Source organism: Denticeps clupeoides, chromosome 16 (assembly GCF_900700375.1).
Source record: "Denticeps clupeoides chromosome 16, fDenClu1.1, whole genome shotgun sequence".
NCBI classification, from domain to species: domain Eukaryota; kingdom Metazoa; phylum Chordata; class Actinopteri; order Clupeiformes; family Denticipitidae; genus Denticeps; species Denticeps clupeoides.
This window is the reverse complement of record NC_041722.1, coordinates 1,776,236-1,920,414: the sequence shown is the minus strand read 5'-3', so window position 1 is coordinate 1,920,414 and position 144,179 is coordinate 1,776,236. Positions and strand designations below refer to the sequence as shown.

At 40.8% G+C, this 144,179-nt stretch overlaps 4 protein-coding genes across 9 annotated transcripts; 2 read left to right on the top strand and 2 right to left on the bottom strand.

The window, feature by feature from the left end:
• The first annotated feature begins 35,597 nt into the window (after positions 1-35,597).
• pacsin3 (protein kinase C and casein kinase substrate in neurons 3) lies at positions 35,598-63,772 on the top strand. 4 transcript variants are annotated; one of them, XM_028955903.1, is made up of 12 exons: positions 35,599-35,992; positions 38,221-38,310; positions 43,619-43,688; positions 48,859-48,959; positions 49,374-49,530; positions 49,750-49,985; positions 50,088-50,243; positions 51,434-51,609; positions 54,155-54,275; positions 57,501-57,628; positions 61,285-61,448; positions 62,709-63,772. In XM_028955903.1, exons 4-12 carry the CDS (start codon positions 48,906-48,908, stop codon positions 62,822-62,824), a joined length of 1,308 nt encoding a protein of 435 aa, XP_028811736.1. In that variant the 5' UTR covers positions 35,599-35,992; positions 38,221-38,310; positions 43,619-43,688; positions 48,859-48,905; the 3' UTR covers positions 62,825-63,772. The 4 variants fall into 4 exon arrangements, with proteins under 4 accessions (XP_028811738.1, XP_028811736.1, XP_028811735.1 ...); XM_028955905.1 differs by lacking the exon at positions 38,221-38,310 and having other exon boundaries at positions 35,598-35,992; positions 61,285-61,375; XM_028955902.1 differs by lacking the exon at positions 38,221-38,310.
• On the bottom strand, positions 63,713-66,845 carry fadd (Fas (tnfrsf6)-associated via death domain). The gene is made up of 2 exons (XM_028955906.1): positions 66,285-66,845; positions 63,713-64,301 (listed from the first exon to the last, which is right to left on the bottom strand). Exons 1-2 carry the CDS (start codon positions 66,568-66,570, stop codon positions 64,033-64,035), a joined length of 555 nt encoding a protein of 184 aa, XP_028811739.1. The 5' UTR covers positions 66,571-66,845; the 3' UTR covers positions 63,713-64,032.
• Positions 66,846-68,142: 1,297 nt separating this feature from the next.
• Positions 68,143-109,177, bottom strand: ano1a (anoctamin 1, calcium activated chloride channel a). Of its 3 annotated transcripts, XM_028955742.1 has the most exons (27): positions 109,048-109,076; positions 108,426-108,547; positions 107,112-107,247; positions 102,541-102,864; positions 101,738-101,836; positions 101,508-101,659; positions 98,938-98,992; positions 98,787-98,838; positions 98,638-98,693; positions 97,272-97,313; positions 91,486-91,550; positions 91,195-91,329; positions 87,967-88,127; positions 85,555-85,637; positions 85,030-85,041; positions 83,568-83,660; positions 82,452-82,520; positions 82,169-82,364; positions 80,837-80,948; positions 79,512-79,569; positions 79,152-79,252; positions 73,111-73,250; positions 72,320-72,472; positions 70,467-70,519; positions 70,138-70,322; positions 69,516-69,621; positions 68,143-69,096 (listed from the first exon to the last, which is right to left on the bottom strand). In XM_028955742.1, the coding sequence occupies exons 3-27, from the start codon at positions 107,214-107,216 to the stop codon at positions 68,896-68,898; spliced, it is 2,808 nt and encodes a 935-aa protein (XP_028811575.1). In that variant the 5' UTR covers positions 107,217-107,247; positions 108,426-108,547; positions 109,048-109,076; the 3' UTR covers positions 68,143-68,895. The 3 variants fall into 3 exon arrangements, with proteins under 3 accessions (XP_028811575.1, XP_028811574.1, XP_028811576.1); XM_028955741.1 differs by lacking the exon at positions 108,426-108,547 and having other exon boundaries at positions 109,048-109,177; XM_028955743.1 differs by lacking the exons at positions 85,030-85,041; positions 108,426-108,547 and having other exon boundaries at positions 109,048-109,177.
• A 15,923-nt stretch (positions 109,178-125,100) lies between these two features.
• LOC114765965 (apoptosis regulator BAX) lies at positions 125,101-130,380 on the top strand. Its single transcript, XM_028956537.1, has 6 exons — positions 125,101-125,350; positions 126,192-126,240; positions 126,327-126,488; positions 126,989-127,121; positions 129,515-129,619; positions 130,004-130,380. The coding sequence occupies exons 1-6, from the start codon at positions 125,293-125,295 to the stop codon at positions 130,100-130,102; spliced, it is 606 nt and encodes a 201-aa protein (XP_028812370.1). The 5' UTR covers positions 125,101-125,292; the 3' UTR covers positions 130,103-130,380.
• The last annotated feature ends 13,799 nt before the right edge of the window (positions 130,381-144,179 follow it).

Genomic DNA, 144,179 nt, shown 5'->3' with positions numbered 1-144,179 from the left:
GCACATCACAGAAGACCTCACATGGACAGTCCGCATATCAAAAAAACTCAGGAGACGAATAACATTTGCTATGAGCCCTTGCATCCTCAGGACTTTCTATAACTGTGTTATTGAGAGCATCTTATGTAAATGCAGCACCACCTGAAATTGAAACAGCACCACTTACAACAGCAAAGTTCTCCAGAGATAAGTGCAGTGTCTGAGAAGATCATTAGGGGTAAGCTACAGGTACAGTGGAATCCAGTATCAGACAAGCAGATTTTTTCTATTCATGTATGTTAGAGACCACACAGCCATCTTAAATCATTATAAACTCTCTTGATGTCATCACCATCCCTGATGAGGGGATCTCCAGCAGTTGGGACTTACATCAGAGCAGGGATTCTGGATGCGACACTCAGGGGGGAAGAGGTGAATCTGGTTGAGTCACACGCTTTGCACATTTCATGTCAAGATTTTTTTTTTGGTTCAAAAAAAAAAAAGATGGAGAAAATCTGTGTGGGAAATATTCTCCACTTAAACCAGAAAGAAATCAGTGGTATGAATTTCATTTCCTAAAAACATTTGAGCATAGATATAGATCAACATATGTTCAGGATCATGTGAAGGCAACTTATGCAGCTTTCCCTTACAGACACTAAGGGGCTGGATATGAGATATGGACCTGCCTGATGAGCTTGATACTGAAGTGGCAGTTTTGGTATATGTGTTCCTGATGCCCTGATTGTGTAGGCCTGGAGTTAAGTGTATAAATGTACCCTGATTGTGTCTAGTCCTTGTTGAGTCATTGTGTGAAGTAAATCCTCTGTTTTTGTGAGTCATGCGATTGCGTACTTTTTTCTTCATGCCATGTCCTGCCAGTGTGACAGTATTCTTTTCTCTCTTTTAGTGCCATCTTTTCTCTTTTCCTCTGCCGGGGTTTTGTTGTTTGAGTGTGTCTACAAATTGTTCCTAATAATCAAGCACCCTGGTTTGGATTTGAATGTGGTGCCCTCCGCATGTATTGTTTAAAAGAAAATGTGCAACCTTTAAACAGCCATGCATTATTTGTCTTTCATTATTTGCTCCCAGTTAATTGTGAACTACAATATAACAATCTCTCTCAATACAATCTGTGCTCTCTGAGTCTCTGTATCGCTGTCACAGTTTCATGCACCCAACTTTTGGAGAACAGTTTGGTAATATTCTGTTGAAGTTATTAATCCATGAAGCCATCAATTCCATGAAGCTTACTTCAGGCTGTTCTTAAGATAGTTTAAATGTGGCACAAACTCAGCAGAAACTTGGAGGAGTTTGTTGCTCCCAGTTGTACTAGTTCCACCTTGTAATAACACTACAAACAGTTGACTGTGGAATATTTAGTAGAGAGGACATTTTTACGACTGGACAACCTATCATTGTACTGCACTGGAATTCACTGAGCATCCCATTGTAAAAGCAGTCTACATGCCTAGGTGCTTGTGGCTATGGGATTGGGCTTGTAAGACATGCATTCAATCATCTTTTGACAATATGGTGTATAATTCCATAATTCCTGGTGTATAAAAATGCTTGTGCATTCATTCAAAATGAATGAATTTGTATGGGGATTTCTTCATGTTGTGCATTTTTTGGGGGTAGGGGTGAGGTATAAACTATTGTGCCAAGTAGACCTCACTGTAATAAATCACCACAATTAGTCCCTCTGCCAGCAGTAGCCACCTGACCCAAGCACAGGAGCATCACACCTGTCCCCTGGGCACAACTACCCTCCCAATCTAGAACAAACTCGCTCATAACACAAAGGGACAGAGAAAATAGAGAGGGAAAAAAGGACAGGATATCTGAGGACGGTGAAATAAAATAAATAAAATAAATAGAGGCAGTCAGGCCAGAGATGGTGTGGGTGGTGTTTTGGGGGTGGTGGTGGGGGGGCGTCACCAGGGGCCTGATTAAGAGCTAGTACCATGATCGATCTCCATGCCGCAGTAGTAGGATGGATGAGTTGTACTGTGCGCAGCAGAAGGGCTAATGTGGGTGAAGCGTGGAGGGCAGCCACAGTGTGGGTCTCCAGGGGAGCAGAGCCTCTGTAAGGGCAATGGTGAGAATGTTTGTCAATGTGTGTGTTTGGGGGCCTGCTGTGGGTTGTGTTAAGCTACTGTCAACCACACACACACATATGCTTCATAGATCCCCCTCAGGTGCTCATTGGAGTGTTGTTGGAGGTCTCTGTCTGCAGAATGGAACCCAGGCCCTCAGGCTTGACTGTGACAAGCAGGACCTGAACACATTACTCTAAACTTACTTGACCATGAACCTCCATCTACTTCCTTAAATAAATAACTGTTGGAGTAGGGAGAGGCTCGGTGATAACTTGCTACATGTGCTTCATGTTTTTGGGATCAAAGTTTTTTTGTTCTCCTCGCTACACCGCTCACATTTTTAAAATTAAGGGTTTGTCAGGCATCACATGAAAACAATTTTGCATAAATTATTTTTTGATCTATTGGTTTTGTATTGTCTTGCCATGTCTGGTAAAAAGGGGTGTTTTTTTAAGTAGACAAAATGCAAAAAGAAAAGTACAATTTAAACATTTTTATTTTTCCATACAGCTAAACCCACAGCTGAAGTTGTGCCAGTGCCCACTAGTTTCATGCACATGGTTCATGATTCACTAATATTGTGCTTGTTAGAGTTTTTAAAAGTTTACCATTTGCCTGCATCTCTTATTTGTTAATAACATAATTTACATAATTGTAAAATACCACTCCACATTAGGCGTCCATGATTTGTTTGGATGATTTCTTGACTAAATGCATCTTTAATGAGAATACAGATTGTTTCTAGTGAATGTGAAGAATTTATGGTTATTATCATTAACACTCTGCATTTAGAGTGAAATGCTCCCACATGGCTGATCTGTGTCCAAAATGTCCCTGATTTGAATTGGCCATAATAGAAACTTTTTGTTGGAAATTAATCACCAGAATCATTTGACATAATATAATTTAACTTAATGATGCAATCACATGACAGTATGCAATAAGCAACTAATCAATTTGTAACTTAATTGAAGTCTTAACTGATTAAAATTGGCAATATTAATTTGTTTCTGCAGCCCCATTTTTTTCAATAATGTAGTAAACCAAATTTTCAAACGATAGTCTGGCTGCACTTCAACTAAGTGACCATGGGGGATGACTATTTCTGTAAACGAAATAGTATACTAGGTAAATGTCACTAAAAGGAGGGAACAAGGCACAAGTGTGCAACAGGAACTGTTATCTTTAATAAACAAGGAACTGAACTGAACACAAACAAGCTTTCAGTTATAGAACAGCTCCCAACCACAGATGACAGTCATGACTACAAACATCAGGCAGATGTACATACACAGAAATAGGTCATGGGAATCAAGTGAGGTTAATCATTACACATTAAATTGTGCCAACTGGTATGTTTTTCCTCTATTGCTTCCTATTCGATGCGCTGGCCATGGAATGGGCCTGAGCCATGGGAAAAACTTCAGGATGTCAAACATCATGCATAGACATCCATGCTTCTTAAATGTCAGTTATCCGTCATGCTGCATTGAGGGCATGGGGTACAAGTGTTCAATGGGAACATAATTGTTAATCAAGAACGAAAGTTGGAGGTTCGTCGTAGTTCCGCCCGTAAACGATGCCGACCCGCGATCTGGCGGCGTTATTTCCATGACCCGCAAGGCACCTTGCGGGAAACCATGAGTCTTTGGGTTGCGGGGAGGGTATGGTTGCAAAGCTGAATTGACGAAAGGGCACCACCAGGAGTGGAGCCTGTGGCTTAATTTGACTCAACATGGGAAACCTCACCCGGCCCGAACACAGAAAGGATTGACAGATTGATAGCTCTTTCTCGATTCTGTGGGTGGTGGTGCATGGCCGTTCTTAGTTGGTGGAGCAATTTGTCTGGATAATTCCGATAACGAATGAGACTCCGGCATGCTTAATAGCTACGCGGCCCCCATGCGGTCAGCGTACAGCTTCTTAGAGGGACAAGTGGCGTTCAGCCACACGAGATGGAGCAATAACAGGTCTGTGATGCCCTTAGATATCTGGGGCTGCACGCGTGCCACAATGGGTGGATCAGTGCGTGTCTACCCTGCGTCGAGAGGCGCGGGTAACCCGCTGAACCCCACTCGTGATTGGGACTGAGGATTGTAACTATTCCCCTCAAACGAGGAATTCCCAGTAAGCACTCCTCGCGGGCCCTGGTGGTGGTGCCTGAGAAGATGGTCGAAGTTGACTATCTAGAGGAAGTACAAGTCGTAACAAGGTTTCGTCACAGCCTTCTCCCCGCGGATGTGAGCTGCCTAGTGGGCCACTTTTGGTAAGCATCTCCCCAGATACGGCTCACGTCTGGACCCTCGTCGCCCCTGCCTCGTGGTGAGGACGTGGTGGGGGCCACCCCAACGTGGTGCCTCGGCCGGCGCCTAGCAGCCGACTTAGAACTGGTGCAGACCAGGGGAATCCGACTGTTTAATTAAAACAAAGCATTGCGAAGGCTCGCGGCGGGTGTTGACGCGATGTGATTCCTGCCCAGTGCTCTGAATGTCACAGTGAAGAAATTCAATGAAGAGCGGGTAAACGGCGGAAGTAACTATGACTCTCTTAAGAGACAGAGTTAATAGTGAAGGCCCTACCTCCCCGTGGTTCCAGCTGGAAATGGCAGGGACATGTCTCTGTCAGCTAAGAGGGTCAGCACACCACAACATCGTCCCCCGTATGATGATGACCTGAGGCCATATTGGTACAAAGGGTCAAACAAAAAATGGAGAGATATAACAAAATGTCATACCGGATGGCACAGGGGCCGGGTCAACAACGTGCTATGGGCGGATCTCAGGAGGCCAGATTGCTGCCCATTAAAATTAGGCCTCCACAAAACCTGATCACGGCGAGGGTGATGTTTTTTGTCAATTGGGACACAAACAGAATATGAAGGCATCTGATGTCACCCTGACTCAGACTGACAACAACACTCAAAAATCAATTCCCTTCTCACTCACCATCTGGAATAGTTCTTTCAAAGAACTCAGACTGAGTGAGAGCGAGATTGGTGTGGACAGCGTAGACTTAGGCTGGCTTCATACCAGAGAGGCTGTAAATGACCTGTCTGAGGACAATGGCAATGAGGAGGAAACTCAACTTCCAGAGCTGGAGGCATCCAGTTATGCTGTAGAACATTCCCTATTAGTAGAGCCGATGCTAGGGAATGAGAACACCCCGGAGGGCGAAACTGTGACGATTATACTGCCGAATTCCATGATCCATTGCCAAGTATGCGGGGAAGTGCCTGGAGGCCCGGTGAAGGCGCAGGAGGACATAACAAATTTTGGGGGCTCGTCCGGGATTTCCTATCACGTAGGTAGGATATCGTGTAGGCTGTGGACCTTGACAGCTGTTCTCATCTGGGTGAGTTTGAGTTTTTTTCTGTTTATGTGGGTTTTCTTGTGAACTCTGATTAGTTAGAGCTGTCCAGCTGGATTCTGCCTTGAGCGGGTCCTTCCAACGGACGCTGTTTGTTATGTTTGTTTGTTGTTTTGGTTTGTTGTTTTTGGGGAAAAATCCAGGGGGAGGTACGCGTCAAGCATTTCTGTCTCAGTCAGAGACTGGAAATGTTGTGAGCTTCCGTTTAAAGGTGCCTAAAACTGATAACTTCCCCGAAGACTAGCTAGATCTTAGGTAGCTGACTGGTTAGGTAGATTAGGAGCTGTAGTTCCTAGAAGCCCACAGGAGCAGACTGACTCTGGTATATATCCCAGTGTGACATTGTAGTTGGGTCTGTGTAGTTTCTTTTTGTAATGGTGGGTTCACCGTGTATTTCAATGTAGTCCGATGAGATGTTAGCACAGTTAACCAAGGAGCAGCTATTGGGTGTAGCTGACTTCTATGGCATTCCCATTGCCAGCGCCGATAGAAAGTTTATTAGTAAAAGCATTAAAAATCGGGTATGTGGAAAAGGGGGTTCCATGTTTTAAATCCGGTAGTCCACTCTCTGCTGAGGGCTTGGAAGAGTCCGGTGAGAGTTTCTCTAGTGAACTTCGGTTAAAGGAAATGTCACTGCAAGAGAAGCAGATGCAGCTTGAAGCAGCAAAACTCAAGCAATTGGAATTGGAAGAACGTGATCGCGAACGGCAGTTATAACTCAGGCAATTGTAGTTGGAAGAACGTGATTGCGAACGGCAGTTTGAGCGTGAACGTCAAGAATGAGACTTAGAATTAAAACGTCTCGAACTTGAATTGGCTTCCAAGTCTGTCCTGTCACCTCCTCAAACCGAGTCGCAAACCCCTGCTTTCGACATCGGCCGACATATTAGACTGGTGCCTCCATTTTCTGAGAACGAGGTGGAAAAATATTTTAGTCACTTTGAACGGGTAGCAACAACTTTACAGTGCCCTTTTGGAGGAATTTAAAAACTGCGTCCCGGAAGCTGTTGCCACTCATCTCAACAACCAGAAAGTGTCAACGCTGGCGCAGGCAGCCGTCTGCGCAGATGAATTTGTGCTTACTCATAAAGTTGTGTTTTCTTCAGTCTCACGAAAACTAGATCGGGATGTGAGTTTCCGACGGGAGAAGAATGTATTTTGATCTTCACCTGTTTCCTTTAGTGATGGTCGCGCATGTTTTTATTGTCACGAGACCGGCCACCTCATCGCTAAATGCCCAAAACTTATAAAGAAGTACAGTTCACCTCCTAAATCCTCACCAAAAGGTGTTGGGTTTATTCAGTCTGCTGTGAGTGTCCCCACTATTGTTGATCCTGTTTATGAACCTTTTGTGCTTGCTGATACAGTTTCTGCAGCTGCTGGAAACAGCAGTGCAGTGCCAGTGTGCATTTTACGAGACACCGGTGCTGCACAGTCTTTTGTTTTAGCGAATGTCTGGCCCTTTTCTGATGACATGTTCTGTGGCTCTTATGTACTGGTGTGGGGTATTGAATTGGACATCGTTAAAGTGCCATTGCACATTGTAAACCTGCACTGTGCTTTATTTTCAGGTTCGTGCAAAGTCGCAGTGCACCCCAAACTGCCTATACAGGGAATCAATTTTATTCTTGGGAACGATTTAGCTGGAGGTAAAGTTCTTCCCTTTCTGGAGGTCATCGATAACCTTACGGTTCCACCCTCTTCAGTGGTGCCGGGTTCTGAGTCAGTCCAGGGTGATGAGACAATGTCGCTGCCTGTAAGTAAAATGTATATCACAGGAGCAGCGAAAAGACTCTAACGCAGTGTCGTTTGGCTGTTGTTGAGAAGGCCAACATAACTGCAAATTCGGTAGCCTTTTTCTGGGATAAAGGGATTTTGATGAGGAAGTGGACTCCTCCAACTGCTGATGAAACCTGTGATTGCTAAGATTCAGGCCATTTTTGCCTTCCCAGTTCCCACGTGGAAAAGGGAACTGCGCTGACTATGTGCGCAGACTATGGGTGTTCTGTTTGTGTGTGTGTGTGTGTGTGTGTGTGTGTGTGTGTGTGTCTCTCTCTCTCTTTCTGTCTCTGTAATGTTGCAGGGTGGCTCCTCATCAGCCCATGATTGGACTCCTCCCACTTCCTGCCATGATTGGTGGGCTGTAATAAGGAAGAGGACTCAAAATGGCGACTGTTTTGGGACAAGGGATGAATGTTGGTGTAAGAGAAGAATGTTGTTGGTGAAGAGATGAATGTTAGTGTGAGAGAAGAATGTTGTTGGTGAAGAGATGAATGTTGGCGTGAGAGAAGAATGTTGTTGGTGAAGAGATGAATGTTAGTGTGAGAGAAGAATGTTGTTGGTGAAGAGATGAATGTTGGCGTGAGAGAAGAATGTTGTTGGTGAAGAGATGAATGTTAGTGTGAGAGAAGAATGTTGTTGGTGAAGAGATGAATGTTGGCGTGAGAGAAGAATGTTGTTGGTGAAGAGATGAATGTTAGTGTGAGAGAAGAATGTTGTTGGTGAAGAGATGAATGTTGGTGTGAGAGAAGAATGTTGTTGGTGAAGAGATGAATGTTGGTGTGAGAGAAGAATGTTGTTGGTGAAGAGAGAATGTTGGTGTGAGGAGAGAATGTTGTTGGTGAAGTGAAAAGAGTGTTGTTGGTGAAGTGAAGGATTGTGAACAGAAGACAAGACTTAGACTGCCCAGACCTGTTTTGTGTGTGTTTTGTTGTTTTAATGTCTTTGTTTGTAATAAACTAATAGCCTGACGTTGAAGTTTATACTCCTATGTCCCATTTGTTATGTCCCTGACCCTAGACCGGTAAAAGCTTGGCTGCATCTTCCCCACTCGACGTGGGGAACATAACAATTTTATGCGGACAATCTTTCGATACCATCAGTGGTCTTTCCAAGCACAAAAGGCACATGCACCCTGCAGAACGGAATGAGGAAAGAATTGCGGCAGCGTCACAGTCAAGCATGAAGAAGGGAACAAAACCTCAGCTATGGTCACAACAGGAATTTGAGAGACTTTGCCAACTTGAAGTGATCTATAAGGGTGTGAAAACAATAAATAAGCTCATTGCTGGAGAACTGGGTAACAAGACCCACATCCAAGTGGCGGAAAAAAGGAGGCAATTGCGGGAATCAGCTACTCCCAAAGTCGCGCAAGTTGTGGGTGCGGACACTCTTGCCTTCCTGATGACCGCTCCAAAGGTGATCTCGGTCCCATCTGAGATAGTGGACTCCCTGAAAAAGGAGACTGCTGGGTTATACAGTTCAACCCAAAAGGAGGAAGAGGGTGAGCTGACAGCTGCTTGAGGAAACCATCAAGAAAGTAACTGAAAAGTCCTCTCGTGGTGATAAGAGAACACACTATGTGAGGGGGAAGCGTGACAAGGAGTGTAGGACCTACACCTCCTATGAGTGGATGAAGAAGAGAGCAAGAAGCAGGGCACTATTTGGAAGGTACCAGTGCCAGTATTTGAAAAATAGGGCGCGGCTGACTGCTCTCATCCTGGATGGCAATATAACAACAAGATGCCAAATCCCCACTTAAGAGGTACACGATGTGTACAAGAATAAGTGGGAGTCATCCACTCACTATGGAGGGTTGGGGTCCTCTGCACTTGGAAGCAGTACAGACAATAATGTGTTTGAAAGCCTTATCACTACAGAGGAAATTCGTGAAAACCTGACGGCCATGAACCACACATTGGCCGCAGTACTCGATGGAATGAACTGGAAGGATGTAAAGGATCTGTGTGGAGGTTCGACGGTGGTGGAGCTATTCAACACATGGTGGGCCACTGGAAAGATCCCAGTGGCGGTCAAGCAATGCAGGTCATAACTGCTCCCCAAGACAGCTGATGGAGATTGGCAACTGGAGGCCAATTACCATTGGGTCGGTACTCTTGAGACTCTACTCCCAGGTTCTATATGGTCAACAACTGCCAAGCTTGGACAATCAAGAGGGCAGATTTGCACATGATTGGTCCAGAGGAGTCCAAGAAATACCTGGGAGTACGAATAGGGCCTTGGACCTTTCAAAGCCAGACACAGAGTGGTGATCCTCAACGAATATGCACTGCCAAGGCTCATATATAGAACAGATCACGCAAGCGAAACATCTGTGAGGCTTGCCAGGCTCGACGGACTGGTCAAGCGGGCGGTAAAAGCTTGGCTGCATCTTCCCCAATCGAAGTGCGATGGAGAAGAGACAGCGGTATGGGTCTCCTGAAGATTCCATCCCATCAATCCAAGTGAGACGAATTCAGAGAGTTGCACACTCCGAGGATCCTACCATCAGGCAACTCATGAGTTCGTCGAAGGCACAGAAAGGCTTCGACAAGGCTTGGAAAAGAGCAGGGGGCACACCAGATACTGCACCTGCTCTGACTGACCCGTTCACACCATCAGTCAGCCTGACAGCTGAACACCTCAGAGGGTGAACTATCCAGTCCCCTGGGACTGGAGGAAATACGAGTTTGAGTACTGGTGTTGGCTACCAGTACAAGGCATGGGAATGGCTTTGGGAACGACATCATCAGCAACCACTGGTTGCAGAACCATCGTGGTTTCTGAGAGCGACATTACATTGCCACTCTCCAGCTCAGGGCAAACTTGTACCCGACCCACGAAGGCCTCAATCGAGGTATAAGCGGGGCCTTGCTGCACTGCCGGAAGTGCAGCTCTAAATACAAGTCCTGTTCCCATATACTGGGACAATGCCCTGCTATCCAAGCTGCGAGGATAGCATGTCACAATAAGATCTGTGACATCCTAGTTGATGAGGCCAAAAAGTTGGGCTAGGAGATCCATAAAGAACCAAGGCTACGCACAACAAAGGACAAGTTGCGGAAGCCAGTCATCATCTTTGTGCGTGATGACGTTGCCATTGTAGTCGATGTCACTGTGCAATGGGAGTTTGATTCCCACTCCCTCGCAAACGCGGCCAGTGAAAAGGTAGTTTATACCAGAACCTTGAACAGCAGGTTCACGACTACACAAATACCCAAACTGTGCATTTCTTCGGATTTCCGTCGGAGCAAGGGGGAAATGGCACAGCCAGAACAACGCGGTGTTGCAACTCCTTGGGGTGACCAAAGGGAGGATGAAAGCCTTTGGAAGGTTGGTTGCGAGAAGGGCCCTTCTTTACTCCCTCGATATGCTTGCCATGTTCGGAGGTGGCACTTACTCCAAACAAAAATAACTGGATGCGGACATACTAACCAAACCGTTGCAATAGTAATCCTGCTCAGTACGGGAGGAACCGCAGACATTTTTTGTGTGTGCTTGGCTGAGGAGCCAGTGGTGCGAAGCTACCATCTGTGGGTTTATGACAGAACGGCTCTAAGTCAGAATCCCCCCTAGATGCAGGGGACTCATCCAAGGCTGAGGTTGGCCGGTTTCTTGACCGACCATGGTGCACCGAGATCGGACACTTTTCGTGAGCTCGGTCTCTCTGGTTCTCAAGAAAGTCTATGTAGTCCAGAGGGGCATGGGTCCGTTTTTGAGAAACACGTTTTTCAGTGATGCCGGGCCAAAGCAGGGACACTTCATGGAAGCATTTTGTCTGCCCAGGGTGCCCCACAGGTAGGACACTGAGTGTGGGCGTGTGCCCGGCACTCCCGGAGGTCTAATTGTCAAACAACCTCCAGAGCTGCTTTTGGGAGAGTTTTAGACCGAAACGGGTGCTTCAAATATCAGACATGCTCACGCAGAGGGGGTCCCCAGTCCCTGGAGCCGTGGGCGCGTGCACGGCCAGTGCCCCCCGGAGGTCATATTATGAGAGAAGCTCCAAAGCTGCTTTTGGTTGAGTTTTTGACTGAAACGGGTGCTCTAAAAATCAGACATGCTCACGCAGGGGGGGTCCTTGTGTCCCAGAGCTGTGGGCGCGCACCCCAGCCAGCGCCCCCGGAGGTCATATTTTCAAACCACCTCCAGAGCTGCTTTTGCAGAATCTGCGTGCGAACGCTGACTTTAGGGTAGCTTCCTTGGGACGATTGGAAACCACGCTCTGCCTGGAGAGGTATCCCGCCCGGCTCTGACCCAGTCAGAGGCCGCATGCGGGGCATTCCTCCCCGCTCTGCTGAAGCTGTCACCAGGCCTGATGACACATTTCCTCTCCTCGGAGAGACAGTGTACTGCGCCGAACCACTCGAAGTGAGTCACAGACGGCCGTTTTTTTGAACCCCAGCTGCCCCATGCAGGAGGGCCGGGTGGCAGCGGTGAAAGAGCCTGTGAGGCCATCACCACCAACCTCGGTCTGCGAAATCCCCCGTGTTTCCCCCTTGTTTCGCACCCTTTCCAAGTCTGCCTGAAAAAAATCCGACCAGCCACAGTGGCTGCCGGTCCGGGGGGCCCCGGTTCTTTTTCTCTGACACAGAGAGAGAGAGAGCGCGTGTGCCCCCTGGGTCCTGTCTCAAGTGCTCCAGCTTAGGGCTTTTCGCTACTGGCTGTTGGGCGGAAGCCCCTGGACGTGTAAAACTCGGAGGCTGCGGGGAACGGAAGCCAAACGGTGGCATCCTCCTCGCACTCGTTCTATCTGGAGCGTCCTCCAAGCCCGACCACCACCCGGGCCATGCCACTCGCAGGCGGCCGGGGATGCGAGTGGCTACCTGGTGGATCCTGCCAGTAGCATATGCTTGTCTCAAAGATTAAGTAATGCAGGTGTAAGTGCACACGATGGTACAGTGAAACAGCGGATGGCTCATTAAATCAGTTATGGTTCCTTTAACCGCTCCACCCATACTTGGATAACTGTGGCAATTCCACAGCTAATACATGCAAACGAGCGCTGACCCCTGGCAGGGATGTGTGATTTTATCAGATCCAAAACCCATCCGGGGCACCTTGCGTTTGGTGACTCTAGATAACCTCAGGCCGATCGATATTAAAGTTGCTGCAGTTAAAATGCTCGTAGTTGGATCTCGGGAGACTACAAAGCTGACTGGTGTGGTGGTATAGTTGGAGTGGTATTTGTGTCTGCCAATCAGTGCTAAGTGTGATGCCAAGGAGCAGCTGATTCCTCACCTGATTAAGGGGTCCTGATTAATCCAAGCTGAAGCCAATTAGGCACAGTTGATCAGGGCTCCTTAAATACTAGCAAGCAGCAACATTAATGTGGACACTAACACTGTTCCTTTTGTGTTTTAGCTCCTGACAGTCACACACCTCCTCACAGTTGCTTTCAGTTTTTTTCTGTTCGTTTTTGCCATCCAATTTAATTTTTGTTTGTGAATAAAATACTTACCTTCATTATGACTAGCCTCTGTGTCTCCATCATATTCCATCAGGATTCGAACTGGCAACCTTCTGATTATATGGCTGCTTCTTTAACTTCTAGGCCACCTATTGAAGTTTTTACAAATACAATATACCCTATTTGTAATATGTAATAATAGTGTAACATTTTCAATTACTATATAAACATAATGGAACTAATTACATTTGAAAACTTTTGTGTAACCTGACAGTGTTTACATTACAGCAGTACTAAATATTGACTACTTTCAAACTCCTTTCAATACATGATTTAACATCATTAATATATTAACAGCCACCACTTGCTCAGGCCTCATTTTACTGTAGGATCATACAGATATAAATCACCTGCTAAATCAAATTTTTAACATTCAAGAGCATGTTCCATGTCAGGACTTGCGATTCGTCACATTCAACTAACAACCTTGTCTTTACAAGGATTTTTACAGGCAATGAGCACTGATTGGCTGACAGAAATAAAATTTCTATGATTCCTATGATTAACTATTATTAATAAACATATCAGCAAGGCTTATATAAAATATTAATATGTAACTAAAATTAGAATCATGAATCTTTCAGTAAGTAACTGTAATTTAATTATAGCTTTTACTCCGGTGGAGCAACTCGTAACTCCCCAACACTGTGTGTGTAAATGTGTCTATATTTACATTTACATTTTTTGCATTTCTTACCCAATGTGACTTACAATGGTCAGTCCCTCTGGAGACTCTAAGTGTCTTGCTCAGGGACACAATGATAGAAAGTAACACATATATATGTGTAGATGATGGGTATCATGTGAGGTCTCAGTAGTTGTTTACACATAATTTTGAAAACATTGCTCATTTATCTAAACACCCAATTTGCACCTCAGTTTGTTTGCAAAATGAAACATTTCAGACAAAATGATAAACAAATTGTTAAAATGTCATTTTGTCCTCATGCCACTAGACCACTTTTAAAGCTGAGTAACTGAACATACATACATTTACAGTTACTGATAAAAACCAAATGCAACAATACAGTAACAACAACAACATCCAATTCATTCATGAGTGTTATCATTGCCAACCAAGGGCTTTTTCGAGATGAATAAAACAATCTCACAATCTCACAATCCTTATTTGTGTCTACAGTGTGAAAATTTGTGCATTCGCAGTTTTGTATATGTGTATATTACCAGTCTGCCCTTTTTACTTTGTCTCCACTGATTTTGCTTTTTTAGGATGGGATTTGATGAGATGTAGATGTGCCTGTCCCCCTCACCATCTTCTGGCTAAAGGAATTATTCAGCTTTATAAGTGATCTAGTGAACACTGGAGTCACTGGAACACTGCAGTGTTGCTGAAGTCAGATTGAAACAGCTATCAAGCAGTTATGGTGGGATTGCTGGGGCACAATCATCGAACATCCCTGAGGTACCCTGGAGTGAAGTGGGCTGTTGAAGGGCACACAGCGGCAGTCACCTGGGAAATCCGTCATTGTAGTGCCAACATTCTTGATGCCCAAAGTGTTTGAATTAATGTCACAGCTTGGAAAACTGCAGCACAACACAGCCACAAGCAAATTAACCTTTTTGACCTGTGCTCTGAATTACTTGTTTCCATCATACAAATGCTCACCAGGAGGTGTAGTGTCCTTCTGGCTAGAAGTGAGAACCAATTCTGAAATCAGTGTGAATATGAACTTAACATGTTGGAGTTAATGTTAATGCACAAATAAATGTCAAGTGCTTATTTCAGGCAGCCTCTAAAAATGGAGACAAACAATAATGAACCTCAGTCATAACCAGACCACAAGCCACCTGAGCTTTTTTTTTTACAAGCATACAAACCCACCCAGTGGGATTTCCCTCCAACTCCATCAGTGGCTCCATCTTTTCAAACTATTGGAAATTTTAAAATATGGAAACCTTAGAGTATTTTGAAGGTTGATGATGAAGTTGAATGCGTGCATGCATAGATTAAAAATCAGTGACCACAGCAAAACAAAGACCTGGACCTGAAGCGTATTTTTTGATTATCTTTAATGGACTGAGATGCAGGCTCAGAAACTTTTCTTGGAGTCGATCGGATCGATGCAAATTATCATATCCCAGTACTCATGACTCAAGTGCACTCAACAATAGGCAGAGACAAGGTCAGAGGAGAATAAATAGCAGGCAGACTAGCTAATGATCTATCATCCTGGACAAGCATTGGCACCCTAGAGCCAAGTGGCTGACAACATCATTCATAAAAGCTGCTGGGCACATGATCGATTGCACTGACAGATGATCACAGCCACAAATACTATAAAACACTTGCTTGTCACTCCCAGAGAGGGTGGGCTGATACTCCCAGATACTGCAGCACAGCAAACGCCTCCAGAATAACATCAAGCTGCACCAGCAGTTACACCAGCAGATACGTTTTGTGGGTTACATTGTTGCATCTTTCAAAGGTGGGGATGTATCCAATATACTATTCTGTTGCCAAAAACAGAAGTAAAAATTACATTTAAAATTTTCAGTTAAATTCAATTTCTATCAAATATTTCATTCCAGGGAAGACATGACAACAACAACAAAAGTTAGTTCTTATATAGCCCAAAATCACATATAGTATGTCTCCAAGAGCTTTGACAGGCCCTACAGTTGACATCCCCCCACACTTGACCCCTCTGCGCACAAGGAAAAACTCCACTAAAAAATGGTAGGAGAGAGCAAAAAAGAAAGGAAGAAACCTTGAGAATGAGTGTGTCAAAGTGAGTCCAAGGTAGAGTGAGCCTGCAATTGGGGTCAGTGCAGGGTTGGTGATGATTTGTCCAGGAAAAGAAAAAATAAGTCAAAGGAGCATCTATCCAGGTTTGGAGGTACTGGACTGTGGAGAATAGGTTTTAATCCAGTTTCATGGTCTACACTGCATGCCATTATTATGTTACTGGTCCCTGATGCGTTATGGTGGTGGTGACTGTGGTGACCCTCTGGTACATTTCATGCTGAGCCTTCTCATCAGTGGCGAATTGGCAGGGACCAAGATTCCTCTGGTGGTCTCTTCATTGGACTCTGGAGGTGGTCTGGGCACTTTATTCAGTGCCTTGGGGATGGTGGCATTGTACAACTGAAAGTGAAGTGATTGTCATTGTGAAACACTGCAGACACAATGCACACAATGAAATGTGTCCTCTGCTTTTAACCCATTTCCCTTAGTGAGCAGTGGGCAGCCATGACAAGCAATCGGGGAGCAGTGTGTGAGGACGGGGCTTTGCTCAGTGGCACTAGCACCGGTAGTGGTACATTTATGCAGCGGATGTGTTTTCATTTTAGATTTGAACACTGAGAGTGTGTCTGAGTTACCAGCACTGACCGGCAAGATGTTCCACAACTGTAGTGCTCTATAAGGATCCGCTCCCAGCTGTGTGTAATTGCTTTACAGGTCAAATGTAGGATCCTGTAGTCAATCCTAAATTTGATGGGTAGCCAGTGCAGTAATTGTAAGACCACTGTGATATGGTCACGTGATGTGGCTAGTTTTTGATTCTAGTTAACTCTGGCTACTTAACTCACTATGTTCTGTTTGCACTGGCTCAGTGCAGTGCAAACATCTGAGGAGGTGAGTGTGATGGGTGAGTGGTCAGTAGAGGAGGGGATCCTGACAGCAGGTTGCTTGTTGTCTCTTTCAAAGCGAGCATAAAAGTCGTTAAGCTCATTCAGAAAGAGGACATTTGTGGTTGTGGGGGTTGAATTGCTGGGTTTATAGTCTGTAATGGCCTGAATGCCCTGCCACAAGCTTCGAGGATCAGTGTTGGAGAAGTACTCCTCTATCTTTAATTTGTAGCAGTGCTTGGCCTTTTTGATGCCCCTCTTCAGATTTGCCCTGGAAATGCTGTAGGCCTGTGCATCACCTGATCTGAAGGCATTGTTGCGTGCCTTCAGCAGGAGACACACGTCCTTGTTCATCCAAGGCTTCTGGTTTAGGTATGTGGTGATCTGTTTCTGAGTAGTAACAGTGTCTATGGTGGTGTTAATGTAATCCAGAACAGAGGAGGTGTAGATGTCGATGTCCGTGTGAGAGCCACAGGTGGCCTGTGAAGCAAACACACTCCAGTCTGTGTGTTGGAACCTGTCCTGGAGTGTAATGTCAGCCCCAGCTGGCCACACTTTGATGGTCCTTACTGATTGCTTCACACGGTTGATGAGGGGGGAGTGCTTGGGGGTGAGAAACAAAGAAAGGTGATTGTCCAAAGTGGGGGAAGGGGGTCACAGCATAAGCTTCAGCCATTTTGTGTAAACTTGATCCAGGGTTTTGTTTCCTCTGGTGTGACAGAGAATGTTTTTATGAAATTTAGGGAATACAGTCTTCAAATTGGAGTGATTAAAATCCCCAGCCACAATGTATGCAGCCTCTGGATGATCAGTCGCATGAAGTTCGTTCATAGCAAGCTTGGCATCAGCATCAGGTGGAATGTAAGCAGCAGTTATGATGGTAGATCTCCCGCGGCAGATAAAACGGTCTGCACTTAACCATGAGAAACTCTAGGTTAGCTGAGCAGTGTCTCCCAATGATAGTAGAGTTTGTGCACCAAGCTTTGTTAACATAGATGCACAATCCCCCACCTCTGGTCTTACCGGAGTCATCCGCCGTTCTGTCTGCACGGAGAATGTGGTGCTCAGCTAGAGCAATAGCATTGTGTTCTGAAGGTGAGTGTGGGTTTAAGACAGGGTTTAATTTCGGAACTTGAAATAGTGATGATGAATGTTGTTATTACATATAAAATATGAGTTCTGGAATGAGATGGATGAAGTGTACTCAAATGAGCAAAAGAAATCCAGAAGGTCATATATTGCACTGTAAAAAGTGTTTTGAAGTAAACTGTTAGCTTTGATGTAATGTAAATAAAACATGTTACAGCAGGAATGATTGGTTTATTTAAATTATGTCAATGCTAAAATATTAGGTGTGACAGATTACTTCAATCTTTTTAAGTTTAGATTTTAGATTAGATTGTGGTAGATTTAGCAAAAACCATTGAAACACTGTTCTAGACAGCATGTAGACAGGATGATAGTTTTAATAGTTAAAGTGAAGTGAAATTGGAGTGATTGTCATTGTGAAACACTGCAGCACAGCACACAGTGCACACAACAAAATGTGTCCTCTGCTTTTAACCCATCACCCTTATTGAGCAGTTGGCAGCCATGACAGGCGCCCGGGGAGCAGTGTGTGGGAAAGTTGTTAGGAAGTTTTGGGAAAGAGAGGTAGAATCAGGGTGAACTAGATGTGCATGTGAACTAGATAAATATCAATGGAATTATATTCATTGTGTGACACCTTCAGCAACACCAGCCCTAAAGGGTCTTCCAATCATTTGACATTTTCAGGCAGAAGGCCTGGTGCTCTGTGCCAGAGTGATGTTTCATAAATTATCATAAATTACAAGCAAGAGGTGTGAGTGGCTGCAAACATGACATTTCTTGCATGTGTTACCATATTTCATCCTTACAAAAAACACTGGACACAAAGAAGTTTAAAAAAAAGAAATGTAAAGAGGAAAATAAATAATTAATTTAATTTAGTGACAAATGAGAACAAGAGTAAATGGCAAAAAAAATGTAAATGGCTAAGTGGATAAATGCATTCTAGTGCCTCGTTAATGGGCAGGGATATTAATTATTCAGCCTCTGCTATTTTGTCTGCTCACGAGGAAAGAAGGAACTTCTTCTCTACTCCTCCAATACAAGGCACACTAGAGGGATGCACTCATGCAGACATTTCTTGATTACACCCAAATATTGTTCAAGATTTTTTGTTTTAGGGTTTTTTTTCTGAAAAAGTTGAAAAGAGTAATTGTCATTTTAGACACGTGACAAAGATAAATGCATTCACCTTTACTGTTATACATCACACAAATTGTTTTGCTTGCACTCTAAGTGAAACCAGTTGAGAAGACTTTATGTATTTGTTCTGTGAACTCATTCATAAATGGGTTGGTTTTGGCTTATTACTATTTGTGCACCAATATAGTCTTGCAGTAATTTTAATGACCAACTCATAAAAATGCACACCAAAAAAGGGTGTCCCCAAGCTGAAACAATGTTTCTGTAAGAGCACACATGATCAATGTTGGTGTCAACTTGCCCAAAAGATAAATTAGGTTAAAAAAAATTAATCTGTTACAACAAAGAATTAAGAGTGAAACCAAGCAAGTGATATACAGTACAGGCCAAAAGTTTGGACACACCTTCTCATTCAATGTGTTTTCTTTATTTTGATGACCATTTACATTAGTAGATTCTCACTAAAGGCATCAAAACTATGAATGAACACATGTGGAGTTATGTACATAACAAAAAGTGGAGACCTGGCCTCCACAGTCATCGGGCCTAAACCCAATCGAGATGGTTAGGGGTGAGCGGGACCACAGAGTTGTGAGGTCTTTTCCTCACATGGACTATCCTACCACTGCTATGCCTCTGATCTACATGCTACTTCCAAAATCTCTGCATGTCTAAACGACATCTCATCTTGGATGGCAGCCCATCACCTCAAACTCAATCCCACCAAAACTGAACTAATATTAATTCCAGCAGATTCTTCACCACATCAGGATCTTACTATTTACCTGGACAACTCACAGCTCTCTCCTTCTACAATAGCCCGCAACCTTGGCGTAACAATAAACTTTCAACAAACTTTCCCGCTCATGTAGATTCCTTCTCTACAATATCAGATGAATTTGCCCTTATCTGTCAACACAGGCCACCCAGATACTGGTTCAGTCCTTAGTAATCTGACGACTGGACTACTGCAACTCCCTTCTAGCATGTCTACCACTATGCACCATCCAACCACTACAACTCATACAAAATGCAGCAGCACAACACCACCCCTCTGCTACGTTCCCTCCACTGGCTCCCAGAAGCTGCACGCATCAGGTTCAAAAATCCACCTTATAGCGTCCATCCTTTTAGCAGGCTGTGGGCCTTGGCAAATGCCACACAGTTTTTCAATAATCTTGTGTTTAATTCTGGCTTCTGGGCACTAATTCGATCATGGAGGCCATTTCAAGACAGAATCTGACAAACTGTTCTGGTTGACAAAGGGACTTCAGGTGACCTGGTCTCATGAAGCTCTGCTGCAATTGTCTTGCGGGGTCTGCCTGACCTGGGCTTGTCAAAAATGTCTTCAGTATCTTTTTTTATCCTCTGTACTTGACGCTGAGACACATTGAAGGTGTCTGCCACACTTTAGTCTCAGGTTGAATCTTAGGCATGTTTGCAGAGGTCTAGTTGCAGTTGATGTGAAGGTCTAGTGTACTGGGGTTCTTTTTATACACACCTGAGACCTAATGGATCTATTATTAGTCACAGGTGAAGCTCATATGACAAGGCGACAACACTTATGTCTTAATTTGCTTTACCAAGATTTGAATATTGCACTGAAACATTATTACAAAAGCTGTTGGGAATAAAATTATCCATTTCTTGTAAATCTAAATTAGAAATATATTTCAGCGGCACTTGAGGTATGAACTGCAAAATGACTTGTGAAAGCCCACTGAGACATATTCATTTTTGACTAAATGAGATATAAATGTTGTATTTATAATTGCACTTTGCACTTTTTTTAAGTTAAATACTAAATTGACTTAAAGATTCTTCTCACTTATGTTCTTGTCCTAGTAAATGTTAGTAACTTATCTGATCTTAGTAGATCCCTTTGATTCATTGGAGCAGGTTTGCTGGAAACAGATGGTTTGCTTATACGGCCACAACTTTCAAATGTATTGGTTGATTGTTTCAGTTTTTAAATCTAGTCAAGAAATAAAAAACTGAACTAAATCTCAAGTGTTTTCTTGTCACATTGTCTGACTGACATTTGTGTGGAGGTGGTGTGCTGTGCTGTGCTGTGCGTTATCTGTATCATACAGGATCGTGCATAGCCACAAGGAACAGGAAAGGAACTGCTGCCTATGCTAGGCTCTGGACTTCTGGAGAGGGGGCAGTGAGCAGTGACAGCCTACAGCCTTAAATGATGCACACAGCAACCAACACAGAGGACTTTGTTTCAGCTCTAGACATGGTGGCTCATTTCTAACCAGTCTTTATTTGTGTTCAATAAACTAATTTCTCTGTTTCCCCTCGACCCCTTGGGCGTGACATGTCTTAGCTGAATGGGAAAAATGTACATATCAAGATCAGTGGATGGGGTTTAAATAATGCAGTAAATTATGATAATTAGAAACATAAGGAGACCTCATGTTTCCTCAGACAATGAGCGGTGGCCTACCGGTTAAGGAAGTGCAGCCCCATAATCCGAAGTCCTGATCCGCCAAGGTGCCACTGCTCCCCGGTCGCCTGTCATGGCTGCCCACTGCTCACTAATGGTGATGGCACAGTGTGCTGTGCTGCAGTGTTTCACAATGACAATCACTTCACAAGAAGACATAACAAGGATATGGTGCCAGCTGGTGGGCCAAGGGTGCCAGGACATTACAAATAGTCTATTTTAAATTGATAATTCAGGTCCACTGGCAGAAGATCCACTTCCAAACCCAGGTGTGCTGATCCCTGCACCTTCTCATTAGACAAATGAAGCACCCCCTGGTGTGCAGCCTTTGTGGTGGTACACCCATTGGCTGGGACGAAATTAGACAATTATTTAGAAGATGAACATGGCACATTGCTTTCCTAAAACATGAGGGAGAACTTATAAGTTTGCGCTGGGGCCTGGAAAGTGCAGATAGATTCCAGTATGAATATATAGAGATTGGGAATTCATTCATGTAATTAAAAAGCTCACACAACCTTACACACACGAACAGTGACATCTTGTTAATCCCAGCCCTTTCCCTGTTGTTTTGGAATCTTGTTGCTGGTTGGTGTAAATTGTTAGTTCCCACCACACTCATTCCCCATACTTGGAAAATGTCCAGCTAGAAGAAATAAATGTAATATTATTCACAGATGTTGTGAATGTGTGTGTGAGTGTGTAGGTCTTTCAGACACCTCAATAGCTCTTCTCTCACAAAGTATAGGAGAATTGGTGGCATGAGTGAAAATGAGTGGAGGGAGAAATGCGTGAAAAAAATGGTTATGAGGGAAGAGGAAAGAGGGGAGGGCAAAAGAGCAGGCAAGTGTCAAGGCAAAGGATGAGCGCGGAGTGACAGAAAAAAGACAGAAGCTGCCTGGGTGCCTGCATCTTTCCTGCGGGTGCAGTCAAGCATATGTGGACTGACATGCTCTGACATTGCCGTGGGAGCTAACACAGTGTGGAGGAAAGCAGAGCTGAGAGGGGGTGGTCAGGGGGGAGGAGACCTCAGACTGAAAGCCTATGGCAGAAATTAGGAACAAACTTTTCTGGCATCTGCAAACAGTGAGAGTAACAGTAAAAGAAACAAACCTAAATAATTGTCCCTGTCCTTATGGTTGTTCCCTGTTGTTTTATTTTAGTGTAAAATGAGTAAAGAAATTGTCATCTATCATTCTGCCCAGTCTATTGACACTTACTGATATCTCAGCGTTACAACAAACGTCCATATTGACTATCTATAAAGTGAAAGTGAAGTGATTGTGATACACTGCAGCACAGCACATGTGCTGACAACAAAATGTGTCCTCTGCTTTTAACCCATCACCCTTGGTGAGCAGTGGGCAGCCATGAAAGGCACCCAGGAAGCAGTGTGTGGGGACGGTGCTTTGCTCAGTGGCAGATTGAGATTCGAACCGGCAACCTTCTGATTATTGTTCCATAGATCATCAGGTCAGTGCTGATTTGGTTGGTGCTTTACTATTTATTTACATCTGCTGTCAAGAGCTTTCTCAGACACTTTAAATTTGTCTTTCTTGATCAAATAGTTAATAACTGATCCAGCTGTTCTGAAGCAACCTTCATCAGTTGCGGCTGGTCACATGTTCTGACTGTAAACACAGTGTAAAAAGGTCAAGAGACACTGCTGAAGGTGGAATAACATGCTGGTTTTTGTACTCTGATAATAGTGTATTTGATTATTGTACTCTATTATTATACTATATTTGGTTTCTAATAATTTAATTTGTAAGTACATATATATAATTAATATAATTAGTATTTTATTTGTCCCCTTTATGCTGTGACAGGCAGGGTGGTTAACATAACATAGGGAGAATAAGCAGCATGGCCAGAGCAGGCAGGGTCATTAACGTGAAATCAGTCTGGAACACAGGGAGAATCAGGATCGTGGTCAGAGTGAGCAGTATCATCATCGTGGAAATAGTCCATGAACCAGGAAGTGCCAGGAGAGTATTCATTACAGGGGTTAAATTCAGATGTGCAAAAGCCAAGGGGTAATCCAGGTAGTCATGGTGAAGTGTCAAGATATCAAAATATGAGAGATAAGTCAAGGAAAACATCAGTAGGACAGATGAATATGTCATGGCCACATGCGCCCAATGAGAGGTAGGAAATTGTTATATTTTCATACATTTTGGTGTTGCTTCTGTATGTTTGACCCTATATAAAAGTATGTGCTTGTGTGTGTTAAAATGCCTGTTTTGATATTGTACCTGTGTATGATGGTGTGTATTATGCGTATTATCTGAGGAGGGTTGACATTTCCCTCTCTGACAGGCGGTGTGAAGAAGCAGAAACTATTGAGCCTACAGAGGGAGTCAGGCTCTGATGTTCAAACTAGCAGTCAACTGAAATGCCCCCCCACCCCCACCCCTTCTCTCCCTTTATGACTAATTGGCAAATCCCTTCAATCTTTCCGTGTCATCTAGAACCCTGTATGTCCGGAAGATGAGTGTTGATGTGTTGGGCTTCTTGAGCAAGAGTTGGTGGAGTTGGGGACTCAGGAGAGTTCATTAGAGCTCCAGAGGAAGTCTGGTGATTGCACTGGAGCGTGGCTTAACTCTTCACATGAGTTAACCTGCCATCCCACTGAGTGCTGGTATTGCTTTTTAAAAACAGACAGGGAGAGAGAGAGCAAGTGGAGTGAAATATTTGTGTGTGTGTTTGCCAAAAAACAGTAGCACATACAGAACACTCTGAGGTTGCATAAATTAATATAATGTCAATGAACATACACCCTTCAGCCTTCATATTATTTTGACCACCCACTAAATAAGGATTGTTAAGTGGGTGGATTTTTGCTGCCACAAATGCTCTGCTCAATTGATTCATGAACTAGGCCTTTTTGGAGTGATATTTAGAGAATTTGGAGGACAAACTAAACAATTTTTGAAGCCTTTTGCCTTGTGGGGGCACAGTCATCAAAGAATAACCACAATGTTTAGATAGGTGGTAAAGATGCTATCTAGCATTCACATTGCAATCCTCAACTCATTTGCAATCCAGTGTTTGCATTCTATGCATTCTAGCCTCCTATATGGTGGTAGTAGCCTAGTGGGTAAGGTTCAAATCCCACCTACTACCATTGTGTCCCTGAGCAAGACACTTAACCCTAAGTTGCTCCAGGGGGACTGTCCCTGTAACTACTGATTGTAAGTCGCTCTGGATAAGGGTGTCTGATAAATGCTCTAAATTTACATGGTCACCAATTCACCAATATTATACAGTGCAGTGACATGAACATAAAACATGGAGCAGTGTACTTAGTGATTAGTAATCATTAGATTTAAAGCTAGTCTAAGAATGAGTTTGAAATATCATCTGCTGTTTATGACAAAAGTTGCAAAAATGAATCAAATAACTGTCATAAAAGGGTAAAATGTTAGATTGTATTGTACTGCCATCTGCTGGTGTATAAGTCTTAAACTTGGAAAAAAAACCTCACTTCACTCACTCACTCAATCCATTACCGCTTTAATTCAGGATGGCAGCTGCTGAGTTCCTGCATCAAAACATGAACAATATTAACATCCTGTCCTCCATCCTGAGACTTTCACTGTAGAATGCATCTATGAAAACACCAACATGCAGCCAACACCCAACTTTGCAGTTGCCAGGTCCCACTAAATGTTTTCTATGAAAAACATTATTCCATATTTTGTATGTTATGTTATTGCTGTGTTCATCACTGCTCACTGAATCTGGACATACACAGCTAGAGGATCCATGACAACACTTGATGATGCTAATGTACTTGTATTGGACTGAATAGAATTCTGCAGAGGATGCAGAATTCTACACTCCACTTTCTAATGTCTAATGTTATATATTTATTAGCATCTAACTGAACAACAAACAAACAGATGCTCCTGCATTTTTACTACCCGAGTTTGCCTGTTTCAGGCTGACCAGGGTGTCAACTGCCTCCCTGGGGGGTGACGTGACTCCAATAAAATGGCGAGATGGCCACTGATGATGGTTATGATGATGGCAAAAACCAGACACAGAGGTAACAGAGGTGTGTGATGCCCCTGGGCAATGGGGCTGTCAAAAGCAGGGCTCATGCATCTGATTAGGTAGTCCCGATCCATTGCACATGGCACCAATTGGGCTTAATGGATCGGGACTCCAAGTTCACCAGCGGACCACAGGCACGACATTGAAGTGGAATCTGTGACCTACCTCCTGTATGTTTTCAGTTCCTGGCCTGTGGGTTTGTTTTTGTTGAATTCCTTTGTTCTGGCCCTTGTGCCATTTTCCTTTGTATTATTATCAATAAATCATTGTTCCCAGTGTGTCCCGTTTCTGTGCTTCCTTCCCCCATCAGCCCACAGACGTGACAAGGTGTTGAAAGATGAAGTTAATAAGACAAACATGAATGATATAAATACTACACATCCTGAGTCTTTAGCTTTGTTTAATTAAAAATATATAATTTAATCTAAAATACATGGAGATAAAAGCTTCTTTGTGTTTGGCTGGAGAAGTTGACATGACATGAGAAAAGCTTGTCTCAACATGACACTATACACAATGTTAATTAGCATAGTTACATAATTCAGTGAGCATATTCCCCACAATTACATCACAACTACAATACTAGCCCATAACTTAAAGTGAAGTGATTGTCAACTGGACCCAGGAATATGGCAGGAATGTATCAAGTAAATTATGCCTACTTACCATCAGACAACTGAACACTTCCCCCTTTCGACTGACACACACAAACACTACCTCTGTTATATTGAGTAATATTATTGCACTATTCTATTTTCCACACAAGTTATTGTGGATGTGATCAATATTTAAAGTGAAAGTGATTATGATTGTGATACACAGCACAGCACAGCACATAATGCACACAACAAAATATGTCCTCTGCTTTTAACCCATCACCCTTAATGAGCAGTGGGCAGCCATTACAGGCACCCGGTGAGCAGTGTGTGGGGACGGTGCTTTGCTCAGTGGTACTTTCTCATTACGGGGCTGCTTTCCTTAACCACTAGGCCACCACTGCCCCCTGCTAGGCAACCACTGCCTCTATATTGTTGAACTCCCCCTTCAAAGCCTGCAATCCCAAATCTCCATTATCCTCCAGGACCCGGTCATGTTCAGTGGAACCATAAGGTGAATTTAAATTACTGGAATTCTGGAAAGATCTTAATCATTATGCCCAATCATCATCAAGTGTATTCTTCTGAAGAGAGCTGAAGGCCACTGACCGAACACTGTGGGAGGCACTAGAGATCACCCAGCTCATGTCTGTTGTCAAGGCACTGCCTGGTGGCCTGAGTAAGATTAGATATCCTGCTTGTCTTTTTTTTTTTTTTAGGGCCCTGTTATAATTGTCTGCGCATGACATTTGTGTATTTAGGGTGTCAACATAACCACTTTTAAAGTAGAATGCCATTAATGTGAGGTCATGTGACCTTGCGACTTGAACCAAATCTGCCCTCCTGTGTGTGGCTGTTAAATGCCAGCACGTGGCAGCAGCCCAAACTTTTACTTTGGCTGATGAAGGCCAATGGGTAAAATTCTTTGCTTAAAACGCTCAATGACACATGTCAAATAAAAAATTTTACCATTGATAATCATTCTGCCAGTGTACCATTTTTTTGCTCTCTATTAAAGAAGTCAGACTCATAGTTCAATAATCTTATGTAAACATCACGTTGAAATCCTACACACTCCTACCATGCACATACAATGTATTATTTATATTCATATATATTTATTGTTTTTCATTTGCACTGTACCTGTGTCCTGGTATTGATGTGACAAGAAAAGCTATTTGTTTCAAGCGTTTTACCCCTGCTGTATGAGCTATTACAGACAAGGACAACACATGTACACACACTGAACATGGATGATTAATAATTTTCTGTTTCACTTCATCCCAGAGCGGAGTCAGACGTAAGCTCCAGTAAACAATCTGTGTTTCAGAATCAATATCAGATTTGAGCAATCAGTATGTGAGCGAACACATGCCGGGAATAGGATTCCGGTCAATGGTGTCTGTCAAGCACAACAGTATAAATCAAATAGTATTGGAGCAATTTACTAAAACCATTTTTTAAGTAATTTTTTTTTCCTCTAATGTAAACACAGCACCCCATATTTACAGAAAAAACACAGAACAGACATTTTTGCAGTTTTAATAACAGAGAAAAACTGAAATAATAAATAAGTATACAGACCCTTTACTCAGTATTCAGTAGATGTACCATTTTGATCTTAGCTGGTCGATTCAGTACTTTGTCAGACTTGTACTGAATCAAAGCATTTGTAATGGCAACATCAGAGAAAGGCATCATTACACATGATGTTCGCTTCTTGGTCCAGGTTGAGAGGTCTACGCCATGTCATTATATTCCCTGATTACTGCTCACCTGGACACAATATTTGTCTTTGTTGAATCATCTGCTACAGATATCCTATATATCTTTCCCATAGACAGTAGAGGTCATCAAAACTGGTTTATTATAAAACCATTTAGTCACTGCCAGCTCAGGCTCCCTCCAGAACAACCTCACTGAAGCCCCTCCTGCTTCGGAATTGTTCTTTATAATGTTTCGCATCCATGAGATTGATTGTTGTAAAATATCTGTCAAAGAACACATAAGTTCCTGTAGGAACAGACGCAACCTTTCGCAAGACTGCTGCAACTCCAACTCCCAGTCTTTGGCCCCTAAATGTGTTCTTGCCCTGATAGACTTTTAAGTCCAGGACCATACCATTTGGCAAGGCAAGCACAAAATCTTTTACGCCAGCAGGTTAGGCTTTCTTGGCACAAACTGCCTGACTAGGAAGCGGCCTGTGATCGGGGTGATTTGCTCAAAAACACACCTTGTCACTCCTTGGAAGGCTGAGACAACCTTGCTGCACACAGTCAAGCAATGGTCTAAGTCTCCAAAGAATGTCTGACTCAGTTGTATCTGGGTACTGCTCACCTGTTCCGTCCACTGCTGAATGAAGACACTCATCTAGAATCTACTCTGTCTTGGCCCCTAGGTGGTGGAATGAACTTTTCCTCAGTCGGAACAGCACAGTAATTTCAAATGGCAGCTTAAGACTTTCCTCTTTAGAGAATACTTAGACTAACTTGTAACTTTCTTATTCCTGACTTATGTAAGACATACCCGCGTGAAATAAAATGATTGTATTCATGGTTTGAGTCCTAATACTATAAGGCTTGATGGGGTAACTCCAAATACTTAAAGAAGATACAAGTGAACAAAATGTCCACTATAAAAGATATACATTTTTTTAACTCATGTCTGAATATTGTTCATTTATTTACACAAAATTATTAAAGGGGAAACAATTCTCACTGGGGAGCATACCCATGGACCCTGCCTGGCAATAATGATGATGATCAAGGTTATACACATGCGTTTTTATCAGCAAGGGGATTTCTAAGTGGGCTATTGACACAAAATTTCCAACAGAACTTTTTTTTTTTCTTAGCTGCTTTTCCATCGAAACCAGACTTTCTGGCTTTCGAGTCTTTTCTCTCCTCCCATTTTTCTCCTGGATCAGGTGATGTCTCTGAAGCTTGGTTCAGGCTGTGCCGTCTTTTTCTATCTTTTCCTCCTGTCCTTTATCTTGGTTTTCTCTGTAACATTGGTACCTTTTTTTTACATACAATATTTACATGTACCTGCAATAATAATCTACTGGGGTTAATAAATTAGAAACTGCTCATCCTTTTAACCTCTATTGTGCCACTCCTCTTCCTGCCAGGTAACATCAAGTTGGAGTGGTTTGAATACAGTGCTTTTTTGTGTAGAGAGAGAGGTTTTTTACTCTATTCTCTTCAGTTTTTACAAAATCAAGCAATTCCGATAGTTTCAGCATTTTTTATCACATGCTTCCGTCGAAGGCCAGAGATTGTTTAAAAAAATTGTTTGTTGGTTTTGGAGTTGTCCTGTTTGATGAAAGAATGGATTAGCTTGAACCCAATAACTTCTTCACCCTGCCTTTTGACACCTTATGAAATGTTTGAATTTGAGCTTTTTTTACTTTTATTTTAGTATTTTAGTCGCTTTTAAGATTTTACACTGATTTATGTTTTAACTTTGCTGATTTTTTTTTATTTATCATGTATTTTATTTAGTTTTATTTGATGCTATTTATTTTTATTTATTGTCCTAATTTATTCACTGTACAGCTCTTTGGTCCTGTGTTGGTTGCTTTAAAGTGCTTTATAAATAACGTTGGATTGGATTGGTCTATCAGACCATCTATCTATGGCTGGTGGATTCCTGGTAGGTCCTAAAATATAAAAATGTACATTAAACATGTCAACTACAGATAGTTTTGGGGGATTTAAAGTTGGTTTCTTCAATAACTCCAGAACATGCTACCTAGTCTTCAGTAAATGTAAAGTGAAGTGATTGTCACTTGTGATACACAGCACATGGTGCACACAGTGAAATTTGTCCTCTGCATTTAACCCATCACCCTGAGTGAGCAGCTTTTGCTCTCCCTCTCCAAACTGGGACGTTAAGGTTATTCTATCGGGACATCCAGCCAGGACATTTTCCATAAATGGAAAAAAAAAGAAAGCAACAAAATTGATAATGACCAATTCAGCTCCTTTGTTAGCTATGGAAAGATGGCGCTAATGAACCAGAGACTCTGCTTGGTGAGCATCTGATGCATGATGAAAGCTGTTACTGTGTATAAAATGTTGAAGTCTAGACATCCTGCTAAATATCCTGAAAACTGATGTTTTGTTCTGTAATCTGTTGCTTACTTTGTTTTTGTTCTGTGGCAGGAGCCTACATCTCACCCACTGAATGTGGAAACTGGCAGGAATTATCAGTGGTAGTATCACTAGTTATCATACTTCTTCCTCGGCAGGTAACAAGCTATAGTCTAAATTCTCTAGTCCCTCTAGTCCCTTCAGTTGTCACTGCACCCACATGAGGAGCAGCAGAACCCTGAGAAGCAGCATCGCATGACAGGACTCCTCAGGCCCTGCAGATGACCCAGGCTGAGATGGGAGTTGGGTGGCATTTGGGATCGGCCAGCACTTCCTCGCATGCGCTGTGATGCTGGTTGAACATCAGGATGTTCGTATTGCTTTTAATCATTAAAGGGTGCTAAATTTGACAAATGTCTTACTAAGAGAAGTTCCTTTGCACTGCACCAGATCTTGTGTGAGGCAGAGTCACACAGGTGTGAGTGAGTCAGAGGCAGAAAGTGACAAAAATCAGCAGAGCTAAGGAAGGAAGAGCACTGTTTTTGCTCAGATGTTTCTGAGGCACGCTAATGAGATGCTACCTGGTCTTCAGTTTCTCCAAACTGGGATGTTAAGGGTATTCTATCAGGGACATCTAGCCAGGACATTTCACTGCACTGGGTGTGCAGTGGTGTGTCACATGTGACAACTAATTTCAAATTCAAATTTTATTTGTCACATACATAGTCATACACAGGATGATATGCAGTGAAATGCTTTTAGCGACTGCTACAGACCATAGTATTGCAAATATACAATGAAAACCAATATGAAAATATTGCAAACATAACCAAATATTACACTTTTATGTGTTTAACGTAAAATATGTGTAACAGGTAGGGTGAAGGTGTGCAAATGAGTGAAAGTCAAAAAAAGTAAAAAGAGCAGAGATTTTGTGCAAAGATTGAAAGTGCTGGAGTGTATTGGAGTACTATGTAGTGTTGTTGTTGACAACTTCTCTCTTCTCTCCCTTTTTATTTCTGGTTGCATCTAATGGTAATACAGAACTAATTCAGATCTACTTGTTATTAATGTTCACTTTTTACCAAGACAAAAAAAGATCAGTTTACTGTCCTGTACTTCCCACCTGTCCACAACTGTTTACTCTCCCTGACAATGGTGAGTCTCTTTACCATATCTTTACCATACCATGTGCTCATTTAACAAATTCATTGTTTTTTTATGTGTAGAGTCGAGACGTAGAGGAGCAGCGATGACAAACAGCGACCTCAGAGGAGGACACCATCACAGTTTCATGGCAACACCTTCTGTAGTATTTGATCCAGGCTGTGCATTATGTGATTCCCCACCCAGTAAAATCGTCATCCAAGCAACATAAAATGACAAACTAGTAAGTTGTCATTTGTGACTTACAAAGTTCATCTTTTAGGTAGAAGTGAAGATGAGGACACCAGCCATGGAGCAGCAGATCATGTTCACCAACCCCAAGGACAACTTCCACTACGAGGAGCTCATTGGGTCTGGTGATATGGCCCTTATCTTAAAGGTATTTTTTTATTATTATGATGTTCTACAGCTTTGTTTTGCGTAGAGGTTCATCACCTCCATTCTCCATGTCTTTGTCAGGCAGCCTTCCTCGAGCAAGAGGTGTGAAAGGCCAGCCATTTGTTTTGTGATTTGTTTTGATGATGGAAGGTCCTGACCCTCGTGGTTTTGTAGCTGAACACATTGCACAGTTGGTCTCTGTGTTGAAGACTGTTTTCTGTGTTGAAACATAGAAGAGACAGACATCGCGGGGAGTGTTGGCCATATGACATAGAAATTATGTTCTACAAGGTCACAGTATGGTTTACAAGACTTCTCACACACCTGATGCTCTAAAAATGTCCAGAGCCAATTGTCTATGTTGCAGTGCCATCTGTCCCAAATGCCATATTTGGGATTCGAGGGTAAATTGCCGTTGTAATCTAAAAATATACAACGTGCTATTCGTTGAATATCTTCAGTGCATCCAATCTGACAAATGAAAATTATATTGGAAATTATTAAATCAGAAATTCCGAACCACCATGGTGCCACTTAGCAAAGTACCATGCCCACACACTGCTTTCCGGGCACCATTCATGGCTGCCCACTGCTCCCTCAAGCGATGGATTAAATGCATAGACCACATTTCACTGCACTGGGTGTGCAGTGGTGTGCCACATGTGACAACTAATCACTTCTCTCACTTTTTAAAAGTCCATAAGGGCATAACTCTTTTGTGCAGCATAGCCAGTCTCCTTCTTCCCTGCAGTGTTGTGTGCAGGATCAACCAAATACACAATGCTTTCTGCCACTCTAATGTACTGTAATCACACCACACACATTAGTTTTTCAGAACAATCAAACTAGACAGTCAATACAAATGTAATACAGGAAACAAGTTGATCTGTAACACATTAGAAAACTCTGCTCAAAAAATAAAGGGAACACAAAAATATCCTAGATCAGAATTAATGAAATATTCTTATTAAATAATTTGTTCTTCACATAGTTGAATGTGCTGTCAAAATCACATATAAATTAACAATGGAAATCAAATTTATCAACCCATGAAAGTCTGGATTTGGAGTCACATTCAAAATTAAAGTGGAAAAACACACTACAGGCTGATCCAACCACATGAAGTCTAGCGTTTTCTTGCATTAAGGAGGAACCCAGAGCCAACCGCACCAGCATACGGTCTCACACGGGGTCTGAGGATTATGGTACCGAATGGAAGTCAGGATACCTCAGGCAATCACATGGGAGGGCTGTGCGGCCCCCAAAGAAATGCCACCCCACACTATTAGTGACCCACTGCCAAACTGTTCATGCTGGAAGATGTTGCAGGTAGCAGAACATTCTCCATGGTGTGTCCAGACTCTGCATTCATCTGTGAAGATAACAGGGCACTAGTGGCAAATTTGCTGATCTTGGTGTTCTCTGGTGAATGTCAAACATGCTGCAGGTGTTGGCCTGTAACACAACCCCCACCTGTGGAGGTCGGGCCCTCATACCACCCTCATGGAGTTTGTTTCTGACTGTTTGAGCAGACACATTTGTGTGCTCCTGGAAGCTCCTGAAAGTGAAGTGATTGTCATTGTAATACACAACAGCACAGCACACAGTGCACACAGTGAAATGTGTCCTCTGCATTTAACCCATCACCCTTAGTGAGTCATGACAGGTGCCTGGGGAGCAGTGTGTGGGGACTGTGATTTTGCTCAGTGGCATTTCAGTGGCAGATTGGGATTCAAACTGGCAACCTTCTGATTACGGGGCCACGTCCTTAACCGCTAGGCCACCACTGCCCCAATGACCACTCTAGTGGTCCTGCTGCAAGGTCATTGCCCTCCTACGGCCTCCTCCACGTCTACTGATGTACTGGCCTGTCTCCTTGTAGTGCCACCATGCTCTGGACACTATGATGACAGACACAGCAAACCTTCTTGCCATGTGCCATGTGATGTGCCATACGGAATGAGCCACTTGTGTGGGTTGCAGACTCCGTCTCATGCTACCACTACAGTGAAAGCACTGCCAGCATTCAAAAAATCAGCCAACCCCCTGCAGAACCACTCCTTAATTGGGGATGTCTTGCTAATTGCCTATAATTTCCACATGTTGTCTATTCCATTTGCACAACAGAATGTAAAATTGATTGTCAGTTTTGCTTAATAAGGACAGTTTGATTTCACAGAGGTGTGATTGACGGAGTTAAATTGTGGTGTTGTTTATTTTTTTGAGCAGTGTACTTTGTTGTATCAGAGACTTCCTCACACAGAACCAATACATGTTTCAACCAATTAGTCAGATATCTTTTATCTGATAAGAAACCATCAAACTTTGTACAAGGACTTCACATAAACACCGGGGTGTTGGACGCGCTCCACAAACAATGACGGCAAAAATTTTGCGTCCCTATCAATCTCATGAACCATTAACCAATCAGATCTGAGGCAGAGATGTTTTAACCTGTGAGACGTTCCGGCAGACGATGGCCATCTCCTCCTTATCAAACCTGACAACAAAACAAACATGACATGCTGCCCTAAATACACATGAGAAAAAAACACACTGAATGCTTACCTTCATAAAAAAAAATAAAAAATAGATTAGGGCAGTGGTGGCCTAACAGGTAATAAAGCAGACTCAAAACCAAAAAGTTGCAGGTTCAAATCCTGAACAGTCAAGGTGACATTGAGGTTCCATTGACCAAGGTACCCCCTCACACACTGTTCCCTAGGCACCTTTCATGGCTGCCCACTGCTCACCAAGGGTGACGGTCCCTAAAGAAGAAAGTCGAATGATGAAACCCAGTCTGTCACATGATCACAAGGCTTTAGAAACACAAACTCCTGAGCTGTGGGACACAACACATGGAAAACAGCTCTGGAAGCTCTACTGTGTTCATTGTATTCAGATATAAAAACTCCCATCCCCAACCCACCCTCCACACTTCTTATGGCAAGTTGGCACCATAAAATGTGATGATAGACAGATATAAATTTTTACTATTTCTTAGATACCCTTTTTTTTTTTACCCTAAACAGTAAGTTTTCAGTGGTCCAACACTTCTAAACCCTAGTTTTCCTGCCAAGAAATTGGCATTTATTATAAACCATTGTGTATACAAGCACATTTCTAAGGTAAAATTTTCGTCAAAAACAGTGGGGCTAGAAACGTAACCAGTTATAATATTTCTAATAGACACAAAGGTCAGACCATATAAAACGCTCTTTATTCCGTATAATGTAATATTAATAAAAACAGATTTCCTGAATGTAAGCCTCGCTGCCCCCTATAGGCAGAACATAGATATTGCAGCCTGCTGCAATTTAAGCCAACATTTAAGGTGGAACAGACTATTTGAATAAAGGAGACTATGAGGATCAGCGGCGTCAGGAGCTTGAACTACTCCAGCACAGAACTTGCTGAACGCGTGTAGATAGCTTCGTCGCTCGGTTCTCGGCTTGCTCCGAATCGCTATTGTAGCTCTTGTTCTTCTGGGTTACTGACTATGTCAGACTTGGTAATGCGGCACAACAACCTTTACTTGAACACGTGGGCTCATATTACTGCCCTAGACATGCTCAATCAGTCATGAACACTCCAACACTCACAGTCATACACAATCGAGTACCGAGTACTCACCTAACTTCACCTCTTCCTGGATCGCCTGGCTGCTGTTTAATATTTTAGCATTAATAATATTACCATTAATGAAGACACATAGGTGCCACTGAGCAAAGTACCGTCCCCACACACTGCTCCCCGGGCGCCTGTCATGGCTGCCCACTGCTCAGCAAGGGTGATGGTTAAAAGCGTAAATAAAATAATGCATTTAAAATATACCTCTAAGTACCATGCGACCTCTACAACTCATACAAAATGCAGCAGCACGATCTTCAACCTTCCCAAATTCTCCCACACCACCCCTCTGCTACGTTCCCTCCACTGGCTCCCTGGCTGCACGCATCAGATTCAAAATACAACAAGAGTGAATAAAACGATTGTATTCATAGTTGTGGGTCCTAATGAACTAGAACTGATCACTTCATCGATGGTAACTTGAAAGCACGTTGTAAGTCGCTCTGGATAATGGCGTCTGCCAAATGCCTTAAATGTAAAATATGCTTTGGCATAATCTACTTATTTAATCTCACATATTAAATAAGGATTTTTCGATGGGCACACTCACGCGTTCTTCACAGCGCCATGGAAACGCGAGTCGCGTCTCGGGACCGTTTAATGGCGACCTCCGTGGAAGAGAAGAGAGGCTGGCCATGCGATGGCACTGTTACTTCATTTGTATGGGCGCCCGAGGATTAGTCATGTTTGGCTTTCACGCGTCTATAGCTGTGGTGCGTTCAGGGATGTGTGATTTTTCGAGAAGTGATTGGCCGAAAACGATCGTCCGTCCGAGGCCTGTAAAGGGTTAACGCGTGTAATTGGATCAATGGGGCTTGAGCTGCGCTGCAGCATCTAATTACGCGAGTGAAGCTGAAGCCCTCCGCGGACCAGAGGGCTGCCCGCCTGCCTGCCTGCTGGATTCGACACGGCTCGGTCCTGACTCCGTGGCGCGTTCTGGGCTCCGTGTTCCCGCATGTTTAATAAGAGAGTTCGCCCAGCGAAGTTTTGTGGAAGGTGGAGTACAGCCTTTCTTTCGCCATCGTTGCATTGAAGGCAAACAAGTGGATGTGGCGAGTTTGAGCTGGGGGGCTTGTCTGTGGAGTAGCCGGATGTAAAAGGTAAGACATTAGTTGGGATGTGGGCTTGTTTGCAGTAAACTAATCCTGGGAATTGTGTCTTTAACGTGGGCCTGTATGTATTTAATGTTTGCGCTAATAAAGACATGACTCATCATAAAAAAATCCTTACAAAAGTTACTTATTTTAGAATAACCTGTTGCAGAACCGCAGTGGGTAACGGTGCGATGAATCGATGACGTTCGAGCGGCAGTCGACGAGGGCTGAATGCCTGACGTGCTGTGCGCTTTTTCTGGAATAATTGATGGAATAAGGAAGTATTGTACAACATTCTCCAGAATTCTACTGATGTAACTAAATGTGTAGCTCTACAAGGAGTCCCGGTTCAAAAGAGATGTGTGTGTGTGTGTGTGTGTGTGAGTGTGTGTATTATACTCATATACTGTATACACTTTACATGTTTAAATTGCTGTCATCTATTTTTGGTAGTTCTGTGGCCTCACCACTCCCAGTTTAGGGGCTTGTGTGTGTGTGTGTGTGTGTGTGTGTGTGTGTGCGCCTGGTTTGCGTTCTCTCCCTGTGTTGGCACAGGTGTCCTACCACCATCCAGAGGTGCGTTGGTCTTAGAGGTGTGTGTGTGTGCGATTTATGTATGCTATACGGTGGGCTTGGGCCTGCTGACCCCAGAAGGGGTCTGGTATCCGTTACTCAGATATGGATTAACTAGTTATTGAACATGAGTGAGAGATTTGGTACTTGCTTTTGTAGTTCATGTGTATTTCAACAGCATTTTCCAGTGGGGAGCAAAGCCATTTTTTTTGTCATTTAGCACTAGCGTCACAGTGTTTTGTGTTATTTGCTCTCTAGGGGATAGAAGTTAGCTCCAATATTATGATTTATGGGCAGTTTCTTTCATACCTCCCATCAAATATACACACTGAAAAGAGATCTTTAGAAGATCTGATGGTTGGTCCCTACCAGATCTATAAACTAATAAATGAATCCCTAAAAGCAAAAAGTCTACAGATGGAGTACAATATTGTATAATTATAATAATTGTGAAGTGATTGTCACATGTGATACACAGCAGCACAGCACACGGTGCACACAGTGAAATTTGTCCTCTGCATTTAACCCATCACCCTTAGTGAGCAGTGGGCAGCCATGACCAGCGCCCGGGGAGCAGTGTGTGGGGACGGTGCTTTGCTCAGTGGCACCTCAGTGGCACCTTGGCAGCTCGGGATTCGAACCGGCAACCTTCTGATTACGGGGTCGCTTCCTTAACCGCTAGGCCACCACTGCCGTATGACAGAATTGCTTGTGGCTTAAATAAACTCTGGTTGTGTTTGTGCAAGTTTGTATTGCTTCATTACAGATTTTTGCACAGGACTGTAATGGTTCTGTAGGCAATATAGTTTTTTAATATGAAGGATTATTGTTAAAAAAATATATTTGTGTAATTGTGCTTTAGATTTGAAATAGGCTCTGAAAAATCAAGCATTTATGCTTCTGAAAAAACAAGCATTAGGGTTACAATGCAATATATGTTGCTGTTTATTCTCTCCAATCATTTGTGGGAGCCTAGTTTCAAGACTCAAGATTTTATTTGTCACATGCATAGTTATAGCAGTACAAAACAAAGGGAAAAATGCGTCATGAGACATTCTGTTTTGACTCTGCATAGTTAAAGTAATAGTTAAATAAAATAAAGGGGTGAATAAAATAGAAAAAAAAGAATCAGAATAAGGCTAGTAAATTAGTAGGCAAGCTATAACGCAAGCAATGATATTTATGTTCAAGGAGGGTAGTGGCTATGGATTCTGCTAATAGTAACAGATCACCATCGACAACAGTGAACATTCAATGGTCTGGTTGGGAGGTGTGAGGTGGGGTTGCATGTCCTCATTCAGAATCCTTGTGGCCTGAGGATAAAACTCTCTCTCTGTCCTGGCCATGATGCTTTTTGCCTGGTTTTAGGTGGTGGAACAGGCTGTTATTTGGTTGTGATTTGTCCTTCCTAACCTTGATGAAGAGATGCCGGACCCTAGCCATGTAAATGTCCTGCAGAGATGGAAGTTGCCGGTTAGAATCCTGAGCCGCCAAGGTGCCACTAATGTGCCAGTGAGCACTGTCCCCATAAACTTCCTGGGCACCTTTCATGGCTGCCCACTGCTCACTAAGGGTGATGGGTTAAATGTAGAGGACACGTTTTGTGTACAACAGAGATTCTTTCTTCCTGACGGGCCTCCTTTCTCTGTATGCTTCACCAGAGTTTTCTCCTCTTCACACCAACTCAGACCTGTTACAAGCCAAAGCCATAAACGCCAAAAAACTCCTGGATCAGACGCCCGTGGTGTCAGGTGAGCGTGGACTGAACACAGACCGTTTTTCTGCTCAATGGAGAAAATCTAAAGCCGTTTTCAGACCGAACATGCTATGTGGTGTCTCAGTGGACAGAGCAGGAAAATATGCATGGTTTTCTAAACTATGTAAGATGATAATGTTGTATTGTAGATCTCTGGACACTTAGAGACACTTGTAAAGTTCAGCTTTTCCTCCACGGGGCAGTGGTGGCCTTGCGGTTAAGGAAGCGGCCCCGTAATCAGAAGGTTGCTGGTTCGAATCCCGATTCACCGAGGTGCCACTGAGAAAAGCACAGTCCCCACACACTCCCCGGGCACCTGTCATGGCTGCCCACTGCTCACTCAGGGTGATGGGTTAAATGCAGAGGACAAATTTCACTGTGTGCACCGTGTGCTGTGCTGCTGTGTATCACATGTGACTTCACATTATTCTCTCTTACTTAACAGTGTTTCGAAGTGGCTTTGATTCTGTTGGTCACAGTGCACAAAGTTGTGTTGAAATCATGAATTCATCTTTCAGCAGATCATATTCAGCAAGGTAATTGAAGCATTGCATGATGGGATCTGTAGGTTTTATGCGTTATCGGCGCTTCATATCGCCAGGCCATATATATATATATGTGTGTGTGTGTGTGTGTGTGTGTGTGTGTGTGATCTCGCAGGATGTGGCCCACATGTTTGACACCCCTTATAATGCTCTATTAATGGCCAACGAGGCTGTGATTGGAATATGAGACTAGAGCTGCTCCGGAAGTGAAACATCAAAATCAACCAGGGACAATACGGGACAGTTTTTTATCTCATCAGGCACTCTTATCCAGAATGACTTAATCAGTAGTGACAGGGAGCCCCTCAGGGTAAAGTGTCTTGCCCAGGGGCGCAATGGTAGTAAGTGGGGTTTGAACCTGTTACTCTGTGGTCTTCTGGTTCAGAGGTGAGTGTGTTACCCACTAGGCTACTACTACTACTACCTCTTTCTGTTCTCTTGACATTCATCTGACAGTAATGCACTTTTATCCTGCTATCCTGTTTGAACTTGCTGGATGTGAAACAGGCCTGTCTTTGTATCCTCTGTGTCTCCATGGTTAGAAGAGTTTGGCAGAGCAGCTCAGGTCTGGCTGAACAGTGGCCTTTTTGTACAGAAACATGCTAATGGATGCTGAATGTAGGTGAAGATGCTACCCAGCAGGGTTAGAGCAGGAACAGCAAAATGTATTCAAGACTGTTTCTAACATACACAAAAACACCTTTATTGAGGTACGGTAAATGCAGCAGGCAGGTTATTAATGATTTTTTCAGCTATAATATATTAATAATAATAATATGCCTGAACTCCGCCCAACCGGCATGTTCTGTTGCAAAAAATCTATATTATTTACTTCACCTGGCATCAATCATAGTGTTATGTCTTATCTGTGTATCTGTGACATTTAGTTAAATTAATAAAACAGTTATTAATTATACATGAGAGAGATTATGACAGTTTCCTGTCATATTGTATGGTTTCTGCATGTGTAGTAATCCATATTTTAGTCATGATTGGCATTGTGAGAATGATTTCTATTTTAGCTGAAGAATGAACACTTCAAGAAGCACTCATCCTTTATGTTTCATGTTTAACAAACAGATCAAACTTACAAAGCCAGGCATATGGAATGATTCCAACCTGAATTATTGAGAAATCCACTATTTATGGTTTATGGACAGGGAAGGATGGAGAGTACCTTGTATAGGCAGCCTACTTGGTCCGATTTATTATTATTTTTTGCCTCAACTGCGCATACTCAGATTGTTGTTAGCTGTGCACAAGGTGGTCTCACTTTTCTTGCATTTAGGGACACTTTAATTGCTCTGATTGTCCAATACTCACTGGTCACTGTGGTGTTCTAGGTTCTTTTAACAAATGTATAGATTTTGATTGTTACTCCTGTGCAATTATTATTAAATTATATTTTAGCTGTCCAGGTAACCAGACCATTGTTTTTATTTTGAAGAGCAGAAACCAGTAGTGAACTCTGTGTCTTGCATGATTCAGTATTTTGCTGCGTCAAAGCTGACTCTCCTCATTAGCCGCAAATGCCCTGTCTGGCTGTTGTCAGCGCCGGGCTGCTTATGTAATTAGGACATGGCACTGATATAATCCATTGTTATTGTGAGTTAGTCCCCTTCTCATAATGAACAGGTTCACACCAAAAATTAGGAAAAGATGACAATCAAACTACAGGGTGGGCCATATATATGGGTACACCTTAATAAAATGCGAATGGTTGGTGATATTAACGTCCTGTTTGTGGCACATTAGTATATGTGAGGGGGCAAACTTTTCAAGATGGGTGCTGACCATATGTGGCCATTTTGAAGTTGGCCATTTTGGATCCAACTTTTGTTTTTTCAATAGAAAGAGGGTCATGTGACACATCAAATTTATTGGTAATTTCACAAGAAAAACAATGGTGTGCAATGGTTGGTTTTAACGTAACATGAGTTATTTATAAGTATCTGACCACTTATAAAATGTATTCAATGTCCCACCCTGTAAATGTCAGTCTGATGTGAAAAAACAAGCAAATCCAACTTTGAACAGCTCGTTATCCAGCATGAACATCATATCTTCAGGTGGAATGATCTAGATTTTTAACAGATGTTGTGCTATTATGGCTACTAGATTTATGCTTGTATTCTTATTTCACACAGTGGTGCCTTTTTTGTTTAAATTGGTTGCCAAATAACAAATGAGCAAATAATCAAGAGCCAACTTACTGCAGCGATTTTATTTCTTTATTTATTTAATATGACTGCATTTTATTTAATCTTAACTGTGAATTTCAGTGAAAATACCTTATCCTTTCTTAAAAGCTCCCAGAGCTGTCTCCTTGCTGAACTCCTCTGCCCCCCCCCCCCCCACACACACACACACACACACACACTCCTGATAACCACCATACTATTTAATCGTGCACATTTTTGCACATAATCATTGCACTACATTGTACATATCCAACTGTAAATATAAATATATATATATCCATTGCATATACACATTTGTAGAATTCTGATTATACACTTCTTTTTATACATATGTTCATATTTATAGTTAATACTAACTGTATATTATTACATAATACTGTACGGGGCAGTGGTGGCCTAGTGGTTAAGGAAGCAGCCCCACAATCAGAAGGTTGCTGGTTCGAATCCCGATCTGAAAAGGTACCACTGAGGTGCCACTGAGCAAAGCACCGTCCCCACACACTGCTCCCCGGGCGCCTGTCATGGCTGCCCACTGCTCACTCAGGGTGATGGGTTAAATGCAGAGGACAAATTTCACTGTGTGCACTGTGTTGATGTGTATCACGTGTGACAATCACTTCACTTTCACTACATCCATCTGTAAATATTATTCAGTCTCTTCCTGTACATATCACCTTATGTATACCCATAACTTATCCTACCTTTATCCTGCACTTGTTGCTTACTGCAATTCTGGTTAGACCTAAACTGCATTTCGTTGCCCTGTACTTGTACATGTGTAATGACAATAAAGTTGAATCTAATCTAATCTGTTTCCCATGGTTGTCACTGTCACATTTTAGAATGGTCAATTTGTTGGCCTGCATCAAGTGGTCTGAAAACAATCTTCTAAAGTGATCTGATTTTTCAGATCACTTAAAGGTTTGGTGAAGCATTTCCACTATACATCTCAGATTGGGACTAAACTGCTCCAAAACCAGAAGAAAGCCCCTTGAATAAAAGGCTAATAGTAAAAATGTCAATTTAGCTTGGGTTGCCCACTGGGTTGCCACAGTGGATCAAGTTGTGGATCTGGTTGTCCGCATAGTTACGCCAGTTGCCCTTCCTGACTCAATCATCCCCATTTACCCAGGCTTGGGACCGGCACCAAGAAATGCAGTCACGTGCATCCCCAGTGGCTTTAGTTAGATTTCTATGCAATAGAGGAGCAAATGAATTCAGATGCCCTGCTATGTATTTCTGACCCTGTTAATAAATCGTCTTTTCCAGTCCTGACAGGGCTCTCTACAAAATAACAGAGCACATAAAAGTGTTAATTTTATTAAAAATGCAAGTAAAAATATGTACATAATGTAAAGGTCTGCAGGTGCAAGCCATGTAATCTGTGCCAATTTCAGCAATAATTAAGTCTAATTGGTACATTACCAAAATACCTCTAATTATTTCCTTGGAGCAGAGGAATTCTAAATGAATTTCTCCAGGACATCAAGAAAGAAAGGAGTTCCACCTTTTCTAAATGTATTAATAGATTCTTTTAAGTACATATCTGACCTTCCCCACAATAAAAAAAATCTCTAATGCATGATTTGGTAAGCTAACCTTATGATAATACTAACCTTAGTATTAAAAAGATTAAGTAATTAAAATGCTGTTTATTTTCAGAGTTTTTAACTTTTTTTTACCAAGTTCCTTCTCCCACACAGGTTAAATATGAAGATGACTGCACATTTGACTATAACAAAATTAGATAATCTAACTGTTTCACTAGGAAGGCTGGGAAATTATAAACATCTGGGGATGGGTTCTTTAATTGAATGATATGTTGTTTCAATATCCTCCACATAGAGAGAATCTCAGTAGAGAAGGCGCAGGGTGTGATAGAGGAACGATCCAAAAGTGGATCCAATTCAACAATTAAAGTCACACCAAATATCAACATTGTCGTTTTTTAATAAGGTGTTGAATTGAATCCACTTAACCAAATTTCAGTTTCAGCAAACTCCATAGATGTTTTCTTTGATGCATGGCAATAATTTGACACTTTGTGTCTTCTGACATAAAGCTGCTCACTGCATCAGTTATGGTTTATCAAATTGTTACCATCTGAAAGGTCATTATCCATGACATAATAATCCAATGGGATACTCTAACCTATTTATTTTAAATCCATGTGGTAAATTTTCCCTCCTTTTTGTACAGGCTGTGTATGTTCTAGTGACCGTATGATGACCAGCCTTGCCAACCGTTATTTAGACCCATGTTTAGTGTGTGGTGTATTGTGAATGCTGTGAATTTGGAGTTGGTTATTTTAAGCCTTTGGCACATGGCTGGTTGCTCCGTGCTGGTGATTAGCAGATAGATGTGTGACTTTTTTTTCCTGTGCCCTCATCAAGGTTTTTACAGGTTTAACGTGTGACATTTCACCCCCCGGTACAGAATGTGTCGCCATTGAGAGTCAGTGAGTGTATATTAACCCCCTGACCACTTTCTCTTAGCGAGGAGATCTTGGTTCACTGCCTTGTTGGTATTAATGCCAGTAATTCTCACTCTCCTCCAGGGACAAGCATTCAGATATAATTACTGGGCTGAAGAAGACTGATCTCTGGACTCATTTTGTCTCGTTTTAGGTAAGTTTGGTGTCCATCTGTGTTTTTCCATCTGTGTGTATCCTTGGTAAATAATGGCAATGTTGGGATTTACTAAATGGAAAGTCAAAGACTTGAAATGTGAAGAGCTGCTTGCAGAGTTTTTGTTAAAGCTGAGTTAAGTGATATTTTGGAGCAGATCTTGTTAAAAGCTTTAATCACAGTGTGGTGACACTTCAGGAGTAGAACTGATATAGAGAGATAAGTATTCAATAAGCAAGGCCAATTAATTTTCTTTTGCCGTCCATAAAAACTTGTCTACCAAAAGATGAAAAGTATTTTTGTACACACCCCTGTGCTTCAATAATGTAGTAGTCCATTACTGCGGACACCAATTCAACCATCTTATTGGTTACTTTTTTGTATTATACATTCATTCACTCTATTCCAGCATATTGAAGCCTTGTTGCATTTGTCCTGTCAGCAGTACAGCTGTCGAATGCACAGATGGTTCCGGGTGCTGTCAGTGGCTATCTTTGGTTGTTGAAACTACCCCAGGCTGAGTGGATGGTCTGTGAATACCTCAACCTTAAACTGTACATGTCATCAGGGAAGGGAGAGGCTGTGGCTTGATTTGGAGCCGGAACGCTGGTTGGAGTAATTGCTTTGGAGCCTTGCGCATGTTAATCAGATTAATGACTACAAGTTTCCAGTGTGGCTTATGTGGACCCTTTGACTCCTCCCTCTTTTGTCCTACTTTCTGAATTATCCCCAGCAGGGGATGTGGGTGAAGGGTGGGCTGGCTGCATTTGTTGTGCGTGTGAACTGTGTTACGCATGTACCACGTGCTCCGGGCTGCTGTTGCTGTGTTTGAGTGTCTCCTCACTTCTGGACAAAGCAGCTTTGGCTCCGGTTTGTTGTCATAGTGCCATAGTTTCCTCAACCTTCCCTTTGCACTGCTTTTGCCTCCATCGTGACCCACGAATGCCACATTTTGTGGTTTACTTTGGTACTGATCCAGATTTCCATCTCATACGAACGGCAATGTCAAGTGCATGTACTGTGTGGGGGTGTTTCACTTTCAGCCCCCCATATAGGTAGAGGGATAAATACTTGATTCCAAGGGGGGAAATTGTGGAGAAAGCAGTGTGGTGTCTAAATAACATTACTCCATTATTGTTTTTTTTTTTTTTATCATTTAAATTTATATTCTCAGTTGTAGAGCAGAACAGATATTTAAAAGGGCTAACATAGAACAACATTTAAATAGATTGTGCATGAAGTTTCTTGTTTGTCTGGACATATGGTTTTAAGATATTGACTTATTTGAAATGAGAGAGAATGAAAGGAGGTGTCAGTGTAAGTTTTAAATGTATTTTATCTGTCCTTTTTCCATTGTTCAGAAATGTACTTTTGTATTGTAACTTGTATTGTAAGGGTGGTAGTAGCCTAGTGGGTAACACACTCGCTTATGAACCAGAAGACCCAGGTTCAAATCCCGCTTACTACCATTGGGTCCCTGAGCAAGACACTTACCCCTAAGTTGCTCCAGGGAGACTGTCCCTGCAACTACTGATTGTAAGTCGCTCTGGATAAGGGCGTCTGATAAATGCCGTAAATGTAATGTAAATGTTGTAACTACGGGGTGTCTATGATTGTGGTTCCCAGCACTTTATGAATATTTTGTCACCATACGATGGGCTGTTTTTGCCTGTAAGGTAGTTGTCTGGCTTTGCTCACCCGCATAGTCATGTAATTGGCACTTGCAGTGGACCTGTCCCTCTCCAGACTTGACTCTGTAATCATGGATCTCGGTTTTCAGCTTGGGTTTTGGTTATTGCAATGCTGTGACCCGGAGCAACTGCCTTTCAGGCCAGAACACAGAGATGTCACACTTTAAACTCTTTGTGGAGCTTTGTATAACTTTAGTTGCGCAATATAAGACTGAACACACAGATTGTGAAGACTCTGTACTGAAAGCTTATAAAAGCAAGCAGATCAGAGGGGACAGTTTCTTGAGTGTTGCCAGATTGGGCAGATTTTAATAGTTTATTTGATATTTTGGGGGTTAAAGTGCTTGCTGAGAGGAACCTAATATTAAGTGATAATTGTCTGGTTCTATAACTGCTTTTCAGGTTTGTGTTTGTTTAGACATTTCCAGATGATTGAGCTGAAATGACTACATATCTGGCAACATGGAATATATTTTTTTGTATTATCATGTATTAACAAGGATTTTTAATTAAATCATCCAAAATGAAGTGGGGTTGCAGGAGAGCTGGCAATTACTTGATGTCACATTAGTGACATTAGTACTTAATACGTTTTAAAGCACTTTGAAAATATGGCTCTAAATCTTGAAGTGACATTTACTGAACATTAGTGACATTAGCGATGTCATGGGGACAGTGGTAGCCTAGCGGGAAAGGAAGCAGAAGATTCTTGGTTCAAATCCTGAACAGTCAAGGTTCCCTTGATCAAGGTACTGTCCCCAAAAACTGCTTCCCTGATTGCCTTTCATGGCCAAGGGTTATGTGTTAAATGCAGAAGACAAATTTTGTTGTCACCATGTGCTCTTGCTCACAGATCTGCAGTACCTGGCCAATAGTAGGGCCAAAATAATGATCAGGACACACTATCTTTACTCATTTTTATGGACATGGTGGCAGTTTTATTGTCTATGGCAGTTTTATGTATTTGCACTTGTAATATGTCATCAATTTCATACATTAACGTTGCAAATACATGCAATAAAGTTATCAAGCTGTGCAAATGACACTCTTTTAGATTTTTAAAAAGGAATTAGGCAAGTGTTACCTTGATAGTTGTATCATTGTTGAACAGAATACAGTTTGAGTGGTAGTAACCTAGTGTGTAACACACTTACCTTACCCTGAGTGTCTCCAGGGGGACTGTCCCCATTATTACTGACTGTAAGGTGCTCTGGATAAGGGTGTGTGATAAATGCGGTAAATGAGTGGTAAAAAGAGTTTCCAACACTTCCCTGTCCAATACTTTCATTTCTGGAAGACTGCACTGCACCACAGCTCAAAACTGATTTGTAGCTGTTATTTGTCCATCAGGCAATACTGTTTGGAACAATGGGGAACAATGGAAGTTTTGTTGTTTTTGTTGCACATCGTGAAAGCATACTGCCCTATGTCTTTAATTTTATTGTGTCTTTTGAATGTATGATGCCCCCTGGTCTGTGTTCTCCATTGGACCCACATTCCAGTTGATGGAATAATTGGTCCGTACTCAAGTGCACACCCGATTTGGCACTTTTGTGGGAAATGTCTCATGCTCTCTGTGTTCTTTCCAGGTGTCCCAACCCACCCCCTTACCCATGCCACGCTCATGCGCTAATGATAATAATCAGCTGCAGCATAGTTAGGATTTTCAGAATCTGTTGTGTTCATCATTAAAGGTGATCAATGCCTCAATTATTGGTGGATCACAATGCATCCTACAATAGTCTACACTAGTCCACATAACTTTTTCAAATACAAGATTTAAGGTCTTGTTCAACCGTGTGGATGCTTTAATTTGCAGAAAAATGCTCGCCATTCAGTTCGCACTCACCTGACTTCACAGACGTTGGACCAGGCATTTTTATTCCGTTTGTGGCATCAGGTGACTGCAGACTGAACATAGACAGTTTTTGACCAAGGGCATCACACTCTATGCTTTGCGCTTCTTCTTAAGAAAATATCAACTGGGGCTCAGCACCAAAAACCACTCCCAGTAATGCGATAACATTATGTTGTAGATCTCTGGACAGCTCTGTGTGTGTGTGTGTGTGTGTGTGTGTGTGTGTGTGTGTGTGTGTGTGTTACAGGGCCTGGATAAGATGAAAATTAATTCATCTCTTGGGCTTGATTGCACCTAACCTGCAGCTTTAAAGGAGATGATTGATGCTCTATTCAAAAAGGTAGAGCCCTCCAACTGGTTAAATCCACTTGTAGAACTGGAAACTTGATGTAGTCCCAAACAAAATACACATTTACAGGACTCATACAGGGCTCAACAGATATTAAGCAATCTGATATGAAAAAATATGGGGAAATGGTCAAGATGCTGGGCTACATCTCAAGGTGTCTGGAATAAAATGAAAGACCTCGAAAACTGCGCCCAGGCTTGGTCACCTTCAGAAAGAAAATTGCTGCTCTGGAAGGGGTTTGTGAGGGGTTCACGTTACTTACTAAAATGACCAGAATGAGCCTTTGTTTAATGAGGGACTGAAAGCAGAGTTAGCTGAAAATAATCTTCCTGAACTATCATTTCTTCTGTCAAAACATAGCCACAGGAAGCACCCCATCTGTTCTGGATGGAGTACTGAAGCAAATATAGAAGTCATGGGACTGTGTGCTTTCGAAGGCTCTGCAAGTTTATAAAGGACAAAAACATCTTTATTTACAGGAGTTGGCAAATGTTCATTTGTAGGACCTTGCCAGACAGTACAATATTGGCGTACCCTGGAGTTTTCTCCATTTTGTTTTTGTGAATATGAAATTGAACTTTTATGTATGCACTCAAGTTGTGTTTAAATATATATAATATAATATAATTCTGCACTTTATTTGGCCCATAATCCAGAAAAGCCTGTTTAAATGAGAAACATCATGAGAAATGGATTTGATGTTGGGCAGAAAGAAGTTGATTTTAGAAAAAGCTGCTTTAGTCTGTGTGACTAAAATACAACCAAGAACAACGTTAAGTGGAGCCATTTTGACTTTGCACTACCCTGGATCTCCTCCAGGAAAGTGTGTGCAGATTAGTTACCCTATGAAGATGCTCATGAGCCATTTTTAAATTTGATATTTCTAGCAAGCTCTGGTAGGCGGAGTTAGCATGGTTCTCTTTAGTGTTCTCTTTAGCAGGACTCCTGTTGCATCGTCACTGACCAAGCAGAGACACATTCTGAAGTGAGACCCATTATACCTTTACAAAGTCTGCCAAGTTTAATTATGGGATTACAGACAGATAATAGAGCCTGTTGTAAAACTGTCCTAAAACTCTTTACTTGTAGTGGGGTTACAGTGAACTTCCTGTCAAAATCAGCTGTGCTTTTTATTTTTCATCTGAATTATGTCTGTATTATTCTGCATTCTTTTAATGTATCATTTTTATTTGGTTGGTGAAGTATTGGCTGTGCTGTGTTCTGAATGTTCTTTGGTGGGCTCACTGTATGGTCTCTTTGACTTAATTTCAGTTTGACATCAAGCCGCCACCATTCCGTGCTGCAAGGGTGACGAGAAAATGTCTTCCAACGGGGACCTGCAAGACGTTGGGAGTTGTGAAAGCTTTTGGGAGGTAAGAGATACATGGAAGTAGGCAGCTAAATGAGTTCCACTGCAGGCCAGCCTACTGGGTCTGACACAGAGATACAGAAAGGAATCGCACTGGGCGTGGTCCTCCTCTTCTGCCTTGCATGGGAATGGCCCTGTTGACTGCGGGTGAACCATCGACACTCCATCATATATACACATAAATATACTCACTGTCAGCTTATTGTGATTTAGCTGCACACATCTGTCATTTTTGGTATATGTTGTCAGAACTGGATGCTTTATTCAAATCTTGATCATTTAGAAACATAAAAAATCATTTTCATAACTATTAATTCATGTTATTGACCCTGTGATCTTATCACAAGATCCCTGATAACTCAATTTGGCAAGCCGTACGTCCACATTTACCTGGAAAGCAAAATCCTTTTCCCTGCAGCCAAGCAACTACAAGAGGACTGTGAAGCGCATCGATGATGGCTACAAGCTGTGCAGCGAGCTAATCATCTGCTTTCAGGAGCGAGCGAAGATCGAGAAGAGCTACTCCCAGCAGCTGAATGACTGGGCCAAGAAGTGGCGAGGAGCAGTGGAAAAAGGTGAACATGGTCCAGGGACTAACACTCACTCCACACTAAAAATAGCTGATCATTGTTCAGACGAGCAGTGCGAAATAAATTTTTAAGTCATTTCATCCTGCGCTATATTTTAACACTGAAATTGGTGCATTATGAGAGTGTGTGTTCATATATCGTATATTGGGGGAATAATGGTCTGTGTAAACATTTGGGTAATTGTGAGCGCGTGTGTCTTTGCAGGTCCTCAGTATGGCACCCTGGAGAAGGCTTGGCATGCCTTTATGAATGCAGCAGACAGGCTTAGTGAGATCCACATGCAGCTGAGAGATCACCTGGCTGTAGAGGACAGTGAGAAGATCCGTAACTGGCAGAAATCAGCCTTCCACAAACAGATGATTGGGGGATTCCGTGAAACCAAGGATGCTGAAGAAGGTTTCCGCAAAGCCCAGAAACCCTGGGTCAGAAAACTAAAGGATGTGAGTGACTTTCCACAGATGTGTCCTGCTCTGCCATGTGTGTGTGAGCCACACTGCCATGGACATCTGTAATGACTGATTAAGAATTATATTCTTCTGCAGGTGGAGTCAACAAAGAAGAGCTACCACCAGGCATGTAAGGAGGAGCGCACAGCTGTCACCAGGGAAACTCATGCCAAAGCAGACCCCACCAAGTCCCAGGATGAGGTCCGCAAGTTCACTGATCGTGTGGAGAGATGCAGTCAAGAATCTGAGAAGGTGCGTTTTTTTTTTTTTTTTTTTTTTTTTTTGGTACTTTGCTCAGTGGCACCTTGGCAGCTCTTTATTTGAACCGGTAACCTTTTGATTATGGGTCCGATTCCTTTCCCACTAGGTCATCCACTGCCCTACTGTTAAAACCCAGTACTTAAAATCAAAAAAGCAAACAAAAAAAAAACACACACATCACTGACTATTTTGTTGCTTTCCCATTGCATGGACCCTGCAGAGAAAAGTTGTCAGTATCACTGTGACAATAAGATTATATGCTTGCAAGAATAGTTGCCAGAATATTTGGTGTTGCCTTTGAGCAACCAGAGCAAATATTTTTTTTAACTATATTATATTTATTATCTTTACATATTCATACATTACATGGCAACCCACAAAAACTGTCTGCGGGAAATTGGCGAGGTGAGAACATTCAGTGTCAGAGCATTACAGTATATTACACTAGATTACATATATAGCGCATATTACAATATTCGCTATATGATCACTAAATATAGTGGTCATAAAGCAACTATGCTGGACCTACAGCACAGATTCTATTCTAGAGTATAAACAGTGCTCTACTGTGGCTTTTATTCAACTATTTGGATTGTTAGGAGCTGTCTCATTTATACTCTGTAATAGGATCTTCACAATGAAATTCGCATGAACGGGCTGAGACTTGACTCTCAAACTGGTTTTACAGGCAAGGAAGATAATCAGTAGGCTGGCCAGCCTGTGTTTGTCAGTTAGGAGTATGTTCCAACAGGTCTTTGATTGTAGGCTGTTTTTATTTTGTCTCGTTGGTTTTGTTTATAGGATTTCATAGGATTTATTGCAAATGAATTAACTTGTCAAATGCATTCTGTCTTGTATAGAAACTCATTTTCTTTCTCCCACTCTGTCATGGGGTATGAAGTAGCCTTCTCCTTGACAAGACAGAAAGGTTCTGTCTTGTTGAAACCAGAACAGAGATAGTCGGATGACATTTTTTATTCCATAATTTTCAAAGATTACATAAGCGTTGAGGGACTTGACCGCCACATGTGGAAAGAAAAATATCAAGATCTAACAAAAACACCACAGGAATCAATGCATGTGTCATACTTTCCCAGTGTGACTCACACATGAGAGCATGAGATGGGTTCAGGTGTTTCCCTTTTTTTCCCCTCTCCTCTTTTTTTCTTCCCCCCTCGCAGGCTAAGGATCGATATGAGAAAGCCCTAGAAGAACTGAACCGCTGCAACCCACGCTACATGGAGGATATGGAGCAGGTGTTTGAGATTACCCAGGAGGCAGAGCAAAAGAGACTGTGCTTCTTCAAAGAGGTGCTGCTGGATATCCACAAACATCTGGATCTGTCCAGCAGTGACGGGTAATTCATCCACCAAACATTTGTCTATCCATCTCATGTTGAATGACTCCGGTTGGTGACCGGTGGCTGATAAGAACATTGCTCCATTCACACTATAAATCAACTCATCCAGGACCCACCTCGAGAGCAGGGTGATGAGGAAAGGCAATGATGGCTAACTCTTTCAAACATAAAATCAGATCAAGTGTGGCTAAGGCAGGACAGTTTCTTGAAAATGAAGGCATGGAGTAGACCACAAACGCCAAGCCAACTGAGCAACATGAGCTGCATGTACCTTGTAATGGAATCTTCAAAGATGAATGCCGGTCTTGCACATAATAGACAATGAATACTGCAGAGATAAACAAAAGGAGAAAAAAGTGCTCAGCATGACCCATTTTTGTCAATTATTTCAGTTCATGTCCAGCTTCCAAAGTGATTTTTATGAGGGGCCGTTTAGGAAATATTTCAGACTTTTGTTACACAAACACATGTGAAACACACACACATTCACATATGAAACTGACAAGCATGCATTTATACTACTGAAAACACTCACACAGATACATATGAAACGCTCACACAGATACATGTGAAACGCTCACACAGATACAGGTGAAAACCACACACACACACACACACACACACACACACATATGAAATGCTCACACAGATACAGGTGAAACGCTCACACAGATACAGGTGAAAACCACACACACACACACACACACACACACATATGAAATTCTCACACAGATACATGTGATGGATTCACATATGTAACAAACAAAAATGTAAATTTTCACTATATCCGGAAGGCATTTCACTATATCCGGAAGGCATTTCCCTATATCCGGAAGTCGGTTCTATGGATTCTATTTTGGCGACCCGATTTAAAAAGCGGTAATTGTATTTTGCACGTGCGCAGTCCAAACCGAGTCACGACGTCGTTCTCCCTTCCTGACGGAAGATTCTCTGTCTCCCGAGCGCTGCCGCGCTACTTTAACACAGTTTAAGTTTCATTTTTGTTTGTTACATAAGACCTTTTTACCTGTATCTGTGTGAGCATTTCATATGTGTGTGCATGCTTTCACCTGTATATGTGTGAGCATTTCATATGTATGTGTACGTGTTTTTCACCTGTATCTGTGTGAGTGTTTCATATGTGTGTGTGCGAGTTTTTAGTAGTATAAATGCATGCTTGTCAGTTTCATATGTGAATGTGTGTGTTTCACATGTGTTTGTGTAACAAAAGTCTGAAATATTTCCTAAACGGCCCCTCATAGATTTTGGACTTTGACTGAATTGTCAAGGCTTGCTTGTTTAAAAGATTTAAATGCACTGGGTGAATGATTAAGGCTGGGCAAGTTCATGCAGCTTCTAACTTGCTTACAACTACATTTTTCATAGCAATGTGTGCTTAGCTTATATTTGTAAAAAAAATATCCAGTAAATAACCATAAATAGTTCAATTTGTGTTTCTTTCAATTATTATTTCATTCATATTTTGATTCACCTTTCCCCCACATAGCTACCTATCAAAGGTTTGGACACACCTACTCATGTATGAGTCTTGCAGTTCTTTCATATTGGAACCTGGGACTATGGAAAAACACACATTAGTTTATGTAATAAACCAAAAAATCAGAAAACAAAGCAAAAAGTTTAATATTTGCGTCTCTCTAAATCATGGCGTTTTTGCCGTGAGTGCAGTATTTCACACTTTTGTTTTCCAACAGTCCTGAAGGTTTATGCTGAACACTTTCTTATCATTCACTCATGTTAATGAGCATGTCCAGTGGCTTTTGATTACAGCAGTGAAAAAACAGAAGGTAAAAAGAGGCAAAAAAAAAAAAAAAGGATTAATCAAACTTCACTTTCTCCTGATACAAAAATACTAAATATATTTTAGTATATATTAGATTCTTCAAAATGGCTCCATCTTAGTTTCCATAACTGCATAGGTCATAACTTTTGACAGTGAGTTAGACCATTAAATAACACAAGGAACAGTATAAATCATTAACAGCTTTAGATTCGTCTGAAGCTCTATAACAGACAGTGTGTGTGCTTACAGAAAATTAAGCTGCTGCTGTTATACATTAACTGAAACTCTAGTTGAGAGAGAAGGGGGTTTGAGCAAGAGGTGGACAGAGTGACACAGAGAGGACTAGCTGTTGCTCTAAAAGTGCAAAACATTCTGCTTTATTAGTATCCATGGATTCATGTCTCATTTCTGTTTGTCATGATGCAGATGAATTTCCTTGTCTCTGTTTCATAGTGGTTGCTCCAGTCCTTGTTTAAATGCGGTGTGTTATGGTAGTATGGTAGTTTAAAGAGCACATGAACTGTTTGCTTTAGTAGCTGATATGACTTGGAATTGGCTGGCCCATTTGAAGTCAGAGGAATGTGCTGCAGAAAAGCAAAGCTAATATTTACCCAACATAATCAGCAATATTGATACGTTGTGTAGTGTTCTGTCCCAGAAATTCATTTATATAAGCATAAAACCAGCCTCATTCTATTGTAAACGCATTTTTTAGATCAAAAATTTCCCCTTTGGCAGGTTCAAGGCCCTGTACCGTGACCTCAGCCAGACCATTACTGCAGCCAGTGACGTTGAGGACCTTCGCTGGTGGAGGAATACACATGGGCCAGGCATGAGCATGAACTGGCCCCAGTTTGAGGTACAGAAGAGTGGATAGTGTCAATCAAAGAATGAAGTGGTAGCTGCTACCATTTTTATTGGCCTGATATGTGACTGCATTAGTATTCCAGCCTGTGGGAGAGAGACTGTGAATGGAGCCCTTGTTTGCACAGTAAAGGAGTGGGCTATGGAATGTTGCATCTCTCCATTTCATCCAGTCAGGTTCTCTACAGCCTTCCACCCTACTTCACCAAACCCCCTGCACCATGCACACAGAAGAATACACTCAATCCATGTGCTCTGATATAGTACATAGATATGTATTCACAATTATTTTATAATAAAAACCCTTGCCTGCCAGTTTTTGCTATAGCATATATTCACTGTAACATTTTTTGGATAATGGAGATTGGAACTACTGTGTAAAATCCTCTCAAGCATATTCCAAAGTTACAATTGGGTGAAAAATAAAGTGTCATGCTTTATGCTTTATGCAAAGAACATGACCCATTATTTTATGATTAGTCCAATGAATCTTCTCATTGTCATTATGAAATATGCCTGTGTCATCAGGAAAGGAAAAATCGATTTATTGAAAAGCATGGTCATTCAGTATGGTGTTTGGCTGACTTTACCTTTTTGCCACATTATGTTGCTACAGACCTGAACAAATGAAGCAACCCAAAATCATTGCCTCCACATGCAGGATTTTGGGTGCATCACATAACCATCTCTTACAGGCTTAACCATAACCATCTTTTACCAGCAACCTCATCCACCCCCTATTGCCTTCTACATCTCAAACAAGGGTGGTAGTTGGACTCTAGAATGGCTAGTCTGCTGGTAAAAAAAGCTGGCTTCATTTCTGCTTTTTCTAGTCTCCACTTCCTGGACTTCTTCATTTCTCACATCAAAAATGAATCCAATCCTAAAGAAATCAATCACTGATCCTGCAGACATCAACGAGTACCAACCAGTGTCTCTTTTCTCATTTCTTTCTAAAGTCCTTGAGCACTGTATCTACAATCATTTCATCTGTCTCAGAACAACCTTCTGGATCCCAACTAGTTTGGTTTCAGAACTGGTCATTCTACTGAGACGGCCCTTCTGGCTGTTTCTGAGAAGTTGCCAGATCAGAAAAACTAATCTATTTTAAGCAATTTCCTTTGGAATTAATGAAGTTTTCTGATTCTGATATTCTTATTCTCCTCGACCTCTCTTCAACATTTGATACTGTTAACCACAAGACTCTTCTGTCCTTCCTAAAGAGACTCAGACTCAGCATGGCAGTGGTTTGCTTCCTACTTTGAACGGTCTTACCAAGTGACCTGGAAAGGATCTACATCTGCTTTACACAGACTCTCCACTGTTGTCCCGCAGGGCTCAGTACTCCATCCTCTCCTTTTCTCCCTGTACACAAGATCACTTGGTGAGGTCATTTTCTCACATGGGTTATCCTAACACTATTATGCTCATGACACACAACTCCTCTTTCTTTTCCTCCCTCAGATGTACATGCTTCCTCCATGATCTCGTCATGTCTAACTGACATTTAATCTTGGATAGGTGGGTGGTAGTGGCCTAGTTGGTTACACTAGCGGTTAAGGAAGCGGCCCCGTAATCAGAAGGTTGCCGGTTCGAATCCCGATCCGCCAAGGTACCACTGAGGTGCCACTGAGCAAAGCACCGTCCCCACACACTGCTCCCCGGGCGCCGGTCATGGCTGCCCACTGCTCACTCAGGGTGATGGGTTAAATGCAGAGGACAAATTTCACTGTGTGCACTGTGTGCTGTGCTGCTGTGTATCACATGTGACAATCACTTCACTTTAACTTTAACCCTAAATTGCTCCAGGGTGACTGTCCCTGTAACTACTGATTGTAAGTCGCTCTGGAAAAGGGTGTCTGATAAATGCTGTAAATGTAAATGGATAGCAGGGGCAGCGGTGACCTAGTTCTTAAGGAAGCGGCCCCATAATCAGAAGGTTGCCAGTTTGAATCCCGATCCGCCGAGGTGCCACTGAGCAAAGCACTGTCCCCACATACTGCTCCCCGGGCGCCTGTCATGGCTGCCCACTGCTCACTCAGGGTGATGGGTTAAATGCAGAGGACACATTTCACCATGTGCACCGTGTGCTGTGCTGCTCACACCAACTATCACAAGTGACAATCACTTCACTTTCTCTTTCTCAATAATCTAAAACTCAATCCCACCAAAACCGAACTAATATTCATTCAAGCAGATTCTTCACCTCACCAGGATCTTGCTATCAACCTGGACAACTCACAGATCTCTCCTCAGCAACTGCACGCAACCTTGGAGTAACTATATACAACCAAAATGTCCTTCTCAACATCACCAATCTTTCCCGCTCATGAGAGCTATGCTCTCTCCACTGGCTCATAGTAGCTGCCTGCATCAGATTCAAAATGCTGAGGCTGGCTTTCAAAGCCAAACTTGGGGTTGCACCAGCATACCTCAGCATTCAGCACCTTGCATTCTCTGACCCTCCAGTACTATCACCTGGTCCCTCCATCGCTGAAGGTACTCATCTAGACTTTTCTCTGACTTGGTGCCTAGGTCGTGAAATTAACTTCCCCTCGGGGTCAGAACAGGAGTATTTTTAAATGGCAGTTTTTCCTCTTTAGACAATACTTAGACTAGAATAAAGTTACAAGTTAGTCTATCTAAAGTAAGAAAAACTATAATCTAGCAAATAAAATGCTTTGTATTCATAGTTGGACCAGAACTGATTACTTCATTACTAACATTAAAGCACATTGTAAGTCGCTCTAGATAAGGGTATCTACCAAAATCCGTAAATAAAAATGTTAATGTAATGTACTATAGAAGTATATTATTACTTTTGAATACAGTAAATTTGCTAAAATGTAATATGAACTGAACACTGAATGCTTTATTTTTGCTTTATTTATTAAAAGTTAATACAAATATTATGTAATCCCTCCCCTTCCCAGCTGTATATCACAAAATTGACATTGTGTAAGGATTTCCTACTCTACTTTGTCTGGTTTGCTGCAAATGACTGGTTTTGCTGTGCTGGGATCCATTTTGGGATAGGCAATCTCATCTGGACTCGCAAATCATTAGTTTTCACACAAGGATGCCTACAATCAAGCTGTAAATCCATCTGGGGGTGGTGGTGTGGTTGTTCTATTTGTACCCCTTTATTCATGCACTGAAGCACAATCACTATGAAAGACACATGCCCAGTTCATGTGTGTGTGTGTGTATGTTCATTCAGGAGTGGTCTCCCGAGGCCAATCGCTCGATCAGCAGAAAGGAGAGGAACAGTAAAGCTGATGATGTGGTCACCCTGACCAACATAGTCTCTGCAGTAGAGGAATCACACACATCACAGGAGAACACCAGGTACACACACACACACACACACACACCTCGCCTTTATTGGCCAAGTATGTGAGCGAACATGTACAGGGCATTTGATTCCGGTCACTGGGTTCTGTCAAGCACAATAGTATAATATAGTATAGATAATAGTATAGTATAGTAATAATATAATAGCATAATAGTATAGTAATAATATAATAGCATAATAGTATAGTAATAATATAATATATATTCTAATATCTTTTATACAGAAAAATACAACGATTACAGAAATAACACCACAAGTGTACATAAAGTGCAGTCATCCCTCTTCATTGACATACTTGAGCTGAAGCTCAAAGTCGCCCCAGAGCACCAGGCTCCTCTGGCCTTCCTGACGTCCCTTTTGGACAGTGTGTATGGTTTCTGTATAAACAGTGTTCGTCAGTGTTTGTGACTCTGGGAGCTGCAGGAGGAGGAACACTGACTTGTTATCCAACCTCATTGCTCCCCTGGGGAAGGGAATGGAAAATAGCTTTTCCCTCTCTTGTGAAAATGAACATACTGTATTATATGTCATTAAGAACATTGTGATGTCCATGAATGTGGGTGTTTGTTTCAATTGTGGACAATATCTGTGTCACTAAAACAATGTATATTGCTGGTTGCTTAGTAAACATGCTTATTTAAATTCTTGTTACACAGGATTAGTTACAACTTCCTGAAGGAGATAGCTCAGCAGAATCCATGTCTGTCAACAGTAATTAAGGTCTGCCAGTAGGGGACGTGTTACTTTGACAGACTTTTTACATTTTTAGTATGACATAAATCAGAAGTATTGCTGTCCTATAAGCACTCGAGCAGCAGAAAGGTAGGATTGATGGTTTGGTGGAGTGTTGCTTTGGGTAGTGTGAAAAATTGTCTATGCCATACAGATTTGGTGGAACATACAGCTGGGGCGAAAAACTGGATCGTATTCCATCTGAAACAAAGGGCCTAAATAATAGGTCTGATGTGGACATGGTAGAGTTGAATGATTGGGACAGATTAATTAACTGTGGGCAGTGGTGGCCTAGCGGTTAAGGAAGCGCCCCCATAATCAGAAGGTTGCCAGTTTGAATCCTGATCCACCAAGGTGCCACTGAGGTGCCACAAAGCACCGTCCCCACACACTGCTCCCTGGGCGCCTTTCATGGCTGCCCACTGCTCACTAAGGGTGATTGGTAAAAGCAGAGGACAATTTCATTGTGTGCACCATGTGTTGTACTGCAGTGTTACACAATGGCAATCTCTTCACTTTCACTTTCAAGTACCAAACAGGGAGGAAGTAGATGCCATCAAGTTTACATTTACAGCATTTGGCACATCCAGAAATGTATTCCCTCACTGAGAACAGAGACCATACTACTGTTCACTACAGAGGAGGAAAAGAGCATAGTTTTCTATTGCTAGTGTGGACCAGGATGCTGTGGAGACAATACAACAAAGTTTGATTCAAGAACTTTGACTTTGTCACTGTGCACCCACTACTTAGCAATGGGCTAATTGTAATTAATGTCCATGAGAAAACCACACAGTGCCATTCCATTTTCTATTCCATATTTGTTTCACTTTAACGTTTGGCAATATAGATGTGATTTGTGTTCTGTATTTAAGTGGATTTCAAGTCAAGGATTTTGACTGTCATGTGTTAATGCACATTTTTAATACAAAAAGAGGCGAGGGTTGTGGGGTGGTTCTGGGGATTGTACATGGTTTTGTGCAGAAATTTGTATTTGCAGCAGAAATTAAAATTGGATGACAATGGTTAATAGTGAAAGTGAAGTGATTGTCATTGTGTAACACTGCAGTACAACACATGGTGCACACAATGAAATTGTCCTCTGCTTTTACCAATCACCCTTAGTGAGCAGTGGGCAGCCATGAAAGGCACCCGGGGAGCAGTGTGTGGGGATGGTGCTTTGCTCAGTGGCACCTTGGTGATTACGGGGCCACTTCTTTAACCACTAGACCACCACTGCCCCAATATATATCTATTGCACAATATTTCAAACAATACCAGATCATTACACCTGTTCAGATCATGGCGTCAAGACATGTTATATAGGACTAGATAGGACTGTGAGGAAGTACCTCTTACCCTATTTTATCTAACTGTGTACTATGTACAGTACAGGCCAAAGGTTTTGACACACTTCTCATTCAATGTGTGTTCTTTATCTTCATGACCATTTTCATTGGTAGTTTCTCACTGAAGGCATCAAAATTATGAATGAACACGTGGAGTAATGTAATTAGCAAAAAAAGGTGAAATAACTGAAAACATGTTTTATATTCTAGTTTCTTCAAAATAGCCACACTTTGCTCTGATTACTGCTTTGCACACTCTTGGAATTCTCTCGATGAGCTTCAAGAGGCGATTGGGTTTAGGTCCGGTGACTGAGGAGGCCAGGTCTCCACTTTTTGTTAAGTACATAACTCCACATGTGTTCATTCATAGTTTTGATGCCTTTAGTGAGAATCTACCAATGTAAATGGTCATGAAAATAAAGAAACAAAATGAGAAGGTGTGTCCAAACTTTTGTACTATATATGGCTGTGATGACTATAATCCTTTACTTATGTACTTAGTAGTCTAGTGGGTAAGTCTGTGAAACAGAAAACAGATTCAGACCCTAGTTACTACCATTGTGTCCTTGAACAAGACGCTTGCTGAGTGTCTCCTGGGGGACTGTACATGATTGTAAGTCACTCTGGATAAGGACCTCTGATAAATGCTATAAATCTAAATGCAAATTTGTTTTTGTCTTTTGAGTCCATGGATGTGTGGCTATTGTTACAGATGTGCTATAAGTAAAATTAAAAACTGAATTTTTGAGGATACAGAAAGTGGCTTTCGTACACAGGCAGGTTCGCCTCACAGAAGGGATATCCACTATCAGAGCTTCAGTCTGTACAGTCCTACCATCAGCCCCCCCGCCCCACTGACCCTGGCAGTAGTAATGTACCAGAGAGCAGCAGATGCGTTTCTGACAACTCTGCACTCTCGTCCTGGAGTGGTGAAATGGCTCTTCTCTGTTGTCTGCTGCCCTCTGCTGTGATAAAACACCAAGCTGCCCATGACACTCAGTGGGGTGCTAGTCTCTGAACCTGCTGACACACTGCAGGCCATTCAGGGTGGGTGTGGTGGCATTTGCAGAACATCGTTGCTTCTGGTGCCCCCTCTATTTGTTAATAGGGCAGCTACTACATAATGTTTCTACATTCTACAATTACAGCATTTATGAGATGCCCTTATCTAGAATGACAATCAGTAGTTACAGGGACAGTCACCCTGGAGCAACTTAGGGTTAAATGTCTTGCTCAGGGACACAATGGTAGTAAGCGGGATTTGAACCTGGGTCTTTTGGTCCATAGGCAAGTGTGTTACCCACTAGGCTACTACCACCCTGTTTTAGGCCCTGACTATGATTATATTCATTGGTAGATTCTTATTCATTTGTTTGTAATTAATAAACTATAGAAAATTGGCTGCATCATTAAGTCAGTGTTGATAATCACAATTAAGAGATATATGGGCAGCACTCCATGCATTCTTCATAATTTGAATTGGTTGACAAATGGAGGACGTAGTATGAATGAAAATGTCATTGTGATTCAATGAGTGCTTCTAAAATATACTTCTGTCCTTCCAACAGAGGTGGCAAAGACTACTCCTCCGACTGGTCTGATGAAGAAAGTCCCAAAAAGTACATAGCAGAGAACGGCGTTGAGGAAGAGGAGGAAAAGGTAGCGGGTGTGCGCGTGAGAGCTCTGTATGACTATACAGGACAAGAGTCTGACGAGCTGAGCTTTAAAGCAGGTATTAATCCCTACTAATGCTTATTAACACACAGACACAGACATCTCATCCACAGGCCTTCCACTTCCCATCTGGATCTCATAAAGGAGAGATGGCTTGCAGCACTGCAGCGCTTGCTATTGCTTGTTATGCCTTTATGATTGAAACACAATTGGTGATTGTGGCCTAGTGGGAAACAGACTGGTATACAAAGTCACAGGTAATCCCGAGATTATCCTGGGGGTCAGACCCTGGACAAGGAACGATTTAGCAAGAACACACCCAAAATTACTGAGCCACCATCTGATTGACTCTCATCAGTGGATGGTGAGACAGTTTGATGCATGCAAACTGAGCAGGTTCAGGATTAAAATGACACTTGGGGTGTTTTGCTAAAGGTTGCTTAGCAAGTAGCAACTTTTCTGGCAGTAACCTAATGAAGCATGGATGAAAATCTCAAATTCAAAACCTTTTTTTTATTTTTACAATTTAAACAGAAAATACCCAAAGTATCATTTTAATAGCATGACTTATTATTTAAACCAAACTCACCTGCCTGATTATTTGTTTAAATAAGCAATCCATGAAATTCTTTGAAATTGATGATTAAAATTAATTATGCTTATGTCACTCTCTGATTATTCATTTTTAATTGAGAAACAGTCACATTGAATGTGTTGACATTGAAAGATGCATGTTCTTTAATTTGCAAGAGTGGAATGCACACTTAACATAATCACCATTTTCTTTTTAAATCCAGCACCATTATCCTTTAACTGGAAACAAATTCCTTTGTGTGCTTTACAAGATTAAATGACTTTTTTTCACCACAGGAGGTTTTTGATCTTGTTGACTGGAGCAGAATGGATACAGCATGTTTGGGGGTTTAAATATGTGTTAAAAATCATGTTTTGTTTTTTTAAGAGAGGGAGAGACACTGGTAGTTTCAGTGGAAGTAGATCTCTATCTAGGTTGAATAAAAAATCTGCTCCTAGTCAGTGGCACCAACACTTTGGCTCAGGAAAAGATGGTCTAAAACAAAGTGTTACCAGCACCTTACAACTGCCTTGGGGGATGAGGGTTATAAATGGTGTCATTTGTTCATGAGTTTGTTAAATGGAATATTACATCATTGATGCTTTTGCAGCAGTTAAATATATTCTGATGAGAGAAGGCGCTTGAATTCCTTGTTTGTGTTTAGTTCTGCTTACTGGAGGATGTCCCAACATTCATTGCAGCGTTCCCTGAACTCCACCAATGTCATGTTCCTCTCCCTCCCAGGTGAAGAGCTCCTGAAACTGGGGGAGGAAGATGAGCAGGGCTGGTGTAAAGGACAACTGGACAGTGGTGAGGTCGGCCTCTACCCTGCTAACTATGTCCAGATTGTTATGTCCTGATGACCTCTACCCCAACAACATTAAACAGCAGCAGACTCTATTCACATGAAGCCACACAGCTTTGACTATGGAGGTGGACCGCAGCATCTGTAGCCTGGCAATCTGGACCTTGTGAGGGGAGGACCGACAGTCCACACACACATGCGCGTCACATGCAGGTCTGGACTGACTATCTGTGGTCCAGTAGGTGTAACTATTTCTCCATGACTGATATTTGCCTGCCCAGTGCCTTTTTCCCCTTTTAACCACACCATCCTACATTGTTGGTAGTGTGAAGACCACCTTCCATTAAGAACCTTTGGCTGAGATGATATTTACCTTTACACGGGGAGTCCTTATGAAACTCTTTATTTGAACTGGCTTTTTTACTTTGCAATTGGTGTGTAAATCTTTACATATTGGTTTTGTTTTCTGTAATTATTTGAGTATGTAGAGACTTAGATGCTGGTCTTGTTACGAGATGAATGTATAGGTTTCTGTCATGCCAAAAAACATTATTTCCACACCGTATTTTCCACTCTAATTGAAGTGACTGTGCAAGCTTAGGTCCAACATCTTGACACAGATGGTCTGGGCTGTTTTAAGTTTATCATTTTAATGTATTTTTTTTAATTTCCGGAACAAATTTCTTTCCTATGAACTGAATGAGTTCGAATCCATTAATGTAGCTATTTCAGTTGATGAAGTGGGGATTTAGTGTGTTTTTTTTTTTTTTTTTTTTCCCCTAATCTGTTTAAAAGATCTCCCCAAGCCACCTTTCTGTCTTCCTTTGTTGTGAATGTGGTTTTATATCAGACTACTACAACATGTACTAAGAATGAACAACTTTTGGATATTTGCATTGTATTAATATTGATTGTTGCTGTTGAAATAAATAGAAACCTCTCATTTGGGGGAAAAGGCACTCATCTTTATTATCAATAAAACAGAGTTCGTTTGTACAAAGTTTATTCTTCTGGTAAATACCTACAAGAGATGCTTTATTTATACTAATTTTAAATCCCCTCCGATATATTAACACCTCTCTGTATGGTTCACATCTTTTCAACAAGTCAAACATTTAATTTACTTAGCCAATCTGTGCCAAGCAAATCCCACAAAAACACATGTTTTTTCACACCCGAATCAGCATATAGCGTATAAAACTGTTGAATGTCGGAGATTGATCAGGCACATACCGAGAATTTATTCCTTTTCAAGAGTCAAGTTCAAGTTCTGAGCTCCTTCTCCACTTCGTCTGCAGTGTAGTTGAGGCTGCAGGAGCGAAGTGCCTGGATCAGGTTTTCAACACGAGCCTCTGCACTGCGCAGCTTCTTCCACTCGACCAGGGCGCTTCTACCCTGCTCTTCCAGTGTGAAAGGATATTTTTCCCTAATGGCCTCGACCTGGGCGTCGGTCAGTCCCAGCTTCCTTGCAACTTTTCGCCAGTTCATTCCCAGTTTACCTCCAATGATGTTTATGGCCAAATTCAGCCTTTCTGCAGTAAAACAAAGCACAGAGTATCAGAGTATATCAGTGATTTATTCATGTTCATTTATCCATGTTCAGTGTCGCCATAACAGATCATATAATCAGGAAAGAGATTAATGAATTGAAATATTTAATTGTAAAACTACATTGACCTGCCTTGCAAATAACTAATGAATCCATAAAACTAACATATTGTGATCTTAAACCTTCTAATTTAAATAATCTGACTAGTTGCATAATTGTGTTATTTTGCACTATTTGTCTGCACGGTTTTAGGATTACTGTTGTGACATTAAAACCTTTACAGTAACATAGATAATATCATTGAGTCGTAGACAGTACAGGGAGTGCAGAATTATTAGGCAAGTTGTATTTTTGAGGAATAATTTTATTATTGAATAACCATGTTCTCAATGAACCCAAAAAAACTCATATCAAAGCTGAATGTTTTTGGAAGTAATTTTTAGTTTGTTTTTATTTTTAGCTATTTTAGGGGGATATCTGTGTGTGCAGGTGACTATTACTGTGCATAATTATTAGGCAACTTAAATATATACCCATTTCAATTATTTATTTTTACCAGTGAAACCAATATAACATCTCCACATTCACAAATATACATTTCTGACATTCAAAAACAAAACAAAAACAAATCAGCGACCAATATAGCCACCTTTCTTTGCAAGGACACTCAAAAGCCTGCCATCCATGGATTCTGTCAGTGTTTTGATCTGTTCACCATCAACATTGCGTGCAGCAGCAACCACAGCCTCCCAGACACTGTTCAGAGAGGGGTACGGTTTTCCCTCCTTGTAAATCTCACATTTGATGATGGACCACAGGTTCTCAATGGGGTTCAGATCAGGTGAACAAGGAGGCCATGTCATTAGTTTTTCTTCTTTTATACCCTTTCTTGCCAGCCACGCTGTGGAGTACTTGGATGCGTGTGATGGAGCATTGTCCTACATGAAAATCATGTTTTTCTTGAAGGATGCAGACTTCTTCCTGTACCACTGCTTGAAGAAGGTGTCCTCCAGAAACTGGCAGTTGAGCTTGACTCCATCCTCAACCCAAAAAGGCCCCACAAGCTCATCTTTGATGATACCAGCCCAAACCAGTACTCCACCTCCACCTTGCTGGCGTCTGAGTCGGACTGGAGCTCTCTGCCCTTTACCAATCCAGCCACGGGCCCATCCATCTGGCCCATCAAGACTCACTCTCATTTCATCAGTCCATAAAACCTTAGAAAAATCAGTCTTGACGTTTCAGCTTGTGTGTCTTGTTCAGTGGTGGTCATCTTTAAGCCTTTCTTACCTTGGCCATGTCTCTGAGTATTGCACACCTTGTGCTTTTGGGCACTCCAGTGATGTTGCAGCTCTGAAATATGGCCAAACTGGTGGCAAGTGGCATCTTGGCAGCTGCACGCTTGACTTTTCTCAGTTCATGGGCAGTTATTTTGCGCCTTGGTTTTTTCACACGCTTCTTGCGACCCTGTTGACTATTTTGAATGAAACGCTTGATTGTTTGATGATCACACTTCAGAAGCTTTGCAATTTTAAGAGTGCTGCATCCCTCTGCAAGATATCTCACTATTTTTGACTTTTCTGAGCCTGTCAAGTCCTTCTTTTGACCCATTTTGCCAAAGGAAAGGAAGTTGCCTAATAGTTATGCACACCTGATATAGGGTGTTGATGTCATTAGACCACACCCCTTCTCATTACAGAGATGCACATCACCTAATATGCTTAATTGGTAGTAGGCTTTCGAGCCTATACAGCTTGGAGTAAGACAACATGCATGAAGAGGATGATATGGACAAAATACTGATTTGCCTAATAATTCTGCACTCGCTGTATTGTGATGTATTCGCGGTCATAATTTCACGGGTTTCACACAGATGTGTGTACGCGTGTATATATATATATACTCAACTTTACGATGCATGTGGTGGTTTGCGCAACGTCAGGAAAACAGTTTGAGATCCACAAACCTGCGTCTTCCCCTTCCGGGGACTTTGAAGGCTGGTATTCGGGATCGTCGATGATTTCGGCGAGATCGTGACGCTGAATCCTAACTAGCAGATTTCGCAGGAACTCCGCGTCATCGGGCCCGATCTTGTTGAGTTGTTTGAGGTGCTGGAAGAGATCTGTGCCGCTCTTCACGCGCTCTAGGTGCTTCTTCCCGATCAGATCACTGCATAAAAACTTCAAGCTGTTTAAGTTGTCGTCCCTCAGCTCGTTGGAGATCCGAAGCAGCACTCCGTTGAACGCGTCCATCTTCGTTCTTGTATAATGAAGTTTGCTGGTCAGCTTGGATGCGTCTCATAGAACAGACAAGTGTCCACACCGCATCATAGCGTGGAAATTGTCTGCTACAGGTTTCTCAGATTAATGGACAGTCATCTGTCTGCTGGCAAGACGGTACAAGCAAACTGTTTATAAACTCGTTCAACGCGGAGTCCGGTTGCCCACAAATTACGACGAGCAACTTCAACCGATCAAAAGAGAAAGCAGGAACTTTTTATGTCGGGAGTTTTTCTTCTGCGGCTTAACACCGTATCATGTGCGACGTATCGCCACCTGCTGTCGTGGAGGACGCTTACAATGTTCGTACAGTGTTGTACCGAATTCTGTAACCGGTCAAAATTCAGTGACTTGTTCGGTAAACAAGAAAAAGCTCATCTTTCTCTACGATCTTCCGCTGTGAACCCATCTTTCAAGTCAACTCTCTTCACCTGAACCGAAATAAAAGAATAACAAAATAATCTAAGAGCTATTAAGTTCACATGGTTGTGGCTTAAATTGTGGTTAAAAAAAAAAAAGTGAAGTGATTGTCACATGTGATACACAGCAGCACAGCACATGATGCACATAGTGAAATTTGTCCTCTGCATTTAACCCATCACCCTGAGTGAGCAGTGGGCAGCCATGACAGGCACCCGGGGAGCAGTGTGTGGGGACGGTGCTTTGCTCAGTGGCACCTCGGCGGATCGGGAATCGAACCGGCAACCTTCTGATTACAGGGCCACTTTCTTAACCGCTAGGCCACCACTGCCCATTATTTCATCACCACACGAATCTGTGCTCCTTTATTGATTTTGACTTTAATAAAGAGAATTAGTTCACAGGTTGCATTAGTTGGATTAGGATAAAAAACTTTTGTGGCAAGTAAGGGGACATGCTGACTAAGTTTAAATATTGGAATCAACCCAAACCAGATGAATGTAATCAGCTTTTATTAGTCTTAAATAAACTTATGTGTGTTATTGGGCTACATATTGTGTTTCCTAAAGTGATCATCTGAGGAGCTGTTGTGCGATTAAGTGGAGCTGTCCGCTATCTCCTTGACCATCTCTACATAATTTTATATCGCATGTATTCAATTTTTGTATGTGCAGGTTGACCTGGTTCAAGTGGACATGTCCCAATAGGACATAATCGGCAGGTAAACATGCAGAAGGAAACAGTCCACATGATGTAAATTCACTTGATTCTTTGTTGGCCAGTCTGTGGCATAGCAGGTCATTGTCCATGTGTTGTGGAAAGACATTTCTTCAATATGCCTTTCTCAAACTATAAAAGACACCATGAACACTATCCCTGCTAAGACAATATGGAGTAAGGCTAGGAGAAGTCATCCCTACCAAAAAAATCCTAACTTTTGTGCACATTTTCATGTCTTAAGAATAGATCTCATTTAAATGCAATAAATATAAAATTCCAGTCAGAAATGAGTTGGATAATTGTATAGCTAAAAGTCAAAGCTAACTTTCTTTCCAACATTTATAAAAGGCAATATATATTTAGACTGAAGACAATCAAATATATTGAGACTGACTCAGACAAATATTTTGTAAATCATTTTCAAATTTCACTTATATTTATTTCATCACTAGACATTGAAATGACTATAAATTATCTGACATCACAAACTTTCCTGGAAACTCCTGCAAACATTTGTTTGGATGCACCTACTCATTTATGGGTCTTGCATTTTTTACATTATAGAAAAAAGTGAAGACATGGCTAAGAAATATCACATGAAGTTATGTAAAAAAAAAAAAGCAAAAAAAAAATAGCAAACAAGGCAAAAACAGTAGTCATGGAGGTAGCTTTCCCTTGCTACAAAAAATAGAATCTTGCGTTGGATTCTTCAAAATGGCTCCACCTTAAGTCTCCAAAGCCGCCAGAGAGTAGGTGCGCCCAAACTTTTGACTGGTAGTGTATAACATTGTTAAACAGCTTGTTAACTGTGCATAAAAAGAAAACTAAAACACAAGCAGTAAAAAAGTTTGCATATCTTATCAAAATGACACATTTAAATGTGCCTTCCATTTCCTTAAAGTCTTGAGTAACCTTCTCACTGACATCATCCTGGTCCAAACAGAAGGCCAAAATATATATATTTTTATGTGTCTAAACGCTTTTCAGTAATTAACATTCAAAACCATGTGTTGACTACAATGCTAATCCATCCAAAGCAGCTAGCATTTTAGCATCAGCATAAAGGTTTTCATCAAACTATTCTAAATGCTCATTCCCAACATTTGAGCGAGGCAAGACTGTGCACAGGTAATCACTCAGCGGGTGGGTGCTGAGACTCTAGATGTTGTTGGAGATACGTCGCGATCGTGGCTGACATGGACTTTCCCCCTGGTTGTTCCACAGGATCCTCTTACCCTGTTCCTCCTTCATGAACATCTCCACAAACAAGGTCCTCTCCTTTTGCATTTGAACATTGATTTCTTTGGGGATGTCCGGAATAAGCCAGTCCACAAAGTCACTCATCAACATAACAACATTCTGCAAAGAAAACAGGAGGGAGATGAAGAAGAGAACCAAACTTGTTCTTCACAGAAGTACACAGTGTACACAGGATCTTGCACTGACAGCCTGCATAACTGGTGCTAGCAGTAAAGATGATATGGGCAGTTCGAGCAATAAATCAGTTTTCTGAACACATGAGTTTACGCAAAAAGAATAGAGGGCTATTTATTCAAGTAATTAACTAATTACTGTGAACTACTTCATCTGCACTACTATGACAATGAAAAAACAACTTTCAACAGCAAACTACGTTACTGCTATAACAGCAGTGTGTCTGTTAAAGACGGCAGTTTCATTGTGCATTCCTTGAAGTGCTGTTATGGCATGTCTGATGGAATGTAAAGGCTGAAAGTGTCTGAAACATGCAGCCACATGTCCTGAGGAGCAACACTCACCTGGAACACAATAACAAAAGCTAGTCGGGCGGCCAGTATGCACCAGAATTCCCTTGAAAAATCATAGGGTGTGTCCGACCATGGAGAATCTCGATAGTCCTTATATCTGAGGGAATATGCACATCTGAGAATTACATGGTTCAGACTGACATTAAGAGCACATGTTTGTCGTGTCTTATGCATTGTGAAAGAAAGGTGAATACCACTTCACTGGCAAACTCGCACCACTATGTTTGTCAGTTACAATAGAACAATATTGCTATGTAAGTCCCATCATCTACAACGTGCAAAGCACACAGTAGTCTTCTTATATACTCACTCACTGTTTTGATGATAAATGGAATTGTGAAATAATGTAGCTGATAATGCAAGCTGACATAGGAACCTACAGTGAACTGGCTCAATTGTGGTGGACAATTGCATTTCCTTCAAAAAGTTGGTTCACAGTTTAAATAATGGGCAATTCATTTATCAGTGATTCTGCTCAAAACCAATGAAAATAAAGAATGATTTGGAAGATTGCTTGAAGAGTTAAAGAGTCCTTAATGGACCTGATTCAAGAACCTGTTCTCTATTGGTGTAGAAGAGCTACAAGTCCTTAAATATTAAAGAAATTCCATACCTGCATACCTCCACCTTCTGATTCCCAAGCATGGGTTCCAGAGGTTCAGTACCTGGCCTGAAATGGCTGACATTGAAGAATGACAGCTGATGGTCGACAAACCCATGAAGGGTACCGTCTGGACTGTACATGTACTGGTAAACTAGGCGTGGAATGAAGTCTGATGTGAATGAAATCACAAATGCCTATGACACAGGACACAGAGAGTTCCACTTTCAATCAATAATGTCTCTGCATCTAATTTCTCCAGAATAAATCTTGTTAATTACATTTCCTGTAGTATTTACTAAACTCCTCATAGTGGCAATCAATGATGTATTTATACTTACATTAACAATAACCGCCACTTTACTGATTCCCCTCAGGAGAGTGTACCAGATGCCTTAAGAAGAAAACATTAGAACAACATGAATTGGGCTGCTTCAGATTTTCTGAATAGTTCTACATTTTGGTATTTGTGGTTTAATTTCAAACTGCCTGCTGTTCAACAATGTGCTCTTATATGGAAACAAGTGGAATAAGTGCACAAATAAAATAAGTTTTCTGTGTCACCATTAGGTGATGCTGCCATGCATTGTGTCTCAGAAGGCTCTTCTATAAGGGATATGGGGACTTTAAGGGAAATTCACATAACTGAGTTATATCAGTAAGAAGCACCATTATACTGAGAGTGATACCTTTGATGTGTGTGTGTGTTGTGCAGTGTTTGTTGCATGTCTGTCTAGCCACCACTACGGCCCTTTAGCCACCAAAGCGGCCCTTAATTAGAAGGTTGTCGGTTCGAAACCCGATCCAACAAGGTGCCACTGAGCAAAGCACAGTCCCCACACACTGCTCCCCAAGCGCCTGTCATGGCTGCCCACTGCTCACCAAGGGTGATGGGTGATGGTGTGCTGTGCTGCTGTGTATGACAATCACTTCACTTTATTTAAATGCAAATTAATTTAGTAATTTAAGTCAAAATGCTACAAATTGTCACAATAAATGTTCTGAAGAAAAATTTGCAACATGAAATGGTTCATTTGGATGGATCGTATTTTCAGCCCTCAGCCACCCCACCCCAGTGACAATGACCCCATCACCCCTCCTGCAACACCTCGACCGTCCAGGGATTTATGCCAGTATCCTGTTAATAGACTTTAGTTTGACTTTTAATATCATTATCCCAAATAACCTCTCCTCCAAACATTCCCAGCTCAACGTGTCACCTGCTACGTGTCAGTGTATCACTAGCTTCTTGACAGACAAGAAGCAGCAAGTAAGGCTGGGGGAGACCACTACTGCAACACGGTCCCTCAGAACTTGTGTCCCTCAAGGATGAGTCCTGTCCCCACTGCCCTTCTTCATTTACAAGAATCACTGCAGCTACAGGATCTCAGCTGTAAAACTACTGTCATTGGACTCATTTGGCATGGTGATGAATATGCATACCAACAGGAAGCTTAGTGGCTGGTAATCTGGCACAACCTGGAGCTGAACATGCTCAAGACTGTAGAGATGGCAGTGAACTTCAGGAGACATCCCTGAACATTGCTCTCCATCATCAGACAGACCAGTGTCTTCAAGTTCCTGCGTGCCACAATTTCCCAGAACCTGACGTTGGAGACCAACATATCCTCCATCCTCAAGAAGACCCAACAGAGGATGTACTTTCTTAGAAAACTGAAGTAGTCCAGTCTTCCACAGGAGCTTTTGATCCATCACCGTCTGGTACGGAGCAGCCACTAAACAGCACAGAAAAAGGACTGCAGTCCGCAACGGACTGTATGTACGGCAGATCATCAGTGTCCCCCTGCCCTCCATCCAGGACCTGTTCCTCTCAAGAACCAGGAAAAGGGCAGGGAAGATCATCACAGATCCCTCACACCCTGGACACACCCTGCTGCCCTCTGGCAAACTCTGTAGTCCAGGACCAGCCAAAACTGTTTCTTTCTCCTTGCCATAATCCTCCTTAAAAACTGAACTGTTACACACATCACAATTGCAATTTATGTACACCTGTATTATCTCAGCAATCTGTAATCTTTGTATTTTGGTGTATATAAGATTTGATTATATTTTATATTGTTATTTTTATGCTGTTGTGCTTGAGAGACACTATCAACCGGACTCAAATTCCTTTTATGTGTTCACTCACATATTTGGCCAATAAACGCAATTCTGATTCTGATTATCAACTCACCAATATTTTTTGCCCGGGCTGCCAGAGGCCTTCTGAGTTCCTTGACAAATTTTTTTGCATCCAGGCGAATCTCAATTACATTGTTCAGGAGAGCAAATAGTGGTGCCAGGGGAAAAGATGCAACAAAAAGTGTCACCATTCCAAACTGCATGACTGCAGATGAGAGAAAAGACACATGGCATGAGATCAAATGAGAGTCAGTGCAAAAGCATTTATTGAACTCTGTCAATAATAAAAATGCATAAACTGCTGGAAGGAGGAAAATATGAACAAATATTTACTACAAGAGGACATGAAAGATTTGATGCAGTTGATCGTTGGAGAACTGAGGAAAAGAGATGGTGGTTGAATTCAGAGTCAATAAAGAGAAATTTTGCTGGGATTAAATGTTGTCAGTTAAGGACAAGTTTTCATGAATATTGTTTTTATTTCTCTTAAGTCCAAGTTAACAAATGCTTTCCTTTTTATGATGTTTTTCTTTTTAATTTGTTAATTGGGCCAGGATTCTTTTTGGTGGAATCTAGTTATTTTCTGTAAAAAAAAACTGCAAACTTCATTAGGAAGTCATTACGCAATAATAAGTCACTTTTATTTGGCATGACTATTGTAAACAAGATAAATAAATAAACCAATTAAATAATAAGTAAATTAAATAAATATTTTTATATATCTACAGCTAGTGTTTTCATAACATGGACTTTATTGGTATAACTTGGTTGTTCATGAACACAATACACAAAACTCTGACTGAGAGAAGGTGTGTATGAGTGGGTGCTGTGAGTGACTCATACTCATTTCCATGTACTCAGGGCTGAGGCCGATAAATGGCCCCAGGAAATGGTCCTTCTCATGCCTTCGCAGCTTTTTCTCCAGCTCTTCCTCCTGTGTATCCATCCCTGTCTTGCGCCGACGCAACATCTTCTTCAGCTTTCTGGAGGTAAATAAATAAATCACAGAAAAGCCCCTTTTCTAGGCACACACACTGTTCTCAATGTTTTTATTAGTAGTAGTAGTATTACGGCTTCATGTCCCTCCAGCATTTAAATAGGTATGTTTTACAAGTGAACTTGAATAAGAGAGAAAGGCTGTCTGAATGGGAAAGATAATATTTCATTCTCGCAGGATGAGAGATCTCCAGGACCAGTTGTACATAAAATGCATGTAATCTTTTTTTTTTCTTTTCAGTGCATTAGGGACAATCTGATAACACACAGCAGGCAGTGCTATTGTCTGAGTGCTCAGCAGTGGCAAGATAAAAGCTCATATGCAGCAACCACATTTACATGTTCACATCCACTAAACCTTAAAAGGAAAGGCTTTCAAATTGGGTCACATGCATTTGCATTGAAATAAAAATTCAGCCATGAGTGAAAGGGTAATGATGAGTAGGATAGGTCTCATATTAATGAACATTTTCAACATGATTGCAATGTCATCGTGACATTATTTACGTAATCAAGAGTTTCATCACCAAGCACCTGCCACGCACTTTTCAAGACAAATAAGGGCACACAATACACAGTGCCAAGCAGCACTCCAAACATTGTTATTTAAGTTTAATGACGGCCAATTTTATGATTATGTGAATTCCTCAAACACACATCAGCTGATCAGCAATCACCTTTATTTTCTTTTATCCCAAAACAAAAATAATGCATCCACATCAGGAAGGTCATCTGGTGTAAAACTTTTGCCATATCAAAAGTTACAGTGGCAAGAAAACATCCGTTCAAATGGGTATGTAAACCCTTTGGAATTTCTTGCATTAATTCATCATAAAATGTGATCTGATCTTCAAGGGAGTTCAGGGTACTTTATTGAGTACAACCATAAACAGCTTGTTTGAGTGGAAGATGAATTCCCAAGTTAATAAAAAATCTGCAGGTTAATGAAAGGCTATCTCTGTACATCAGTTAAAACTCTGTTGAAAAACTCTGTAAAAAGTTGAGTAATGCAACAGGACAAAAAAGCAAGTCCTGAAACATGCGCAGATCTGAGCCACAGATACAGGAAGTGCCTGGTTGAGATTAGTACTGCCAAAGGGGGGGGGGGTCAACCAATAATTAAGTCCAAGTGATCACATACCTTTCGCACATTATATTTGTCAATATCTTATCACATTTTACAAATGAATGGAGAAAACCATGAAATTCCAAAAAGGTACAAATACTTTTTCTTGCTACGGAATGTGAACAACCCAGGTCGACACCGTGTGCTGTGTATCACAATGACAATCACTTCACTTTCACTTCACTATACTGGTTCAGTCTGTTAACTGATAGAGTGCTAATGGAATTTTGTCTAGAAGGAGAGGAGAAATGGCAGGAGAGTAGAAGTGATGGTTGGGTAAGGTCAGTGGTATTGGAGTAAATTCAAATTGTTCTACCATGGAGTAAATGACTGAAGAAATAGGGCAGGTGTTATTGTGAAAAAAAGTATATCAAGTGTGCTGTGGAAGTGAAAATAGTGTCAGATTGATGAGTGTAAAGTTGAAAATTGAAGGGTTGAACACATTTTAAGGATTCCACTGCATGCAATCTCAGTGCAACCATGAACTACTGAGTAAATTTATATGACTTTTAAAAGGAAACACGCAACTGTGGAGGTGCTGGAATATGGAAGCAAGGCATGCAGTACCATATGACATGGTTCACTAGGTAAAGCTAGCTATAGACTGTATACTATATACTGTATATAGTACTGTATACTGTATACAGTACTATAGACTGCTCTAGTTTTAAACATTGTAGTAACATAGAGACAAACGTCGAAAAACGTTTTAAGCCAGAAATATACTTGCTGTCAGCTACGTATGCGTATCTCTACACAGTTGCATTGATAACATTTGTACTGATATGTGGCCATACAGTGCAATGTAATTACTGTGTATTCCTTACCACCAGGGGTCAGTGTTGAGGCCGCAAACCAATTAAATGAATGAATACCTGTATCTTACAATAGTCATCTGTTGAGTGCAGATCTTGCAATACTGCTCCTATAAAATTATCATTCCATTAAATTTTGAGTGTCTCGTGATGCCGTTCACGTGCACCAGGAACACGGGAATGAGTGACATGAGCGTATTTAATTTGTCGCGCACCTGTCGATGGTTCTCTGTCATTGTCTGGCTTACCACCTTTCCTGCAGCCAGGCTGGGAATCACCATCAAAAACACATCTGCCACTGACCTCAACGCCCTCTTCGGGGCAGCATACTACACCAAATTAGTGAGGTGAAAGTGAGAGTGAAAGTGATTCTCATTGTGATACACAGCACAGCACACGTGCACACAACAAAATGTGTCCCCTGAGCAGTGGGTAGCCATGACAGGCGCCCAGGAAGCAGTGTGTGGGAACGGTGCTTTGCTCAGTGGCACCTTAGCAGACCGCGATTCAAACCGGGAACCTTCTGATTACGGGGCCGCATCCTTAACCACTAGGTCACCACTGCTGGGACGGTGGGTGTATGCGATGTTCTCTTCTCACCTACACTGGAAGCGCACGTTCAACACATGAGAGTGGTGCTGAAACGTCTGCTCGCCCACCGACTGTATTGTAAGTTGGAAAAATTACCTTTCCACCAGCACTCCACCACGTTCCTGGGTTTCACCATCTCTGCTCAGGGCGGGGCCATGGAGCCCAAGAAGCCAGAGGCTGTGGTCAATAGAAATTCACAAACCCAAGGAACTGAAGGAGTTGAACTGAAACTGAAACATTGCAAATTTCTATTGATGCTTTATCCGTGATTACAGTGCAGCCATGATTCTGCAGCACCCGGATCCAACTAATCCATTCATCATCGAGGTGGACGCATCAGATGTGGGTACCTGTCCCGTCCTGTCACAACAAGGTCCAGATCAGATGTCCAGATGTCATCCCAGGTCCAGATGTCATCCGTGTTGTTACTTTTCACGTAAGTTCATACCGACTCAGCAGCACTATGGGGTGGGGGACCGGGAGCTACTGGCGGTTAATTGGTTGCACAGTAGAGAAACCCCCTTTCTGGTGTGGACTGACCATCAAATTTTGATCACCATCCGCTAATCCAAGCAACTCAACCCCCTGCAAGCGAGATGGGCACTGTTCTTCAAACAATTCAACTTCCATTTGACCTACCAGCAGCAAAAATACCAAGCAAAAACGCCAAGGTGGGTCCTCTCCGGTGGTCACCTTGAGACCCAGATATGGGACGTGCATACAGTCAAACTGGGCCCGGGGCCCCAGGGGTGCTTGTATGTCCCCGAACTGTGCAGGCCTGCGGTTCTGCAGTGGGGACACTCTTCTGCCCTTGCGGGGCACCCAGGCTGTCAACAACCCTCCTCGTTCATCCACCGAGCCTTGTGGTGGCCACATCCAGGCCTACATCGATGCCTGCGAGTTATCAATCTGGTGACGTACGGAGGCCCAGCATACACAGTGGGACGCATATACTGGATTCACGGTGCCAGAATCACGGAGTGCAGTACCTAATCCACTGGGCCGGTTACAGGCCAGAGGAGCTGTCCTGGACCCTGCTCTCATCACTGAGTACCAATGGCATGCCGCCTCCACTCCTGGGCTGTCGGGGATCGGCCCTGGAGGGTCAACACCTGTGGTGGTCGCATCCCCGGCTGACTCGCATTCGCAGAACAAACCGGCGGCGATTCACTTGCCTGTTTGCGCAGACTGTAAGCAGTTTTAGATAGAGACTGTAAGCATTTTTATATAGAACATTATGGCAACAAATGGCAATCTATAATATGGCGCATGCATTTCTTATCATGAGTGATTCACCATGCCCAAGCAAAATACTTCAAGAAGCCTGACAAAACAACCGACCACAATGCTAATGGTGTGCCACACATGCTAGGTCATATAGGTGAGCCTGAGCCCTGCAGAACTACAGCAGATGTCAAGAATCACTCAATGCCGGTAAAAACATTTCCGAGTTCGGGAAAAAGTTGACAGTCTGGAAACGGCAGTACAATCCCAAAATTACCATCTTTGTTAAGATGAATGGATTTGCAACATGCTGCAGCTCAGAACAAAACATTACAATATAAATCGCATGACCTGGAAGGTTGCTCACGGCGACAGAATATATGAAATGTCTGCATTCCTGAAGGCAGAGAAAATGGTCACCCTGAAGAATTCAACATAATCCAAATGACTACTCAATATGTGCAATCCTTGTAAAGCAAGTGTTGCACATGTGTTTCGTTCACTGACCGCCCTATTGAAAGAAAGACAAACACATAAACCAATTTCAGCCATCACTTTTTACGAGCACCAGCAGCATGTATGCCATGGACAGTGAACAAAACATGCACACATTTTTGGGTTCACCGAAAATATAATTTCCGTCAGTGAGAATGAGCTCTGAATTCTTTTTGTAGGATTTCAGCTTGAATTTCCTACTGAAACTAAAAGCTGAATTCTATATTCAACTAAAGCTTAATTAACATCCAAATTAATAACTGCAATAGCTCACTTGAAATAGCAAAATGCTCAATTTGAAATGCTGAATACTTCCATGTTGATAATTAAATGCTGTAATTACCACACAAATTTCACTATATTGACTTACATGCATTATTAATCAAGCATGTTTTGTTTCTCAATAAATTGAGAATTTATTTCCATCCAAGAATATATGTCTGCGCTAAGTTAAGAGATGCTGCTGCCTAGGAATACTGACCTAGAAAAATGGAGGAGCTCCTGTCTGACAAATAAGACCTGATCAAGTGCCGTACCCAACATGCCCATGCACAGGTCCAGACATGATAAAATGTTGTGGTCTGCTGTATCAAAAGCTGGTGTCAGTCTAAAAGCACTAACACAGCAGGATTGCCAGAATTTGCTGCTAAAAGCAGGTCATAAAAACTTTTAAAAGGGCTGTTTCTGTGCTGTGATGGCATTTAAACTCAAACTGGAAATTCTCAAAAATACCATGAGAGTTGAGATGTGACTGTAGTCAACCTTATATACATCAAATTCATCAAAAATTGGGCATGGAGCAGAATCAAAGGCAGCTATAGAAGGAATTTAGAAAGCCCAAGCAAACTTGAAGACATTCTTTCTACCATTTCCTCTCAGCACATCTACAAATATGTCTGAGAGAATGGGTGGTATCAACAAAACATGGCTCTTATTTAGATGTAGGGCATTTTGTCTTAAACAGGGCTGCCAAGTCTACTACGTTAGTACAAGTTGTGTTAAAAAATGATCAGGCTTAAGATTACAATAGTGATCTCATACATCAAGGAATTAATTGTGTGCATGGGATGAGATTTAATATGAGTATATGACATCATTTTACAAAATACTTAATAAAACTGCAAGATGGTCAGAAATATGTCAATTACAGATAAATAAATTCAGACCAAAACACAGCACTAGGTCCACTGTGTGTCCTTTTTCATGTGTTGGATCAGATTCAGAAGTCCAGATTTACAGCAGACCTGTGAATCACCAACAATGAAGAACTGAGCAGCAGTAAGGTGGAAGAGACCCTGAACAGGTGTGATATACTTTAGACGAGGGCACAGCTGGAGGGGGCTGGTGTTCAAGATGCTGAGATTTGCATTTGATTGACAGGATAAAGAATGAGTGCATTAGAAGGTCAGTTAGGCTTGGAGGTTTATGGACGTTGTTGTACAAGAGAATGTGGGTGGTTGGTACGGAAGATGAAGATGGGGGAGGAATGGAGATGGCTGATTCGCTGTAATGACCCCTAACAGCAGAAGCCAAAAATAGAACAAGAAGATTGTCTACTGATTCAATGATTCACATATTCATATTTTGCTGCCACCAGCATCGTTTTATAAAGTGTGACGTATCTGCATCATACTCACGGAATGCCAATCTCGAACAGGTTGTTCTGGATAAGCTGTTTTCCGAGCATGGTGATGCAGAGCTGGATGCAGAGCTCCATCAGACACCCGGCATGGGCACACTGTAAACACACAGACAGACAGGAGATTCATCCAGCACCACATAGTGTAGGGGGTTGATGGTACTAATCCATACTCAGAACAATATGATGCAGTAGGCTGTGGAGGAGCAGTGAAAAGTGAGAGCAAGTGAGCGAGAGAAAGCGAGCAGGTAGGTGTAGAACAAAACAAACTAGAAACGCAGTGCAAATATTCACTCATACACCAAACATTCTATCACTTAGTATGTTAAGAAGGAAATACTTAGGCATGAGTTAATACCTCCTCCATCCGGAAAGAGCTCAGGACATAGATGTAACTGCCTGGACGGCCCACAAGCCTGAAGAAAAGGAAATTAAAGAAATGATAGATGCCGTACACAAAAAAAAAAACGAAGAAAGCTCCTAGACTAGATATTCAGAGGAGGGTTGTGTGTGTAATTGCTTGTCACCTCACAGAGGTGAGACAGAAAACATCAAGTATTGCTACTGATATTGATGCGATGCTGCTATGATGGTGTGTTTACCTGGTAAACCAGATTGGTTTTCAGCCAAGTAAATTGACCAGCTCATGTATGATTTAAAGCAGAGAATCTAAATGTAGGAGAAAATGTATAAAGAACAACAAGCCCAGGCCAACCCTGCCACAATGTTTAAATATAACAAGAGTCATGCACCCACATATTTTTAAAACATGCTGCATAGTGGGTGGTGTGTTCATGTAACTATAACTATAACAAGAAATGCTATAAACAAAGAATGCTTTCAAAAAAGTATATATTAGTTAGTTTGTTTTCAGCAAAAAAAAAAAAACCCAAATCATTTTTATATAAATCAACATTTGGTCTGAAAAACAGCATCATTTCTTCTAGGTGGACTTACACATAGTTTTTGGTGTTAGTAGCTTGTTCCAAAAACAACCACAAATCCGCTGTGCATGTAGGGTGGGTTTATGATCACTTTCATGACTCCTTGTACTTAATTTAATAATGTAAAAAAGTTTATTCATCGCCTGCTACATTTTTCTGCACACCAGTCCCTATATTTTCATGCATGGTATGACACTGCTGGAAATCTCAGAGGAAAATACGTTGTCCCACAGTCTGACTTTGGTAGCAGAGTTTGGCTGTTCCACACTGAGTTTCAGGTTTCCAACACAGATGTTTATCTTTCAGTAACTGGCTGTGTTACTTAAAAAAAACCTGCCATTGTGCAAGTCTTCCGATAAGAAATGACGCTGGAGCAAAGACAAAGGGAATAAACAGCAATAATGATCTGATTTAGAATGATCTGAATGATCTGATTTATTTGCTGGCTTAGCAGTTTGAAAATGGTTAGAAATAAACCATTATTATTTAGATGTTGTAGAGGATTGTAGATATTTTTCACTTTTGAACAATACATTGCACAGCACTGTTTATATTCACAAAAATTAGAAAAAGTTTTTTGGGGGGCATTTTGCTAATAAAGAAACCAAGTACCAAGAACCAAGTTCAAAAGAGTTGATATACATGTATATATTTAGAATACAGATGTTTCACAGTAATTAAACTTGTATAATGCTGCACTTGTGTGTTTGTGTGTGTGATCTGAAGTTAATGTTCCTACCTTCCCCTAAAGAAAGCCAGGTAGACTATGGGTGTGAAGCTATTGAGGAACTTCAGAATGAAGCTCTTAATGATGAGCCTCTCCTCAAAGCTTTTATCTGTTTTCGGAACCTCTGAAGAAACACAAGAAGATAGGCAAAGTAAACAAGCTGTTTTAGATAAAGTGAATAAATAATACAGTTAATAATTCAACACCGCTCAAAGAGGCCGTGTGAGGAGTACTTGATTAACATTTTTGCTTTTGTATAGTTGATGTCTGTATGGGAAGCGGTCAGGTCAAGCATCAGCACTTGTGTTACACAATGGAAAAACACAGCATTAAAATATTAATGTTTGCTGCTATTAATTTGTAAACTATATATACAGTAGTATGAAAAAGTTTTTGCACCCTCTCTGATTGCTTACTTTTTTCCATGTTATTCACATTTAAATGTTTCTGATAATCAAATAATATAAATAATAATTAGTCAAAGACAATACAAGTAACACAGCAAATGCAAGACAAAAAAGCAAATGCATTTAAGTGAAGTATTTTATTATTAAGGGAGAAAAAAATTCAAACCTTCATGTCCCTGTGTGACAGTGGTTGCCCTCTTAACTTAATAACTGGTTGAACCACCCTTATTAGCAACAACTGCAATCAAGTGTTTTACAGCACTGTAGAGGAATTTTGGCCACCTCATCTTCGGTTTTGAAGCATGAATCGCCTTTTTAAGGTCATGCCACAGAATCTTAATAGGATTCCGGGTCAGAATTTTGACTTGACCACTCCAAAGTCTTCATTCTGTTTTTCTTCAGCCATTCAGAGGTGGACTTGCTGATGTGTTTTGGATCATTGTCCTGTTGCAGAACCCAAGTTCGTTTCAGCTTGAGGTAACCAACAGATGGTACACAGCAAAATTCATGGTTTATCACAGTGAGCTTTGCATGTGCTTTGCATGATGGGGCACTGCCGCTCATCCCCCCCGCTGCTCCCCTAACCAGCACAAACGCTGCACCTCTCTCTATATTCCCGCTGAAACACTGTGCTCTTGGGGTAATTTTGGTCACTGGCCACTCCTGGGAAAGTTCTTTGGCTCTTGACATGATGTCTAGCTTTTGAGGATCACTTTATCAGGCAGACCTTATTTAAATGATTTCCTGATTGAAAAAAGGTGCCACAGTAACCAGGTCTTAACCACATTTAAGTTATATTTTAACAGGGGGAGACTAACATGGAAAAAAGTAAGAAATCAGAGAGGGGTCAAACACTTTTTCACACCACTGTAAATGGTCAACAACAACAACAACATGAACTTCTCAGGCAGTCTGGAGAGAATCTGGCCACACCCACCAAGGACAGTAAGCCAGCGTGCCAGTGCACCATAGACTTCGTCCAGGATTATGATGATGATGAGGTTGATGATAGCTGCTGTAGTTTTAACAGTAGCTCGCACATTGGTTGCAGGGGTTTGTGTAAGCTGCAGAGCGGTCATTATTGCAATCCGGTAGAGCACAACCCCGAGAACAACCACAAAGGTTGCACAAATCTAATCAGGAGACAATGTTTTAATACAACAATGTTTTATAAATATTTTTTTGTAGAAGTTCCAACAGAAACATTTAAATGTAGTTACCATAAAACACATCATCACCAAAGTTGTCATGTAGGCTGGCATCCGATCAGTGCATGTCAGCTTGACAGTCTGAAACAGAGGACATATAGGGTTGAGGGACTGTGACATAGTGCCCATTTCATGACCGTGAGAGGACGGCCTGAGGAGACGGCCTCGCCTAACCAGCCGAGCAGAAATAACATGGAGCTGCTGGGCAGAGGTTAGTGTTGAGCAATCACATCCAGCTCTGCTGAAAGTGGGTCAGCATCTTCACTGGGCTTCACACACACACACACACATACACACACACAGCAGTGCCCAGAGAGCACAGACGGCCATTTAGGCAGGAGTGGGCAGGAGACACATTCCCACTGAAGGGTGATGTCACTGGCACTGGAATGCATCAGATTCAGAAAATATATACACAATGCCTATTTTGCATCATCGAGTCTTCAGAGAGCGTATGGGAGTTATATGTTGTATTTTACAATGCATTAAGGGTCCTAAAAAATCTAAAGTAATATTACAAATTTTGTTTATTTGCTCGTTACATTCCATGTTTCTATTTTATTCTACTTTGTTTTGATTAGGCTAATAAACTTCTCACACGATTCTTGTTGTGGCTATATGAAATATCACTGATGGTATTAACTGCAGGCTGCAATAGAAATGTCTTCAATGCATCCCTGTTAATTATCACTGTTCCTCTCTACATGTATGCAGATATTCTTTTTGACATGTCTTTTTTTATGCACATCAAAAAAATTGGCATTTTTAAATGACCCTAAACCTTTAAACAGCAGTTTCTCACTTTCTGTAACCACTTAGCTGCGGTAGCCCATCCCAGGAAACTGGGCACGGGGTGGGGTGACACACACACCATTTACACACACTAGCCTGAATTTAGATATACTCTATCTCACAAGAAAAATGTATGAATTGATTCTGTACATTAAACCTGCCAGGATTTATATAACGCTCATGTAAAATCAATCTCAGCTGGAATAATCATAGTACAAGTAGTGCTGAAAAATCCTGACATACATCAAACAAATAAAACACAGCCAGACAAATTTGTATATTCAAATGATTCAAAGTAGACAATATGTAAACAGATGCAAAAAAATGATGGCTGACCTTTTTCTTCGGTTTTCCCCTCCTTTCTCTCCGAGAGTCAACCCTTACTGATTTCTGCATTGTGCGGAACTCGTACTCAGCTCGTGGGTGCTCCTGGAGTCCAGCAGGAGGAAAAAGAATTTAGAATTCAACACAAGCACATTCTGACTGGATTAAACCAATCAAAACAGCCCTGTGCACACCCTGATGAGCTGCAATTTCTGAGAGAGAAAGTAAGTATTCAGGTGCTGCGGTGGGCAAAGGGAAGCCATGGAGGCAATGCCCCCTCCCTCAACAGGGCCAGATCCATCAGTCCTCACAAAGAACCAGCAGCATTAATCATGAGCGCTACAAATCAGCATTTACCGCAAGTTAGTGGGTGATCATGAGAGGGTGAACAGAATTAATTAATAAGTGCAGAGAATGCAAGCTGGTGCAGACATTGCTCAGTTAGTTTCAAGCTGGCATTATGATTGGCTGAGAAGAAGGCTGAATAATATTATTCCACTTTATTGCATGGTTTACAACCACATTATAATGTCACCATCTGCCTCTGTATAGGCTCGTTTAGGAACAGCTGGATCAGAAATGAACTATTTCTTGATGGCAGTACTTTTTTTTTACATCCCTACAATAAAACACGTTTGTGTTTTCATGTGAATGTGCCCTAAAGCTGCCACGTTCACCCACATACGCCAAAAATAAACAGGATTTGTCCATGAGCCAGATTCATGGAGGTGAAGGGGACATGATTACATTTGTTTGCCCGAAGTTTGTATAAGTCGAAGTAAACTGATGGTGTGAATGCAAAACACTAATGGATGCACCAGCACTTTATTATCTTTGTGGGCCCAGTGAACATCTGTGACAATTTATAATTTTTCCAGAAACCACAAATAAACACACTCATTTTTGGACAAAGAAGGATAAACAAGAAATAAAATAAAATTTCAGAGAAGAAAGATAATGGGGGAAAAAGTGTGGTGGAGGGGGGGGGGCTGGTTTTGGGGGTGCTATTATGACTTGGTTCTGTGACTTCAGATCACAATGGTTGCATAATATCCAGACTTAAAGTACACAGTTCTGTAAAATAATCAGTTTGGATGGATGAACCATGGGAATTACACCAGGAATGCTCCAAAAAGGTCTCCATCCAGTTGGATCAGATTTAGATATATGTAGGGTAATTAATTGTGTGAGTTGAGTGGCTGTGTGCTGTTAGTAAGCACAGCAAGAGAAAGACAGCGAATCAGTCAGTACAGCGAGCTGAGTTCACATAGAGCAAAACGCCCACACTGTGGCCTGAGGGTTTGGAAGAGAGGTTGGCAGTGAGCTGAGCTGTAGTCCCGCCACTGCTAGTAGATCCAGTTCATGAAAGAATAGCTTGATTTCAAGCTGAGGGTGGGGAATGGTTAGTGCTGGATCGTCAATATCTGCAAAGCTGGAGAAGCATAAAAGCATGAATGATAAAATCTGTGCAAACCTTCCACTTCCACTTTAGGATTGATGGAGGAGAGAGAAAAACAGCATATTTCATTGAACATAAGGATTTACTTAGGCATAATATGTTTCTTTTTATGTTGTGGGAATTTCACAATACAGAAATCATGACAATGACAGTATTCAGATGATACCTGATATCTTGAGGCAGGTTGAAAACCTGGTTATCACTATTTGCATAATTCACCAACCTATCACATGAGGATGGCTAGACTCTCAATATGCTTCAGTGTGGAACCATAGTGAGAACCATTTGCAAGTTCTGTTGTGCTGATCTAGCCTACATGAAAGCTTTTTTTTATTTTCAAAAGATTTTGTGTGATTCAACAAACATTTTTTCAAAACCATTCACATTGTAAACCATTCAAAACCATGCCAATGTAAAACATTGTGTTTGGACCTGAAAGAAATTTCACATAATTTCACTGTGTGGATTCAGTTTAGTTATGGTAAATGGTACTAAAATCTGTAGGTGTTGAAAAGCCCTGCTGGGAGAAGCTCCACTCACCTCCTCCTCCTCAAATGTGGTGAGGTCCCAAATGTAGTTGAGCCTCATCTGCCGCCTTTTCCAGTGCTCCATAAACATAGTGGCTGTGGGTAAGAAAGAAGGCACCAATAAACTGACATTTCTGTAATGATCCAACAACAAAAAAGAGAAATCAGCAAATAATACAAATAAATACAACACATAATATAAAAATATATATAATCAAAACCAATAAGACTCACCAATAAAATCTATTCATCCATGTCTACATGGTCCACGTTAATAAATGAATCATGAGGAAACAGAAACTCTAGATGTGTTTTCTTGACCAGAGGTTGTTATGAATATATGCTTATATATGCTGATATATGCTGATCTATGCGGCCATGGTGGCCTAGTTAAGGAAGCGGCCCTGTAATCAGAAGGTTGCCAGTTCAAATCCTGATCTGCCACTGAGGTGCCACTGAGCAAAGCACAGTCCCCATACACTGCTCCCTGCTCACCAACGGTGATGGGTTAAAAGCAGAGGACACATGTTGTTGAGTTGCTCACCGTGTGCTGAGCTAAATCAGTATTTCACGATGACTTTCACTTCACCTTCACTATTATAAAGTACAAGACACTTGATTTAGGTTTGCATGTATTCAGAACCAGAGCCGTCACAATGGCAAAAAGTCAGACGTATTCCAGTGTCAAAGGTCAAATGTGAGTAGTTGGAGATACGTAGCTATGAACCATCAAAATTTCATTCTGACTGGTTCATGTAGCAAGTTCGTTCATATTAGACCTTTTTCCACAATGATGCCATGAATTGCATCCCAAAACCTGGCACCTGCAAGACTCCTCCAAAGATCCAAAGGTTTCAAATAGGATGGGTTTCATCAACAGATGCAATGTAATATTTACCATTAACATTTCATAGAACAAAACCCCCAATTCTAAGTAGAATTTGGTTGTCAAATCTGTCAATATGTTAACCAATTCACCTTCCCTTTCTCTCTAACACACACACACACACACATACACATTACACACATTAATTGATGCCACAACTACAGAGGCTAATGTTGTCAAAAAATGTATTCTCAGATACTAATTGATACTAAAATGTAAGCATTGCCGTGTACAGCCCCTTCTGTGGCTATCTGGATGATGGACTGTTTACGTGAGATTTGTTTTTTAATATTTTTTAAATCCATTTATCAATTTATTTAAGTATTCTCAGGGGGCAGTGGTGGTCTAGCGGTTAAGGAAGCGGCACCATAATTAGAAGATTGCCCGGTGCTGTCATGGCTGCCCACTGCTCACTAACGGTGATGGGTTAAAAGCAGAGGACACATTTCGAGTGTGTGTATATATGGTGTTCTAACTAAACATTATCTAAAAATATTCTTTATTTATTACAAAAAATATTTTAAAAGTTCCTGTGTTTGTTTCACCTATCTGTAGTATTGAAAATAGTATCGAATATCAATTACCATTCTTAGTATCAGTATCGAGTTTGAAATTTTGGTATCGTGACACAGACTGTCAGATCATGTCACTGATACACACTAAACAAAGTTGATTGAAATTCAATTCAAATATACAGACAAATGTGACCTAAAACATCAGCATGCAAACTTAGTCAAGGGCTTTCTGATTTACATTTGCAGCATTTATCAGACGCCCATGCAATCAGTAGTTACAGGGACAGTTCCCATGGAGACACACAGGGTTAAGTGTCTTGCTCAGGGACACAATGGTAGTAAGTGGGGTCTGAACCCGTGACTTTGTAGTCATCTGGTTTATAAGTGTGTGTCACACCATGTCAGCATGAAATTTTAAATGCATTGCACCTTTAATAGGCTTTTAAAGCCTTGCCAAAGACTTCACATTTTTCATAAATATTTGTTTGAAGTGTTTACATCTATTGTGCTATGGGCTTCAGACCTTTGACCTGCTTTAACAATCTAACTCACCATACAATGACTCCTCCTATGGTCAACAAACACTTTGACACCTTTTACACATAGCAGAGACCATATTTGCCCTTTCGCTGACTAACAACAAGCATTTCTCATTATTTGCTGATCACGTTTTCATCATTACTTTATAGTGCAGTGCCTGAAACCTGGCATGATAATTAAACATTTTATAATATTCAACAGTAATACATTGAGAGCATAAACATTTCACATAGAATCTCTGCAGCACCATTTATAAATAACATTCACACCAATCCAGCAGCATAAAAGAGCCAAAGCTCATTGCATCAGTGTGTGTGTGTGGTGTTGGGGGTGGTGGGGGTGGGGTTGTTTACTACAGTAATCTCTGTTAATACACTAAACTAAATATCTGGTCCAAGTGACATCATCTGTCTTCCCAAGTGGGATCTCAGTTCTCAGTGAGGAGGTTATGGAGAGGGATGGAAGATGAAGAAGAATATCTCACCCCACAGGGCCATGAAGATGGAGAAAAAGACAGTGGCACTGTTGTCGAATAGGTGGCTGGCCCGGGCGGTCCCGCAGGCGGCAACCAGCTTCCAGTAGTTGCAGACACGATCACAAAGTGGACACATGGTGATGTTGTTGCGTGGGTCACAGATCTCCATGCTGGAAAGGAGAGAACAGCAACCATGAAGAAGTGTTTTTTTTTTTTTTTTTAAAGTGAAGTGATTGTCACATGTGATACACAGCAGCACAGCACATGGTGCACACAGTGCATTGAACCTATCAACCTGAGTGAACAGTGGGCAGCCATGACAGGCGCCGTGTGTGGGGACAGTGCTTTGCTCAGTGGCACCTCAGTGGCACCTTGGTGGATCGGGATTCGAACCGGCAACCATCTGATTACGGGGCCGCTTCCTTAACCGCTAGGCCACAACTGCCCCTTTTTTTCTTTTCTTTTCTTTTTTTTTCTAGATCTGATACTAGCTCTGATACTGCTACTACTCATAATAATTAGTCCTGGGCAATTGCACAAGTGTATGTGATTAATCAGGATTAATCATATTGTTATGCAAAACAAAATAAATTAAGAAATTAATAAAAAAAAATCTATAGCTTTATTGTCATTGTAGCAATGAGACATTGTACAATAATTTTTTGTTGCAATTTTCCAGTTTAATGCAAATGTTCCTTAATTAATATTATTAGCTGTAGATATTGAAGGAAAAAAGAGCAGTAATACTAGCTCACACATGCACACTAAACACTGAAATGAAAAGCACTGAGCCTCTGCATCTGTATACTTCACCATATCATATGGGACACATAATGATGACTATTCCAAGCCAGAACTGATCAACATACCCAGACAAGTCTCAACCGTCATTGCTCTAGTTACTAGGATATTTTATTCAATTTGCAAGCATCAAAACGCCTGAATGGGATATGAATATGTATTCAGAGGAAGACTTTCAAAGTAAAAATAATGAAATAATAATAATAAACTGTGTAATGCGCAATAGAATAACTGTTGGCGTTAGTTAAATTACATGCTACATTAAATGACACTAATGATAATATTGTTATAGTAATAATATTAATTTGTTAAAAGTAAAACGTTTCCATAAACAACCTGAATAAATGCTCATGTATCCTTATTGAAATTCATTCACAGAGGTTTCATGTGGAAAGCAAAAGAAAGATGCATTTTCTAAAATGTCAGCAGCATCAAAATCACCATGGTGAATTAGTCAAGATGCATTTATAGAAAGGCCAAGACAACTGTTCAATCTGCTCAGCTGTAAAATGTATGCATCAGACCAGAGCATCCTTTCACAAGTGACACAAATGACACAAAATGTCAAAAGACCAACTGTGTACCCTTTTTATTGTTGTTTAAGCAAAACAACTATATATTCTTCTATCCTAAAACAGCATGTATGGTATGAATGTTGTGTGTCAGATATTCAGATTTACTCCCAAAGGATTCGAATTTTCACTCAGTGTGCGCTGCACTCTGATTGTAGCCTAGACATGTCGATTATTGGCCCTGCTGACTTGTCGAGGGAAGGGGGGGAAGGTGCGCAGTGGTGGCCTGATAGGAAATGTACGTATCATTATTATTATTATTATTATTAATACTACTACTTAATAGGATTTTCTTCACATATAAATTAATTTGGTCTTGTTATTTTCATATTTTCACAAATGAATAAAAACTAGTTTTAAGAAACTCTTTTGTCTTCTTCCTTTGTTCGTGGGCCCCCTGGGTGGAATGGCACCCATTTAACTATATTGCCTATGCCATGGGCAGGCCCTGCAGTCACCTGTTATGCTGCTTACTGAGGTAAATGAAAAACAATGTTGGCATGCGCACAGGATAATTTAATCAATAACCTATGCATTCATTGATAAAATAGCTCAAGGGATGGAATGGGGTGTCCAACTTTCTCAACCCCAAATGAGGGACACTTTCTTGCATGTCCACATGCAGATCAGTATCTTATCAGATACCTGATATCCGTATTTCCAATACCCACCTGAATTTTACTTGGTATTGGATCAAAAAGGAAATCAGTTGTATAGCACATCCCTAGCAGTAACTGCTCCTGTACAGATTCATCTGCAGTGTAAATATCGCGTTTGGAAAAGCAACTGAAGCATTCCATTAAGGGATCTTTAGTTTTGTGTGTTATCAGTGCTTCATATTACCGGGCCATAATAACAGAGCTATATTAAGTGATCTTACAGGATGTGGGTTTGACACCCCTGAAACATAGCATCATTGCTTACAGTAGTCTATTATTGGCCAATGATGCTGTGATTGGAAAATGGGACTGGATCACCCATATTTCTGGGTGTCCCTGAAGGGAGATGATTTTGACTGTTTTTATTTCAATGGGGTTGGTTTCCCTCCTCCTAATCCCCCCTTCAACTCAAGTACTGGTTGCATTTCAGTTTATACTTAAGGGTCTATTTATGTCTGCAAGACAGCAGGGTGGTTATAAAAGACTTGTTGAGCAGCCCATTGAGGCTGTGACATTTTATGTGGACCGTCCAACTGTTGTGTTAGTTGTTTCCAGTTCTGGCAATCGCCACATGCCTGCAACTTAGTATGTGTTTTCCCTTTTTGTTTCCCCTATTTTCGGCCCTCTTGCCATTTGTGTTATTATTAATAAAATCCCATTACCAGAATGTCCCGCCTCTGTGCTTCATTCCCCCGTCAGCTTGCGGACGTGACAATTTATCTATACATTTTTAAAACCTTAACATGAGTGGTAGTAGCCTAGTGGATAACACACTCGCCTATGAACCAGAAGACCCAAGTTCAAAATCCCACTTACTACCATTGTGTCCCTGAGTTTATTTACTTATTCATATCTATCTGAAACTCCTATTTTGGCATAATGTATTAGTGTTTAACGCAAATTTTAACGTTTAAAGTCTAGGTGTTTTGAACGCCACGTAATTAGTAAAGAAATCAGGGTGTTTTAGGAAACATGTGCTTGTTTTCATATGGCACCATATGACATTAGAGTGAGCATGACTATCTGTTCTGATGACAAGATTTTCTAAAAGGAAAAGGTTGTCTTCGGTGCAATGTGCTGTTTTTGTGTTTCAACTGACTTAAATTAGGGTAATTAGTCTGCACTATGTGGTTTGTGATATATTTTAACAGGTTCTTGCCTCTGTGACTGATTTATGGAATATTGAACGAATGGGATCAGCTGACCTGGGAATGTTGTCATCCAATGTGGCGCATCCATACAGGAACACAATAACACCCACGATAGATGCAGGGATCAACATCTGAGTATATACACCCAACCAGGCGAAGTACAGGCCCACCTTTTCACCAAAGTACTTCCTGCAGAGGAAAGACAGAAACAGTTAAAAGAACAACTCCAGCATCATCATCAGCAAATTATTTGTGTGGCTGGTGTTGAGTGACAACCACACTGTCAAAGTTCATGTTTCTAGTAGGGGGAGAGGGGGTTGGCAATACTCCTCACCACATCCATACCTGATAAGGCCAATAGGTTGGTACTTGTAGAAGATACTGTATCTCGCCCACTCATCATACAGGAGCTGCAGAGAGCAGTGAGATGAATATTAAAGCTTTTGCTGAAAATGCAGTTTAAGTTTCACACATTTGCTGGTCTTATCCTGTGTGTTACTGAAGTGAATGGACCATGGCTGAAAGCCAGCATTATGGTAGAGGGATCCAATTGTCTTCACAAGCCCTCGGAAGATGTTCTATGTTATCTTGTACTGCATCTCCCATAAGTTGGAGGGTAAAACCTCAATAGATGGGACTATTTCCAAAACATTTACATTTTACAACATTTATGACATTTAGAACAACCCACATATGCTTGATTGGGTTGAGACTTATGGAATCTGTGGTCAAAACATGGATTTTTAAGTTATTACATTCAAATGAATGCAGGGTCTAAAGTTTCTCAGCACATCATTGCCTCTACCTGCATATCAGCTTACAGAAAAGCATCCTGCTACATCTTTCTCCAGCCAAATGTTGCACATGTGTTAACGGGGCAATTGAAGAGGTAAGCAATGGACCAAGATTGGCATTTGCACCCTATCCAGTCTGTAGACATTTAGCATAACCTGTTGCCAATTCACTGCTTGTCCTTATTTGGTCCACTTTTTTCTGGACTAAACACTGCATATTGGAAACTGGGAAGTTCTAGCGTCACAATTTGTATTGCATTATATTACACTTTACATTTTTGCCATTTGGCAGATTTACATTTACATTTACAACATTTATCCAGAGCGACTTACAATCAGCAGTTACAGGGAGAGTCTCCCTGGAGCAACTTAGGGTTAAGTGTCTTGCTCAGGGACACAATGGTAGTAAGTGGGATTCGAACATGGGTCTTCTGGTTCATAGGCGAGTGTGTTACCCACTAGGCTACTACCACCCAGATGCCCTTGTCCAGAGAGACTTACTATTGCAGTACTGGAGGGTTGGCAAATGCAAAGTATAATAAGGGCTGTGAGGTAGGATGGTGCTAACCCATGTTTGGCTTTGGGGCCAACCACTGCTTATGCATTCTGTATTAGCTGAAGAGGTTTGATGGAACTCAGAGGTAGACCTGCTAGAAGGGAGTTACAGTAGTCCAATTGTGAGATTACTAGGGACTGAATGAGTATCTGGGTGACCTGTGTTGATAGATGAGGGAGGATCCATCTGATATTGTAGAGAAGGTAAAGACTGGTGATGTGAGTTAAGAAGGAAAGTTGGTTGTCTGTTACTCCAAGGTTACAGAAGGAGAGATCTCCTGATGTGGCAAAGAATCTGCTAAAATGAATATTAGTTAGGTTTTGGAGGGATCAGGATCTGCCATACAAGATGAAATGTCAGTATATATAAGGATATCCTGGATGCAGCATGTACATATGACAGAGGTGAGTTGATGAGTTGAGTGTTGTTTGCACAGCAGTGGTAGGGTAACCCATGTGAGCAAATAACCTCACCAAGTATAAAGGGAGAAACGGAGATAACTGCACCATGAGGGATGACAGTAGAACCACTCATCGGGGTGGGGTAGGAAGCAAACCATGCTCCCAATGCAAAGTCTCTTGAAGACAGACAGGAGGGTCTTGTGGTTAACAGTGTCAAATAATACAGAGAAGTTGAGGAGAATAAAAACATATGACAGTTTTGCTCATCCAACCACATGTAGCTTCTCGGAAACAGCCAGAAAGGCCATTTCAATAGAATGACCTGCTCTGGAGCAAGACTGGTTTGGATCAAGGAGGTTGTTCTCGCTCAAGGATTTAAAAAAAGAGACACTGGTCGGTAGTTGTTCATTTCTGTAGGATCAGCTGTGGGTTCCTTTAGGACTGGAAAAACCATGGCTGTTTAAAAGGCAATTGGCATTTGACAGGATGCAATCAAACCATTTATGATGCAAGAAACAAAGGTGAGGAGGTCTTTTGGAGCATTGTGGAAGGGATTAGGAAGATAGGGCAGGGGGAGTCAGAGGGTAGAGTAGAGATGAGAATATGTTGTGTTGTGGTGTTTTTGAGGGTTGTGGGCAGAGTTTATACAGAGGTGAGGTTAATATAGAATTTGCATAGAAGATTGCGATAACACAGGTTTGAGTCAAGCCCTGATTTCTGCACAATGTATCAGAGCAGGTGGAGAACATACATCGAAATGGAAAGTGAGGAGAGAAGAAAGTTAGAGAATGGCAATCTGCAGGATGAGTCAGAGGTTGGAAGATGTGCAGGAAAATACCATTGCAGGCAAGGTAGAGTGAAGGTTATGCCAAATGAAGGAGGGGTGGTGATCAGCCTTGGATGTTTTTTTGGATTCAGTACATTTACATTTACAGCATTTACCAGACACCCTTATACAGAGCGACTTACAGTCAGTAGATACAGGGACAGTCCCCCCCTGAAGACACTCAGGGTTAAGTGTCTTGCTCAGGGACACAATGGTAGTAAGTGGGGTTTGAACCTGGGTCTTCTGGATCATAGGCGAGTGTGTTACCCACTAGGCCACTGCCACCCCTCAGTAGGTAGACTGAGGGTAAATGACAAAAAGCATAGACACTCGCCTATGAACCAGAAGACACAGGTTCAAATCCCACTTACTACCATTGTGTCCCTGAGCAAGACACTTAACCCTGAGTTGCTCCAGGGGGACTGTCCCTGTAACTACTGATTGTAAGTCGCTCTGGATAAGGGCGTCTGATAAATGCTGTAAATGTAAATGTAAGTGTAAAGTGGTGGTCAGTTGTCCCTCCACAACTATTGCCTTTTCTTCCACTCCACTTCATTGTTGAGTGGAAGAAAAGGCCATTGTTGTGGAGGGACTACTGAAGACAAGGTCAAGGACATTCCCTTTTTTGTGTGAAAGTGAAATGATAGTCAATGTGAAACACTATGGAATACAAAACAAAATGTGTCCTCTGCTTTTAACCCATCACCCTTGGTGAGCAGTGGGTAGCCATGACAGGTGCCCAGGGAGCAGTGTGTGGGGAAGATTTTTTGCTCAGTGGTACCTTAGCGGATCCAAAGCCACTTCATTAACCACTAGGAGACCACTGCCCCACTGTGTGGGAGATCTACTGTCATTTCCCAAGGAAAAAGAATGGAGAAAAGAATGTAGGCAAGGAACTCATTTGGATGCAAGAGTCACAATGGTGTAAAAGACCAATTTCGGGATAGTAAGAGGCTAGCGCCCCCACCTCTCCCATTTTTCCTGGGAGTGTGGGAGAAAGCAGAAGAGAGGGCAGGTGTTGTAGCTGTATTAACCAATGTTGGTTAATGCCAAATAGACAAGGGAGTGGAGACTAGTGAGGGCAGACATGAAGTCAGCAGAATGGCAGTTAACAGAGCCAACCTAACACACTTGTTTGAGAAGCAGTGGTGAGGTAGATAAGGTTGCTGGTAACACAACCTCTACATTCTGAATAAGTTTTCCTGAGTCTATAAAAGACAGTTACTGGAATAGGTTTTAGCCACATGATGGCAGTTTGGTAAAAAGGGATGAGGTAAAGATGGAAAAGGGGGGATTTTTCAGGGTTGTGCTGCTAATCTTGTAGACACACAGGATCTCAAAAACAGAGTTACACTCACAGATGGTGAGGAGGAAAATTTTCCTGTTGCCTTGGTGACTCTCATACTGTACTAGTGAAGACAGATATCACAGGATCTGAGATTTTTGGTCTAAATCAGATATTTTTTAAATCTTCACAATTTTACAATATTTCTATTGCTAACGTCTGTGATTGTCAAGTAAAGAGATGTTAGAAAGAAATGCACTCCATTGTTAAAATAATTGGTATATAGAAATTACAATCTCACAACCTCTAATGGACAATAGAAAATCTCAAAAGAGTCTCACTCTGACAAGAGACAGGGGCACCAGGGAATTATGGGAAGCATGTGGATGGTAGCGGTAGTAGAAACGTAACCCTAAATGTCTCCAGGGGGAATGTATCTGTAACAACTGATTGGAAGGCGCTCACTAATTGTAAGGATAACAGTCCTGCATAAGCTTGTATACCTGAACACTGAATCTGGCAAATCGGCGCGACTTTCTGCGCACACTAAAAACAAGATGGAGGAGAGGTCGAATATAGCTGTGATTATAGTTGATTATAGTGAGGAAGGCAGTCTTGGGAGAAAAATGTTGGCCTGCGAGGGGTGTTTTGACAGTAAGCATTGTTTATTGTCAGCAGTATATATATGAAACAGAAACTTGAATTGAAATGTGTGTATTTATATATTGAATTGATTCAATAAATGTAAGAAAAAATATGAAACAGAAATAGAATGTGATAACTATAGACCTATTTTTCAGTTTGTTAACTGAAATAATGAGATATAGTTACAAAACACATTATGTGGTTGTAGTAGCCCAGTGGGCAACAAACCTGCTTATGAACCAGAAGACCCCAGACCAACAATAAAATTCAAAATAAATAAATAAATAAGACCAACAATGCTTCTGAATATAAAATAAAATATAGTGCTTTAACTGAATGATTTTACAGTAAAATGAGACCTGAAGTCTGTTATTATTAGCTTTATTAAATAAATCAATTCTAATAATGTTACTTCATGTACTATAAAGAAGATTGACAGTAGTCAATGTTTAGTTCATTTAAATACTGCTAAATTACAAAATTTCAAAATGTTTAATGTTTACACTCCAAAACAGTTAAGAAAATTCTTTTTTTTTTTTTACAAAAGTAATTAAAACGTAATCAAATGTAGTTAGATTACATTGATATAGTAATTGAAAATGTTACTAAGATTACATTTTGAATAGGATAACAAATTCTAACGTAATCTTCCCAACACTGCTCATTAAACAGTACTCAATGTTGTAACATCATGGCACCTCTCTGTTGTGTGGTGTTAGCATTATTAATTACCCTCATGCATTTTCTAATTCCATACTTACAACACTGTACTATTCCGGAAAAGAAGGGACATTATTTAAATCTGACTAAAATAAACACTTTTTAATTCAAATACTTAATGACAAATCACATGACCTAATACTTCATTCACAACAGAACACAGATAACACAACAAATGCTTGAACAGATAAATTGTACTATTTTACTCACAGAATCCGATAGTGTCAAATTTGTTGCTTGTTACAGGTCAAAACATCCAAGCTGGCTTCTTTTTTGTCACTATCATGCTGTTATCTGAGGGTTCAAAGACCATGGCCATGGTCTTCAGATTTGTTTCTTAGAGACAGAGATATTTCTAGTTTCTCTGAATCATTTGATGATGATGATGAGATTTGCAAAGACTTTCTAAATTGACATTGAGGAACATCGTTTTTAAAGTCTTCCACAATATTTTGATTCAGTCTTTCACAAAATAGAAATATTCTGCCCATCTTTACTCTGCCTTTCAAAGGCATCCCTTTTACAGCTAATCATCCGTATCTGTAGCAGGCATTAAATTTAAATCATTCATAATTATCATTTAATGTATAAAGGTGTACAATTTCCCACTTTCCTACATTCGTTATGTTATCTATATTCCTATGTATGTGAATGAAATATTGGGTCATGAAAGTTTGGGTTTGGGTTTGAAAGTTTTCATTTTATTCAAATGCCAGGATCAGCCCAACTTTTCCAGAATGCTTCCTCACTGCCCTTTTCAATTGTCTCATGTGCTTTTCTGTTCTGGCCATTCATTTGAATTATAAAAGTTTCTGTCATGCACTTGTTCCTCCTGCTTCATCTCTAGCATGACAATTATATGAAGAATTGAGAATGAATGTTTGAGTACTGAATTGTGAGTTACCTTTCTGTCATTTGGTTCTGCATTGATACCTTCAACATCCCCCTAAAATATAAACATGGAGAATAATTAGTATTAAATACCAATTTTATACAGACCTTCCCTTTAGTTCTAACACAAACAAGTCTCAAATGTGTGGACCTCTCATAAAAAATATAAATATATGTTTATATAAAAGGCTGGAATGCCGGCACAGAGAGGATGAAATGCCACGGCGAGGTGAGTCGTGGTGCAAACCCCGCTATCAGTCAGTGAGGTGCCATCCGTGTGACGGGGCTGCACCATGGCGAGCCAAGCCGTGGTGAAGCAGTGGACCGCGAAACCCAGAAGCGGGCCGGTCTGTGGGTGAGTGGTTGGAGGAAGCAAGAGGATGACGATGCACACATACTGTACGAACGGGACCTCTGCACTCTCATCCTACTCACACCCATGTCAACTGGGACGATACAGATGACGACGGTAGGGTTGATGATGGTGCAGGGTTTGCACTTTCCACGTCCACTTCCTGAACCTGTATGGAACCCCACTGACTTCCGGGTGGACGAAGAGTGAAACGGACAGCAAGGAGGTGGAAGAAGGTGGGGATAAGTTGGTGGAAAGGAGCGACAGGAAGTCGCCAACCAGAAACTGCACTGCCGGTAGAGATGAAACCTCTCTAGCTCCGGTCGCAGTTTCACCAATCCTCTGTCCGGTAGTTCCCCAGGAGGATGGCAGCGCAGCAACAGTACCCCAGCATACTGCAGAGAACATCCACCCTTCCTGGAGGCAACCAATACCAGCCCATCGCACATGCCCTATACCACCTTGCATGCCAGCGGAGTGAGTGTCAGTGGCTGCCCATTACTTCTTCAGCACGCCCACCACCTCCAGCCTGACTGCGCCAGTCCAGGGCAGAGCAGCCTGTCCAACGTTTGCCACCTTGTACAGCCAAAGGGATCACTCCTCCATAGTTTTTTTTATGACTGGGGTGAGTCGAGAGTAGCACGGCGAAGTCCCCACACCTCCACAGGGCCTACAGAGGGGTCAGCCAGAGGGTCCGGGTCCTGCAGAGCCAGGGAGGACCAGCAATGCCTGAGGCGACCAAGCTCCAAGACCAAGTTCTGCATGGATGGTTGGGTGGTCTTGTGCTTCCTTCCCCATTCAGCCCTCAGTCATGACAAGGACATACAAGGACTTGACTTGCTATCAGTGACATTGGCCTACATTCTCTCACATGGCACTAAATACATACATACATTTATACACATTACATATATAAATATATACACATCGTTAAAAATACAGCAAGACCCCTGAACTCTGTGAAGCAGTTCTGCAAAAATACACGTATTTAAAGTATCATATATCTGACTAAACTGGTATTACTCACATCATGCAGAGGGTATGCTGATGTGTAGACTCCATTGCCTAGCAGGCTGATGAGACCTAGAAAATGGCATGTGGATTAAAATGGAAAAAATTTAAATCACATTATTTTATTTTTATTTATTTGTGCTTCTGAATGTTGGAAGCACTTACCCACATTATGTTTTCCCCTCACACATTTTGTTCTTTTTAAAACCCCATGAACCTGACAAACAATTTAAATCTGGTGTCAAAAATTTGATCTACAACCCTCTTCACTGCAGACTGAAGTGCTGGATTTAATTATGATAAAATCAGTACTCACAATTAAGCTCCGGTTTTTACTGTTGAAGAACGAATCTTTGTCTGAGAGATCAAACCTGCAAAAAATGTGGTGAAATTCTTGACAAAATTCTGGACAAAAATCTAAAATTCGAATCAGAGACTACTGCATATTACTGTATAAAAGAATATGCTTTGGGCTATTTAGGCTGTTTCAGGACCTAAAGGCCAAGATTTCAAAATGTTACTTAGTGTCATGTCCATGCCGGCTCCGCCCCCCTGACACGCTCACCTTCCCTGGAGTACTAGACTGTGTGTCTGTCGCGGCATGATGTGTCGTTTGTAGCCGCGTGCGCCCTGGTAAGCCCCAATTCCCTAGTGTGCACTTGGCATGTCTGCTATCACAGTTCCGGGTCGTGGGTTCCGCAACACTTTCCTTCCCCAGGGTCCCTCGGTACGAATAGTGATCCTCACGGTATAATGAGCATTAGGTGCGGCTTGTTATGTCTGCGTGATCTGGAGCCTGCAGCACGATTCTCCAACACGAAACCTGGAGTCTTCCCCCACGTGTCTGTGTTGTGACCAGCCCCAGGACCAAGTGGAGCCCCTTCCCTGCTTTGTCAGCGCAAGGCGTGGTGGCTTGGTTCAAAGTGTTTTTGGACATCCCTCTGGTTTTTGTTTTTTATTGCACAATAAACTTTTTTCTCCCTTGCCCCTTCACTGTCTATCGTCTTCCTTAAAATCAGACTTGTTGTCATTATGGGGTGTGTATATGACTAGTTTACTTTACTTTGCATTAGTTAATAACTACAATTTTTATTTTATTAAACCATATTGAATGATCAATTGTCAATGATTATTTCCTATTCACCCTATTGGATGAAAACAACATAGATCTGGCTGGCAAGGTTTAGGTGCTCATAATGTTAATTATTATGTTACAGTGCATCTGGAAAGTATGCACAGTACATCACATTTTTAAAAAAATTATTATGCCAGAACGGATTAAATGCATTTTTTCCCTCACAATTCTACAAACCACACACTATAATGTCTATGCGAGCTGCCATGTGCAGTGGCTTCAGTTTGGCCACTCTAGCATACAGGCCTGATTGGTGGCTTGCTGCAGAAATGGTTGTCCTTCTTGAAAGTTCTCCTATGTCAACAGAGGACCTGGAGCTCTGACAAAGTGACAATTGTTTTTTTTGTCACCTTTTAGGCGGACGGCCATCTCTAGGAAGAGTCCTGGTAGTCTTTCCGTAACCTTCCCAAGATTTGTGCCTTGAGACATAATTGACCTAACTGACAATTAATTTGACTTCATGCTTGGTTTGTGCTCTGACATGAACTGTCAACTATGGGACCTAATATAGACAGGCATGTGCCTTTCCAAATCCAATTAACTGTTTTTTTGGAGATGGACTCCAATTAAGCTGCAGAAACATCTCAAGGATGTTCAGGGGAAACAGGATGAACCTGAGCTCAACTTTAAGCTTCATGGCTGTGAATACTTATGTACATGTGATTTCTCAGTTTTTTATTTTAATAAATTTGCCAAAACCTCAAGAATTTTTTTTTCATGTTGTCATTATAGGGTTTGGTGTGTAGGAAAAAATTTATCCATTTTGGAATAAGGCTGTAACATAACAAAATGTGGAAAAAGTGATGCGCTGTGAATACATTCTGGATGCACTCTATGTTATGTTAAATAACATATTAATATGAACTGAAGGAAACAATGAGTGCAGTTTCACACTGTATGACTCAAGTATGCTTTCATTATTAATTTTAAAACTATTAACTCTTAACACTATTATTAATGCAACTTTGGCTTAAATAAAAGACTAAACTAAAATTTACAAGGAGTCATGGATCAGTACTGCTCGCCCACAATCCAGATCCTTTTTAGCACACTCTTCAATGTGCCGCTACATCAGGAAATGCTCTTTTGGAAAAGGGGAATTTAAATCATTTTAATCATTCTTCATTCAAATCAAGCATGGATCACTTTGGCAACAGTATACAACAAAAAAAAATCCAATATTTGCAATGATGCTTAAGGCTGGATGAGTAGAGCATTTACCTGAATGAGTTAAGATTTACCTCAACAATGCAGGTTGACACTCCCTCTCCAGGAACCCCACCCTCTCCGCATTCCAAACCAACAAGGTGGGAAAGAAATCCCAAAAATGGCATTCATGCAAAGAAACTAATCCATCAGTTAAGCACTTATTATTGGACGGGTGAGAATGCTCCAACTCTGAAGAGTATTTATTGGTTTTCAAAAAGCATTTTGAACTGTTTTGCTCCAGTTTCTTTGTGTTTGTTGACCTTCCAACCTCTACACCATTTAAGTTAATGATTATTATAGTTGCCTCTGCAACTTTGCATGGTACAGCTAAAAATCAATAAATGAACAAATTTTCTGTGAACTTTTCCACTTTTTGATGAATTAACCCAATATAAGGCTTCATCAGCTATGCTAAAGATAAATAAGTGAAAAAAGCAAATGTATCCAATGTTTCATAGCTGGGACATAATGTAGCTGGAACCTTAAAGCTAGTTAGGAACTCAAGAAACAGAACTAGGAAGCAATATCAGAAGTAAACGTACAGGTGCTGCTTTTCCCTTGAAAATGGATAGGACAGGTGTTTGATGGTTTCCATCTTGCTATCTTCTACATTGGGCTGTAGTGGTTTGGTCATTTTGTTGAAGAACTGGCTTATCTTCTCCATGAAGTTACTTGCTGACTTTACCTCATACACCTAAAAACAGGAAAAAAAAGTTTGGTATTCAGCATTGTGGTTCTTCATTAGCTGGATTATAATCATAATAGGGCATACTTTTTTGGTGGGCATCTTCAGCTTCATGAACTCTGCCTCCCGACAGAGGATGTCCCAGGGTGCGTGGATCTTCAGAAAGCCTACTCCAGGAATTTTAGTCTGAAATATAATGAGGAAATGGTAGAACAACTAATAATAATTCCACACCACTGTGTTATACAAAGCTGTTCATCTGACAATGACCCAATTCTTTACTGTGCCACTCCAAGCCCACACTGGGCTTCTGACCTTGTCGCCCCACAGAAACTTTCGAGTTCAATTACAAAGGTTGTGTGTCTTCATTTTAATCAAATTTGTTCATTCATGAAACATATCAAAAGCTCAAATGCTACAAAGTGGGCAAGGAGCAATGTAGAGGAGATGTCAAGTGTCAAACATCCAGAAATATTCACCACTAATTTGATTGCACCCATCTGGCATTGGTGCACTGATGCATAGAATTCTGTTAGAGTCCTATCACCTTTATCAATAAGATTCTGATTTGATTTATTCTGATTTTATTGATTCAATGATTCTGGGCAGCCATGAAAGGGGCTGTGTGGGGTTGGTGCTCAGTGTAACCTCAGTGGAATCTTGGCACTTCTAATTACGCCCAATAGGTCATCTGTGAGAAGTGGTATTCGAACCTAGGGAATTCAGGAGACGTTGCTACCTGAATGCAGCACTTTAGACTGCTTGGCCAACTTGACTTATTAATATAGGAAATAATCATTACAAATTATCACTAATTTCAGGAAAAATAGTTCCAACTACAATCATAAATGTCACACAAAAATAAGCTGGTAATAAGTAAGAGTGCTCACCCCTTCATCCTTCTCCAGCTCCAGGCCCATCTCCATCAGATTGTCTTCAAACTCTTCTCGGCGCACACGCTTGACATCCTCTTGGCAGCCCAATTCTGAGGCATTCTCAGGGTCGTCCTGTGCTGAGGACGTACTGCGCCGTAAACTTCGACTCAGGCTTTGACGCAGACCCCTCACAAATGAGCCAGAGGAGGTTGGGGACATGGAGACAGGCTTCTGAACAGTATAGGTCAGCACATAGTCGATCCGCCGTCGTCCATCATGAAAATATGGGCCAAGTTTTCGGGCTTGAGAGGGTTCCCATACATTGTCTATAGTCTGGAGCTGTATGATACAATACATAGTACAGAATTGCTATCAAATTAAGAGCAAAATGTAATTCAACAGAATTGAACTTTCTTCAGTTCTGTTTGATAAGCACAGAATAATAATGTAAAGCTGGAAATTTAAGTTCAGTGCTTTCCTCCTTCTGGCTTACTGCATGACAGATACTTACACATTAACTCAAATTCACCTTCATGTGATTTAAGATGCCTTAAACAGCACAATATAGCATTTCATCCAATCAGAGAGAGAGAGCCTAGAGCTAAGCAGAGCATGTACTTACAGGATCCGAGCATAATGCCCAGAAATCTCAGGAATGTCTGAAGATTAAACAAGATGCTCAGGCTTCTTTGTGGTGAACCTATAAAGTCCAGATGAACTGCTGGTCCCTGAGCTTACTGAATATTAAAAGCATCATAGATGCATATCAGGCGATTCAAAATTTTTTCCGAAATTTTCAAAAATATTCATGCAGCTGCAACATTAGACAACCAAATATACAAAAATTAACTGTAATGTTGTAATGCCATTGTAATGTCTTGTCTGCCCTAATTACCCTCATCTGTCTGTAATTATCCTTATTTACTATATAAGGGACCATACTTCCTCTCTGCTTTGGTCGCTTGTCTTCATTGATTAATATGTTTAAACCCACTTACATTGAGATATCGCTTCTGTTCTGTTTGGCCTCCGTACCTTTCTTTCTTTATGTTTTCTGTAATAGCCATGCACTTGTGACAGTGACCCCTCCCTACCGGATGTGCTGAATGACTTCTATGCACGATTCCACACTCAGAACAACGTGACTGCGAGGAAATCCAACTCTCCTCCCAGTGATCCGGTGTTGTGTCGGTGGACATGAGGAAAACTACCATCCGTCCCGTGCCTAAGAAATGTCTCAATAATAACACTAATCATGATGAACTGCTTCAAGAGGATGGTCATGAAACATATGAAGACCCTCCACCCTGGACCCACTGCTATTTGTCAACCACTCCACGGACGTTGCACATCTTCCCACCATGCACCTGACCCTTACCCACCTGGACAATAAGGACACATATGCATGAATGCTGTTCATAGACTTCAGTTCAGCATTCAACACCATCGAGAAGATGAGCCTGCTGGGCCTGAACACTTCCCTCTGCAACTGGGACACCTGAGAAACAGCATCTCCGGCACAAACACACTGAGCACTGCAGCTCCTCTGGGCTGTGTGCTCAGTCCAATGCTGTTCACCCTGCTGACCCATGACTGTGCAGCGATGCACAGCTCCAACCACATCATCAAGTTCACAGATGACATGAGCGCGGTGGGTCTCATCACCAAGAACGATGAGTCAGCGTACTGAGAGGAGGTGCAACAACTGACAGACTGTTAAAAGATCAACAATCTGTTTCTGAACGTGGTTAAAAGCAAAATAGATGATTGTAGACTTCAGAAGACAACAAAGGGACCACTCTCCACTGAACATCGACAGATCTTGTGTGGATATAGTCAGAAACACACTCACACACACATACACACACACACTACCTCTTAAAAAAGTATTGCTATTATTGCACATTTCAATTTTGCACAATGTATTTGAACAATTTTTACTTTGCATCTTCCTTATTCATTTCTCTAGTGCAGTCTGTCTTCTTGTTGTCTACGTGTTTTGTTTGCCTCAAATGCTATTTTTATTTCTGTATCCCATGTTTGCACTTCTTGTAGCCCAGTTTGTTGATGTATGTAACTTTGTTTAAATGTTACATGTAGCACCACGTTCCAGAGAAACATGCTTTTGTTTCATTATGTACTGTGTTACATGTAGTTGAAATGAAAATAAAGCTGACTAGAACTTGCAACTCGTCTCTGGAATGACAAATTTACTGTCAATCAAAAGTGCATAACATTTAACAATTGAGTAGAGTTCCATGGACTTTCTTTCAATAAAGAATAATTTACACCAGGCCAAGTACAAATTATTAAAATAAATAAATCAATAAAAAGCTTTAGCTAACCTTGTGTTTAGGTAATGTGAAAGGTTTGAAGAATTAGTGGGTTCATTTGATCTCCCTGTTTGTATCTAAATTGGCTGTAATTCTGCACCAAGGATGAATTTCGGAAAGAGACTTCAGATACAGTATTATAGCACCAATAAGACATAAAAGCAAAAAAAAATTAATGACAGGGGACCTTTATGAGATGTATAATGCTGACTGCCACGTGTGTATTCAATTGTTCAAATGAATTCAAATTACAGTAGATATTTTTACCCTGGACACTCAGTAGGTATTTGCATGGAGTCTATGTTGTCATGAAGAACTAATGAGTTCTGATCCACAGCCTGACACTTTAATCAATCTTGCAAATTAGGACCTGAATCGTCATAAAATGAAAATAAAGTATAAATAAGAATAAAGTAAAATTGTATGTAAACTGTCAGGCATCTTTTAATAATCTTTGAAGGGTTTATACAAATATTTATATTCTTCTATTTTTGGCTACCCCCATTACTCTCTCTCTCTTTCTCTCTTTCTCATCTTTCTCAACTCATCTTTGTCACCCATCTCACATTCCAACTCTGACTGACACTCTTTTCACTTCCAGAAAACTCTTAACATACTTTTTCTTCAAATAACACCCATATTTCTCTAGTGAAGGTCAAACAATTTAAAAATCATATCCAATACACCTGGCTAGAGCTGCACGATAAATGTGGATCGGATCGATTGGATAGAATTGGAAAAATACCTAAAGTATGAAAAGGAAAGATAGTATCCTAGTACATCACTTGCAAACCTCTGCCTCCATCGCCAGGTGTAGCATTTTAATTGTAGTGGGAGAGATGTGAAAATGGATGCTAAAGAGGTGAAACGGAGGCTAGCCTCTGGTAATTATAGATCCGCTCTTTCCCGTTACATTTCCTTTTCCTCTTAGTCTAGCACTCGTAGCATGTAAAAAGAAAGCTGGTTTTTAAAAGCTGTACTCGGGCCAATGTGCGCCTATGTTTTTAGACCCAATTACTGTTCTAATGCAGGGGAGACTTGCTACTCCAGGGCCAAAGACTGCAGTCTGGAACACCAAATATGCAACATAAATAAAACTAACTCCTGTCTAACTCCTGTTCTTCCATGGCAGGTGGTGAGAAAATACATTTAGAGTACTTATTATTGCACAAGAGTTATTATATTTCACAGAGTTTTATCCAAACACCACACCTCAGTTCTGTTTTTGTTCGGCATTCAAAGCCACACCCACCCTGTGCTCTGTTAAAGCACATTTTACACTTCATATGTGTGACATCACAATGACAGCCCAGGTGGGGATGGATATGGAGTTGGGCGATGCTGAACTTGTAGGGTAAGATGCAACAACATGAGAGCAAAATAACAAATCAGCACCTAAAAATCCCATTTATGTCCAGCACTTATCCTATATAATACTATATGTGGTACTTTCTTAAAATGTCCCTGTTTTTGAGAACATTTCTTATTGATTTATTTATTGTTTGTTTTTATGAAGCTGCAGCATTGGGAAACTAATATTTTCAGTGATGTAAAGATTTAGTCATTTAGTCATTTATCATATCACAATGGCATATTGCAATATTGATGTCAGTAATCTCAATATGACATTTTCCCCAATCATGCAGCCCTAAACCTAGCCTTATGTCATTTCCATCTGGTCTCCTGCACATAATATATCAACCTTCATTCTCTCCATCATATCAGCAGCTTTCTCATAACCTGTTATGCTGCCAACATTTAAAGTCCCAATCCTCACTTCTACTCTCCTACCCTTCCTCCTCCTCTCCACCTGCCTCCAGACACGCCACAAATGCAAATAAAATCGGTAAAGAAAAAATTTTCATCAACATCACACTATTATTATTACAGCTCACATAACTCATTCATCTCGTTTCTGTTGCTAAAGTGCCACAAACTGTATGGCAACATGTTGAACATTTCCTCAGTTTAGCCAAATGAAATCTTCAGTATGATCTAAAGCAACACTAAGTGGACATGTTGATAAAAAAAGTCAAAATGTGTTTTGGACAAAGCAATATCTTTAATAACATGACAAAAACGACACAGTAAGATCTAAACAGTGCCTAGCAAAAAGCATTTAAATCAGGCACAAGCTTGTAATTAAATCAGGTTTTCACTTTTCACTTTTGTTGCCCTCTACCCCAAATCTATACCAAGTTGAGGGCATGGTCTGAAATTGAAAGTGTTTCTTTGTTCTTTGAAGAGGCTTACCATGGATTCGCATTCTCCACCTTTTGACACTTCACCTCGCTTATCACTGGTAGGGTTGCAGTTGTCATCTGCCCACATCTTTCTTGGCTGGTTCAACTCTGTCATCTCAGATCGTCAAGGAACAAGAGCTTTTTACCTTGAGAGATCATTGGCAGCAGAATCATTCAGCATGTAAATCATTCAGCATGATCACCTGTGTAATATGTCCTAAATACATTTTCTTTTTAAAGTTCTGACATTCATCAATAGAAAACAACCACATGAGGTGACTTTTCTGACTGTAAAGACCCTGGTAATGACGTACAACTTTAGTTCAGATCTAAAACAATGTCATCCCAGCCACTGCAATCCATACATTTAAAATAATTTCTACAGGCAGAGCTTAGAGGGTTTAGCAAAATGACCAGATAACTATGATATTAGGCCGGCCATAGCAGATCTGAAGATCCCCTTCCCTGACACACTTTTGGGTGATCCTTGAGATAATTGCTCATGATGCACCCCGGTTTGAAAGAGTTCTGTGAATCACAATGTCACAGAGTGTCCTAAATGAATGTCAAATACATCTGATGTCCAGTGACACAGTTCGTAGCCCACGCAGTAGAGTGTGCATAAATTCATTTTAAATGGCTATGGCAACTCATCTAAAAAATGTTTTTTGTTAAGCATAGCAGTTCTTTCAGAGTTTAGGTTGCAAGAACATTATATAATCTCGGATACCTCTCCCTAATAAAATATAATACGTCAGCAAATAAATGGTCACTAAATGCACACCTCAACTTTAATATATACACATTATATATATAAAATATATATTTATTTATTTTGCTTTATGCTGTTTCACACATGCACATGTTTTGACGCTCAAATGAAGCTGTTCCCTCGATCTGTTTACTCTACTGTGGACGTCACAATGTCGCTACTGAACCCAACACAGAAGGGCGCAGGGCGACCACAGAATCTGCATTCTGGCTAGCTGCTTATATAATCGTTAGCGAACTCTCAGTAATGAGCGCGAACATGCATCTGACGCTGAGTGGAATTCAGTAAAACGTGCGCATCTGCTCCGTTCGCCCCTTCTCGCCTGGCAGCGTGCACGACGTCTGCCCGACTCTCCGCAACACGTTGCTCGGCTTGTGATGAATGTCTCCACGGAGATGAATGGCGCGATAGGCTGAGGCTGGTTCGGTCAGTTGAGGAAAGTTGCATTAGGAAAACCGGTTTAAATGAACGCAACACGAGTGTCCGAGCCGAGCGCAGACAGAAACGCGGCGTTTGACACGGACATGTCGGCGACGGGGACAGCCCGCTTACCGGCCGGCCGCTCACTGTCCTCCTTCCTTTGTTTTTCCGAGCCAGCTTGAATATGCGTGGTTTTTAAACGACTGGAGGGCTGGAGCTGGAGTCCAGCATGTGTAAAATCATTACTGATTAAACTGATAAATGCAAGCAAGAAAGAATCATCATTATCATCATTATTATTAGTATAATTAAAATTTGATTTACCCCATCATCAGGGGCTGATTGAATATAAGACGTTTTAACGACATCCAGCGACTCATATTTATATATTTAAAATAAACGCAAACCCGATGTTATTTGCATTATGAACGCAAGTTTAGTAAGGCACCCATATAATCTGGGTGCTAGTAGCCCACTTGGGTAACACACGCCGCACGACCACAAAATCCCAGGTTCAAACTCCGCTTACTACCATTGTGTCACAGACCAAGACACGTAACCCAGAGTGTGTCCAGGGGGACTGTCCCTGTCACTATTAATTGTAAGTCGCTCTGGATAAAATATAAATATATCATGCATTAGTTAACTTGCGACAATAACGTCCTTAGATTTCGCAATGAGTACGTTTTTTTGCACACAAAGATCATTCAGTTCTGTTTAGTTGTTTTTAAAGCGAAATCACGCCGGAACTCACCGCCATCAGTCGCTTGTCCCCAGCACAGTCGCGTACCTCTGCAGTAGCTGGGCTCGCCGGCATGATATAAGACCTGTGAACACATGCGAGGCGGAGCCACACTGACAATGCAAAGATCATATCCAGGAAGCATGCGACGTGTAAAAAAAAAAATTCAAAGAGCTAAAAGCAAAAAAACATATTTACCTTATGCTAAATAGCAATGCTATAGCTAATTCAATCCACTTTTTTGGTTTATTGATTATCAATATTTGATGTTTTCAATCAGTTTCAAGACACAGCTCAAATGACTCCCCCTACCCAAACCCCAATGGAGAGGAAAGAAGAGAGAAAAGGGACAAAAAAGATACATAACTTAATAAATGTAATAATGTTAATAATATTATAATATAATATAAAAAACAGCATACAAGCATACACAACACTGCATCACACAGGAACAGAAAGGAAGTTCTCACTCTGCTGAAAGTTTAGCTAAAAGTTTTATTCCATTGATCTCGCAGGGACTTGAGCCAAAATTTATTTCAGCAAATCTCAAATATTTTTTTTGTTCATTGTTGTTCAAAGACATTGTCGTTCATATCAATTCACAGTAAACACAATAGATGCTGTCCATAGCATTTATGGTCATAACTTGTGTGTGACACATGTGACACACAACAGTGCACACCCAGTGAAATGTGGTCACTGGGTCAAATCCTTCTGATTAAGGGTCTGTTTCCTTGCCAGTTACCCCTGCCACCACAGATCTTACATACTGAACATTAATAAATATGAAAACTAATCAGACTTCTGGAAATCCAGACTACTGCCTTCATAAGTACTGAGGCTATAAGGTGGGTTAGTGACATCAGAATAACAGAAGTGTGGACAGTCCACAGGATAACTGATTTTCATGGCCACAGCAACCTGCAGCATTCAAGCAAAGATCCCCACCATTCTACTCAATCACTCACTTCCCATAACCACTTAGTACTCAGTGCAGGGTGTCGAGCCACTTCACTAGCTGCTACCCAGATCTAGTACTATGTAAATCCAAATTACATTTATACAGTCCAGTCTCTGTGTGAATGCTGTATGAATTGTGATTGTATACTTACTCAATATGGGCATTAAACTTAACCAAGTGTCTGTCGTGTCACCAAAGATATCTATACTTAGCCTATGATGGATGGGAGTCTGGTTTGATGATCTGAAGGTTATAGATCAAGTTTTCCTTGCGGTCTCCCCTGACCATGACCTTCGAGGTACACTTGAATGATTTGCAGACAATTGTTAAAATGCTGGGATTAGAATCAGCACTCACCTGTGTTCAAGACAGACAGAGCATATTCATGTATATAAGCGGCCAACAAGAGGTTCAAAGGGTTGATGGAGTTACTCTCCATGCCCAGCAGTCTGGGAGATCCCTAGAGTTGAACTGCTGATCATCCACATTGAGAGTGGTTTGGACAATTAATAAGAATGTCCCCAGAAAGGTTTTCATATACATGCCAGTGGCAGAGACCCTAGGGACGGAAAAACTGGAGAGATTAAACCTCCTGGATGTCTTGGGAGCGCATAGGGATCCCAAGAAGACTGGTTCTGCCCTAGAGGATGTTGGATCTAGCTAAACTAATCCCACAATTGAGAGAAAATTGAGTTACGGGGTAGATAGCTAATGCTAATTTCTAAAACCTTAAGAAATCAAAAGGACTGACAAAATAACATTTGTTTTCTTAGTGTCCTAGAGAGTGGTAAGTAATTAGAAAATAATTACTTTCCCAACCACATAATTTGTTATGTATAATACATTAAATAATGACTGTATGACACAGAAATATTAAGCAATCCTGATCCGGGACAGTGGTTGTCCTGCGGGTAAGAAAACAGACTCATAATCAGAAGGTTGTGGGTTTAAATCCCAACCCTCTAAGGTGCCACTGAGGTCCCATTGATCAAGGTACCATCCCCACACACTGGTCCACGGGCACCTTTCATGGCTGCCCACTGCTCACTGAGGTGACGAGTTAAATGCAGAGGACACATTTCATTATGTGCACAATGTGCTGTGCTACATTCAGTTATGTCAAGTTCTTAAGTTTTGTCCATTTCAGCAGAATAAGATTTCTGACAAGGACATGTTGTCTGAAATCTGGGAAAGGAAAAGTTGTCAGAAATCTGCAAATCCCTATCCAAGACATCAGCACTATGCCTGAACAAAGTGTAATACAATATAGACTGAAATAGCTTTCTGTTCTGCTCCCACATCTCTGTAATTGTGGGGATAGTATAGGCTGTATTCACAATCCTGTTACAGGTGTTTGTAGTTTCTTACATTTGTATGGTTGGCAAGGTATATTTACTTTTTTGAGATTTAATTAAATCTGATTTCTTATTGATTTAATTAGTGTACCTCTCTTATTGATAATTGTTCCCCTGAGAAAACAGACAGAGAGACAAAACATAATATTGAAGCGAAATGAGAATGGATTTTGAATAGATATCTGACTACTTAGATGTGTAATTGTCACGCACTCAGCCAGTCTGTCTCATTCTCAATCACCTGCTTTCTGAGTCTGGCTCGATCAATGGCTCATCATGCAAGTTTTGTTGTGTGCACTGTCTACTGTGCTCAGATGTGGATCACAATGACAAAAACATTCACTTTCACTAGACTTTCAAAGGGGACAAGGCCCCAAAGCATGACAAACCCAGCAAACAGACTAAACATGATCACAGACATTGGAAGGAAGACAAATCACAGATTTCTCTCTTAGAGTTAGGCTTAGCCTCAAGAATTAGGCACTGTTAAACCTTTGTCTAATCAGACCAGACAATTTTGTTTCCCATGGTCTGAGAGTCCTTTTTGCAACCTTTTGCCTTTTTCTGGCTACACTCTGGCATACAGGCCAGATTTTTGGGTTGCTGCAGGATGGTTGTCTTTCTAGAAGGTTCTCCTCTGTCCACAAAGGAACTCTTGAGCTCTGACAGAGTGACCAACGGGTTCTTGGTCACCTCTCTGACTTAGGCCCTTCTCCTGATCCCTCCTCCTTACTGATCACTCAATTTAGGTGGCTGGCCAGCTCAAAGTAGAGTCCAGGTGGTTTTGTAAATCTTCCACTTACAGATGATGGTATGATATATAGTGCGCTGGGTCTGAGTTTTAGAGGTCTGATATATAGTGTGGAGGGTCTGAAAGTTACAGGTCTGATATATAGTGCTGTGGACATACATTTATAGCACTTCACAGATGAAAACAATCAGGGCAATCAGGAGTACAACACTAACAATGCAAAAACTCTGGACCAAATCGCAGAACCGGAGTACCACCCCCAGAGTCAGATCCTGAGAAATTCTGCAATATGGTGTGTTGGGACTGAGTGTTGTATATGGCTGATCAGCAAGATACATGATGAGTCATTGATCCAGTCAGAGTTCAGAATGCAGGTGGTTGAGAACGGGACAGACTGGCTGAGGGTGCGACAGTAGTCCTCATTAGATTAATATATCATGTGGAATAAAAGAGTGAATTGAGTGAACAGTTATCCCACATGGGTGTCCAGGGTACCAAACAGGCAAGTTGACTAGAGAATCAATGATGAAGATTACTGCTTTCACAGCCTCTGAAAGAAAAATATCCAGTTCCATTTACAGCATTTAGCACACGTGTTGCATGCTGAATTTGTTACAGACCTGAGCCTACAGTTTTATTGCTGTTACCTCTCTGTCCATAATACAATAAAAGCAGTGATTCAATTCATTTCTAATCTTGGTTCAGTGTAAAACCATGTTGCTTTTCTATTGCCATTACTAGGAATCATACACAATCTGGCAACCATGTACAACACTCTGGAGCAGTTCCATGTTGAAATCTTTGCCTCAGGTATATTGTGGTGAATTACATTACGGTTGGGTGGAGAGCCTCGGCTGTGTAATGTTGGCAGTGAACAAAGATTAGAGCATACTGGTTTCATGCTGAATGAACTAGTTTTTGCATTGAATGACTTTCACTGTCATCTTTTTATGACTGGAGATTAGCTAATGGACAAATAGAGAAGTTACAGTTTGTTCCAGTAGTTGCTGTACTATTTAAGTTCAAATATGCAAATCCATCAGGACCTGTCCCTTCGGAATGAAGAGCTGGCTAATCATCAGTCATTGTCTAGTCTAAATTTGGGTTGTTTATTATTGTTTGCTTTTCAATTGAATTTAGCAGTTTATTTTTAGGTCCCTGGGGAGCATAGATTGGGGATGTTACCTCACTGAAACCTTGATGGTTGGTTGATCGCAAGTCCACTTCCTTAACCTCTAGGTCACCTCTGCCCTTAATGAGGGTCCACACTGTCCACTAGTAATACCAGTGGGCTCCAAAACTATGCATTAGTACAACTAGGGAGGTACAAAATAATCACTGGCACATATGCTCTAAATGCAAATTGGTGGGCAGGTAAGACTCAACAATTGCTATTGGCTCTCCAGCAATAATGCATAACTTTATGTAGTTAATTAGTCAGCATTTTAGGTTTCACTGGTAGAACTTGTGAAGTATTTTATCTTTTTGCTAGTATTAATCAAGTTCAAGTGAGCTATATTGTCATTTCAGCTACATATTGGTTAGACCATACATAGTGAAATGAAACAACATTTCTCCAGAACCTGGTTCTACATATAGCATTTAAACAAAGTTACATACTGACATAAAGTGCCAGGATAACGTGGGACTGGAGCACCAGGAAACCCAAACATGATATGAATTTACCACAAATAAGAGGCAAATCAAGAGTCTTAATCAACATGCTCAAGGCTATTAAAAAGAAGACCTCTGTGACTTTCTTAATAACCTTGATCACATTGATTAAAGGTTTCTTGTATTTTTTGGCCTAGACATGAGAATTGGCAGATTTTGTCAAATTTTGTAAAATCTGTATTGTCTCACAAGAGGAGTTACATCTGTTGTAAATCTGTTGTAAAATGGATAACAGAGAATTTGGTCACATTGTCCACACACAACACCTTAAATTAGTGGTCTGGAAGAAACCAGGACAAGGGATGTCAGCTGAGGATTGTGGATTTCCTGGTATTTGAGTTTAGCTTGGAAAAAAAACAGTGGTTAGTTTCTATCATCAAGACATTGTGAACAAATGTAACATTATGGTGCAGTGGTTAATATCGCAACAAGAAGTATTTCCTCCTGTAATCATATGGCAAACTAGATAAAGCTCCATGTATTTCTACCCTACATTGCACCAGCACCTCTTTCAGATATATCATTTTTCATCAGTAGACAACAGGAATAGACTCTAGCAACCCATGTCCCTAAACTGGATGAGCCAGTTCAAATAATGTGTGAGTGGCTGTTCTAAAACCAAGTGAAAAAACCACAGGAATTGCTTTCTGAAAAGAATCAGACTCTGTGGTGCAGCTGTTATGACAGAAAACATAGTGGTAATAATTTACTCTGTAATTAAATGCAGTTCAATATGAAAGCCATTCTAAAAGGCATTAAATACAGTTGCAGTTACACACTTTATGCATAGAAATAAATGGTGTTCCCTCATTTGTAAGAACAAATATCTTAGATGTGACTTTTCTTTTTGACTTCCTTTATGCTGGTGCATACATCAATATTCACTTTAGCTGGTAACATAGGGTGTGGTAGGTTACTGTTGCCCTAGGCTGTACCCGTGAAGAAGCAAACACCACTGGGAAGGAATTTAAAAGTTCAACCTGGGAATGTTCTCAGATTCTCTCCAGTTATTCTAGGGTTATTGATAGGGTTAAGGTCTAATGATTGTGACAGCTAAAACATGTCATTAAGCTGTGATCATGTCAAAAGAGAATAACACCAGGAGCACACAAGAGAGTACAGTCTGATCTGAGCACACACACAAAAAAAGATATCATTAATATCTACACCCATGTCACATGTCTCTCTGTCCTCTGTCTTTACTCTAGGTCTGTCACTTGTAACTGTAATTATATCCCAATTTTTGTGTTTGTATGGAACTGTGTTCAAATCTTCGACATACTCTTTTCTATTGTCATATGTCTGGGGGTGACTGTGTGAATCATTATTTGCACATTAACATAAAATGAAATAAAATATTAGCATGAATATTATATATTTTTGACTGTCATCCACATCTGCATTTCAATCAATAGACAACCAATACACTGTAACCCCATGCAATTATCATTTTCTACTAAGGAATTGTGGTGGAAACCATTCACAAATATGGCATATTCCACAATATATTATTCAAAATACCAAAGTAAAATGTATTATTTTGATATTTTGTCCTTGTCAGTATGAACTATCAAACTCTCAAGACATCTCAAAATAAAAGAGGTGGGGCATAAATATGGAGTAAAATAATTGACACATAGTACATATAAATAAAAAAATCTACAGTAAATTTCCACAATAATCTGCATTCTGGTATTCTGTTTTAGTCATTCTCTAGATGTTTAGAAATAAACTGTCCGGTAATAAATGAAACATGGAGGAAACTAAGTTTCGATTGACACATAGGGCATACCAGCAAAAAAATGCAGAAGCAACATTTCAGAAAAATCTGTATTCCAGTATTGTGTCCTAGTCAGTGTCAACTCCTTCTGCTGGATTCCCTAAATGTTTTATATTATAAATAACCAATCTGCAGGACATCAGATTAGGTCATAAGCAGTAATCAATTAGCAGGAAATGTTTTGTGACAGCATGTGACAAGCCATTTTTTTGTGTTAAGAATTTTGACAAAGTGAAGATGTCAAGAAAGGTAATACAAAGATGTTTATGTGTGTTCCTTGGTTATGTGTGTTCCAAAAACATTATGTGTGTTCCTTGGTTAAACATATTGTGTCAAAAAGTACCAAAATATGTTATTGGTCAAAGTTTAGCAATGAAAATAAAATACACAGAATTACACATATAATACATATATTCAACACATTTAACACTGACCTTAGTGTGTATTTAATGTGTTTAAATTAATGTATTTGCTGGCTTAAATCCAGCAAAGGTGTGGTTCTGAAAGTGCCACGTTGGAAAACAAAGATGGGAACAAAATCCTGGCAGATTTTCAGATAAATATAACAGTTGACACTAAGTCTGTAAAACACATCCAACAACACATACTGTGTTTAATAGTGTGAACATAGGTTGTGTACATTTTAAAACTACACTTGACTACGTGTAAAAGATCTGACATTTTCTAATACAATATTCTTAAACATTAACAGGGTTATGGTTAGGGTTGGCCATTTTTTGGCAGCATGGAGGGCTGAATTGGAGGTAACAGCAGGGGGTGTTGAGGAGGGTTCTGGCTGGGATAGGTGCTCCCCTGTGTGTGTGGTGGAATGGGGGTGCTTGACCCTGCTGTGCATTGGCTACTGTAGGCGGTCCAGATTTCTTTTGGGGTCCTCTGGGCCTTGGTCGGGTGGGAGGGCTATCACCTTTTGGCCACCTGGAATCTACTGCTGGATGGGGTGGATGGCAGTCTCCATTGTTGTGCCCTCCTCTGATCTTCCTGCAGTCCCTTGGGGGGTTGGTTTAGCTGGGTCATTGGGCAGGCTCTGACAAAACTCTGGTAAACCACTAAACCATGTACAAGGTACACACATATATACACACACACACACACACACACACATATATATACAGTACAGGCCAAAAGTTTGGACACATTCAATGTGTTGTCTTTATTTTCATGACCATTTACATTGGTAGATTCTCACTGAAGGCATCAAAACTATGAACGAACACATGTGGAGTTATTTACCTCCTCAGAAAAATCTGCTGGATTCCCTCTTGAAGCTCATCGAGAGAATGCCAAGAGTGTGCAAAGCAGTAATCAGAGCAAAGGGTGGCTATTTTCAAGAAACTAGAATATAAAACATGTTTTCAGTTATTTCAGTTCAGTTTTTTTTTTACCTAAATGTAAATCACTTTTTTTTTTCATCAGATTTATTAAGACGAACATGTGCTATGCATGGCACAAGTGAATCATACACGAAGCTTGATGTTTCCACTGTAATATAAGCTTGATAAAGGAGGCCCAATATGAGTGATATAATTAGGGACTGCTACTAATGAGTTAGTCATCTGCCCCGGTTTTGATGCAGCTTTACTTTTTCATCATGCAGAGGAACAGAGCAGACTGGTCCAAGCTCCCGCTGTCCCTTTTATTATTTCCTGTGCATATACATTAAATCCTGTACATTCTTCTTTGCAGCACCTCTCAAGCTCCATCAGTTTGGATGGGAAGTATCGGTGCACAGCCTTTTTAAGATCTCTCCAGAGATGCATAAATAGCCTAAAATGGACACACATGCCCATATTAAATTGGGGATGGAGCAGCATAATCTTACTTCTGCTAAATTAAATCTGATTGTACAGCCTTGCACAGCCTTTTTAAGATCTCTCCAGAGATGTTCTGGCTGGGCCACTCATGGACATTCACAAAGTTGTCCTGAAGCCACTCTTTTGATATCTTGGCTGTGTGCTTAGGGTCATTGTCCTGCTGAAACATGAACTGTCACCGTTCAAGAGCACTCTGGAGCAGGTTTTCATCCAGCATGTCTCTGTACATTGCTGCAGTCATCTTTCCTTCGATCCTAGTCTCCCAGATCCTGCAGCTGAAAAACACCCGCTGGTGAACAGCGGTGCCTGGTTATTGCCAAACGTGATGCCTGGCATTCACACCAAAGACCAGATCATTTTGTTTTCTCATGGTCTAAGAGTCCTTCAGGTGCCTTTTGGCAAACTCCAAGTAGACAGCCATGTGCTACTCTACCACACAGGGCTGGTAGGTGGATTGCTGCTGGTTGTCTTTTTTGGAGGTTCTTTTCTGTCCACAGAGGACCTCTGGAGCTCTGATATTGAGTTCAACAGCCTTCTCTTCTCCCCTGATCATTCAGTTTAGGTGGCCGGTCAGCTCTATGAAAAGTCATGGTGGTTTTGAACTTTCTCCACTTATGTATGATGGAGTCCACTGTGCTCATTGGGACCTTCAAAGCAGCAGAATTTTTTCTTTAACCTTCCCCAATTCTGTCTCAGTGGTCTACAGACAATACAGACAATGGTTTGTGCTCCTACATGAACTCCTAAACTGTGGGACCTTATACAGACAGATGTGTGTCTTTGCAAATTGTGTCCAGTGAACTGTTTTATCCACTGGTGGACTCATTAAGCTGCAACTGAGATTTTGAGTTTCATGGCAAAGGCTGTGAATATTTGTTCAGGTGCTTTTTTATTTTTAATAAATTGGCCAATTTGAGTGAATTCTTAGGAAAAAAAATATTTAATCAATTTTGGAATAAGGCTGCAACAGAACAAAATGTCAAAAAGTGATACCACTACTTTTACTTGAGTAGAATTTATGCAAAGTAAAGATGCTTTTACTTAAATACATTTTTAGAAACTTTTTCCACCTCTGGCTACAATGACAATCACTCTGACTGTCATGTTTTGCTATTTCACATTGAAATGTGAGGCAGTAATTCAAAGTACCCAGATGTATCTGGTGAGTTTAAGAATAATAGAAAGCTTTGTTTTTTTTTATTTTGTAGAAGATGGACCTAACCTATGGTGAAAGTATTGTTTCTTAGAGACTACTTTTGCCTGAAAACTTTTATCACAAGAGAAAGTTACAGAATATAACAGGCTCTTTAGTTTTAATCTCAATCACTTCATGCTGCAGACAGTATGTGCAGGCTACTCATCAAGGACACTTTAATTTTCTGAGCATCATTTCTAAAGCGCTTGTTTGCCTAAATAGCCTAAAATGGACACACATGCCCATATTAAATTGGGGATGGAGCAGCATAATCTTACTTCTGCTAAATTAAATCTGATGTAGAATAGTAACCTCTGGTGAGTGCATACTCCAGGATGTCACAGTGCTAAGATGTGTTCTGTATTAAGACTGATGTTGCAGGGGGTGGTCAGGGTCAAAGGTCAGAAGATTTTTCTGTTAGAAGGTCAGGTCAGTAAATCATAATGAACTGATATTTGAAATAGTCTGTCAGATATTAGAACAAATCCCTGAGAGACACTTCAACACTGACAACAATATATTTACAAATCAATTAATCAAGTGTAGAATGATTCAAATTTCAATGCTGCAGACTGGCCTTTACTGGAGCCTCACATGAAAATGACAACTTTGACAGAGCTGCTTCTTGAGCTTCTTTAACCACTAGAGTCATTATCATTTACTACAGAACATCAGGACATTTATACAAATACTCCTTATTTGTTGAATTACTTATATGTTCCAAAGGAGTATCTAGGGTGGCATCTTTGTGTACATATTAGGTGATTAATGTACATTATGAACAGACCCTAAGGCACAAGCACCTTATTTACAGATCTTTACACAACTGTGGAGGTTTTAAGGTTGGCCAAATTCTTATTAGAATCTGTCCTTCCCCCTCCCTTCACTTCTAAGGCTCCATCTTAGCACAATATTTTCCTTCAGAAGAAATGCTGTAGAAGTCAGTATTTAAAGTGAACAAAGGTGTCAGGAGACAAGCAATGCATATGAAAGTCAGTTTACTTTCATTCAGTCAACATGATGTGCACATTTAACAACTGTATCAGAATCTTGTCCTGAGTGTGTAGGAAGAGAGAAACATAAATTATAATAAGCCATCATGTATTTTTTCACAGCTTCAAATAAAGCCCTCAAATACCTGGAAAAACAACGAAAACTTGTCTGGGAATGCTTCTGTGGGATGAAGCACCCTAAGCGCTTTCATAATAGGCATTATTTCTACCACTCCTGTTTTTGTGGAATTGTTGTAATTATGCTTTGTCTTCAGGTCATTCCCAATGAGAAATGAAGAACTATAAATTTTTTCTCTAATAGTTTGCTGTGATTACAGACAATTACACATTAGTCATCCATCAGGAACATGACATGATGGATGGGCCCAGGCACGCAAGAGGTTGCCTGTTTGAAAATAAAAAAACATCACCCCACCATGATGGTTTACCACACCGTGGGATGTTTACAGACAAGACGTACTCATAACAGCTAAGAACTTTCATTTTCCGGCAAAGCTCAATATTCAATGCACTTGTAATGCACTGAGGTTGACTTAAAAGTTTAAAACTTGCTCTATTATTTAATCTGTTAAGTGAACAAAGACCAAATCGATAAATATATTCAGGTCACAGTTCAATCTATTGTCTAGATGAGGCCTAGGTGTCCTGAGCAGTCTTCATGTAGAATAGCACCTCTGTCACCTCTGTTGTGGTTAGTATGTTACTTCTGATTGATCCAGGTTCCAGTGGCTGAGATATCAGTTTACATAACTGAGCCATAGTGTCCTATTCCTGCTGCAGCAATGAGTCCATTAGCATAAAGCATGAGTTCGACAAGAGTTCTTTGTATTTAATGTCATGCTTATTCACTTCAAACAATTCACTCGTTCCCATACTCTCCATCACTGTTTATTCATAAGCATAAGACTTATTCATAAGTCGTGTCTGCTGGAGCCCATCATTGAGCTCAGGGTAGGTGCCAGTCCTCACTTCACCCAATTAATGTGTAAATAATTTTTTATTATTTTAAGGTTCAGGTATTTTAATGCACCCAGTGTTAGTGTCAATGCTCAGTATATTTCAACTGGTACAGCTGAGGCTAAAAATGTCTTTCATGATGGTGCCAGTCAGTATTAGTCAGTAGATCTGTATGAACCGACATGATGTGAAGACCCACTAGGCCAAAATGAAATGCCTGACAGGAAAGCAAGTTTTACATCACCCAGGTCTAGCTCCTGTTGAGATGGAGGAGGAGCCATGCACCACAAACCGTACACCATGTGAAGCATCCAGAACCTTGGCAGGTCACATGGCTTGCTGCTAAACAGTAAAAGTAAAAAACACTGGCTAAACTAAATCTAATATTTTAGAATTGCCACAATGAAAACAAGCCAGTTTGCAGAAGGTTTGAATTAGATGTGAAAGATTATTTAATTTTTTTTTAAGTTAGCCAGTGTTCACTTTTTTCAGTGTAATAAGAGTGCTGACAATTTGAAAAGATGTGGACCTAACCATTGAGATGGGGGAGAAAACACAACAGGAAATTTGTTGCCCTACTTATGCATTTATTTAGTATTCATTTGTTTCATTTTGTTGCCAACGTGTTATTATTTGAAATATTATTTGCAAAGCATAATGTAGGTTGTTTTGGGTAACAGTGCCTCCTACTGTTCAGTAGTTATGTCTGAAAGTTTAGTCATGGCAACTGGACTCAATTTATCCTCCAGGGTGGTTTCAGGTGAAACTTGTGGGCACAAGCCAACTTCCCTCAGATTGACAAAGTTCTGTGGATGCAGAATGAAACGTCTCTACATCAAAGGAAAAAAGTCCAGTTACCATGACTCAACTTTCAGACAAATTCACCTGGATGACTGAGAATCTTCTCAGACGTTCAGCAGTTAATAATATTTAATAATATTTCCTAACTTTTGGTCGAGCACACAATATGTTACTGTTTTGAGTTTTTTCTTTATACGAATGAACTTGGCCACTGGGGACGCATGTGACAGCATATTTCTTGGTCTCTGTCCTAAGACATGGTAAATGGGGAGGGTTGCTTGAGAAAAGGACATTTGGTGTAAAATGTTTGCCAAGTTCAGACAACCAGACCACTTGATCCGCTGTGGTGAACCCTGATAAGAACAAATTGAAAGAAGACAACAACAACATGAAGGTTCATGATTTGTACTGTAAATGGGTTGAGTGGTCCTCCATAAATTTGGTTTTGGAGACAGATTTGTTTTCTGGATGCCTCATGCAAGTGTTTAACCATAATGAAGCTCCTTTAAAATGTGGTACAAGCCAGGGTTGTCTGCTTTCACCTTTATTTTTTACCATCACCTCTTTTTGCTCTTGTCTAGGACCTCCTCTTTGTTTAAGGGAATTGTCTCCAACCACTTAGAACATAAAATATTATTGTTTGCTGATGATCTTCTTTTAAATGTAGCCAATCCATCTCACTCTGTCCCTGCCATTCTGAGCATTTTGCAAAGCTTTGGATCTTTTTTAATTTACAAACTTAACCTGTAAAAAATATTTTTTTCACAGATTACTATTAGTCATGATGGTTTTAAACATACAGGTGTTCATGTTACACAGTATTTCACAATTTATATTCAGCTAATTCACTTTTTTTTAAAAGCAAATTAATTTATAACTTTTTTTAAATGCATTATTTTATTTTATTTTTTGTTCTGACTTTCACTAATAAACATACTATTATTTTGTTAGTGGGCAAACTCTCACTCACCTCTTGCAACAAGATGTTCGTATCTTGTTGCAATCACAAACCGTATCTAGCCTTCGTATCTTTAATAGCTGTCTGTACTATATTGCATCACTGGAAATCAACAAATGCCCCCACTACTTAGTCAAAATTTTGTGGGTTTAAATCCTGAACCGCCAAGCTGTCACTGAGGTCCCCTTAATCAAGGTACCGTCCCCACACACTGCTCCCCGGGCACCTTTCATGGGTGCCCACTGCTCCTTCAGGGGATGGGTTAAATGCAGAGACCACATTTGTGGTGTGGAGACTACACCACACTGTGTGCATTGGGTTCTGTGCTGTGTCACATGTGACAATTAATCATTTTACCTCACAGTGGCTTAGAGAAACCATGTTTTTTATAACGTTGGAAAAAAATACACCGTAAGAGTATCAATCCAAAGGTTTTTATCACAAATTGCAATCATTAGTTCTGTTACTGATCTGCCTGATTAATGTGTTTGTGAGTGTGTATACATATGAATATTATCTTCAATGGTTTTAATGCCACTTCTCACTTTATCTGTTGTTGTACTATTGACCTTTGATCAGATGGAACTGAGGTGGGGTGGATTATGGGCTGAATATTTATTTATTGTTTATAAGTTTAAAATTGGCTGTTATGTTTGCATAATATTATTATTCCATTTTGAGCTGTAATATTCCTTTATTCCTTTATTGTCCTCTAGGAAGACCATATAGAAGTGGCCTATGAGAGGAAAAGGGTTTAATATGAGGGACCCAAAGTAGTGGGTGGAAAAAGATTGATCACCATTAATTAATTTAAATATATACATGCACAGAGGTGTAAACGTATGTAAAACTGTGATCAAGTAAAAGTATATTTACTTTGCTTGAATTCTACTCAAGTAAAAGTATCCATCTAAAAATCTACTTGAGTAAAAGTAAAAGCACAAACTATGCTTTTTGATCTTTCTATAGCAAACATTAATATATCAATTGTCTTTACTGACAAATGAGCCCACCGACTGCTGATATAAGAAATAAAATAAAATGAAATACTCTAGTAGTAGTATGTAGTAGTATGCCCCACAGAATACTCCATTATTAGACTGTATAGCTCTGGTTCAGTTTGAGCAATTTGCAGTTGATCCAGTGCATCCAGAAAGTATTCACTACACATCAGTTTTTCTTCATTTTGTTATGTTATAGCCATATTCCCAAATTTATTCATTTTACCCCCCAGAATTCTACACACAACACCTCATAATGACAATGTGAAAAAAAAGGTTTTGGCTAATCTATTAAAGATAAAAATAAAACAAATGAGAAATCACATTTACATAAATATTTACAGCCTTTGCCATGAGACTCAAAATTGAGCTCAGTGTAACTTATTTGGAGTCCACCTGTAGAAAAAAACAGTTGATCTGTTGGTATGAATGCCAGGCACCGCTCATCACTATGCCAATACCATCCCTACAGTGAAGCATGGTGGTGGTAGAATCATGCTGTCGGGATGTTTTTCAGCTACAGGAACTGGGAGACTAGTCAGGATAGAAGGAAATATGACCTGCTCCAGAGCGCTCTTTAACACAGTTCATCTTTCAATGACCCTAAGCACACAGCCAAGATATCAAAGGAGTGGCTTTAGGACAAAATGAGTAAATGTAATTCATTACTTTCCACCTCTGTACATGCACATACCTGGAGAAAAAAACAAAGAGAATTGTGCGTTATGGGAAAATTTAGAGGAGATCCATGCTTTTTCTGTAGTAGCTCCCAAACTTTGGAATGATCAACAGGCCTCTTCTCAATCAGTTTTTAAATCCTTTAAATCCGTAAAATTAATCTCTTCACCCTTGCTTTTGACACATAATGAGATGTTTTAATTTTTTCTTTTTATTTCAGTATTTTATTCCCTTTTGTGATTATATACTGTACTATGATGATTATATACTCTGATTGTATACTATGTTTTAACTTTGCTGATCTTTATTTTATTTGTCATGTTTTTTTTCTTGTTTTATGTGATGCTAGTTCTTTTAATTTATTGTCCTAATTTATTCACTGTACAGCACTTTGATCCTGTGTTGGTTGCTTTAAATGCTTTATAAATAAAGTTGGATTGGATTAACACTTACATTAGGTTCAGTTGTTTTAGATGGACACTTAAGTGTGTCGGTGTGTCAGTCTTGCCTTTCCTTGCCGCTACAGATTCACAGCTGTCACCCTTGTAAAAGGAGCCCGTCCAGGCCTGCCTTACTATTCTGGTCCTCTAGCCAACTGAGCACCTAGTGCACTGCATATTCAACCATTCATCGTGCCCTGTTTGGTCTGACCGCTTCAGTGTCTCAGTTAAACCAAGAGCCTCACATTTTCAGGCATCAGTGGTAAGTGGAGTACAATGTGGGAAAGAATGTTTTAATCCCCTTGCCCACTAACAAATAAATGATTGGTCAGTAATATCAAAGGTAGGTTTATTTGATTAGAATAGATTAATCAGCATTTTCCTGAAAGAAATATGTATTTGATCCCCTATCAATTAGCAGTTGTATTTTATTCTCAACTCATTACCTGTATAAAAAAACTCAGGTCTATAGAAGCAATCAATCTATCCAGATTCCGGAATCTGCACCACGACCAAGACCTACTTTTTCGACCTGAATTTATAATACAATATTTTTTATACAATATTATAATTCTAATACTGCGAATTGACTAGAATGTTAAAATACAGGTCTACTGCGCCTGTGTGAATGTATGTCACACTTTGAAAAGAGAAAAAAAAAACAACAACTCTGCGCTTCCGCATCACTTCCTCATTGCCGAGGCTCCAGGCCGCGGTCGCCGGTAGGAACCTGGTCCGGATCCGGTTCTCGCGTGGCGTGGATGTGTTCGGCGCTCGCAGGGTGGGCCGTCCGGGTGTTTTTCACGTCGTCAGCTCCACTACCCGCCGCGGAGGACAGTTGGCTGACTGTTGCAGTCCGTGATGGCGGATCGACCCGCCGACGAGCCGCAGGGAGCCGCCGGTGGCGGCGGCGGCGAGGGTGAGTTCGGCCTCGCTTATTCTCCGGAATACGTCCGGAGGGAGGAATAAAGGTCCAACCGCAGGCTGCTGCGTCGCGCCACGGCAACTTCTGGCGAAGTTTAATTTTTGTTTAACGCACAAATAATTCAAGCGCAAGTTACTTTTTTCCCCCCTCTGACGTCAGAGGGTGACCATGGGCCGCGTCACCTGATGTCGCGATCGACATGATTCGAGTTTTTGTGGAGCGAATTTACAGTAAAACAAACGAAAAGACCTGTTTCGTGTAGTTAGTGTCATAAATGCGCTTCTAGCAAGTAAAAAGTTTGCAGCTGCTCAGCGGGGTTTGGATGAGTAGCGGAAATGGGCTCCGAATTTACTGAAAATACAGTTCGATTCAGGAAGCGCAGATTCTACAAGATTCTAATTACTTCGGAAGTAAATCATTCTAACTAGACCACTCTAAAGACCATTTTAGTGTCAAACTAAATGATCAGTAAACAGTTGTAAGAGGATTCCGTGGTCGGAATTTTGCAATCATCAGGCGTGCACAGTGCGCACATCACATGAAAAGATCATTTTCGGACACACTGGCCAACATAGGACCAGTTCAAGCAAGAAAAATATTCCGAAAACAAGACTGCAGCAGTAAATGTATTGCTTGGTAGATCAATGCTACAGCAGACTGTAGGATTGCGCAATTTACAGGCCTACATATGAAGGTATTTGATTTCAATGCAAATTTGCAGTTTACCTTTTACACACCAATTTTTTGTTTAATAAAAAAAAACTGAATGGAAACACAAGCGACGTCTAATCAGTCATTACACTTATTATGTGCTTTCTTGTCTTTTTCTTCCCAGATGTGGTGGATGATGAAATAATAAATCAAGGAGCGATTGTCCTGAGAGGGTAAATCATCTCATAAGTAATTTCTGCTTGTAGTTTCATTTTTGATATTTAGCTGTTCTCTCTACCGGCAACACATTTCTTTGCAGGTATGTAATGGATAATATCAATCAGGAAAACCCAGAGCTCCATGTTACTCCTGAGGTTCTGGGAGGAAGGTCGAGTGAGAGGGAAGACCCCATCATAAAGGACATCGTGGACCAACTTATTAAGATTTCAGATGAGCTCAACCGCAATGCTGAACTTCAACAGTATGTGTATCATTTTATGCACATTTACAGATTCAAATTGAACAAATATTTTTAATATTTTTTTTTTAATATTTTTTGACCAATTAGAACTCTGGCAACTTTGAACATTTTGGAAAAATATGTATACTATGCTGTTTTTTATTTAAAAATGTGTTTCAAGATAAGAATCATTACATCAAATGACAATTTCGCTATTTGGACAATGTAGAATTGCAGATTTTGTCTATTCATGTGGACTCAGAATTTTTGCCTTTGACCCATTTACAAATTCCAAACTGAAGATGACCTGCAGAACCGGATCCCAGCCCTTGCAAGTCAAAGTTAGAAAGGAAACATCTGACTAAGTTCACATGTGTAAACTGGCAATTGAATAATTGACAGGAACAGATTGAAGGAAAACTAATGCAACATGATGTTCTGTTCTTTTTGTGCTTTTTTGCTCAAAATGATGAGGTTTGATTTCAGAATTCATGCTTGTTTTTTGTTCCTGCCATTTGTAGCCTCATCAACACGGTTCAAGGCAACTGTGCCCAGGATGTGTTCGTCACTGTTGCTCGGAGCATCTTTGCAGACGGCATAAACTGGGGCCGAGTGGTTGCTCTGTTTCACCTCGCATATAAGCTCATTTACAAGGTAGTAACAGTCACATTATATTTTTTTCAATAAGTGTTTTTTTTTTTTTTTTGTTTTTTTTGTTTTTTTGGTTAAAAGTTGATGCCATCTCGTGTTTGTTATAAAGTGGCCCTAGTTTCTCTGTCCAGTTTCATTTGAATGTGTTTGTACACTATAGCAGTGGTTCTCAAACCTTTCTAATGAGTACCACATTTCATTGGCCTTTGAAGTACCAGCACTGTGATCAACATTAAAATAAAATAGCATAGACCTAAGAATGGACTATCATCCTTATCCAACGGAGCAATAATGTTACTTTTACCTGGAGGGGAGGAAATCCAATCGATTGTGTCCAGGGCGTGAAGGTCAGAGAGAATTTTTCCGTCCATTTCTTTGGTGTGGGTACAAGTCCTGAACTGAGTTCAGGGGGACGGTTCTTTCTGTCGCTGCTCCAAACCCAACTGTGATGATTAGCACATGACAGTAATTGGTGTAGGGCAGTGCACGGGGCCATATTGACTTTTAAACTTTTTCAGACAGGCCAGGCCAGCACAAGATGCATACATATCAGACATAAACATGAAAAAGGCATTTTAGTGCTAATATTTACATTCACCTTTAGTGGTAACTGTGTTGCTCATCAGCCTTAACTGTGGAGAAATGCTAAACTAAGAAAGAAAAGGAAATAAGCAGGTTGGATGTAAATAGTTAAATGTGGGTTGCATCTCATCTGGGTTACATCTAAACTGTGGGTTACACGGTTTAGTGTAGATTAAAAGTTAGGCACAGTCTCCACTGTGTGGTGCCAGAGAGTAAGTGCAGCTGCGTTCTAGATAGTCAGTAAGTAAAAAATGGGCGTTTTCTTCGGCTACCAGCTTGTACAAATAAAAAGCTCTTATTCCAGCCAGAATGAACACTATATTATTCAAATGTGCACATGCACACAGCTGTGTAGTTTATACATTTTGAAGTTGTCCCACACACATTACATACTCGCTAGTCGAGACTCAGCGCCTGAGCGCTCATTTACCACGCAAGTCACTGTAAAAAAAAAAAAAAAAAAAAGTCGGGCTCTTCAGCCCCATCTGAACCTAACGCACCACCTGACTGAACGCTAGGCGTAACAGGACGAGTTCAAATGAGAGCATTCATAACTAAGACTTTATTTTGGTAATTCTATTTTCAGTGGGCTGTATTAAAAAGACCAACCAGACAGTCAGTGAAGCTCCCTGCTTCACCTGTTGTTCCCTTTGAGTTGAGAAGTTAGTTATCATTTATATTTATGCATTTTACATCACGCCCTTACCCAACAGGCTACTACCTCCCCACTTAACGATAGCAGGGGAACATTAAGATGATGATGCAGTCCCTTGTGTACTGCTGAACTTTAACTTCACACAGCTCCAGGGATCTAGTGAAGGTGCCACTGAAACTGGAGCCAGCTGGTTATGGCGCTGGAAGGGGAGATGTCATCTGTCCCTGGTGCTTTCCTGGTCTTCTGTTTGTGGAAGAGTCGGATGACATCCTCTGTGTCTTTTGATCGTAGTCCAGAATCCAAGGACTGTCGGGTCATGCGTTCAAGTTGTTAGCCAGGTCTTGGTTTGCCATGAGGGTGGAAGGTCTTGTGTAGTTTGTGATGCTTTGCTGGACGCTCCACAATGAGCTAGTAATTGGCTGGTAAGTTTTCCAGAGTAGCTTCTCTGATGTCCTTGGTCAGCTTGCTCCTGGCTTTCAGGTACAGTAACAGTCCCCACTTCTGTATGTTTGATTGGAAGGTTGCTGGTTCGAATCCAGAGTGCCAAGGTGCCCCTGAGCAAAGCACCATCCACACACCTGTCATGAGCAGTGGGCAGCCACTGCTCACTAAGGGCACATTTCATTGTGTGCACTGTCTGCCGTGTTTGCTGTGTATCACAATTGCAATCACTTCACTTTCACTTCATGTGTCTACATAAAATTAAGGTAAATACTAACCTAAACCTTATGTCCTGTGTTGAAATTAATTACATAATGGATGCATTGCAACGCAGACGTGGACGATTCTGCATCGATGCAGTGCAGAACATAATGATTATATCATAATGACTTTGCTTGGGGATTTTCTGTTGGCGGTATAAACATTTTTGTTAAAAAGTAGTGCCAGTAGTGACTGTAGTGACTGTACCACTAGAATCCAAGCGGGCGAGTGATCTTTGAAGCAGGTTGCCACTACCTTCAACTCTTTGTCATACTTCCTTGGATTACTGATTACTCCAGCTTCGCCAGCTCTGCTTCCTGTAACTTCAATATTCTGTCTTTCCTACTGACCATTCCTCACTTGTTCAGGGTCTCTTCACCATGGTATAAACAATGAGGTATTTTCTGTGAGCTGTATTTTGGCTGAGGCATCATCATACTTTCCTTTGTGTGTCCAGGCGCTGACACAGAACCACTTTGAAATCATTCAGCGGATTATCAGCTGGGTGCTTCAGTTCATCAGGGAGAACATCATCAGCTGGCTTCGCCAGCAGGGAGGATGGGTACGTTGTTTTGTCTGTGTGCTGGCGTAGCTTCTGGATTGGTAGTCTTTCCAAATCTATAATTGAGGTTCAATTTAGATAATTGGGCCAATTAAAAATGTCAGATGTTTTATCCCAATAAAAATAGTTTCAGTATTAGGACTGGAATGACCTTTGCCTTATTAAACACACCACCCTACCAGTCAGAATTGAGACAGTATTTGAAGGAACTTAAGAACAAGCAATCAAGAACAAGCAAAAAAATTATATATACATGCACACACAACCCACTCACACCACGTTGGGTGTGTTAATTGAAGTCAGGGTTGACTGTGTTGTTGATTTACTTGTAACGCTCTATATTTTAAAGTAAAGTTTTCTGCCCCGTGTGACTGTGTTTTGCAGGTGGGTGTGATCAGCCGTGTAAACCACTGGTATACTCTGTCCATCCTGGCTGCTGTAGCATTTGTCACTGCGGTGATTTACTGGAGAAGAAACCGTTGACCTCTGGGCCTTACGCATACCTCAAGTTCAACTTTGATAAAAACAAAGTCTCTGCTGATACACAAGACACACTGATTTGATTCAAGGCAGAGTATTTTAATTTTATTAAGAAATGTACTGTAACAATTTATTCAAAAATTTAAGCGACAGATTGTGCCTTTAGCTATTTATTACAACGGATTTCATTACTTCTTAATATGGACATTCTTTTTATACTGTAGGGTCTATTTTTTACCAAATTCTGTGGTATGGAAATAAAGGGATGTTTTTCTCAAGAATATTCTAAATGTTTTCTTATGTGGACCTGGTAAGCCCATATAATATTTGTGATATTATATCTTCATGTACTGGATTTAAAAACTAGAAAGAAACTTTTTTTTTTTTTTTTTTCCTGTCATGTCAACTGTGAGTTGGAGCTCATCAGCAAAGTGCCTTGAGTGTTTACACGTGAGGGTTAGGCTTCTGTGTCTCTTCATAGCTGATCTCTAAATACCAGTTTGATTAAATGATGTGAAGTGAAACTGAAGCATTAATTTGAATGCATGTTTTTGTTGCTCTTCCTATAAATAGAAAGAAAATTATGTACCGGAAATTAAGATTAAGTTTACTATTAAACCAATTAAAATATTCTTTATGAAACCCAGTATAGAAAGTGTTTGTTTGATTAGGTTTAGTGTGATAAAGGGTCTCATATAATCAGTGCAAACTTGTAAATAAACAAAAATTAGTCTATTAAGTTTTATTTCATTATCTGATGTTAATGTGGTCCAGTTTATACAGTGGTTTTATTTTGTTATGGGTCTTCAATGCAGTGATCATCTTTAACCACAAGATGGCAAACAACATCTCAAGCACAACAGTACATCGACAATAAACAATATAATCAAATCTTATATACACAGAAGTACAAAGATTACAGATTGCTGAGATAATACATGTGTACATAAAGTGCAATTGTGACATGTGGGAAATGAAGGGGAAAAGTTCTTTGTGCAACATATTGTGATTTATAAACGAATGACTACGGATGTCATAGTGTGTGTGCAGAATTTTAAACTGGCCAAATGTGTGTCATCTGTCATCAATCATAGTTCATATCATCTGACTCCGATCAGGTTTCTGCCAAGGCTTTAGATATAGTCCAGATATCAGCATCAGGAATGATGTGTGGTGGTTTGGCTCTGTTTGATTATTAATATGTCATGTTTCAGTTCATAACTCATTTGGAAATAAGGAGGGATGTCATGTTCTGTGCCTATAAAACCGCCTTAGGGTTTCCAAATCTGGGAGCTCACAAGCTCGCCCACTGGAGCCTGTTTTTAGTTCTTTGCCATTGTAAAGTCACATTAAAAATCAAAGCTGCCATGTGTGTGTCTGCTTTAAACAACTCTGCAATCATGATTTCTCCCTAAGCCAATCAGATGTGACTAGCTTTAATAATTCATTGGAGCATCTAACAAATCCAGGTGACTCCAGGTAGATTTTGTAGTGGACTTCAACCTCTAATCTTGCACTTTCATCCCCTGAGCAGAGTCCAAATTCATTGCAATCAAGGAGCTTCATTCAGTTTGTCAATACTTCCAGGAACCTGGTGTGATGAAGCTGAACTCAGTGACATTTTAGTCTTTGCAGGGACACTGGTGTCATTTCCATGTTAGCACAGCTGTGGCATTGAAGCGATGCAGACTGCAGCCTTCCAGTATGGCCGGGCTGAGAGTGCAGTACACGCCATGTGTAACCAGCTGCTGTTTTGCGCTTCTCTTCGTTGTGGTTTGTTTATCTTGGTGCCTTATCAAACTGATAACAGCAGATGTGCAGAATCTAAAATCCATGTCACAGAAATACATACTGATCATCATGATGGTCAGCATGATCATGTTGAAATCTGTTCAGGGCAAATATGAGTGTGCCTTGACCTTTTTTTAAACTGGTGAAATTAATTAACCCTTCCAGCCTAAACCAAAAGTCTAAACATGGTATTTTTCCTGATTAGGAAAAACAACATTAGATATGTTTTACTATGTGACACATATTACTATGTGAATTGGCAGCCAGGAAGATCAGCTATGCCATGCTAAAGGCTCTGCAGAATAACACAAAAATGGCCGTGATCCCTTCTTGAAAATGACATACCCATAACAAAGTAGGTTTAAGGCTACAGGGTCGGTTAGTTTTTTGTATTTTTTTTTTTTGTAGTATAAATCAGGTTATCGGATCATCAAAAACTTCAAGGAGAAAGGTTCAAGTGTTGCCCAAGAAAGATGGCCTGGTGTCAAGAAGGGCAGCACAGAAGCCACGTCTCTCCAAGAAAAACATGAAGGACAAACTGATATTTTGAAGTGAAGAGATTGATATTATGATACACTGCAGCACGGTGCCCACAATGATATGTGTCCTCTGCTTTTGACCCATCACCCTTGGTGAGCAGTGGGCAGCTATGACAGGCACCTGGGGAGCAGTGTTTGGGGACAGTATCTTGGACATTTGCACCTCAGTTGCACCTTGGCGGATCGGGATTCGAACCGGCAACCTTCTGATTACTGTGTCCGCTTCCTTAACTGCTAGGCCACCACTGCCCCATTCTGCAAGAAGTACAGGGATTGGACTGCTGAGGACTGGGGTAAAGTAATTTTCTCTGATGAAGCCCCTTTCCAATTGTTTGGGGCATCTGGAAAACTGATTGTCTGGGGAAGAAACGGTTGAGCGCTACCATCAGTTCTGTCTCATGCCAGCAGTAAAGCATCATGAGACCATTCATGTATGGGGCTGTGTCTCATTCAAGGGAGTGGGCGCACTCACAATTTTGCCTAATAACACAACCATGAATAAAGAATGGTACCAAAACATCATCTGACAGCAATTTCTCCAAACCATCCAAGAACAGTTTGGTGAAGAACAATGCCTTTTCAAGCATGATTGAGGACCGTGCCATAAGGCCAAAGTGATAATTAGTGGTTCGGGATAAAAACATAGAAATTTTGAGTCTATGGCCAGGAAACTGCCCGGACCTTAATCCAATTGAGAACTTGTGGTCAATCCTCAAGAGTGGGATGGACCAACAAAAACCCACAAATTACGATCAAAATTCAAGCACAGAAACAACTGAAAGTGAAGTGAATGTCATTGTGATACACTTCAGCACAGCACACAACAAAACTTGTCCTCAAAATTTATTCCATCACCTTAGTGAGCAGTGGGTAGCCATGAAAGGCACCCAAGGAGCAGTGTGGTGACGGTCCTTTTCTCAGTGGCACCTTAGTGGCCATCTGGATATATATATAGTTGGATATAGTCGGGATGATCAGACCAACTGATCCACTGTGGTGACCCCTAATGGGTGCAGTCGAAGGAGGAGAAAAAGAGTGATTTATCCATTTGTAATAATCTGTGGCAGCTGCAAACCTGAAGCAATTCATAGTTCATCTTATGTACCTAACCTGCACATAGTACCTAACCTGGACAAACTTTTCAAACTATCCATGTGGGCATATTTTGACTCATTTGGCCCAAAACTATCAGATTCATGTATATCACGTTCACTTCATATGTCTAAATGTACTATATACTCCTTCTTTTAGCTGTTTTGAGGATTATAATGTAATAATGATTAAATAATTGTATTTTCATTTACATTTACAGCATTTATCAGATACCCTTATCCAGAGCGACTTACGATCAGCAATTTAGGGTTAAGTGTCTTGCTCAGGGACACAATGGTAGTAAGTGGGATTTGAACTTCTGGTTCATAGGCAAGTGTGTTACCCACTAATTATAGTCCTATTATAGTCATGTAATACTGATAATATATAAAAAATACATAGTATATATTAAGTAATAATAATATAATTTAAGTATAACTAAGAGGTAGTCCGTAAATAACAGTATTCACCAATCACAAAGAAACCAAACACAGTAAATCACGTCCACTTGCTTCACCTCATGAACATAATAGATCACACATGTTTAATGAATAAAAAGGCGATGTTTGTGTTATGGTTATCCCAGTACTGCTGTATTTTGCTGCTGCTTCAGTTGGTTTTAAATGGAGAGTGGTACCGTTACAATTTGCAGAGCGTTAGTTTTGATCAGATAAGCTTTTTTCCCGGTTTGCTTTGTTAGTATCCACACTAGTCAAATTTTCTTTGGATTTCACATATAACTTTTTTTAGCTGTTTATGTGCTTGGTGTATGAATTGTATGTTTTAGATTTTTTGGAGTTATGAAATGTGAAATGTGTCCTAGGTATTTAATCCATCACCCTTAGTGAACAGTGGGCAGCCATGACAGGAATCTGGGGAGCAGTGTGTGGGGATGGTGCTTTGCTCAGTGGCACCTCAGTGGCACCTTGGTGGATTGGAATTCGGACCAACAACTCTCTGATTACAAGGCCGCTTCCTTAACCACTAGGCCACCACTGCCCCTACATGGGGTGGAGGGCTGATGGTGGGTGCAATTTTTAATGAACCCTGAGAACAGTGAGGGGAAACTATTTAGGGACAGTGAAACCCAGCGGCTAAGGATGCAGATTCAAATCCCAAACCTCCAAGGTGCCACTGTGGTCCCTTTAATCAAGGTACCATTCCCACACACTGCTCCCCGGATGTATCACAATGACAAAAATCACTTTTACCTTATTCAGTGCTAACTGGGACAAAAGTGGCCATTGAACTGTCTGCAACAGATGTGGTGTCACTGGTGATGTTGTGGTTGGTCAAGGCAACACACATAGTGAGAAACTGAGCGAATGTGAAGATTCTCACCTTTTCTGGATTGATGTAGTTTACATGACCCTATATTCTGACAGGATGAGCTCCTCTCTTTAATCTTGTTTCTAGAGATTTAAATCACCATAAATCTTTTTCAGTGGGGGAATCCCGTTCCCCCACTTTTTTCGAACTATGTCCATAGTTAGGTACCATAGTTCAGGTACTGAATCTATAATATGTTAAATCAAGTATTTGGATGAATAGCATCTAGATCAGTTATGATCTTTGATCTGCTTCCTGTAACTGGTTCTTTGATCTGGTCCTTAGTCTCCTTTGCTACATGTCAATCCCAAGAGGGACGGAGAGGAAGGATGAACGCCGAGAGTGCAATAATGGAACAGAGTTTATTTCCAAACACATATAGGAAAACACAAAAAAGAAGAACCAACCACTGTGCCACTGCCTCAACCCACTCAGGAAGTATACGGGCTTCTACACTCAAACCTGTCTGTTTCACATACTGGTGTAAACACAACAGCACATACCCTTGGGGGGAAGACACACAGGACACTGGACAAACACGGGAGTTGTGTTAGAGATCAGCTCTTCAGCCTCCGGATCAAATGGGGCTTATGCAGGGTAGGGGATTAGACACAACGAGACGCACTTGATGCTTGTTACACTGGGGAGGATCACTATCTGTGCTTCTGAGACCTGGGAAGAAATTGTGATGAGGAATCCACAACCCAGAAGTGTGAGAGAGGTAATCTTAGTCAACACTACTGGATCGGGACTGACCAGGGAGCACAACACACAGACACAGACCCTAATACTTGGGAGGAAAAGCGTGTTGTGAGGCCCAGAGCCAGCATGGATGTCACACTGAAGACTACATGAAAGCAGTCATGCTTATGATTTAAGTTGAAATGTCACCGTTTATTTAATACATTGTTTGGTATTGAATTAATCCAAAAATACTAGCGTTTTCCTCTAGTGATAATAAATTAACTTTTGACATTAAATTTCACTCATGTTCTATGCCATATATTTACAAAACTCCTGATTTACCCTCCATCAAGAAAAATATCAATAAAATTTTACAATTTTCGAATTTAAGTAGTGTTCATCAGCTAAAGTCACTTACTTAAAATCCTCATAATATCTCAATCACCATTGATGGCTCTTTCCTCTCCCCCTCCCTTTCCATCTGGAATCTTGGAGTCACCTTTGACAACAATCTTACCTTTGATTACCTAACTGCCAGAACAACCTATCCTCATTTTTAAAGAGGACCTGTCATCAAGTCTTCGTCACATCACAACCTGACTCTTCCAATAGCATCTTGTGTAGCGCATCATCCAAAATCCTATGACCATATTTTGCTGTTTTATGATTTTAATAATAATTTCTGTGATTACTTGTTTTATCTGCATTACCATGTATTATGCTGCCAATTGTTTTTGAGTCTAATAAAGTCACTGTGTAAATGAAATGTATTAGTAGTATTGTTATTATATGCAAAAGAGCACAAGCAAAAATTTAAAAATTAGAAATTATAAAATAGAAATGCTTGTTGAATGTAATTTGTTTTTTGGATTAATCAATCTCATTTTAAGTACACTTAAAAAAATAGTAATAGTAGCATTCTTTTTAAGTAATTCCACATGTTTTCAGTGTAGGTGAACTTTTCAGGTAATTTAATCTTCATTAGCCTAGTCTATAATTATGTTGTAGATCTTGCTTTATCATCTCTTTTGTCAATTAAATTTCAAAGACACCTTCTACCTTGGTGGTGTCAGCAAATGTAACCAGTTTCTTGCTTATGTTTGTGTCTATATTGTTTATGTAATTTAGGAATAATAATTGCCCTGAAACTGAAACCTGGTGTACTCCACTTTTTGACAGGCCTATTTTGACATTTGACGTGTTGAGACACAGCTCATGTGACAGCCACCATATTTCTGTCTGGCCTTTGAGCTTCTTTATATTCAGCTTTGTTCTGGGGAAAAAAAAAGTTCAAACAATGCACACATGTGGGGAAAAAAAAGCTAACTAAAACCTTTGCCTAAAGTATAGTAAACAGAAAACTAAAATTAGTACACATTAAATAAAATAATAAAAATAAATTAATAAAACAGCAACCAAACTTAACAATGGTCAATTAAACAGCAATGGCAAGTAATGAAATTGTTGATTGATATTGATTGATATTAGATATTGTGACCAAGCTGTATTGGTGCAAATTAACCATACAGTACATTTCTTTAGCCACAAATTCTCAGTTATAAAAAATGGCTCTGTGTTAAAAATTTCTCTGCATGTGGAGTTGCCACATGCTTCTGAAAAGCTGGCTGGTCTAGAGAAGGGTTAAAAAGGGTCATTCCTGTGCACAATAACACTCAGTCAGTGGGCTTAGAGCACTCATAGACCTCTGCTGCAAAGTTGAATGACATTGTCATGATACGCTGAACAAACACAGAGGGGATGTTTCTGTTTGCCTGTCCCGGGATATTGTAGAATTTCATACACAGCTGTACAGACCTAGTAAAGGCAATACTCATGCCTTTGGCTGGCAATTTGTCCTAAACAAGGAAGCAACTGAGAAGGATGTAAAGTGTCCGACAATCTACTGAAATTAGACATTTTATAATTAATTCATAAGAATTTCTCATTATATTACAATGTTGATAATAAAGGGAATTGTTATAATCAATGTGTATAGCAGTATATCTGTGTATTAATTGTGAATATTTCTGATACCACCTAGCACAAATATACAGGATATGCAGCCCTTCAGCTGAGGGTAATACATTCTTTGTGAAAATAAGGGACACATAGTTTGCCATATCATATGGGACATTTTAGAGGTTATAGACTTATAATTGGAACAGTTTTGTGTTTTATAAAGTACAGAATCTTTTATGTTTTTCTATTTATTAAATTAGACTCATGCCCAAAACATTAGAATTGAATTAAAATGGCCATTTTAGTTGCCAACGTGGAAGGACTGGTTAAGAACTGTAAGTGGACTCCATAGTGGAAAAGAGTCTTTGGTAGTTACAGGCTCTTGTCAAGGCTGAAGACACCACTAGAGGTCATGAGTCGACTGGCAGACCTGTGCAATGTTGCACATGGCCAAGTGTCCTAGGATGGGTGACATCCTGCATTCAGTGATCCCACTTTTGCATAAAGAACCTGCCCACATGAAGAAAAAAAAAAAACTGCTCGCTGCTTTTAATGATGAAGGCCATTCATGAGCTATTTCATTAATTTTTCAGTAAAATATTTTTTTTATAATCATTCAGACATTTCTGTGGTGTTTGCCACAGAGGCTTAGATTACATCAATAATTGTACATCCATTACTGATCAAAATCACATTCTCTCTGGATGAAAAAGTTCAATGTGTAAAATTAAGAGGGATTCATAAAAAAAAAACAGCACATTCCTATGGTGAAAATTTGAAAAGAATTGTTGCTTTAAAAAAGGAAACATTAAACCTTTTCATATTTTACTAAAACTGCCATTTCTTTTTGAAAACTGCACACAGTGTCGATATGTATGAAGCTGTATGAATATACCACTGCCTATATTGAGCAAGACATTCAGTGGCTGGGCAACTGTTCTGTGGTCACTCCAAATTCCATTCTGACAGCGAGGGCTTGTTAAGCACTCTCAAGTGTCCATTCACCGTAGACCTACAGCAATGTGGGCCTGGGCAAAGGGTTTTCTTTTTCTTTGTCTTTTTTCTCCTCTGCTTTTTTGAAAGGCAAGAGGTTTATGGCAGTTATTCTAGACAAATTATCAACACTGAAAAATCCTTCAACTCAGTTGTCCTCTGAGGGGGCACCTTTAACCCATTGTATGCTTTCAGTAATTGCCTTAACCGTCTCCCTTGTACAAAGGCTGCTGTCTGGGTTTGAGCTACTCACAGGGCAGCTCACTTTGTTGCAAGTTGTGTCCATAGAGCTATGAAAAAAGTTTGGGGAATTTGCAATGAAGCAAAAATCAAGTAAATGAGATACATTTTCCAGTACAGGACTTACATTACATCCTGTTTCATGAATCAAGTGGAGGAGTAGATCGAAGTGTGCATGTGTCATTAAATATAACATTAAAATGGCTGAGATACACAGAGACACACAGAGAGAGATTGGAATGGATTGCCATGGTTCCCATAAAATCTATTCAGCCTCTCACCTTTGTCCAGCTGTGAGGATTTGGGCTCCCCAATAGGCCATTGCTCTCCCCTGGTAGTTGATGGCTAACTCCCATCTCAACATAGACACAGTCCACTAGACTGCTGTCAGTACTGACCTAAAACCAGAACCATTACATTTGTATAGGTTAAGGGTAAACTAACTTTCTCTAATGTGAAGTATATCACCCCCACTGAAACTTCCTGAATGCACAACATGCAACAGATTCATTATTAATCACTCCTCACCCAACAACAACCAGAAATGTATATATTCCACCATGAAAACATTGTCATGTCTACACCAACTCTCTCCCCCTAAAATCCAGAATCAACTGAATACAGACACTGACCAAAAATCTTATGACCCATAATCTCCACACAGGCCAGAGATGTAGGAACACCTCTCTGTTTTTTTCAGTAGTTGTAGTTTCTTATATTAAAACAATATTTTGTTGAAAGTAGAAACACACACATCAACCCCACTGCATCCTGGTAAAACTTTTTTAGAGCTGTTACAGCTCTGCATTCTTACTATGGGGCCTTCAGGGTCTTTCATGTATTTTTATCTTTTACTGATCCAACCTGCATGCCTCAACCTTGTCTTGTCCCACATGGTTTGGAGGTAGTGGTGTAAGTAGGTGTGTTGTATAAATGGTGGAGTGTTGTGTAGAAATACAACAAATCTATCCCCTGTTGACTTAAATCCTTAGTTGCCATCTTCTGACACAACTATGAAATTGGAGCCATTGGTGTGATTGGTTGTGACATGTTTAATTACGTATCTCCACCTCATCTTCTAACACTTTCAGATATGCATGTAAATTCCTTTCTTATCACAGAAATTTGTTTTGGGATGCAATAAATGTGATACAAAACCCTAGGCTGTAGAAAGCAAATGTTGACTGGCAGGAAAAGGCAGAATCTTAATGCAGCTTAACATGAACCATGTTGCAAATGAACTTGCAAATTGATTTTCACAAATACTACTAGTCTGATGAATTATATCCAGCCATGGATGCTTTACATATCGCTCTGAGGACTGCACTAAGTGGGATGCAGTGCATATATATACATGGGGTGATAATGGACTTTGATAACAAGAAGTCCTAGTACAGGGTGGTACAGGGTGGTGGTAACACACCAGAAGACCACAAAGTCACAGGTTCAAACCCCACTTACTATCATTGTGTCCCTGAGAAAAAAACTTAACCCTGAATGTCTCGAGGGGGACTGGATAAGGCCATCTGATAAATTCAATAAATGTAAATGTTAGTGGCCTAGCAAGGCAATTTAAATAAAAATGGTTACCATTTTAACCTTTAAATTAACTGTTAAATCCAAAGTAATATATATAGTTCTATAATGCTCAACGGGAGTGAGATTTGGGGCATACGTTGACAGTTTTGACATGTAAAAAATCTAATTCAGAAATTTCAGAGATTTTTAAGCTTGATGGGATAAAAGCACAACTCTTCACATGCATCATGGCTGCCCTCAGATGTCTAAGACAACATGCATTTCATTGTTCCTTTCACAGCACACTGCTGAAGCATTTTACAAATGTTCTATCCTGCCACAAACAAGGCTGTACCAAAGTGGCTCAGGTTGACACACAAGAGGTGGCCGGGTGGGGGGTAGAATGTGAAGTGCTCGAGGAGAATGGCTCACGGGTGTAATTTATGACCCCCCACCCCCCTAAACATTCATGGTCTACAAAACAACTTACTTAGGTTTGATTGACAACGCTGTGTGGGTCACTGCTATAATGTAAGCCTGGCTGATGGATCGGAAGGGATTGTGTTCAGCAGATATGTTTATCTTTCTCTTCGCAGATCCCTCCTCCTTGCACAGATAAAAGATGAAAAGGTGCCACTGTTCACTGACTAGGCCACCACCAACTACCACCAGGTCGTGACCTTGACAAGGGACTGAGAACTGAGATCATAAACCCCAAACCACAAAGACAGTCCCCTTTAGTCTGTTCGCATGCTGAGTACTGGAGCAACATTTAGAGAGAGTTACAGACCGAGATCCCTGGATTATTTAAGGAAATGAATTGTGACTTTATCCAAAATAAAATCAGTGCACCCCTCTCCTGACAAAAGAAGGGTCCTCTTGAACTGACAGCTTGTTCTTACTCTGTGTTTTGGTTGTTGGAGATAAAAAGGTGGGTGGATGTCATCAGGGTTGGGGGGGCTCGACAAGACACTGATATCACTCGGCCATGACGATGGGCTAAAGGAACACACTGAAAACACACACAGGATTCATGGACCCGGGCTTTCATGCCTCCCGTGGCCGCTGTCTTCAGTTCCTGCTCGTCGCAATTAAACAATGGAGGGAAAAACTGGAGGGGGGGGGGTCCGGCAGAGTAGGAGGGTTGGCTGTTCCTGAATCGAATAGTGGCCGGCTGCCGATGCAGAACTAATCTGTGAAGAGTTCTTTCCTGTGTGATAACCCAGCCTAGCCCTCTGATGCCCCCCTTCACCTCACAGGAATACAATCTTTGATGGGAAATTACAGAAAAAAAGCTTTGAGCAAGGCTCCATTCCCTTTCTTGTTCTTTTTAAAAACCTTCTCCCCTCCCTGCAGTTCTCAGGCGGCATTTAAGGGGTGCTCCTCTATCTATTTTATGCAGCAGCAATTAGCAAGAAGCCTATTTGTTACTTTGCAACAGACTGAGCAGGGAGACCACTTCAATGACCACATTTCTGCTCTGAATACAAAACAAAAAAGCCAAAGGAAACACATAACACAGACGCATGAATTGATGTTGGTGGGGAGAGGGGGACAGGGTGACAACTCTCATTTGTCCTCTTATAGCCTGTCCTCTGGCTGTTTACAGTGTCGGTTCAGAAGTGCTGCTTTTCCCATGTGAATGGTGGCTGAGGTTGCCAGGTGGTTGTGGGGTGGTGAAGTTGGGAGTCAGTAGGCCCCTTCAACCCTGCAAATTTCCCTGAATTTGGCACCTATGTCATAGATTAATGGGTGACTGTGTATGTCCAAATACTATCTGCATGGGAATGTAATGGTGTCAAGACTCAATGGGAGCAAAAAGATGAAACTTTAATATGTCCCAAAGACCTATGTTACCCAAGTCAATTTTACCATTTGAAATCTGATTCTAAATTATAAGACTATTGTCAAATTATCAGATTGCTTCTTAACACCTGTCCTCTTCTGTGCACCAGCTGGCATTTTGTATTTTATATATTATTGATAATTGTGTATTATTGCAATTAAACTTTATTGGGGTTATGGTGACCAGGTGGGAATGACAGAAAAAGTCTGAGATGCCTGGTTAAGGAATCAGACTCGTAACTGGAAGGTTGCGGGAACAAATCCCGAACTGTCAAGGTTCCGTTGAGGTCCCCTTGATCAACACACTGCTCCCCGGGCGCCTTTCATGGGTTCACTTTCAACCGACCGTCTTACTTATTCGCAATCTGATACACATAGTGACATTGTAAAGGAAAAGTATCAATTTATAATAAAAATAAAACATCTGGTTGGGTTTCAGTCATGATGATAACAAACTGGTTGTTATTGCCAGATACATTGATGAGATACATCTCCTGGATGGTGCTTCCATTTTCATCAAAATGGAGCAGAAGATGGTTGAAATTTGCCCTGTCACAACAAATGATACCTGACTTAATTATGCAAGATTTTGTTGACTGAATTTCTTATTATGTATTCATGTGAACACATACAAATCTTGAGATAATGTAGTAAGAAATCCAGTTTATAAGAAAATCCATTGAAAGAACTTAAAACAAAATGCATTCCTATGTGTTTTGTTATCTGTACCTGTGTGCGAAATCCTGCATTGTTCTCAGTGAGGAAGGAATCTGCTTTAGCAGTACATTAAATAGGAACTCTGTTAAACCTTGTTAAATCACACTGGCACCAATTAAGCCAGAACAAAGAGAAAGACGACTCCATTGGACGGGGATCAAGGCAAGACACTTAATCACATAATGATAGAATCAAGTGGCTTTTGGGAATTCACAATACACAAAATGCAGAGCCTCATCTTTGTTTTTACTTGTTAAAGTGTGTAATGCCTAACCACTTAGTGTTGCACTAATTGCGAGGCTGACTTGTTTATTGTGTGTGCACAATGCTATTTCTGATGATTAAGCCGTGGGCACAGGGGGAAAATAATGTGGTTCAGGCCAATAAAACTGTCCTGCTGATTGGCTACGATAGCAGAAAGCTACAAAACACAGACCACTTTCTTTATCTCATTTTTTGGTTTGATGCTGTTATATTATAGTGCTATAGTACATTATATAAGCCATTGCTCTGTCTGAATATTATGTTCTTTTAAGACACACTCAGTAAAGTAAAACGTGCAAAAAGTGAGGTTCTACATTGAGGAGAAATGTTTTATGATCATTAATTATTTTAAGCTGGAAATAAATAAACTGTTCATGCCAATAAGATGATATCATCATCTTTTTCTGGTGTTTTCTTCAAAAAATTATTCATGTCACTTTAGGCACCAGGTTCTAGTTGATTTTAAGAGTATGACAATACACTCCCACTGGTCACCCTCCTCCCCAGGCCTGAGGGTCCAGGGCAGCATAGGGGGGTCCCAGCAGGAGTCTGCCTTGCCAGGTATTAAAGCTGTTTTTTTGCCACCTCATTACTACCAAGATACACATAGACATTGTGAGGTCTGTGCTGTGCTGCTAACTCTTTATATCACACCTATCTGTCTGATGCCTTCATCTGCTGCCCCACTGAAAAAAAATATTAGAGCCAAATACTTTAAGCAGTTTCCTTCAGGATTAACAAAGTTTTCTGATTCTCATTTTGATGCTTTAAAATTATGTAAATTAATTGTTTTTCCACAATTATCAATCAATATTTACTGGTGTGACATCTCATTATCAGAATGTACTTCTAAAAATAAATGGGTTGTGGATTTCTGTTTTTTTGCACAATCACCAATATATATCCGTAGCTGCAGATATCGTAACTTACTTCTTGTCTACTTTGTGTTATAAGCATACAGCTGGTTTATTTTGAATGTGTATGCAGTGTGAACATTTCATAGTACTGCAATCTAATGAGAAATAGTGGGATAATGGAGCCCATAACATGTCCATCTGTGTTTCTGTGCTTCTCAGACAGAAATGACATTCAAAGCAGCTCATACAAAT

Coding starts and splice junctions, on each gene's coding strand:
- pacsin3 (XM_028955902.1), top strand. CDS start 48,906: ATGTCTTCCAACGGGGACCTGCAAGACGTTGGGAGTTGTGAAAGCTTT. Junction 54,276..57,500: donor TGAACTGGCCCCAGTTTGAG/GTACAGAAGAGT, acceptor ATGTTCATTCAG/GAGTGGTCTCCCGAGGCCAA. Junction 61,449..62,708: donor CGAGCTGAGCTTTAAAGCAG/GTATTAATCCCT, acceptor TCTCCCTCCCAG/GTGAAGAGCTCCTGAAACTG.
- fadd (XM_028955906.1), bottom strand. CDS start 66,570: ATGGACGCGTTCAACGGAGTGCTGCTTCGGATCTCCAACGAGCTGAGG. Junction 64,302..66,284: donor CCCGGAAGGGGAAGACGCAG/GTTTGTGGATCT, acceptor GTTTTACTGCAG/AAAGGCTGAATTTGGCCATA.
- ano1a (XM_028955741.1), bottom strand. CDS start 107,216: ATGACAGAGTTGAACCAGCCAAGAAAGATGTGGGCAGATGACAACTGC. Junction 80,949..82,168: donor ACGCTGGCTTACTGTCCTTG/GTGGGTGTGGCC, acceptor GTGTTTCTTCAG/AGGTTCCGAAAACAGATAAA. Junction 70,520..72,319: donor AGCCCGGGCAAAAAATATTG/GTGAGTTGATAA, acceptor TTTCTTCTTAAG/GCATCTGGTACACTCTCCTG.
- LOC114765965 (XM_028956537.1), top strand. CDS start 125,293: ATGGCGGATCGACCCGCCGACGAGCCGCAGGGAGCCGCCGGTGGCGGC. Junction 126,241..126,326: donor GGAGCGATTGTCCTGAGAGG/GTAAATCATCTC, acceptor ATTTCTTTGCAG/GTATGTAATGGATAATATCA. Junction 129,620..130,003: donor TTCGCCAGCAGGGAGGATGG/GTACGTTGTTTT, acceptor TGTGTTTTGCAG/GTGGGTGTGATCAGCCGTGT.